The 115,954-nt window shown below is 48.4% G+C and overlaps 7 protein-coding genes across 8 annotated transcripts; 3 read left to right on the top strand and 4 right to left on the bottom strand.

The window, feature by feature from the left end:
* Positions 1-5,017: 5,017 nt before the first annotated feature.
* On the top strand, positions 5,018-11,625 carry LOC308048881 (polymeric immunoglobulin receptor-like; the record flags this gene model as incomplete). The annotated part of the gene is made up of 10 exons (XM_080358210.1): positions 5,018-5,099; positions 5,334-5,666; positions 5,899-6,228; positions 6,846-7,169; positions 7,598-7,912; positions 8,865-9,195; positions 9,724-9,842; positions 10,182-10,307; positions 10,453-10,511; positions 11,192-11,625. The coding sequence occupies 10 exons, from the start codon at positions 5,018-5,020 to the stop codon at positions 11,321-11,323; spliced, it is 2,151 nt and encodes a 716-aa protein (XP_080214336.1). The 3' UTR covers positions 11,324-11,625.
* A 4,276-nt stretch (positions 11,626-15,901) lies between these two features.
* On the bottom strand, positions 15,902-17,719 carry LOC308048880 (interleukin-20-like; the record flags this gene model as incomplete). Its single annotated transcript, XM_080358209.1, has 5 exons — positions 15,902-15,979; positions 16,086-16,160; positions 16,528-16,680; positions 17,435-17,500; positions 17,600-17,719. 5 exons carry the CDS (start codon positions 17,717-17,719, stop codon positions 15,902-15,904), a joined length of 492 nt encoding a protein of 163 aa, XP_080214335.1.
* Positions 17,720-32,076: 14,357 nt separating this feature from the next.
* Positions 32,077-34,898, top strand: IL10 (interleukin 10; the record flags this gene model as incomplete). Its single annotated transcript, XM_080358308.1, has 5 exons — positions 32,077-32,235; positions 33,466-33,528; positions 33,776-33,928; positions 34,550-34,615; positions 34,809-34,898. The coding sequence occupies 5 exons, from the start codon at positions 32,077-32,079 to the stop codon at positions 34,896-34,898; spliced, it is 531 nt and encodes a 176-aa protein (XP_080214434.1).
* An 11,798-nt stretch (positions 34,899-46,696) lies between these two features.
* Positions 46,697-67,982, bottom strand: MAPKAPK2 (MAPK activated protein kinase 2). Its single transcript, XM_080358267.1, has 10 exons — positions 67,549-67,982; positions 51,428-51,567; positions 49,687-49,751; positions 48,840-48,919; positions 48,614-48,740; positions 48,255-48,330; positions 48,026-48,150; positions 47,712-47,797; positions 47,504-47,584; positions 46,697-47,269 (listed from the first exon to the last, which is right to left on the bottom strand). Exons 1-10 carry the CDS (start codon positions 67,795-67,797, stop codon positions 47,126-47,128), a joined length of 1,173 nt encoding a protein of 390 aa, XP_080214393.1. The 5' UTR covers positions 67,798-67,982; the 3' UTR covers positions 46,697-47,125.
* Positions 67,983-83,906: 15,924 nt separating this feature from the next.
* Positions 83,907-90,144, bottom strand: DYRK3 (dual specificity tyrosine phosphorylation regulated kinase 3). 2 transcript variants are annotated; one of them, XM_080358112.1, is made up of 3 exons: positions 89,973-90,144; positions 89,189-89,304; positions 83,907-85,540 (listed from the first exon to the last, which is right to left on the bottom strand). In XM_080358112.1, exons 1-3 carry the CDS (start codon positions 90,010-90,012, stop codon positions 83,978-83,980), a joined length of 1,719 nt encoding a protein of 572 aa, XP_080214238.1. In that variant the 5' UTR covers positions 90,013-90,144; the 3' UTR covers positions 83,907-83,977. The 2 variants fall into 2 exon arrangements, with proteins under 2 accessions (XP_080214238.1, XP_080214239.1); XM_080358113.1 differs by lacking the exons at positions 89,189-89,304; positions 89,973-90,144 and adding an exon at positions 89,097-89,123.
* A 450-nt stretch (positions 90,145-90,594) lies between these two features.
* Positions 90,595-101,068, top strand: EIF2D (eukaryotic translation initiation factor 2D). The gene is made up of 15 exons (XM_080358180.1): positions 90,595-90,721; positions 91,475-91,665; positions 92,334-92,417; positions 94,340-94,430; positions 95,086-95,193; positions 95,602-95,891; positions 96,094-96,211; positions 96,620-96,665; positions 97,356-97,459; positions 98,593-98,751; positions 99,414-99,503; positions 99,609-99,704; positions 100,338-100,458; positions 100,590-100,764; positions 100,865-101,068. Exons 1-15 carry the CDS (start codon positions 90,666-90,668, stop codon positions 100,933-100,935), a joined length of 1,800 nt encoding a protein of 599 aa, XP_080214306.1. The 5' UTR covers positions 90,595-90,665; the 3' UTR covers positions 100,936-101,068.
* A 3,252-nt stretch (positions 101,069-104,320) lies between these two features.
* On the bottom strand, positions 104,321-115,201 carry RASSF5 (Ras association domain family member 5; the record flags this gene model as incomplete). The annotated part of the gene is made up of 5 exons (XM_080358474.1): positions 114,986-115,201; positions 107,041-107,154; positions 105,518-105,815; positions 105,020-105,135; positions 104,321-104,473 (listed from the first exon to the last, which is right to left on the bottom strand). Exons 1-5 carry the CDS (start codon positions 115,085-115,087, stop codon positions 104,321-104,323), a joined length of 783 nt encoding a protein of 260 aa, XP_080214600.1. The 5' UTR covers positions 115,088-115,201.
* Positions 115,202-115,954: the final 753 nt, after the last annotated feature.

The following is a 115,954-nucleotide window of genomic DNA, read 5'->3' as shown; positions in this document are numbered from 1 at the left end:
GCAGCCACAAAAAGCGTCATTTGACTCACTAGTTGGAAGAAATAACTGCTTTTGCATCATTAGTACAAGGTAAAGAAAAGTTCATGATTCATCCAACACAACACAAATACCTTCATCTTCATTAATTTTCCTGTCTACTGTAGTTCCATTTCTGACAACTCCACACTTCATGGGGAATTTGTATTTGGGCCCTGGACGTGCCTAGAGCAGGAGAGCAGAGAAGTGAGGTTGAGGATGACAGCAAAGCTCCTGTTAATTGTTTTTTAGTTTTAAAGAGTTTACAATATTCTCAGTCTGCACAGACAAGACCAACTGTTGCCCACCCAGACTCCTGCTCTTCCCGCAAGGCTGGAGAGAGCAGGAAAGGGACACAGGGAAGGGACACAGACCAGGGCCAACCCTGGCCAACCAGGGACTTCTTATGGACACTGTTTTCCAAACAATGTGCGATAGCTTGAAAAACAACCAAAAACCCAACACACAACTACCTGCTTTTGTCCAGGTTTGCCCTCCAAAGCTATTCCACTGTTGCTTGGGGTTATTATAAGCTCAGAAGCCAGGTCGGTCCTTGCAGAAATGGGCTCTCCTGCCCAGGATATGGGAAACATGGTCACAACTCAACGGTGAGGTTGCAATGCCAACAAAGAGAAGGGGGCTGATTAGACCCTTGTGTTAGACTCAGACCCCGTAGGGCTCCCCGGTGGCTTTGTGCCAGATCTAGGTCTCCATCTTCAACCCAAGGAATCGCAGCTGCAGAAGACCTTCCATGGACCTGACCCAACGCAGGCACCATGGGGAGGCTGCTGTGCAACGGCCACTTGCAATCAGAAGGTAAATAACAGCAGAGCTGGGACGGGCATTGGCTTCTCTACGCTCAGGTGGGGAGGTGCTCACCTGCCAGGGTTTTTGGATGCTATTCCTTTAAGGCAGAATAGGTGGAAATGCAGGGCTAGAGGTACGAGGAGTATTTAAAACAGCCCGGCACTGCCAGAGCCCAGTGTCCGGCTGCGGCAGGGAGGCAGGACACTCAGAGAAGGTCCTGGGGTTGATCACCAACACCAGCAAAACAAGGAGCGGTCAGTCGAAAAGAAAAAACAAGAATTCAAAGCAGTCTGCAGAAGTATCTTGGAGTGTAAGTAACATTGCTTCGTTGTCTGAAATGCAAAATCTTTTGTACTGCTGCTTTGAGATGGGCAAGGAGAAGAATACAAGTCCTGAGACACTTTTAAGGACTTTTCCTCACAGATGTGTGGAGAGAAACAGCAGTTCTGAAAAAGTAGTAAATAGGTGTCCAGGCTGATTTATTTTCAAAGAAGGTCAGAAGCATAGGATCAGGCTTATGATGTTTATGTTTTCTTCCGTGCAGTAGATTTTTAATCTTTCCTTTCTGTAAAAAGTTAATTATCATTGCGATATTTGCATTAAGTTTTAACACAGAAGGTAAGAAATGTTAGTAAACTTTACTGTAGGAATCTAAACTGTTGCAACTCAGCCTGTGGTCATTACAGTCTTTTGAATCACAGCATGGAGATAATCATAGGGATGCAGATTCTGAAATTTAAGAAGATAACTGAAGCAGTTATGTCCTAAACAAGCTCTGAAGAGCTATTAAGATTGCACAGATAAAAGGAGGATAAATAGATACTGAAGTGTAAGTGAATGGGATGTGCTGCTGTCACCCACATGTGCCCTGGCACTGTCCATTCATCCAGTAAACCTCTCTGTACAGACTGGGGCTGTACAGTAAGTGCTGCCGGATTATAGGAAGTTCCTTCTCCTCGCAATATCAACAGTGTTCAAGTAGAATAATAGTTTAATAGTGTTGGAGTTGGTTTCACTTTCCAGCCCAAGAGACAAGAAACAAAAAGTAAGGAACAAATGAACCAAGACATTCTTATTTGTAAAGCAACAGGTTAGTGTATGGAGCAAATAACAGTCTAAAGGAACATAAGTTAGGGCAGCAGAACAATTTCAGTCACTGCCTAAGGGCTGTCTGGTTATTCTTTTGCATTTGTTTTCCAGGATATATTGCTCATAGAGGACAGTGTGTAACTGGCACTTAGAAGCATTCTTAGCTAGGGGGGGTCGCAAGTACTGCAGAAATTCCTAAAAACTGCTGATTTCCTACTAAATCCTTATAACCTTCAGTAAGAACTGCCTAGCTGTTTCTGCTCACTGCATCACCAAATTAGCGCCTCCTGTTTGTTCATTCCATATTATATAAAGAAGGCATTGTTTCGGAACGTGAAGTATTTCATTTCTGTATGTGTTTAGGTCAGCTTGATCTTTTATCTTAAAGCTGCTCGCTCATTCATAACTCCATGGAAGTGGAGTGGTGGCTTTCCCCTGTCTCACTACAGCAAATAAAACTCACAGTAAGGCCACCTATGCATTGATCTTGATGAGCAACATAAAGTTGTAGAGAGCCCCAGCCCTGTACAGCAAGAAGTCCATTCTATCCATGCACTCCATTCTCTAAGTTATTACTTCTCATATATTTGAACAGCAGTAAACATTCTACAAAATAGAAGGACTCCTAGGTTTGAAATACAAATCTTAACGTTTTGTTGATCCAGTGGCGCGTCCTTGACGCTGGTCACAGGTAAGAGCAATAGTTAATAGCTAATGGGTTGAACCATGCTGATCCCTGGCAAGCTGCATTAGGGCCATCCCAATTCCTCAGAGCCCAGCCTTGCAGCTGAGTTGGCAGATTTTGAGAACTGAACTCTGGCATTTCATACCCAGCAAGAGCAGCTGCTTGTTCAGGTTTGCGTAACTCAGGGGTTGGGTCCTGACCTCTTTCAAATCATTATAAGTCTGAAAATACATCACAAGCCACTTTCTATAGCTAGAAACACTAAAGGCATGTCCGTACTGGCAAGGGAGAGTGACTGTGAGGTTTGAGGGGTTCTAACCTCCCCAGAGCTCTATGCACAACATTAAAACTTCTCTTTGTCACTCAACAGAAGCAAAATGCAGTGAAGCTTAAGCTCATGGCAACATACCAAATAAAACCAGATCATCTTATTCACTGTCAAGATGATACTAAGATAACAAAAACATTTGGCTACCATGAGCTGAAAAGCAAAGAAAAAGGTCATTATATTGTGAAGTACACTGTAGTTTTGCCATTTGTACGGCTTTTCGCACCAAACCCACACGGCAGCACATCCGCGTCTCACTCGGCACTGGCCAGCGAAGCCCCTTTGGTGCAGGGCACATGCACAACAAGCTCTAATGCACCAGTGATAGAAAGAAACACAACAAAATCCAACTTATGGAAATACGTTACAAGCTCTAGGGAGTTTTTGCCTATCATTATGGTATACATATGGTTGTGCATCTGGATATGAAGGTTGAAATGAAGCCTTGCCTCCAATGCAAGATTTCACCAATACATAACAAAGCAGCACTACTTGATGCTTCTCTAGCCCCCTGCAAACATTTGCTGTTCAGTCTCCTCTCTCATTCCAGCTCCCCCTCCATCTCCACAAGCATTAGCACAGGTCACTCACACAGATACTTACTTGCACTCCATTTTATATGAGATCGGTGGCCTTTTCCCCAGAGCTCTGAGATTTAAACCTTGTGCTCTGACTAGAGACAGCAAATCCAGCAGCAAGTGCTCTTTGAAAGCAAGAAGGGACTAGAGCTCCTTTACCAATATCTTGATGAAATTCTCCTCCAGCATCTCAAACAGCTCTTGCTTGTTGCAGAGCGAGCAGCAAAGCTCGTTTTGTGCCATTTCTCTGGGCTAGGAAGTCTTAGTCTCAGAGTGCAACCCAGCACAGGTAGCAGAGAAGGGGTTTCAAGCATCCAGCTCAGTGGATCAGCATGGAAATACAGCACGGATTTTTACGTAAGCAGTGGCTTTGCTTGCTCGGGCTTGCTATACATGGCAGCTTTCTTCCTTCATTCATTCAGTGAGTGAGGGAAGGTTCTAACAACATGAGGAAACAGGACTAAAGGCAACTCAGAGCTGCAGAAGTTGGCCATGCAAGCACCCAGGAACTGTTGTTCTTGTGTAGGAACAAGTGCACACGTGTCCTCAGAGACAAAAAAATTCTTTCCTGCCCTAACAGGCATGTGAGGACCCTGATGCCACCACTTTTGCACACATCTTTCTGGGCACAGCTGTATCTTTGTTTGAAAAAAGGGGGTCTTGGTAACCCTTCCCTACCTGCAAAGCTAAGCTGTCTGTAACCCTAAAGTAGCTGATTGCTTTGGGAAGGAATCAGGCTAACAGATTATTCAGATTTACCAAGCAAGGGAAAGCTGAACTGGGATCCTGCTGGCAATGCAGAGCAAGGGGTGGAGGGTAGTGAGGTGACCATCAGCCAGAGGAGCTGCTGTTAGCAAGGGGCAAATATCAAGGCCCTTTTTGTGCCATGGTGTTTGCTTTCTGCAGAATATGTTATGTTTGTCTTGCTGGCTCCTTCTGGGATATGTATGAAAGAGCATTTTTCATGCTCAGTTAGTTAATTATTAGCCATGGACCAGTGGCTACTGAGCAATTAAAAATCATAATACAAGGAAGAACACACAACAGAACGCCTTTCATCTTAACACGGAAATAAAAGCCTTTTTCTTCTACTGGGAATTACCCTTAATAAAACTGTGTCACTTGATACCATGAAATCAAATTCCTCTGAATGTTTATAAAGATTTTCTTTGGCACCTATTGTGTACTCTAGAACCTGGAGTACATAGGTAGATCAACAGCCATTCTTGGGAAACACACATTCCCACCATCAGCACACTCAGTTCAGGCAAGATTGGGGTGTTGGGGTGAGACCCATGGCCAGTCATGCAGCAACACAGACTAGAGCAGAGTTATTAGCTCCTTCTTTCCCATCCTGTTGCTTGATAGATGTCATTAAATGCTATATTTCTCTCAAGTACCCACAACCCTCATATACCCCAGGCACAAGGATTATTAGATGACTTGATCATTTAGCTTAGTCGTTTTGCAAGCTATTCAGCAACTTTTATGTCTTTTCCAGGGAATGCAAGAAAAATGACTTTACTGGCATTTGCCTTTTTGCTTGCTTTCCTCCCAGCTGAATCGGCAAACAGCAGATACCCCCCCAAGGGAGCAAGTAAGTGCAACCTGTCTGGGGCACAAATCTTGTGGGTGGCCTAGGACCAGAGGTGACATTAATAAGGGAGGAAACAGGGCTCTAACCCATCGGTGGCCATCACTGCCATGGGACATTTAAGATCAGACGATGCCCAGGGTCCACACTTACCTCAGTGCACCCAACCTCCTCGGCAGTCCCATGGGTTCACATAGCACAACCGGAATTTAGAGCCGACATGATTTTCTCTTGCAGTCTCGAGCCCCGTGTTCGGACCAGGGCAGGTCTATGGTCTGCTCAACGGCTCTGTTACTGTGAAATGCTTCTACCCTCCCACCCGCGTGAACAGACATGACAGAAAGTATTGGTGCAGGGAATCGGGCAAGAGCTGCAGGACCGTTGCCTCCACCAGCGGCTACACTGCTCCAGGCTACCGAGGCAGAATCTCCATCACCGACTACCCACAGGAAGAAAACTTCCAGATTGACATCTCCGGGCTCACAGCGGCAGACGCAGGCACCTACCAGTGCGGTATTGGTATCAATGGCAGAGGGCTCTCCCACAAAGTCAGTCTGGATGTTTCCGAAGGTAATTACTCTCTTGGGGCTCCTTGAAGTATTGTTTTCTCTGGCTCCTGAAATGTGTGACAGATGTGGGACACAGCTGGGTAGATCGTGCTCTGACCAGGAGTGGCACATAACCATATAATATAGCAAAGTAGAGAGGAACCCTATAATAAAAATAAAACCCTTGAGGTGTCAGGGAGTTGCACAGAGTTACTGACGAAGCAGATGGTGAGCACTATGGTCTCTGTGCACAGGTCCTCATGAAACTGAGGGAGCTGAGCTCTTCTACGTGAAGCTGCACAGCACTTTGACCATGTCCTGCAGCTTTGGGGAGGACAACGAGAGCATGAGGAAATACTTGTGCAAGATGGAGAAAGATGGCTGCCACAACATCGTCGATAGCCATGGGAATATTGACGAGGATTACATAGGGAGAGTTCTGCTGACAAACGAGCAGTCTCCAGGCTCGTTCAGCATCATGATAACCCAGGTGGACTGGGAAGACTCGGGCTTGTACCTGTGTGGGGCTGGCAAGTATGGGGAGAATGGAGAAACAAAGGAACTGGATGTGCATGTCTATGAGGGTGAGTGAACTATTCCCAGTGTTTTTTCCCTTCTTCATCTCGTTTGAACCATCATTAGAAGTGCCACTTCATTTAACAACTTCAATTTCCCTTTGCAGAGAGCTATTATCCTATCCTCTCATCTAGATACTTCTTTCTATTCATCTAACTATCTGTAAGGTACTAAACCATCACTAATGAGCCTGTACCAAGAATTAACTTTCCCAGCAGTGGCTAAGCTGTCTTCCCTAGCCTGGCTAGCCCAAAATTCCAGAATGCAAAGTCAGCCTACCAGTTTGAGACAAGCAAACTCTCTCTTCCAGTATTAATTCCTTAAATCTCAAAATGACAGAAGGGACAAGATGTGCCATTCCCCTATCAAAGGGACTTAGAAACGTCCGTACACAAGGACAACAACCACACAGAGAATTTGGGAAAAAGAAAGGCCTGACAGACCCTTTAGGGTCAATTCCCAGCAGTGCCAGGACAGTCCCCTACCACCTGCACTCCTGAGCTTTGCCTAGCCTTGCTTTAGCCAAAACCCCTTTGTTTGATCTGATAATATTTATTCTCTTGGGGGAGTGCCACACAGGCAAAAGTTAGACGTTTATAGCTGCTCATGTCATTTTTATCTCTAGAGACGAATGTTCCTCAAGTAAAGCCCACAATAATTGGAGTAAAAGGAAGTTCGGTAACTTTTGAATGCCACTATGAGCCTCGCAGAAGGTCCTCAATGAAGTACTGGTGCAAGTGGAGACAGAATGGGTGCGCTCGGATCATTGACACCACTGGGTATGTGTCGGGCCCATATGAAGGAAGAGTCGCCATCGTCGACAGCCCAGCTAACAATACGATGACCATCATCCTGAACCAGCTGAAGGACAGTGACAAAGGCTATTACTGGTGCATGACAGACGAGGAGAAGGAGCAGCAATCATCAGCTGAGCTGAAGGTCATAGATGGTACGAGCTCATGAGTTGTCAGTTCTCTGCCTGCTCAGTAGGTGCAAAACAACCCCCTAAGCATCACAAAGGAGCAGGGAAGAGATGTGAGGTCCAGCTCTGAACTTCTATGCATAAGTCAATGCATTGTGCCAATTCTCCCACACCCCAGTGCTTTAAAATGGAAAAAAAAGTTTCCGTTTGGGAAAGTATTCACAGAAGTTTCTCATGCAAGTGTTTCTTAAGTGTTGCAAAAAAACCCCATACCCAGCTTTCACTCAGAGTTGCATATACAGCATCTTTAACATTCATTTAGCAATGTGAAGAGCACTTTCCCTCAAAGATACATCTCCCGGTTTGCCATCTCTAGCAGCACCACTCTCCACTGATGACCATTCCCACCACCAAACCCACTAACATCAGCCTTGATGTTCTGTTTGCCCTCGCAGGAGAACCTGGACTGAAGGGAAAGAAGGAAGTGGAGGCACAAGTGGGTTCACGGCTGGATTTGACTTGCTCTTACCCATGCAAGTACTACTCCTACCAGAAATACTGGTGCAAGTGGGGCGATGCCAGCTGCACCCCCATGCCAGCTGCTGACCAGAGGCAGCCGGGGCCAGACGTTACCTGTGACACTGACAACAAGACAGTTGTCCTGAGCTTTAACTCGGTGGCCAAGACAGACCAAGGGTGGTACTGGTGTGGAGTGAAGCGCAATGGCCTCTTTGGGGAAACCATGGCAGTGCACCTGGAGGTGACCGAAGGTAAGTTCCAAGGAAAAGGCTCCTCAAGGCTGTGACTCAAGCAGAGGGAAAAATTCTCTCCATACCCACTAGGTTGCAGCACCTCAAAGCAGATGCACCCTCATCCAGGCAGCCTCCCAGGTGCCAAGATCACCCTGGTTTTGCACAGCATGTCATAGATGTTTTCAACCACTCACTGGTTTTTGCTTCTCCCTGATTCCCAGTCAAAAAACCACCAAAACCACCAACCCCACTAGTCTAAAAATCCCTTCCACACCATTTTTACTTTTTAACCCTATCCTTCCTAATAATTGCTTGGACAATTTGTAGCATCATTTAGATTAAGCAACATCTGACACCTCTTAGGTGAAGGACGGCACATAGTTCAGAGACACATCTTGCTCCAGGGAGCTTATTATCTTAATAAAGAGAAAAACAGTAGGGAGCAGGAAAGGAAGGGCTATCATCAACTCCCCTTGGGTAGCAAGGGGTTTAATTCTCAACTTAAGTGCAGTATTTTGGAATTAAGATGTTTTTCTCAGTAAGGGGTATTGTTAGAAGCTGACCATAGAAAAAGTACAGCACCCACACACAACTATCTTAAGTGGATAACGGTAAAAATGAAAAGAGAGAGAAACATCCTCACTTCACTGTCTTTGGAAGGCAAAGAGCTAGAAATAAAAGCAAATCAAGTATTCAAAGTTTGTTCTGGAAGTACTAGAGGCAGAACTCAGAAATGCAAGACTTCTCAAAAGCATATAGGCAGAGAGAGACAACTTCAGATTTTTTTTGCAATAAATTATTTGGAATGAGATCATTTCGGATCTCTAAATCCCATTTTAAAGAGCCTCATACTCACAGCCAAAACCCACTGAGGTTCCATAGGCACCAAATGCACCCAACTCATTTTTGTGTCACCATGTCCGTGCTGCTGCTCATGCGATTAACTCCCTTTCTTCCTTGGGAAATGCAGGGAGCGGTGCCGGCCGTAGCGTGGACCTCCTGGATGTTGACAACCCCAGCCCTGCCGAGGTCCCCAGCCAACCCGAGGTCCCTCATCCTGCCAGCGTCCCTGCTGAGCTCCCCATCCCCGCCAAAGTCCCTCGTCCTGCCAACGTCCCCATCCCTACCAAGGACCGTCATCCTGTCGAGGTCCCCGCTGAGGTCCCTCATCCTGCCAATGTCCCCATCCTTACCAAGGACCATCATCCTGCCGAGGTCCCCAACCCCGCCGCAGGTGATTTTATTCCCCAAGGAAGAGCCTACAGTGATGCTGAAGTGCGAGGTGCAGCTGACTCAGAAAGGTGAGTTCTCTGCAAGCCTCTGCCAATTATTGCTGAAGGTTTTATTAGCCTGTTACTCGCACTGTGTTTGCACACTGCCCATGAAGCTTAGCAGCAAAAGAACCAAAAAATCTTGTTCCCAAAGAACTTGGCTCAAAACAGCAGAGGAAAAGCAGCAAAAGGCAAGATTATTTGAAATTTATATCTAGCCCGAGTAAGAAAATACAGTCCCAGAGAGAATGACTAGAGATTCCAGATACAGAAAAACTAATTGAAAATAATTCTGTCAAGATTAGAGAGCCTTTCTTTTCTCATTCATTACCAAGCTGCTGATGCAGCTGTTTTGGTACAACCTCTGTCCTACACTTTTATTTATCCCTTGTGATATGCTGGGATCCAGTTCGTTATTGGAATTGCATCATGCTTACTCAGATTTATCATCCTATACTGTTTTTAGACTGCCAGACATTCACATATGTTACTCAATCTTGAATAATTTAAAAGAAATGCATTTCACAGCTTAGTGATCTATTTTTCCCTCCATTGCAGCTCTGATCAACATCAGGGCCACAGTACACTTCCTTTAGCCCTGGGACTTGCTGGTTCCGTGATCCTGGTCCTCGTGGCAGCTTTTGCCATTTTTAAATACAGACAGTTGAAGAGATCTGGTGAGTTCCTGCCTTTTCTAGTATCTCAAGAGACATCAGCAATATGAAGATGAAGGCAATACCCTGTTCATGCTGCCATCTCTGCTGGGCTGAGCTGCTCCCTGGTCCCCCCACCACACCAAGGGGAGATGAGGGACCCAGTCTGTGCCACTGTCCCCATCCATGTGGCTCCAACACCCAGCAAACAGGGTGCCTGGGCTGAGACAGAGCCCACCCATCTGCAGGCTTTGCACGTTGCATTGCATCTTGTCGCCTTGCACCAAGACCGTTCAGAGGCTGATGCGCTTGCACCGACTCTGAGCAAGGGTGTAAGGTATTTATGTCCTTCCCTCTCAACAGATCTGGTGTCCGTTGGGAGCTACAGGACAAACATCAGCATGTCAGACTTCGAAAGCGTGAAGGAGTACAGTGCGAGCAATAACGCCTGCGTGAAAGATATCCAGGAGACTCAGATTGGAGGGGATGGTACGTGCTGACCGAGGGACTTGTTCTCCATCCCCAGAACACGGGGTGCCAGGGATGGGTTTGCAGAAGGACCCTAAAAAAGGTGCATAAATACCTGCCCAGGGACTGTCTCCACACCCTAACACCTCCTTCTCTCTCCCTACAGAGTTCATCACCACCGCAGCTAACCCAGAAAGTGCTGCCGAGATAAAAAAGGCAAAAAGGGTAAGAGGAGGCAGGAGAAAGGCCACTTACATGGGAGACACCACCACAGTCCTCCAATCTTTCCCAAAAGAGCTATCCCCCCTCCCAGGGGCCTTATTTATACCCAGGTGCTCTCCATGTACCTGGATCTGGCCACCTGCAGCAGATCAGCCTCCATGCGGGGGGACCTTAACCCTTTCCTGACACTACATTTTAGCAGAGGTACCAAGTCAGCCCCAGGTATAGAATAGTTTGAGCTGGAAGTGACCTTTAAAGGGAAGATCATGACCAAGTGGAACCACTCAGCAGTAACCAAAGGTGCCAGATGGAAACCTTTCTTTTTAAAAGTCCATAACCAAAGACAATATGTGAGTGTTGTAAGTACCAAGAGCTGAGCTGGAACCATTTAAGGAAACTCTCAGGAAAGCAGTAAAACCTTTAGGACAGGCTTTAGGACAGGTGAGCTGGGTGCTGACACGTTGGGACAGACATGTCACAGAGTCCCAAACCTGCAAATATTTGGAGTCTTCCCCGGGGTTGAGCAAAGGCGTGATGCTCTCATGACCTGCCGTATTGTCCCACTTGTCAGGTCTGCCCCTGTCATCCTGAGAAGCTCATGGCCCTGTTAATGCTGTCCTTGCCCCCACCACTTGCTGCTGTCTGTCCCTGCCCACTGACAGTGTCCTTCTGTCCTTCCCCAGAGCTCCAAGGAGGATGCTGACCTCGCCTACTCCACCTACCTCCTCACCTCCAACACCATCTCACAGGGCGGCTCCGGGGGGGACAGCGCTGTCCCTGACACGTCCCCTCCAAAATGGGAGGGTCAGATCTGAAGGTGAGGGACCAAGACGATGCAGCAACTGGGACTGGCTCTACCTTGAGGATCAGAGCAAGACATTAGCAAGCAGCACCGTTTATTGCTACCATGATTTGCTATAGCTTGACCTTTTCTTTCTTTTTTTTTTTTTTTTTTTTTTTTCTTAAACTCAGCTTTGAGCAGTGATTTAGGAGGAATCATTTGATGCCAAATAGGGCAGCTGGGCTGGAAACAGATCTGAGCGAGCAGGTTAGACTGGGAAACGTCAGGGGCTCCGGTGGCTTAGCTCAGTGACAGCACCAGCCCCACCAGTGCCCTTCCAACATGGGGGGCTCTCAAAGGCCAGAAGGGGCATTAAATATATATATATATATATCTCATTTTTCTTTTAAAGGCAGCTGGAAAACCCTTTAGAACAATGACTCGCGCTTTTGATTCGTCTTAGCTTTCTCACCCAGAGGGCAATACCTACAGACCAGACATGGTCTGAAGTGTTTTTATGCAGAAGCAATAAAGAATTACCACTGGCTTTCAGCAGACCAGGGGGATTTGAAGTCAGTGGGAGGGTATGGGGAAAGTGCACCCAAAAAGGTGCAGTAAGGGTGCATTTGGTTGGGGGGCTTTCTCCTCCTCTTACTGCAGCATTACAGCATCACATCAAGTGTTGCAAATGGCACAGGACAGCACAAGAAACCCACAATTAATGGAGATAAACAGGCAATATCACATGCATTTTCATCAACAGCAGGAACTGATCACAGCATGAATGTTAATTAGCATGACAACCTATCAGCAGCCTATATAGCTGATTAGGCACCAGTGTTCACTGTATTCATTTGCATAGTACAGACTAAACTCCCCAGAGCAGCTGAACCAACCATTTCCCATTTCTGACTTGGAGGTGGAACCACTGAGCCAAATCCGTCCTCCTCTGCCACAGAGCGTGGTCTTGGAAACCCACCCTTTGCTTAATAAACCTGAGCCACACGTCACTCACACATTTTCCCTGGCCGACCTCATTTTTATCCAGGCAGAAATGAGAGTGACTGCAATTATATGTTGTCTCTTGGTCTTATTTTTGAGTGTGGGTGTCTAAACAGAGAAAAGTAATTTATCGATGTGTGGATTTCCAAACAGCAGCATGAGACTGTTGTCTGTCAGTTAGAAATGGGTGCAGAAAGCTGAATACCCCTCAGATAAAGCAAGATAGGAAGCAGCAAGGATGAAGAAGTTATGATAAAGCAGATAAGCGGTTTTCCCAGAATACTGGGAATGGGATGGGCTGATGCCTGTCTAGTGAAAAGCGGGGGTAAGGGGGTGTCTGACAGGGCCAGGGATTTTCAGGAGAAAAGGGGCAGAAACCACAAAGATAACTTCAAATTCCTGAGCCTGTGTTGGTCACATGCAGCTCTGATAGCAAGGCATAACATATAAAGAATGAGGAGCATCACCCAGGCTAGAGCCTGAGCTGATGGTCTTACAGTAACACCACAAGTCTATTTCTGTTTTAGTAGAATATTAGCTACATTTTGAAATTAAAACTGTACGGTAGCTCAGCGAAGTGTCAAGCAATGGCTGTTTGCGTTAGCCTGCAAACGCTGAGTTTTCATCAAGGATAAAAAAGCCACATTATTCCTGAATCATGGACATCCCCACAATAAGTGCAGAGATAGGCTTGGCTCCCCGTGAACAGGAGGGCAGCAGCTCCAGCAGTATGAGTGTTTTCAGGGCTGCTCTCACATCCATATCACAATAGTCAGCACCTTATTGATGGCAAGACCAGGACCAAAAATGTCTGCTTATAGTTCATCTGCCTCATGTTCCGGGCTGCATCCCCTCGAAAGGGGCTGGGATATTGGAAAAGGTGCGGAGGGGCCAGGGCAGGTCTGTGCCCGCCCGGAGTTGCTGGAAGTGAATGAATTGTTCTGGTGCAATAAGAAAGGCGTGCGCTTGGGAAGCGTCCCCAGAGGGGTGAGCAGTCATAAAGCTGCAGGAAAAGGTTTGGTAAGTTCCGAGAGGAGAAAACCCCTTTGTAAATCCACTTCCTCCTCAGCCTGCCTGCTGGCGTCTTGGTCTCTGCTCTGCTCCTCCTGGGAGCAATGAGGATGGGTTAAACCACTCCCAGGAGAGGTGTAGAGGGTGAGAAACATGGGTGGACTGAGCCCACGGCTCCTACTCATTCCTGTTGCTGGCATTTCCACCTGGCACCTCATTTCCAAAGGGACATGTCCCTAGACTGCTGCAGCAGGTGGGAAAGTGTCAACTTGGCCATGAAAGCAGTAAGACATGCATGGATGGAGGCATGAAACCCTCCACACAGGGTACAAAATCAATTAAATCTGGTAACTAATAATTGTGACAGCATAAGCCGACAATGCAGAGTAAAACTCACGCTGCTCACTCAACCTGTGATGCAAAGCCCACCATGATCAATGCACAGGTCCATGAGAATCTCACCAAGCAGCTCCACCTCCTTCACCAGGGTTTGGCAAACATGGTCCGTGACGAGTTGTGGTATCTCGTTGCATCACTTCTTTGTTCCTAATGTGGTTTTTTATGTTTTTGACAGAAAAACGTGGTACATGCAAGACATGTAACTCTTAAATGGTTGATTTCAAGGGTGATGGTGTTGAAAGATCAGCTTTTGTGAACCTTGACAGAGCGTGGAGGGATGAGTTCACCTGTTCATGCCCTGGCTCTGGGACAAATGAAAGTTATGCTGCAAAAACCCATGAGAAAGCAAATTAAGCAAATTAAAGCCCTGAGAAATCTTCCTTTGGCATAAGCAAATATTTCAGGGAAGATCATGGGCCGTCAAGGAGATTTTTCCTTTAAAAGTGAGTCACCAAATCCCGCTCAGCATGATATGCTCTATAGGCAAATGCTGGTGAGCTCATCCAGCCAGATCTCCAACTGGGTTGTTTGGGGAAGGGACAAGGAGTCTCCTTCTCCTCTGCACCCAAAGAAAGGCACAGTGTCCACCAGACTGACGCAAGGCTCTGGTGATGCCCACATGCTGCTGGAAGTCTTGTGATGGGGATGAAACCAAACCAGTAACTAGCTCCTTCTCCAGGACATGAGCAGCTTATTCCATAATCACAAAAATCCTGTTAAAGAGCCTGTTTTGCAGCTAAAATCTTCTCTGTGTCATGTCTATAGCATCATTAGAAATTGCCTGAGCTGGGAGCAACCAGACCTGCGTCCATCCCAGTTGCTGAATCTTGCTCATGGGCAGGAAAGGGAGAGCTGGAGAGTGTTGGGCTGTCCCAAGGTTGTCCCCAGCTCAGGTGTTACCTAGAGCAAAATGCACCAAGACAGAGATCTACCCTCCAGTCTTAATCGAGGTTTATGTCTAACGAATGCAGCAGTAAGACTTTATCACTTGAAATATTAGAACTAGAGTGCTACCAGGGACATAAACATCCATCTGCTTTCCAAGCAGCATGTGCTAATAAGCAGCATAACACCTTCTAGCTGCTTGGAGAGAGAATCTGGGTGGTCTTGGTTCATTTACTAACACATTAGTCCTCTGCCACTGTCAGGTACTGCAGCAATACGTGTATTAACACCTTGTGGGAAAACACAGTAGAAAAGGGATTTAGAGCATGCAGAACCGGCAGGTACCAGCAATGTACGTGCAGCTAAAAGAGCCCAAAAGGGGTGAAAACAGAACGAAGTGATACATTATGCACAATAAAAATGGTCTTGTGGACAAGCTGGGGTGATTTAGTATCTTTCAGGTCTAAACTTTGGTCTCCCTGGTATGTGAGGAATGATGCATCATCTCTGCGATGCCACCGCCACCAAGAGTGACAATATCTGCTGTGAAAGGGCACCACAGCGAATTCAGAAAGTTGCACCTACAAGAAACACAAAATTCCTCAGAATTTTGACAGTTTCAAGTGGGGTTTATTTACAGTAATTGCAACAGATTTCCACACGACTTACTACTGAGTGTCAGTAAATTACACAATACATACAAGAACCTTTTTCTATTCAGCAACCATGTATCTTGCATAGAAAATTTTCTTTTACAGATAGGCAGAAGATATAATCTCAAAAAGAAACGGATTTCTAAGGCCTGACACACCCGGCAGGACCTATTCTTGGAAGCATTTCCCACCCTGTGCCCCTCGATTCAGCCAGAGCAATCAGCAGCAACGCTCACCTAAGACTGCGCCTAAATTTATGAGCGCTGCTCTGCAGCGTTAACTACATCAGAGTAGTTCCAGCAGGCACTCAGCACCCGTGAATATACATTCCCTATAGAAAAAGTGTATAATTTAAACAGTACTTTTATTAAATGATCATAGCTTATGTCTGCTAGCAATAGAAAACCTTTTAGATAGCCCCTTGGAGAGCATCCTTTGGTGGAAGTCAGCTAAGCGAGGGTTACATCAGTTTGATCAAACTCGGTATTTCCATCTTAATGCAAGATTTATGCATTCACCCATGTACCTGGTTAGCAAAACAATCTTGCTGGATCAAACACAAATGAGAAATTGCACTGATACAGCACATTATTTTCCCATTCACCGCTGCTGTTCGCAATGTCCCAGCAGTTTGTTAGCGGGTCATTAACAGCTTCTGCTCTCTAAGGAGATTTCTCCATCCAGTCCAGTAGGATGTCCAGCTCACCCAGGGATTTAATTGCTGCAGATGTGACATCCAGCTGAAATGATATAAAGAACAAGTTGTGAGCAAAGGTGGAGAGTCCTACCCACTGTAAAGAGAATCTGAATAGCTGTGTTAATTACTAAACTTAGTTATCAACTTACCGCTTCATAGTTAGCAAGTATTTGCTTAAATTTCTCAGTGGATTCCTGTCCACACATGCACTTATTTTGCTCATGCTAAAAAATGAGATAGAGTTCATTAGTTAATTTTTTAAAATAAGAGATAGATTTCTAATTATGTTGGAAATTACCGTATAGACTGAGACCTCGTTAAACTCTGGAAAAGGCTGCAGGTCCTTAAATCAGACTTCAGTTAAGAACAGAGTTTACTTCAATGGACAGAGGGACAGGATAAATGTAATTCTTGAAAACTAAGGTGGGAGCTGGCAGGTATAGAAAATCTCTTAGCAGAGATACGCATTCTTGTTAAAACATTTTATAAATATATATTTTGTAATTTTAGGTTTATTTATACACCAAATACTATATTTATATACCAAATCCTAACAGAGGAAACTCAACTCTAGCAATTCCCAAGACTTACACACTGTGTGAGCATCCTCTTCATGCTCAGGAAGGAATTGGCTATGCTGCTGATTTTCCGGTTGACATATGAATCCTCGGTCTTGCAGTGTCTGAAGACTTTGTCCACGTAGAAGTTGGAGAGGCGGTGGGCAATGCAGCATCTGTCTGAAGACTTAAGGAATAAATTCATTTTTTAAAAGATCTTCTAAAGTGCCATAAACCTGTAGTCACCAACCTTTCTGCCCTTCTCTAGAATAAACCATCTCTATCAGCAAGCACCGTAGCTGAGCACAGACGGATGTTTTGACTCATATAAAGCTTTTCCAGTGATGCTTAATGTAAACTGGTAATGTAAGTAAGAAGTTATTTTAGACTGATTTTCCAGATCCACCCTCAGCAAGTCCTAGTCAGCAAAAGAAATTGCTGATTTTGTAGCTGGTATTACAGGCTGAGACCTGAAGCAGTGGCCAATGTCTAGAGTCTTAGAGTGTAGGAGAGCTGCAAAATATTTGTAATATATTTCACACTCATTTGCTTTTGTATTCTTCAATAACTTTGCATCCAAATCCTGGTTCACCTCACTCTGCCTCCACCAACCAAGGCGGTGGGAAGTCAGAGCTAAAGCTCCTGCAACCGGAGCATCACATACAACAACAACAATCTCTGCCAGCCATTTCTAGAAAGCCAGTCAGGGTGAAAACCCGGTGCAGGAACCGGGACACCCACTTCTTTTCACATACGTGATCCACATCACTTTATCCTCCCTGATCTGCTCAGTGTCTGTGTTTCACAGGAACTTAGCAGCAGTCACGGTGTTGAACAACATCCCCAAATGCCCTGAGCTGGTGCACCCCATGAGGGGTGTTAGGATGCTGGCTGGTCAGAATTATTCAGAATAAAAGCGAAGCCAGGGTGAGGACACCTACCTTCACCTTGTGCAGGGAGTGTGGGTACGACAAGATGCTGAGGGTCCTGATGGGGTCCCTGGCTTGCTGCGGGGGACAAGATGGAGATGGTGACGCACACACTGGCTCAGGAGGGGCCACTAAAGAGCATCCTCAGCTCCACAAGAGCCTGGAGCAAATACTTACGATATTGGCTTTAATTGCGGTGAAACCAGATCGAATCTCAGCCATGCTCATTGAAACTCTGCAAGGTCCGAAGTGGAAGATTCTGTTCCCAGCTGTCGGCATCAAATTCACCCAGCACATGGTGGAGAAGAGGCAGAGGAACAAAGGGGATCCCTTCATGCTGCTGTGGGATGCAAACACAGCTCTATGCCTGGGAGAACTGGTCATGGAAGACAATATTACCTCGCTATGTTTCCTAAATAACACAGTCGAGATGCTTATGAAAATATATGTATTATATACAGTACATGTACATGTGTATTAAAAAAACCACACTGACTAGTATCTCTTACCCATTTCTTTCTCACTCCCCACGTGCAAGAGTATAAGTCAAATAAACCCAAATATTTAACAGAAGATTCCCAAAGAAGGAAAAAAAACCCAAATAAAATACCAAGAAGAGATTGCGTGTAAATAGATAACGTTCTTCTGAAAAATAAATGCAGATAAATTAGATTTTTAAAAGTCTACAACTCAGAAGCAGCAGATCCCAACATCTGACCACAAAAAGAAATGCTTTCCCTCAGAAAGAGCGACCTTCAACTGCAAGTTCTGATAGCACTGAAAACTATGGTTATGAATGAAATAAAAGGCCCTTTCAGAGAGAAATTATAGGAGTAGAAGGAATCAGGCACAAGCACATAGAGCGAAAGGATAAAGACCAGTATTTTACCTTGTTCTTTGATGTGAGTTCCCCTATCTCACTGATGTCTGACCTGAAGAGCTCCCAAGAACGCATTTTTATCCAGGTATCGGGAGGAAATAAATCGGATTAACTTTTGGGATTTTTCTTTAGCTTTCCCCAGCTTGTATTTCCCTTTGCAATTCACTGATTTAATGAGCTAGTGAAAGGGACCAAATCTCTCACCCACACGTGCTTCCCTCACCCACGGAGGCGGAAAATCTTGGCATTGCTGCGTCATTTCTTTGTTCGGGAAGAAGGACATGACCAAAAAGAGGAACCGTTGTGGGGGTTACATCCCCAAAATGCCAAGCTGGGGGGGGTCACCCCATCCTGGAGTTGTTCTGCCAAGTCCTTCTTGTAGAGGGTCCATTCCCAGCTCATCACAGAGATGTTGAGATGCAAGAAGTTGAGCAGTATCACCCGCCTTGGGATGCCCATGGTCCAAATATACCAAGATGAGAGAGATTCTGGCCATAGATCAAGGTGCATTGGTAAAAGTAGCATGACTCGGAAAGCCGGCAAGACCTTTCTCCATCACTGTCCTGGCACGTGGAGCCTTCACCCACCAGCGTCAGGGGACCCACTTCTCAGGCTTTGTTCTCAGGTGGATGGACACTTCTCTCCTTTAGCACATCCCTGGTGTTTGGAGACCAGAAATGCACAGGTCCGAGCAGGCAGGGCTTGGGGGTGACACAGCTCCCACCGCAGTGCCAGAAGTCACTTGGTTTGTCAGGAACACGGGTGACTTAGGTGATCATCATGCACGATCCAAACATATCGCCCTGCAGAAAGGCAGATAATTCACTCAAACACTTAAAAACCCACCAGCTCAGTGGCAGCAGGGAAGTTTGACCCACCAGCAAAGACTTTGACTGCAAGGTCTAGAATTACCCTGCCACAAGCATTAGCTGCTGAGCAAGACTGACACAGCCAGGCATGTTTTCGTAGCAACATTTCAGATCAACTGTCCCCAGGGAACCAGGGATTGCCAGCTGGGATGTGCTGGCACATGAATATGGCTGTACTGGTCCAAAACCCAGCTTGGTTCACTATGGTGTTGGCTCCAAGGCTGGTTTGGTTGTTCTGTGACCCCTCAGGAGATAGTTAAGTCCAGTCTACAAACAAAAACAAGCAGTTAAAGAAAGACTTCTCAGACTACCTGTACTCAGTAGGGAAAGTCAGATGGACTAGAGGCCATGGAGGTGGAAAGACACCCCTCTAATCCCACCGCCAACATGTGGATCAGCCACGATGCTCCAGGGGAGAGCAGCATCCTATTGCAATGCAGGTACATCTCATGGGCCAGGGCTGTTGGATCAAGTTTTGCTGGTAACAAAACTCAATCTTAAAGTAAATCCATCATCGGGGGAAGACTAGGCAAATAGATTTTATGCCCAGGCTAGTCACAGTATCGCATACAGTATTGCTGAAACTACCTCGAATACTGAACTTGCCTCTCTCATCCCTGTGCCTTCACACAGTAGAACGGCCAAAAGGCAGGTCCAAATCTGCAGCAGGTTGTGTTTGCCATTGCTGAGGTGTTGGAGGGATCCTCAGCAATTCAAGGCTGCTAATTGCTGCCTTCCTCCCCCAATTCTGGCTGCTGCCTGTAATTGCAGCAAAAATTTCACCCAGAGCAGTGGCATCAGCAGCGTTCCCAGGCAGCCCGGTGCACACCCAGCCTTGGTGAGGAAACAAGGAAAGAAGTAATGAGTTCTTACTTAATTATGTAAATTGCGGATGAGAAGAAGGGATTTTTCTCTTCCTTTTGGTGGCTGAGCTGACACTCAAGGCAGTTCAGCTAAATGCCAGCAGGCAAGTAAGAGTCATCACTTCAAAACTGCCAGCCAGGCTGGTGGAGGGAAGATGTTGGAGTGATACAGGAACAGGAGTGAAGTGTTGTATTACTGGGGTCCAGGATGTTGCTCCATTCCAGACATCTGCAGAGTGCTGGGTCAGCATCCCTTGGCCTCTCTGTCCTGTCACTGACCATTTGCAAAGCAGAGGAAATAGTTTCACCCCCACTGCAAGGCCAAGGAGAAGAATAACCACATCAGAGGCAGGGAGACAACCCAGACAGATTTTCACTTTTGGTTTTTAAGTGTGTGTGCAATGGTGGCCATTGATTACCCAAAGTGCTGGACCTGGGGGAGGTCTGAAACCCTCACTTTTCGGAGCAGATGGATGGCATGAGCTGGGATCTCTGCATGTGCTGGACCAAGTCTTGATGGAAGCAAATCACCCAGGCTTGGCTTTCCCCACACAGCCTAAGCGAGGCTCTCATCTACCTGCCAGCGACAGCAACATGAAGATATCCTCACTAAAACAGCAACCTTTTTCTCGTATGCTCTGGGAAGAAAGAGGGAAAGGAGAAACAGGGATTTCTGAAACACAGCACCATGACAAGGCAGATGAGCTCAGATAGTAAAATATCAGCTGACTCCTGACTTACAGAATAATTAAGCCTTTTGTGTGCAGCAGTGCTGGAGAGTGTGTGAGGAGGTGGTCCTGTCCCCAGGAACCCATCCAGGCAACTCCCAGGTAACACAGGAGAGCTCCTCCCTTGGGATTTTACAGTAGGTACGTTGTGACAGCGCACACTAAAAGCAGTTGCGACCCAAATTACAAGGAAAGGCAGCATAGACAGTTGTTAAGCAGCTGCCACCATGCTAGTGAATTAAAAACTAAACCCTGTGTATCACCAGCTTGTCTGAAAAATCGTTTCTATGAAGTCTGTGGCGAGCAGCACAGCTCCTGCCATCTCACATCTGCAGCGATGCGACTCCACAAGGCACAAAAGCAGCTGGCAGCATGACGGGACTGAAGGGAACATCCCTGGTCCAGCCTGGAAAACAACGCTTGGAGCAGCCTCTTGGCCCACTCGGGTTCTTGGCAGCTGCCGGGACCGATGCTCAGCCTCACCCTGCTGAGCACCTGCATCCCCGCCGCCGTGCAGGGCTGGCATCGCTGCTATGGCAACAGAAACATCTCAACAACAGCCAAAAGCACCAGACTGCTGCAGACAAATGGCTTGTTGAAATGAGTAATAAATCAGACGTTCCTGGAGAGCCCAGGAGCATGGCGGGAGATGAGACACCTACTCATCGACAGCCGGTTACGTTGGGGAAATTCAGCTGTAGCTCCCGGCTCTGCTCCAGCGCTGGGGCTGGAGAGCCAAGCCCTGTGCACGTCACTTACCGTCAGTTACTGACCCAGTGCTGACCCAGCTTTAGCATTTCAAATATCCAAACGCTTCAGTTTTATCCTAAAAAAATCCTTTAAAAAGACGTAATCAAGCTGTTCTGATCTGCAGGAGTCATGCTGTCAAGAACTGACCACAGGCACGTTTTAACACTAGATTTCCAGTAAAGTGTTTCCGAGTGATAAGGTACCAGTTTCAGTAGTGTGTTTCAATGTAGTTTCATACTATAAGAAGATCTGATAATATTTTACAGACCATTCTTGGTTTGCCAGGCTTTGTTATTACTCATATTTCTACAGCAGCTTTAGGTACACCGGCATTTCAGATATGAGGCTGGTAATGGTTTGTGTATAGATCCCCAGAACTAGACAATGTGAATGATAGAAATGCCTCCAGTAATTTTAATAAAAGAAAAACTGAGACTTAATAACAAAGTCCAGCAACAATATCTGACCTCAGGAACTCTTCCTGATATGCCTCTGCAGAAACCAATTGGCCACCTGGAACAAAAACGCTTGTAGGATTGTACAGGTCTCCTGGTAATGCTGTAGCTCACCAAAACCCTTGCCAAAGGAACATAATTCTGTTTCCACAGACAGAATAAAATGTTTCCGCTTGGGTTTTATGCATTAGTATCTACTGGCAATGGTGTGAATTATCAGACAGCCTCACCCTGGGTGCTAATGGGAAGAGTGACTGCAGCTCTGAGTAGTGCCCTAAAAAAATCAGAGCTTTAATTGCCAAGCAATCACTTGGCCCTCCAATTGTTTCAAATCTCGTTTGAACACGTGCTAATCTGGCACAGTGCGCTGGAAACCTGGGGATTCTCACCAGCTCCCAGATGGGTGTCACCTGTCCCACCGTCACCCTTTCCATCAGCTTCTACGCTGACGCACTTTGCTCTTTGCAATGGAAACATGCTCTGTGGATGCCAGTGCCCTGTCCCAGCCTCCAAAAACCTGGTTGCTCTTCTCTTTCTTCATTAGTGCAGTTCATTATCGACAGAAACCAGGGCTCCGTTACTTGCAGGCTCGCCAGCCCCAGCGCCCGCTCAGCCCCAGTTCTGCAATGCTGCTGACAAAAGTCAAAAAACTGTTTTTCTCGGTAAACTCATCAAATGACTCAGAAAAAAGACACAAAACCTCTGAACCTCTGCAGGGAGTTATCGGCTGCTAGGTGTGGTACATCGTGTGCCCTCTTCTCAGTCACGTTTCTAACCATAACCACTTGAATAATACTGAAAATCAAACACTGAGTACTGCCTTTTAGGGAGCGACAGGCTAGCCACAGCTCAACTTAATGAAATGAAACTTAATCAGCCGAACGCAGGACATGTCCAAAGCCATGGCGAACAAATTCAGGTTGTTTTCTGGCATTTCTTCCCAAGTGGCTCATGATACATGAAGCTCTCCGCAGCGTTAGAACCCCCCTTCATGGGCTCCTTTCCTAATGCTGAGGGGCTTGGGAGAGTGTCCCCAACCTCGAGACAACATCACAATCATCCTGGTTTTGGGCATCACCCACAACTGTCCCTCTGGGGCTGTTTTTGCTGTTTCCTGCTATGCACGGCCCAGCTCTGGATGTCCCCAGGTGCGTGTCCCACCGGACAGGAGATGGAGCCACCTCCCCGGGGAACATCACCCCATTGCTGCGGGTGGCCCTGGGCTCACCCTGTCCTGGCTGGGTGGCCCACGGCCGGCTCCTGGCTGCGCAGAGGCACACGTCACAGAAAATGACACTATCTCAGCCACCACCTTCACGGAGCAGATGTGACACTGATCTGCGTCACTCACCAATGGCAGCGCTGCCGCCGAGCCAGGATTTCACCCGAAGAAGGTACAAATGAATGCAAAAAGGAGTGCTTCCCCCACACACACCTCTAAGATTCACCTTTCTGGAAGGGGAAAAGCGCGGTGGAGGATCTTGTACACCAACACATCTGTTCTGCAGAAAACCATCAATTTAGTCACCAGGGTGGGGGGCGTTGAAGGTTAAATACTTGCTTCCCCTGTTTTGATAAAACGCAAACTCATCTTTTGGTTATCACAAATGGCATCTTCCCCAAGGGGAAATGCATATTGCTGGTCTTTACAGTTTAATGATACAACTGAAGAGCAGCTCCTGGTAGTTTTTCTTTAACTGTCTATCACTTGGGTTTCAGCAGGCACCTCTGTGCTCAGGGATTCCTCTGCCTGCAAACACAAGCGTGCAAAGCGCCTGCTCAGAAAGTCATAGTTCCAGACCAAGTGCTGCTGTGCTCAAAATCAGCTGCATGTGATGCAAGAGATGATCCCCAATGAGTCTGACACATTCCTGCTAATGTCAGGAACAGGCTGGAAAAATCAAATTCCTCTTGGGAAATATTCACCCCCAAAGTGTAACAGCTCAGGAGTTATCGGGAAGGTTTAGCTGTCCCCCTGCTTGAGTACATGTCCCGCTTTTGTGATCGTTTCAGTAAGATTTCCAAGTCAGAGAGTGAATTTCAATGGTGTGGGCTTTTTATTTTTCTTTTTCTCCCCTTACTATGTGAAGGAAATTGGCTATTTCAGCAAAAAATGAGGTAGCATTGCCTTAGAAGCACTGCCCTGCCATTGAACATGAACAGAAGCATCCATAGGAGAACAATGTCAAGTCCTACTGAGATTTGCACCAGTCTCTAAACGTGCATGTATTTCAGTCACTCAGATCTGCCAGCGCGATGAAATACAGGCTTAACGAGTGAGGCTTTTTCAGTTTCCAAGAGGTTTCTGAGGCTTTTTGATGTGGCCATCTGACATATTAGCAATTGGGCTTCTCTAAACAAGTGGTAATGCCGTGTACAGAAAAAGAAATTGCTGAAGCACAGGCAAGATTTGAAGCTGTCTGATAAGCGTTCATGCTGGGGGACCAATATTTCACGGGGAAACGAAACTTTGGTGAAAGATCTTTCCGAGGGAGAGAGCTGTGAACAGCGAGGGTGAAAAATGATCTAAGCAAGTCAAATTTAAACTTTCAAAGCCCCTGTGCACACCTTCCCTGCAGAATTTGTATTTCTTTACTACACCTGCTTCTAATTTTCAGTATTTTCTTCCCTCGTTTGCAACTAGCTCTACAATCTTAATTTGCATTACCAGCCATCCTGACGCTTCCCTTGTTCCTGCAGCCTTGGGGGGTCCTGTGGAGGCTCGGTGATGCTTGGAAAGTGGGCAATCTGAAAGAGACATAAGACCAAAGAAGATCCAAATAGAAAATTAGTCAAAATTGAAGAAAATAGCTCATTTTAAGGATAGAAGCTTTCCATAGCCAACCTGGGGATCCCCAGCTGAAGGTCATGGATGACTCATGGAAGAGCTTCTGGGGTGCTGGTCCCCAACAATGGGCTCTTGGTGAGAACAGGCTCGTTAATGTTCAGAAAACCAAAGCTGAATTTCCTTACTTTAAAAATGCAAATGAACAGTCACAGAAAAGCGATCAGTTATCAGGTGCGGTCTGCAGCACGTAGAGATTGAAAAAGATCACAAAAAATAGAACGGCATGTGCGCAGAGTTATTGGGGTTGATTATCTGCACCCCTAGAGAAGGAATATCAGGCCAAGGGCTTTAAGATGCGCCAGGCACAGCGGGCAAGGGCGCTGCTAAGCAGAGGGGCTGTTTCTTTTCAAAATATCAAACCACCCCCACTTCCTCCTGCAAAGCATCAGTCAGAGCTTTGGATGGCGGGGCTTTTTGAACAATCTCGGCAAAGTCTCGGGGAGAAGAGGAATATCCATCACATACGCTGCTGCTGCCATTGAGAGTGACACCCAGCCCTCGCGGTCCTCCCGTCTTTCTCTTTGGAAGGACTAAAAACTGATGTAATAGCAAAAGTCACGCAGGGTGTTCTTTTTAGAAAGCTGTCCCACGGCGCCTGGGTTTGCCCAGGGGGGTGAAATGTGCTGATGGTGCAGGCAATAAATGATGCCTAATAGAGGAGAAACTGAGTGCTCGCTGCTATCTGCTCAATTTTTGAATTATCTGGGGAGCAAATGAATCACTCCAATAGCCAGTCAGAGCTGTCATAGATTTAGCTTTCACCAAAACCGAAACTTACGGTTCAGTAAATTATCTGTGGATTCTGTACAGAGCCCAGCTCTTAAAGACAAGTTTTGGTTTTGACTGGATTCATGTTGCTTTGAGCACGTGTTAACTCGGGACTCAGTCTCAATTTCACAACCATGAGGGGCCGCAGGTGGTTTTGGTGATGCTGGGGGATGCAGGACCCAGAGCTCTGCCCGCTCCAGCCCCAGCCCCAGGCAGAGATGGCACCAAATCCCACATTGCCAAGTCTCCTTGTGCTGTTATTCCACTATGCAGATTTTAAAATATATCAGATCCAAATATTTGTCAAAAAAATCTTCATGTTTAATTAAAAAAACCCAACACTTTTGTGCTATTTTAGTCATTTTTTTCCACCTCTTGTTTGCATAATTCCAACAATCCAGGCTGGCCTGGCAGAAGTACATCCCTCCCAACATGGGAGCAACCAGCAAAAACGCCTTTTAGCCATAAATATAAATCAGGGCATTGCAAGGATTGACGTTCTTACATTTATCTTGATATTGTCAGCAAACAGGCTGCCAACCTTTTCTGCCGAATGGGCAATAAACTGCCAATGTCTCCTTTCCCAACAGGCAGGAGACAGTTAGCAGAGGAAGTTCGCTTCAGATCTTTCTTCTTCTTCTTCTTCTTTTTTCTTTTAAGCACCATTTTCAGTGAGAGGGGGTTTCCACCATTCGGACTGATCTTCCACTTCCCAGTTACAGCCCTCAAAAGCTACATGGAAAGCAATAACCAAAAATGGACACGAGTGCTCGATCTCATTACTGAAATAAACCTTCCTTGGACTTCCACAAAAAGAGAAATCCAGGGGAAAATTGCCTAAAGAGTGTGACAATACCTGTGCCGAGCAGAAGTGGAGCAGAGATCCCAGGTCCTATATAATGAAGATACCTCGCAGGAGAAACAACCAGGTCATATCACCAGCAACCTCTTTTTCTGTGGGAGAAAAACAAGCCAACAAACAAACAACACCAACCAACCAAAAAACTAACTGACCAAAAAAAAGGCAAATAAACATCAACAAGAAGGGACATCCGAACAAACACAGGTAGAAAGTTATAAAGAAATATTTAAGACCCTCTGAAACCACTGGAAAGCATCTCTGATGGATCATGTTTTCATTAAAACAATCTCTGCTTACACAAGTGATGTCAAAGCTCCTTTTTCCTCTCCCCCCTTGCAGCACAGACAGATGCTCACCCTGTGCTAGGGCTGTTAATTAAAAATTCCTCAACTTAAAATCAACTAATTCAATGAAAAAACCAAACTAACCAACCAAACCAAACACCTTCTAGGAACCTTGTTTGATTGCATTTTTCTCTCATAGGGCAGCAGTATCAGCGACAGCTTTTGAGCTGATTATTCTGGGAACCTGCATCATGAAACTTGTTCTCTTTGCCTCAGCTTCTCAGAGAGGGCTCCTAAATCTCAGATTTGAATACAGCCTTGTGTGGCCATCGCTATTTTCTTTCTAGTTGAGTAACACTGGCTCAGAGTGTTGGCTTTATCGTGCACAGAGTGGTTCTCAAGGGTGTCCCAGAGGCCGTGGCATTATCGCATTGATGATTTTGGGGCAGAAAGCTGCGGTGTGGGCATGTGGGAACCCCCCCTGGAAGCACCGGGGATGCTGCAGCATCCCTCACAATGCCGGGAATGACCCATCACGTGCGGCATCAGCGGCCATAACACGTGTTTATCTGTGTGTCTTAGGGTGGAAAGATAAGAAAGCCCAGGATTTCTCAACCCACATCATGAGCTGCTTGGCATCGTGTAAAAAAAAAAGCATAAAAAGGCAAAAAGACAACCCCAAAACTCCACTGCATGAGTGACCCAGGCTGATGTTTGGGCTTCAGGCCAAGGGGGTTGATGTTGCTGTGGAAAGTGAGTGAAGTTGCCTCCGTAATTCACCCCGCCGGTCACGTTACGCTTCCGAGCAGCTGGTTTGCATTATCTGATTTTTCAAACCATGATAACTAGTTTCTGTCTTATGACCGTTCGCAACTATAAATAGTTTGTATTTGTATTATGGGTCACAGCGTTGATGCTAAATCATGACAAAGACAACATTCTGCAGAAGATGCACGCAGCCCAGTAATACCAAAACTAGAAGAAAAGAAACGCATCAAAACAGCAATTGTGAAATGACCTGTTCGAGACAGGAGTTGCTCAAAATTGCCTCTGTAGGATGCTCAAAAAACAAAACCAAAACTCAGTGCAGGAGATATTTGGGTAAGTCAAAATGGACCACATATTAGGGACGTTTTGCATACTTTTGCCTTCTTAACTTACCAGAGAAAACCTCGTTTATCCTTGCTCAGAGCACTCACTCCCCACTCTCTGAAATGCCAGCGCCCAAATCTCATCATTTTCTATAAGGACATTGGAAAATCCCTGCCAACAACTTATTGCAGGAGGAAATAAAAGAGAAGAAAGGTAATAACCCCTCCTGGCCTGACGTTGCATTGATGGGCTCTTCAGAAGACACAATGACAAGAGTGCACGAAAATGGCAAAGCACATGCAACCTGGGCAAAAAAAGCCCAGCTCGCTCTTCTAGGTTGGCAGAAAGCAGCCTGAAATCCCAGGGCAAGATATTAAATAGGGATGTTATTCTCCACCTGCCCTACAGGATCCATGAGACTTCCAAATATTGGGAGTTTTACGTATGCAATTTAAAAAGTGCAAGTATTTCTCAGTTAAGTTAACCACCAAAACACTGAATCTACAGATGGAAGTCTCTATTACTTGATGCTTTTAGGTCAAGATTCCAGCCTGATTTAAGTTAAATGGAATTTTTGGACCTGCTAAGAAATTCTTATGTAAGGCTCTCTCTTTGTCATAGTATAAGTCACATTAGAGGTCATACCAATGTCCTCTGTTCATGATTAGTAACCTATTTCTGGACACTTAGATGTTACGAGACAAACGATGACATGGGTTAAATTTCCAAAGAGTAATTTGGGATTTACCTGTTGAGGCCGTTATGAGTCAAACTGCAAATTGTGACAAGGGCGCTAGAAAGGAGGTTTCCAGAAGTAAAAAATCCGACGTCACGCCTTGCCAGCTAAAAATAGGGCAAAAAAATGTGGTCCAGTTGATGCTTCACCCATCAGGAACTGTTAGTCATCAGCAATGGGGCAGCTGAGAGACCAAATGACGTTACTTCAAAACTGCCCTTCACCCAAGGTGAATAAAAGGCCACCAAGTCCCTGCTTCACCCAGAGCGTCACTGACAACAGATCTCTCGAACCTGAAGGGATGAGAAATGGGGAATTTTTGAAAAGGAAAGAAAGAAACACACCATTATGATAGCCTGGAAATCTAGGGGATCCTCTAAAGCTATATCTAGAATAGAGAGTGCATAAACCACACAATGTTCCTTTGTCTGAAAGCAATGCAAGAGGTCAAGAAGGCAAAAAAACCTTGCCCACAGAAGAAAAGCTACACATGTAGGCATCTCTTTGGATAAGAAGTATGAGATGCCAGCCCACTCCAGGGGACAGGACCTCTGGAGATCACCGAACCCCAGCCCCGCCAGTGCAGTTTGCCCAGGACCATATCCAGGACAAACCTTTCCACGTGCCACGCTGTGAGAGAGAAGCCATCGCCCCAATGCCTCTGTTTTACAGCAGAAATGCAATCCTGCTGTCTTGTCGAGTATTTCTTGTGAACACGCAGCTCTCAGAAGTTTGTGGGAGGTGGGGTAAAAGTGCATGAATGGCTTTTGAGTAACACACTTTCCTTCCTGAAACGATCTTCTTGGCAAACATGAAAGCTGTTTCCTAAAGGTTTAGAAATACACCCACATCCCCCGGACACTCTTTAGGAAAAGGTGCTTTATTCATTCATGCGACTACTTCGTAATACTGCAGAGTCAATGCCTTTCCACAGCAGTAAGCAGGAGTGAGTCAGAACGAAACTGCACCGTCAAGATCTCTGACACGGCAAAGGAAATACAGGTAAACAGAGCAGCATCTCATCTGTGCGCAGGCCAGAGTTTCCTTTGTGGAATGGACACATCTGGCTTACGCTTGTATCAAAAAAATAAACCCAAACCAAAAACAAGCCAGGTTCCAAAACAGGGAGGAGGGAATTGCACAAGTCTCAAAACTGCTCTGGGTGTCAAAGCGAAATGACTTCATGGACACCTGCAGATGGCTTAAAATAAGAGAAGTTTGGAAATGAGTGCTCAGCCCTTGGGTATGATGGAAGGAGGGTTCCTGGCATCGTGCCGCTGCGGAGGAGATTCCCGTGTGCCACAAAGCCCCTTGGCTTTGCATCCCACAAAAATACCTACAGCTGAGGCTGAGAGTGATCCCTCTGCTGCAGGGGACCCCGTTTGCAGAGGAGTTATTGGGGCTGCACTCTCTAGCAAAGGAAGCGGGTTTAGTCCCAGGCTTTGGTCCCAGAGATGGAGCCAGCCTGGGGCCATGGACCTGCTCCAGGGCACCGTGTCCTGACAGCATCACACCCATTGCTCTTAGCACATCAGTTTGGATGCCCTCATGAAACTCAAGCAGCTGGCCAGGTCTTAGAATCATAGACTCATTTTGGTGGGAAAACACCTTCAAGATCATGGAGTCCAACCATTCCCCCAGCCCTGGCACTACCCCATGTCCCTGAGAACCTCATCTTCACGTCTGTTCAACCCCTCCAGGGATGGTGACTCCACCAACAACCTTTTATGGGAAGAAATTGTTCCTAATATCCAGTACAAACCTCCCCTGGCAGTAAAGCCTTATCAACCTGTGACAGATTCAAGTTAATTCAAAATCAGAAAAAAAAATCTCCCAGGGAGAAAGCAAAGAAAGGTGGGAAACTACCAGTAGAAACAGATTGAGTTTAAAACTACTGGGTTTTGTCCAAGCCACCGCCTGCTGCTTGCTCTTCTCCACTCTCAAACTTCTGCTGGCGGTCAAGGGAAGAAACCGCACGGCCGCATTAGAGCAGGGGAAGAAAATGGGTCACCAAAGATGTGACACATGCTGTGATTCAGACAACCGAGTGTGCCTGCAGTGATTCACCAGGAGCAGCCTTCCCCAGCCCCTCTGGAAGAGGCAACATCAACAACCAAAGAAAACCAAATCAGAACACAAAATCCCACATTGTCTTCTCCTCAAACACTTTGATTACTAATGTTTCATGCCATTTGCTCTTACACATACATACGTACACCAAATATTCCTCTCTTTTGCTCTTCATTTTTTATTTAAAAAAACAAAACAAAACAAAAAACCCCTAAATATACAGTAACAAAAAATAATTTGCATTTTTCCAGCTTTATTTTTTGCAATAAGTCCCATCACAGAGGTCTGCAAGTTTGACTTGAAAGAGGTTCAGTGCAGTGAAGGAACAAGTGATTTGTCCAAAGCAATGTGCTGCAGGAAGGCTGGGAAGAACTTGCTATTCCCAAATAACATCAGAGCTTTCAGAGAAAACCATCAGGATTCAAACAAGCCAAATTCATCTTCACTTTCTCTTTCTTGAGTAACAGATTCTCAAATTCACCAGTGAAATCTTTATCACAAGGAAGCAAGGGTGTGTGCACTAATATATTTAGAAAGAGAACATGAACGAGAGGAAAAGGGAAAACAAGAGGGACGTCAGAGGAATTATCTCCAGTTCTGAAATGGTAATTTTATCAGAGCTGGGATGATAACTCTCATTTAGCACAGTACACCCAGTTCACAGAGCCCATGTCCATTTCTAGGAAACAAAATAGGATCAAAAAGCCAGAAACACAAATATTCATGACCTGCTTGTCCACTTTAGCAGCACCCACCAATATCAAAATACCAGATTCTGTGGCACAAACCTCGCTCCCACCCAGCTGCATATTGACTTCAGTAGACATGCGTTAAGTGACAAATATATACATATATATATCGTATATTTCCAGTATAACATCAGAATGCCAAAGTAGTAGACAGCGTATTTGTGCAGGCTCATTAAAAGCAATGCTACTGCATTATACACAGTACTGGGGATCCTAAGTGCAGGTTTAATACAGAGGTTTAAAAACAGAAACACTTTTTTTCCCCCCTAACAATAGGACATTCATCTAAAAATAAAACGTAACTGTGCGAATGCAGAAGTAACCTCACACAGCACCTTTTCTGCTCCCATTATATGCGAAGCTTTCCTCCTTAGCCACATTTAAATTTACAAGAAGCAAGCAACGAAAAAAAAATGCAGAGTCTAAGCACAAAAGATTTGATGGGGTGTGAGGAGAGGAGGGGGGTCAAGTGAACAGGAAACCAAAGTTGACGGGAAACCCAAGTGACATTTGGTTTTAATGAATGACTTAAAACCCCAATATTGCTCGCCAGGAAATGGGGAGAGGAAATGGAGTGATGTTTTGAGAGTATAAATTAGGGGCTCCATCAAGGTGAAGGCTGCAGATCGGCTTTTTGAACCCTCCCGTGAAATTCAACCCAGAGCTGGACCAAGGAGGGGAAAAGCTGATATTTGGCAGCATGCAAACCTGCCCAGCGCTGCTCCTGCTGCTCCTGGCTGCCTGCGCCCTGCCCGCCCGCTGCTTGGCCCCCCAGCCCTCCTGCCTGCACTTCTCCGAGCTGCTGCCTGCAAAGCTCCAAGAGCTGCGCATCACGTTTGAGAAAATTAAGGATTATTTTGTGAGTATAACCCTCTCTTCCTTCTCATTTTACCAATTTTTTTGTTGCAAAGTTCAGTGATTTGGATGAGGGGGAAGGCAGCTTCCCTCTGGTGTGAATGATTCGATTATGTCTTGTGCTATGGGCTGAGGGGGATGTGCAAGAGAAGTTCAGTTTCGTCGCTGGGTGAGAGACAACATGCAAGAGTTTTCCTCCTAGTTTTAGTTACAATGAACTCAAGAGATTTCATAATGAATCTTTGCGAGCCTTGGTAGCCAGACTTCCCCCTAAATGTTGCATACCAAATATTTCACTGAATTAATAGGAAGGAAACAGTCCCTTCTTCATGGCAACGAGGTCCAGCCTTGCTGAATCACTGCTGGATGAAAAGGGAAACCTTTTGCTACAGGCTTTTTTCTTTGAAAGAACCACAAAAGACTGAACACGGTATTTTGTGACTGGAGAAATGCTGCAGTAACCAGCACTTGCTGTAGTCCCTGTAAAAGGTCGCTGCTTTGCATCACAGCTAATGGAGCATCAAGGGTTGCTGAGAAAGCAGCACAAGATGTACTCGGAGCACTTGTTGCATCAGTACTGATAGGGATAGTTGCTCGCCTCTCTGTTACTGGTTTAGTTACAGTCAGTGTGTTTTAGCAATAAAACAAGATAATTCTCCAGATTAAATCTCAGGCTAACAACATGACTTGTATTTATTATCAAATGAACGCAACCAAGACCTTAGATTTAAAGCTTGCTGTAAATCTCCTAGTTAACGATGGGAAGGAATATTTTTGAAGGAATATATGTTTTTAAAAGGACTATTTTTAAAGCTTTGGTACCGCTGTTGGGGTGGATACCTCGCTTACCTGCTGTAACTTTGACACCCACCTGAAGAGATGCAGGGTTTGCACTAGCGCTCGTTGCACTAACACCCTCTGCAGCAAGTGTGCAGTTCTGGCAGCAGCGGGAGGAGCTTCACATTAACGAAATCAGTGTTTCTGGAGTTTGCTATTTCATTATCTTGCTGTCCTGACCTAAGGGTAGTTGCCCTGCAAGATGATGGACCATAGAATTGGTGACTCCAGCGTCTGGCATCACTGTGCTATGCACAGTGTGCTGGGTGTTCTTTGCCTTCGCTTTAGGGAGATGGTAAATGCAAGCAAGCAAAATGACTGTTCAGTAAAGTGAAGTGAAAAGCAGCGTTAACTGCCTGTCTAATTAAAGCTCATGTTTCATTCCATTCTTCTACAGCAATCAAAAGATGATGAACTTAGCATCCAGCTACTCAGCTCTGAACTACTGGATGAATTTAAGGTAAGAATTATGAATCTCGTCTAAGTTTCTTACTGTTCTGCCAGTGGTTTGTAAGAAAGGCAGCAGATTGTAAAGTGGGGTGTTCTCAGTGTCACAGAAAGACAGTTCTCCAGCCGAGCAGCACACGTGTGGCTGCGGTGGGGCTGATGCGTGGTTCCCCCCACACTGCGATTGTGATATTTAAATAACACCCCCGCACACGGGTGCTGGTGGCCGACCCCAACGCCGTTACCTCCTCTCGCCCCAGGGGAGCTTCGGCTGCCAGTCGGTGTCAGAGATGATGCAGTTCTACATGGAGGAGGTGCTGCCCAGCGCCATGAGGACCAGCACCCTTCACCAGCAGAGCATGGGCGACCTGGGCAACCTGCTGCGGAACCTGAAGGCGATGATGAAGCGCTGTGTGAGTGGGGCTCAGCATCACGGTGTGGGTGGGATGAAACCAGTGCTCCGGCAAGGCAGGGACCAGCAGCAGGGTGGGGAGCAGGCGCTGGGTTTCCCCAGGAGCAGTGACACGGGATGGTGCAGAGGAGCAGGGCTCTGGGCTTTCACTAGTTAATAATGATGATTCAGAGGCTCTGTTCAGGAGCACAGCTCCGCCCAAGAGATGCCTGAAAAGATAAGGAAAGGGAGGGTGGAGGGTTGGTCCAGTTCTTTACCTGGGTGCCTGAGCAGCGCAATTCTTCAGTGATGCCTCCTGAAACCGCGCCTGGTGCGGCTGTGACCCCATCGCAGGCTGACTCAGAGATGATGAACCCTGCCCTGGGAAGGAACCACAGCGGGTTTGCAATCGCCCAGGGCTGGGAAACAGCTCAGGTCCACGCTCGGGTCTTGCTGAGCTCTGCTCATCCATGGATGGTCCAAAGCAGCTGCAGTTGTTGCCCCCGAGAACCCCACGTAGGGAAGGGGAAGGTGGAGACGGCCGGGGCGGCAGTGACGAGGGGCAGGAGGAGGGGAGAGCCGCTGTCGTGTAGCCGGGAAGGAAACCCTGGTGGTTGAAGCCGTTGCTCTCGTCCCTTTGCAGCACAGATTCTTCACGTGCGAGAAGAGGAGCAAAACCATCAAGCACATCAAGGAGACGTTCGATAAGGTGAGGACCCGCTCGCGTGGCTGTGCTGGGGTGGGGAGGAACCATCGGATTTTACTGCTGACTTCAACTTAGGACAGAAAAGAGAGCAGCTGGGTAGAAAAGCAGATGTTGGTGGAATAAGAATACATTTAGAGATTGTCCATCACATATATCGCCACATTCAGACTTAAACAGGCTTGGCTTTCACCTGCAGATGCATGAGAACGGAATCTACAAGGCCATGGGAGAGTTTGACATTTTCATCAACTATGTCGAAGAGTACTTGATGATGAGAAGGAAGTGAAAATGCCCACGGGTCTGCACCTTCCGCACCAAATCCTGCTATTTTATCAGAAATCACTTCAGGTTGCGAGAGCACACAAGAGATTAAGTTATCTTAGGGTTCAAGTCATGAATTACAGATCAATAACTTCAAGTTTGGTATTGTATTTAAGAGTTAGGGTTTTTTTGCAACTGAATTTAATATTTATTACTTCTAATACCTCAGTGTTTGTGTTTACAATATGTTTTAAAGAAAAGTGTGATGAGCATGTAAAATACTATTTATTGTTCAATATTTTAATACTGTTTATGATAGGGCTATTTTATTCAGAGCTTCAAAACACCCAAAGCAGCGTTCTTGTGGGGAGCAGATGGTGAGCAGAGTTAATCCTGAGCGCAGTTTCACTGAGTACAAGTGGCTGATCAGGAGCAATTCCAGCTCCGAGTTTAGCAAAGTTTAATTTTAAGCAAATGAGAGCTCTCCTCGTGCTCTATCCCTCTATGTATTTATGCAATCAATTGAGTTTTTTAATGCATGACCATGTCACTGTCTCTGGTTCTGCAGCTGGAATTAGGCACTGAAATATTCAAAATTATTCCATGGCCTTGCACCGAGCAAAAGAACCATAAATGTAACCAAGGGCTCTTTTTCTCCTGTGCTTGAAAAGCAAAGTGGAGGAGGTTCTGCACTCCTGTGATCATGTAGAGAAATAGATCAGTTAACCCCACCTCCAGACTCAGCCTATATATTAGTCCAGATAAAAGAAAAAACAGTAATAGGAAAGAAATGTTTGGTTCTAATAGAACTTGACTTAAATGTTGCTAACGACCGATTTCCAGAGCTGCTGGGTTGCCCACTCTGCACTTTTGAAAGTTAATCTGTTTTCCAGTCTTTGATTGGGATTTACTTGCCATTTTGTTGGAGGGGGGTTTGTTTGTTTGTTGGGTTTTTTTGTTGGTTGGTTATTTTTTGGTTTGTTCATTTCTTTGGGGTTTGTTTCTTTGGTTTTAGTTCTGTTGGGTTATTTCTTTCTTTTAGAACTTAGAAGCTATTTAATTAACCACCATTTTAAGGTGGCTTGGGTAATTTGCATTCAAATTCAAATAGCTGCAAGCAGCACTGACAACATTTGGGTTTGTGTTATTTCTAACCCTACACCCGAGCAGCCGCAGCACACAAGTGCTGGGGGGGAAGCTGCAACCAGAGCCGCTTCAGTGCCCCCCAGAGCTGCTGATTTTGGGGCTCCCCTTCCCCTTGTCTCCTGCGTGTCCCCACACGAACCACAGGACCATAAACCAGAGGCATCTGCTTCTAATATTTAGAAGTATTAAGGCACCGATATGGTGAAGCACTGTCAGCTTGTTGTTTGCTGTGTAGGTTACCACTGAAGAGAGGCTATTTATACTTGATTTATTCTGTTTGTGTATTTATGGTGACAGAATGGCATTCCTGCTGGCAGACACTGGGTATCCCAGAGCAAGGAATGCTGCTCCGGGTGGCATTGGCTCAAGGGCAATGTGGGAGCCAAACACTGTAAAACTTTAATTAAGCCTCTAACTAGGACACATTAAGCTCCTGTTGAGCCAGCTCTGTACCTGTTTTTCCACCAAATGCTTCGACTTCAGTGGTGTAAGAGAAGCAACAACATTCCTGGAGTGGCAGCGAGAGCCAAGAGCATCAGCGGCTCCGTTCTGGTGGGGGCACTGTACCTTGGCCACAGCTCCTGTCACTGTGAACTTGTGCATGTTTATCTGTATGAAAAGAAATCTTTTATTTTTGCTAATAAATACTTCCTAAAGAATAAAGCCTCTGTTCTGTTCTGTTCTCCCAAGTTGTTATAGGGCTGTAAATTGGCACCAGCACACGGATGCCGTGCCCAGTGTCACTGCGCTGGGGAAGAGCCCAGCAGGCACAGATCCAGGCAAGGAGAATCACTGAGGATGCGTTGCCTGCATTAATGGCCAGGGAGTGAGAAAACGTGAGATCCTCACATCTAAATGCAAATTTCCGGTGAAATTTGCTGAAGCAAAATACCTGCCAGTGATTTCTTACAGTAGAGAAACACTGGACCCATGGTCCACCATTTATCTACTGAGCTGGTCTTAACTTTCCATTTGTTCTCAGTCAGGATGAGACCTCGATCCTAGATCAGACAGTAGATCCTAGCCAAGAACTAGACTAATATAAATTAACAACAGAACAGTTTGCTTTTCCCCAGGCTGGGAATGATGTATCTATGCACCTGGATCCATATGCGCAGCAGATGAATCTTTAATAAAATTGAGCAGGTGTGTACACGGGAATCTACAGCTCTGCTACTCACAAACCCAGAATTCAACCAGCAGAATCATTTCCAAACTCAAGCTCACACCAGCAGCCCAAGGCGGCTGCTGTTCCCACCTGGCCATGTTTCTGTTTCACTTGCAAGCCTCTTTCTTTTTCGCCGCTCTTAGCCCTTCACTTCCAAGTCCAGCCACCTCCGGGGGTTTCTGCCTCCCAGCACAACCCATCAGTCAGTGCCACCGGTGCCAAGAACCACCACCTGATTTTCACTTTCCTCTTCAGAAAGTCCACTCCGTGCTCACCCAACAGAAGCTCCGTCTGTGGTCAAAGCCACATGATTGTGACAGCCCAGTAGCATGCCCTGAGCAGCACAGGACCGTGGACAACCCGTGGTGCCCGGCGAAGTCCAGGCTTGCCTAACAGTGCCAGCACGCAGGCTTCTCATGGTGAAACCAGCTGAGCCGCAGCAGATGAATCACTGCCAGCACTTGGCAATCGGCCCCGCTGCCCGCAACATGGCTTTGTCACAAGATGCCACAGCACAGGCAGTCACCACTTCTACTTTTCTTTCCCCATCAGCGAGAATCCCAGTTCACAGGAAGATGCAATTCCCAGCCAAAGAAAAGAGTGTGCACACAATCTTTGCACAGTTAAGAAGTTAGTAGTTACACGAGTACTTTAGTTTAGTTGCTGCAACTTGTGCACAAGCACATGTGCACACAGACAAAACTCCCGAGGGCTCCAGAAGTGCCCAAGCATCAGCTGCTTGTTATTTCATTTTAACCGGCTGCAGCACTCAGCCCCACGCAGCTCGTGCCTCTGTGTGCCCTAGATTTTAGTGGCACGTGACTGAAATCAGGGCTTTTGTCATGAAAGAGGTCAGGGAAAGCGGGGCAGCGTGCCCCGGCTGGGCACACGGCATCGGCTGCCACTTTCTTATCTCGGCTGCACCTGGGTGGCAAGAGCCTGACTAATACCGAGTGTGGGAGGGCACAGGATTACTAAATACTGCTGATGCCCCTCTTACCACGGCCACACTTTTGGCGCTCTTGGGCCTTGTTTCTGGGAAGGGCTCATCTCCATCACCTGGGTCCAGCATCCCATGGACCAACCAGACCATGGTCCCTTCAGGCCCAGGGACCCCACACATCTCACCATTCCTTGTGGGGCTCCACTTTCAGCAAGTAAAATCTAAGCCTGACACCTATTCATCTATGCTCCAGCTTTACCTGTAAGGTGGAGGAGCAGCATTTCCGCTTGTCTCATAGCAAGAGGCACACAGGGACATGAATCTTGTGTCCTGTGGCAAGGGGTCTGGACACACAGAGTGGCCGGGGGCCGCCCTGCCTTGCTCTTCTCCTTGCCAGGAGCCTTTTTGGTCTTGGCATCAGTAGCACTGACAAGCAGAGCTCCCACAGGGATTACACGTGAGGCTGATGAGCAGGTGCTCTTGCTTTCAAGGAGCAAGGACAGTTGCTCAGTGAGTGCAGGCAGGAACCAGCAGCATCGCTCCTGCCTGTGCCTCTCACTGGGGATAGAGCCCAGGGTGGGAACCCTGCATAGTTATAGCTTGTTCAGGAATAGGCCTTGCTTCTCTAGAAAGTCAGTTATTCACCTATCACTTTGTCACCTGCAAAAGCTCAACTATCAGTTTTCTGCAGGCATTAAAAGTTTGGCAGCTGCCCTAACATTACTATTTCTTCTTTCCTCTACCACTGAGCAGCAGCTTGTCCTGGCCTTTTTCTGAGCTCTGTAGATTCCTATCACAAAGTCATCCACTCTCCAACAGCACGGGAAGATGCAAGGGAAATAGAAAAAGCGTAGGTTAACAAACACCTCCCCAAAAAAGCCCTTAACAACAAACAGGCATCATTATCAGTATGGCCCTGCACCCAGTCATGTCCACCCTGCTTCACCAATAAGGGTCCAAAGTTCCAGTGCAGAGCTAGAGGAGACACCCACCTCCATCTCAAGGTGCAGCACCAGGGCAGCGATGGGAAGCTGGAGCCGAGCAGCTCCACATCTGCATCCCACTCTCCCCATCACTGAATTCCCCGCATTATTCATACAGCCAGTGGAGACGGGCACCCTGGCGAGATGAAGGGATTCAGCAGGGGAAGCATTGCACCACTCCTGCTGCTGCCGCAGACACTGTCAGGAACAGAAAGTGAACCAAACTCTCTGATAAAAGGGGGCTACAGGGTAAGCAAAGCCACGCAATTCCCCTGCTTGCGCCTGCAGCTGGTGAATGGGGGATGAGAGGGGCTGCGGGGACGCTTGGCAGCGATGGGGCTGGTTCTCAGAAAGGCGCCTGGTTTCGGCGAAGCTCCTTTCCCAAGCTGTGCTGCCTGCCGAGCCCCCAGCCGCCCCAGCACCCACTGGGGAACCAAGCCAGCTCTGCCTCCGGCTGCTCCGCACGCAGGCGGTTTCACAATGACTGGGCACTGGTTACCCTCAGCGGTACAGAGACCCGCGGCAGGCTGGAGAAGCAGCCACCTAACAGGAACAGCAGCCGCTTGCTTTCCCCTTTGCGCTAAATCGCTTTATCCTGCTACATCCTGAGCCTTTTGGGGAGGATTCGGCTCCTGCTGTTGAAACTCAGCCCCAAGGTGGTTCACAAGAAGCCCTGCAGCGTGTGATGACAATGGGATGCCACAGAGATGCACGAATCCCATTACATTTTTGGGTCCTATCCCATTAATTTGTGAAAGAGAACGGTAAAGATGCACTGACTCGTTCTCAGGGATATTAGATGATGACGCAGAGGAAGGAAGAAAGGGATTTTATTGAATTGGTTCCCATCCATGCCAGCACTTTGGATGCTTAAATCAAAGCGCATCCCCAGGCTTTCTGATGAAGGAGGAGCTGGAGATCCCAGGGAGAAATCCTCAGCTGGATAGGGATGGCAATTCAGCAATTTAACCAGCCAGTTCTCATTTTTCACCTCTGCCTTCTGTGTTCTGTTGCTTTTTGCCTCTTGGCAGGGTCTCTCCGCCATTTCATCACACCCTGAAGCAACAAAATATTCTTCTTTGCTCCAAACAATGGAGCTGGACTATGAGGTTCCTTTCCTGGCACTAATGCCCAATTTCTTTATTCCTGAGCTGAAACTTCATTTCCTGACTCTGTTGCAATGCTTACAGTCTGCAACCTTACAGTCTGCTCCAGCAAACCCTCAGCAAAATGCTTCTAAACCCAGGTTCAAGCAAGCCCGATGCTAACAGGTCCTTTATTAATCTGGTATTTTTGTAGCATTAAGCAGTTTAGCTGTGCCAACACACTTCATCCTAAGCTCTGCAGCAGGAAATCCTGACAACACTATGATACACCTGATCTAAGCCTAAGCCTACTTGGCTACCAGAAGATTGAAGTTAGCTTCCACTAGATTTAGAGCAGGCTTGCAAGTATAGATAGCCCATAGGAAAACATCTGCTCTCAATCATAATTGTTAGGAAACTAGAGGTAACAGCAAACGAGCAAAGATGCACAACCACTCTCGTCTCAATTGCACAACGTGCCTTCCTGTCCCACACATCCACAGAGGCCCCGAGGACAGTTTGTCCTTCTGGGGTTCTCCAGGGTTGACCAACACTGTGGGAGAGCAGCAAAGCGCCGCTGCAGCCGCGTACCGAGGAGCTGTCAGCGATCCGGCCTCATAGGGGCAGCAGCTGTTAATACTTCTTGCATTGACAACGGGGAAAAAGAGATCTTTGTGATTCATCTCTCAGGTAGCGGCGAACACTGATGATCTACCTGGAGCAGAGCCAGGCTGTTGATTGAAACCGATCCCCTCAATAGTGAGAAATTCTTTCTTTTCCTTAGCAGGAAGTTCGCTGCTAAAAATAAGAAGGTGGTGTGAGGAGAAAGGGTTTATTTTCCTACTAGCTACTAAAAATTAAAAATGTTGTGGTGAATCTTTCACATATTCCTTCAGAGTCAGCAGGTCATGCGTAGAGTCCCTTGATTTTGTACAAAGCTGTTGTCATGGTACATATGTACACGGATTACGTGGTGGACGAGGATGCCGAAAGGTTACATGAAATCAAAACGCAAGTTGAATTCTGCAGCTTCAGCTCCAAAGCAAGACATGAGTGTTGGCATAAATGACGTCCCTTCAGCCTCTACAGCTGCTCCTGACCAGCTCTGTGTCCTCTGAATATGAGGTGGAGAGAGGAACCTGCCCAAAGGCTTGTCCAAGCCATGTCTATGGCTAAAATGAAGCCAGCCCAGTTCTGGAGTCACAGGGCTGAGGGCAAAGTCAGAAGTCACACAACAGCCCAGGGATTAACAAGGAAAGAGGTATCAAGGTCATAACCCAACTGTGTAAGAGGACAATGGCCCCAAACACTCCCAGAAGACCTTAAATCAAGTTCAGAGACAAGAGCTGGATGGAGGGCACCTCAGGAAGGAAGCTGCACTCTGCTTTGCTCATTTTGCTTGTGCATCTTGTGTGTCTAGAGCTACAAAATCCAGCCTTCAAAGCCTTTGCAGCCTCTCTGTGACAGTTCTCCAAAGCTGAAGACAAACCCAGGGTGATGGGTGACCAGTTTTCAGAGGAGGACCCTATTGAGCAGCCACTGGAGAGGGTGTCCTGTTGTGAGTCCTGCTTCTGGGAAGAAGTCAGAGCGATGGCCAAGGAGCCTGTTCCTACAGAAAGAAGGGACACTGGAGCACGTTTGGGTGGCAGCTGAGCCATCTGGTCCCTCATGTCAGGCCGGGGGAAGCTAAGGCACTGGCACACCAGAGCAGCCTCTGTTCACCATTGTCACCCTAAAGCACTGACAGTTGTCACCAGGCTCCAGCGGGTGGGTGTGGAATTTCACTGTCGGCACCACTGCTCTCCATTTCCAGTTAGACCTGAAGCATTTTCAAAGAGTTAACAAGAGAGACTCACGGATGCTTATCTGGTTGCCCTTTATCTTGGTGGCTCATTTTTAGCTTCTAGTTGAACTCAACCATCTATATCTTAAGTCAAGCACAGGTCAGTACAAACCCAGTGACAAACTCAGTGACAGTACAAACCAGTACAGGTGTCCAGAGTGTGCAGTGTTATTATTTACTGGCTCTGGACCACTTCCTCCTCTTGCCAAATAACTTGTACTTTCAGAGCATCTCCACTGCAAAAAGTGAGAAATAGTTATGGCCACCATCTCTCACGTGGCCCAAATAGGTGTCTAATTCAAATATTTTATATCCTGGCTCCCCTTTGAGTGTTTTTGCCCAAGCAAGATGCACAGCATCAGTCTCATCTTCCCCAAACAAAACTAGATTCCTTCACATTGCTGTTTCCATCCTTACCTGACATAGGTGAGCAAATAGCACCAAGTATTCCCCCAGCTCGCAGCTGCCCTCTCCTCTCCTCTTCAGCCTATTTATTTACAGTGCTTTGTGAACAAATCTGTCTAAAAATCTTGCTTTCAAATCCGAAGCAACAAAATATCACCCTGCATGAGTAAGTCTCTGTTCTCACCCAACGCCCACACTGACCCAGCTATTCCTTTTCATATTGACAGCTTTACAGAAAACAGACCTCTGTTTCTGTCCACGCACACAGACACTGTGAAAGCAGTGACAGAAAGAAAGAGTCTGGGGTGCTGTGATGAACTCACAACCCCTCCAAAGAGAGTTTTGCTGGGGTGGGAATGAGGAGGAGTGGTGGTAATGGGTGACACCATGCCCACCATTCCCTATCCCAGAGCAGGGACGTGTGTGACATCCACAGACAGAAAACATTTCAAGTCACCAATCTTCCCGCTGGAGTTGAGATTTGTGTCACTCTGCACGGTGAATTCCCAAACAGGCTCTCAGTAACAAAGGGAACCCAAACCTTATTCCTCCGCTCCCCAAAACTAGGTTGGAGTTTTATTACCAGGATTGTTTGTTTATAAAATCTTTAGGTTTTTTCCCAAAACGCTGAAGCTGCGCAAGCCCGTCAGAGCTGACGGTGGCTGCGGGCTGAGCCCCTGGAAAAATCCGCCTGTGCTTCACACCTCTCAGCACTACACCTATTTGTACAGTCCACGTTTCTGCTTCTGTAGAGCAAACAGCATCATGCAAACAGACCCGATTTACTGTTAGGGTTCGGGGTATTAGCTCACTGTTTTGGAACCTGGCAGATAAAGAAGTGACTCCTCCCTGCTTGCCTTTTGTGGGATAGGAGGAGGTCACTAAAGCTCCTCTTCTCGCCCGTTTCCAGCTCCCATCCTGCAGCACCTTTGTAGTGTTTGGCTTCATTCCCCCCTGCCCAGCAGCATCCCACCAGCAGCCCAGGTACCTGCCAGAAATGGGACAAATGATCCAGAGCTTTCCCTGCTCTGCTGCCACATGGTCGGTGCCACCTCTGCTCCCACCCTGTTGTTAAAACACCCGCTTAAGCAAAAGCAACAACGTGCCATCCTGCACCCTCCATCTGAGAGGCACAGCCTTGCCGTTAAAGCAAAGATGGGATTTGGATTTTGGGCTGCACAGGCACCACAGCTCCAACCTCTCCTGCCTCCCTTACACCCGCAGGGGAGGTGACACCTTGACAGCCCAGCCTGATTTACAGCCTCGAGGCTGCAACTGCAGCTGAGCATCATTTACACCTTGAAAAACATGAGCCTGATCCAGCCTGATGTGGTCACAGCATAGAAACCTCGGGAACAGAGCACCAGCAGTGATATGGGATGCTTGGGGTGAGGAGTCCCACAGGGCTGGAGCCACCAGTGCACCCCATGTCCTACCAGTTACACACACAACATGCACTAACCGCAGCTCTTCAGGGGGGGAAAATCATCTGAACCAACACCCTCAGGTTTTGCAAATTAATTAAAAGCACCATAAAGAGATGCAGCCTTCCAGGCTCTTGTAAGACAACTCAAATGCTTCCTCCAGACTGATACAACATCAAGCCTGTAAAAAGTGCTTGTTTAAGCATTTATAAGTGCAAAGAGTTTGCGTCAGCCAGAGGCAGCTCAGCTCGGGACCCCAGCAGCTCCGAGTTCCACTTTCAGCCTCTCACGTTACACTTTGAGCAAACGCTGCTGCACGGTGGTAGCATTTTGCCAACTTCTTGAAAAGACAAAACCTTTTCAGTCAGTGCATCTCCAAACCACAACATGTGCCGGCAATTTTGGTTTGCTGCTGGCACATGCCTGTGGCTGGAATCTTCCATGTGGGACCTGCAGAGATGCTGCAGGGGAACTGGTGCAGCACTCCAACCCCCATGGCATGGGACTGTGAGCTTTGGAGCAGATTCAGGCTGAATTTTGGCCCAATGTAGGTTGAAAATACCTCAGGGCACTCCTGCAGGTGGGGAGAAGAAAGCCCATTGCATCCTGTCCATCCCATTAAACTGAGCAAGATGCAGTGTTAAGTGAGAGCCAGGGCTGAAGGTTTGGGTTGAGCAAAGGAGCTCCCAGTAACAAGGGGAAGCATCAGGGCATCCCCTCCAGTTCACCACAGCTGGTCCAAAACCTCCATTACATGTACCACAGCCAACCTGCATTATGGGGTGCACATCCCACCCCACATCTCAATACCCCAAAAGGCCCAGAGGCAGCTGGGGCACTGGGATTGTTTCCAAAAGGGGAGGAAAGGCTGGGAGACCCCCCATTACTCTCCCCATGCCCCCATCCCCAGTATTTACTGCCCCATCTCAGGACATACTGAGGCAGAACCAACAGCCCAGGGATCTTGTGTGGTTCAGATACTCACAGCTGGGATAGAGGAGAGATTTTGGCAGCCCCAGCACAAGGTTCGTTCAGCCAGTGCTGTCAGAAAACGCAGCTCCATCAGTCGGAGTGAAAAGTAACCGGGCTCCAAGTGTGAAATAATGAAACAAATAATCAGATAAAGCCCTTTGTATTGGAGCCTTCCTGCTCTGTGGTTTGGCAAAGCTCTTGGGCAGCACCACTGTGCTCCCTCCCGCCCAGAGCTCAGCTCAGGGGCTGCAAATTCACCCAGGGGTCCCCAGTTGGAGCTCAGACTGAGTCCCCCAGGGAAAAGTCCCAAATACAGGAAGCAAAAAAGTGATGGTTTGGAGTTGAATGACCCAGCAGGACCCATCCGAATCCCTCTGCAACCTCCTCGCTGCCCACACTGCCAGCCTGAGGAGGAGGAGGAGGAGGAGGGGGAAGGCATCTGGGGATCTCACCACTTCCTCCCCTCCTGCACACACCGCAGCTCAGCACTGGAACCAGCAGCAGCCAAAAAATCCCAGCGCAGCCCCCACTGCACACCCCGGGGCCACCAGTGCAGGGGGGACCGCAGGGACAGGGCAGGGCTGGTGACAGCCCCAGGGCCACCCATGTCCCAGCACCCACAGCCAGGCCACCACAATGGATGCGCAGTGTCCCCTGCTGGCACCCAGGCGCAGCACCCACATCCCACGTCCCCAAAACCCCAGCCTGGGATGAAATCCTATTTGCAGCAGCCAGGACAGACCTGGCCATGAGATCTCAAGCAACTGGCCCCAAGCAAAGGGATGCAGCATTTTCATCCTTGGAGCATCCCTAAAGAACAATCTGGGGGAGCTCAGCCTCTTTGGTGGAAAAGAAAAGAAAGCAGCAATTTCAAGACATCAGGTGAGTGGTTGCCCAGCCTGGAGCATCAGGGTGTTTCTTCACAGCCACACAAGCAAGGAGGAGAGACTGGGTGACGCTTTAAGTGTCTTTAATCCAAAGGACTGAAGAGCAGAGCGGGAAGATTAGTATAAGCCAACAGACAAAAAATTAAAAAAAAAAACAAAAAGGGATAAAAACTGGTTTTTAAAACAAATTACAATTCCATACAGTGTCTAAAAGATCGCCTAAAAACTAAACATTGCCTTAAAAAATTGGTTTTTTCCCCATTCAAACACATTTAACGCAGTGAAACATTATGACAAATAATAATAATAATAATAATTCATGGACTAAAGACTTGAGAGCAGCCATCCTGCTCTGGGGAGCAAAGGATCGCTCCCAGCGCCCTGGCAGGAGCCAAACAGGGGTGGGGGGGCAGCAGGACCCCCAGCCCTGGCCAGGGAGGGGACAGTGCTGCTGTCCCAGCTCAAGCTACAGCCCCACACCATCGCCACCCCCTCCCCACGCCAGCTGCTTTTCCCTGGGGACCCCCCAGGACAGCATCGTCCCCAGGGCTGGGGGAGGCAGTCCCTGCAGAGTGGGGGGGGATGTGGGGGAGTCCTGACCTCCTGCTCATCCCCCCCTTTCCCCCCTTGAGGTCAGAACTGGATTCCAGGCACAGGTACAGCCACGGTGGGGGAGCCACGAGCAGCTCCGCACCCACGGACACGACACACACCCCACGCACAGACAGACACACAGACCTGCCCCACGCGCCGCCAGGTAGAGTCAAGGCTTCCATGTCAGGGAGGGGTTGGGGGGGGTTATTTTTTGGCTACCCTGCTTTAAAAACAGCAGTTTTCCAGGCTGGCAAAGCAGCATGGTGGCCATGGGGACCCCCCCGTGCCAGCCCTGCCATGCACAGTAGGATGGGGACAAGGCAGCTGTCCCTCCCTGTCCCCCCTCGACCCCCTCCCAAACCCAAAGCCCATCTCTAACCAGCACTCACACAGGGAACACACTGTCTGGGTTTCAGCTCTACAGTAGTTTTTAAAAAATATTTATATGTTATATATACCCTAAAAAGGTCACCACAGGAATTTCCATGTCTTTGGAAGGAAGGAAAAAATATAATAAAAATCAAAACTGTTTCACAAAAGAAAGAGAAAATCCAATTATCGGCGGCGTTCACCTACAGGACAAAAACCTCCGGCCGAAACATGTGGATCTGACGGGGGGGATCTTACCACCTGCTCCAGAAGGGTCAGAAACACAGGTGAGTAGCTAAAAATAACTAGTCTGGTAAAAATGTCTGAATTCCATGCGCTCGATATAACAGTCTGTCTCTTTTTGTCTTTTTTTCTTAAAAAATATATATATATAGTTATTGCTTTCTCAAGGGCCAGTGGGGGCGGGGCACCCTCAGTGTGGCAGCGCAGCGGGTTCGGTGGGATTCGCTTTCTTCCGCCTCTTCATCAGCAAAGGGTTCGAGGAATCTTCGATCTTCTTGATCTTGATTTGTTCGTAGTCCACTCGCATGGTGGCCAGCGCGCTAGTCATCTCCTCCTGCAGGCAGGAGGCAGCACCGTCAGTAAAGCCATGCACCCCCTTTTTCCCCTGAACCCCCCATAGGAACAAATCACAGCAGGGTCCGAGCATCCCACCACCAACTTTCCCAGCCCGCAGGAGCCAGCACTCTCACACCGTGTGCGAATTAGCCCAGTTTGTGATGAGAAGGTGGAAGCGGACAGTCCCCAGGTGGCATAGAGAGTTGCAAGCAGCCACGGAGAGAGGTTTTACCTTCACGTCCTCCCATAGATCCTTCTCCTCTTTCAGCACACGACTGGTGTGCAGCGGGGTCTGGGGCACCTGCATGGATTGCTGCGAGAGAGTGGAGGAGTGTGAGCTGGGGGCTGCAGGCATCCCATCCCATCCCATCCCATCCCATCCCATCCCATCCCATCCCATCCCAATCCCCATCTCGCTGCCTCATCAACCCCACACTCACCATGATCCAGGGGTGGTTCATAAACTCCGTTATCGTCATGCGCTGGGTCGGGTCTGTCTTCAGCAGGTTACGGATCAACTGCTTAACTGGAAGGGTTTGGGTAAGGCTGGGAATTAGCTCCTGAGGGTGTTCTATCCCGTGCTCCAACACCCGTCAGTGGCCCCACACACACTCTGGTGAAACCCTTCAGCAAAAGCCTCTTGAGCAGAGAGGCAAAGCTGCTGCATCAGCAAGAGGTTACCGACAACATGCCCGTGCTCCCCCCAGCAGGAGACCCCAGCCCAGGGACACAACATCGTAAGGATCGCATTTACCTTCCTCCGACACCTCAGACCATTCAGGATTGGGAAACTCATACTGGCCCATTCGGATTCGCTTCTTCATACCAGGTGAGATGGCCAGGCCGTGGTTGGAGTAGAAAGGGGGGTACCCGCATAACCTGTGCCGGGACGGGGAGCAGAAAGTCAGCGTGTTGCCCCAAAGGCTCAGCTCCGCCACGGGTTTCTGATCCCACCAGGATGGAGAGGGACCCGTGGGACTTACAGAATGTACATGATGACTCCGAGTGACCACATATCACAGGACTTGTCGTACTTCTCCGGGCCAAGAACCTCCGGGGCTGGTAAAGAGAGAAACAAAGTCCTGAGTCAAAGTGGCAGCACCAGGCGAGAGGCATCTACCTGGTCTGGGTGAAGGTGTCTCTGCTCATTGCAGGGGCTTGGACTGGGTGACCTTTAAATGTCCCTTCCAACCCAAACTATTCTATGATGGAGTGACTAAGAGCTGCCTGCAGCCCCATGCAGCCTCAGCCACAGAGGTGATGGGCTGAGCACCATCAACCTCCCCCGGCTCTGCCCTCCAGCCCTGCAAACCTGCCAGCTCAGACCCCCCCAGCCACTTACCCACGTAGTACGGCGTGTAGCACGGGGTGGCCAAGGAGTTGTGCGTGGTGGTTTCTTTAGCAAAGCCAAAATCCGTGAGTTTTAGCACAGCATTGGGCCTTTTAGAGGTGTACAAGAGGTTTTCGGGCTGTGAAAAGACCGGGAAGAAGAAGTGAGCAGCAGAGCTGGAGGAGTTGTGGCATTGCCGTGGGGCTCAGCATCACTGGGTGAGTATTTAGGATGGTACCTTCACATCCCGGTGCGCAATGTTGATAGAGTGTAGGTACTGGATGGCTTCCCCGATGCTCTTCATTATCTCTGAAGCCTCTGAAGCAGGAAAACAAACAAACAAACATCAGAAACCTTTATAAGCAAGTTAAAACAAGCATTGCTCCTGGGTTACTCCACAGTCCAGGAGCCAAAGAGCCTGGCTGAGGCTAAAGAGGTTTCCTCTGCCCAAAGTGCCCCTTTTGGAGTAGAACACCCCCAGCATCCACCCCTGGGTCAGGAACCTGGAATAAACAGGAGAGAAACTCCCCAGAGGAGGGATAGGGCAGTGTCCAGTCCCTGACCCCAAAACCCAACCACACAAGCCCCAAGGAGGGTTCACTCCAGGGTTGGGGGGCTGATCTGGCCTCCAGCATCACCAGGGTCCCCAAATCCATGCAGTAACTGACTGGGAAAACTGTTCCCTGTGGAATGTGGGGCCAACAGGCTTAGGGTTAGGGTTGTGTGGGCATTTTTCATGGGCATAGGAGTAGAGGGAATGAGATTCATGAGACCCATGAGAACCACTGGACCGGGTCATCATTTTTTGGAGGGAGAGCTTGGGGGTTCTGAAGGTCAGTGAAGCTCCTGCCAGTGCTGTCACGGGATGGACAAAGCACAGGCACAGCTGGGAAAACATCCCCTAATCCTGCTCTTGACCGAGCATGAAAAGTAGGGCCACTTGCACCTACATTCCTCATTCCCCAAGCACAAAACTCTGCTGGAAACTCAAAAGAGCAACTGAGGGAATGGGCTGGACCAGAGACTCCTATAATCAGCAAGAAATGGTCTAAAGGTGAAAACCCAGGTCCCCGCGGGCTTCGTACCCCGTTCTGTGAAGGCTTGGTCTCCCCTGTCTTGAATTCGGCTGAAGAGCTCCCCACCGTCCAAGCTGGAAGAGAAGCAGGAGGTGTGAGATGCTGTGGTCCCCATTTCGCACCCCGCGTGAGCGGAACCGAAACCTCTGCTGCTCAGCCAGGAGCTGCACAAGCTCAGCAAGACACAAACACCTTTCTCCATCCAAGTCCTTGGGTCGGTGTTTCTGAGCACAGGGCACCTCAGAGCCTCCTTCTTCCAGAAAAGATTAGGGCAGAGGCTTCATGCTGGTGGTGGAAACACCAGGTTCAAACGGACGTGGTCTCCCCACCAGCCCACAGAAAAACATTTACAGTAAAGATAGCAAACATGGCTTGAAGGTGGCGAGAGTGCTCCCGGTATGCCTGGCCTCATTTCGCTCGCAAGCCAACCACCTTGCTGGCGTGCTAACCCCGTGCAGAAGTGCTGAGCAAAGGTTGTGGCTCAGGCAAGGCGTCAGCAGTATCATAGAATCGTTGTATTGATATGGGCTCGTGGATGGGATGGGGGAGGCACAGACTGAACCCTGCTGCAGCAGAGCAAGCTCTCACGTAAGATGTTGGAGAGCGACCATGGAAACCTTGGCGCTGTTCTCTTCCCAGGTACCTCAAGGAAAAACTCAGCTCCCAGAAAGTTCAGGAGTGAGATCAGGATAATGCTCCATGAGAACAGGGATAACAGAGCTTCCTGTCCCTGCCTTATCTAACTCGAGCAGAAACACTTTCAGGCTTTCCCAGCACAGATAGCATCTCCCGCCAGCGCTCTTGACGTTCACTAGACATCTGCAATACAGATACAGTGCAGCTGCATGGAGCGCACGAGGAGACACATGTGCTCACGTTAAAAGTCAAATGGTGCCTTATTATGGGCGTCACACCCAGAGCATCCCTTGGACCGCGGGGAGCTACCGCAGAGACACACCGCTGGGAGCTGTCACTGCCCCGGGATTCATTTCCTACCATTCAACTACCGCTTTCTTCCTGCACGAGCTGATGCGCCGCACAAACCTTTTGCATCCCCAGGCGCCCAGTGTGGTTCTCAGAAGCCTCTTCCCACACAAGAGCCAGCCGGGCGGCTGCCAGCAAAGCTCCTTGCACCCGCTGCCCCCCCAGGTGACCTACCGGCTTGCCAGAGGAGAGGTTTTGGCAAGGAAGCTGCATCAAATCACAGCTGCGGTTGGGATGTGGTTTCAATACTTTCCCCTTCATTCCTGCTCCTCCTCCCCAGGTTATATCAAACATCTACCCGAACCAGAGTCGCTCAACTGCTGCTGCAAGGGCTGCAGCAGCGTTAATAGATGCACCAGCTCAGCTTGGCTGCGTGCTGCCCAGTAGACCCAGCCGCCTGCGGCTGGCGTGCCAGGAACCCGCCGACTACCCCCACTTTCAATGGCCAAAGCAAGTCTGGTTATGATCTATCTGCAGCAATAACCACAGGCCTGGAGGCTCCTGACAGCCAAGCGAGTTTTTCAGAATGACTCAGAACCAGCGCAGCTCCCGCCGTCCCTCCAACGCCAGCGGCGCAGCGTCGCATCCAAGGCGAGCACCCCAACCACTCGTGGGCTGCTTCTCCCAGCATAGCACCTCCCTGGGGTCCCCGGCACCCCGACAGCCATGCAGGAAGGTGCTCACCCCCTTTTTTAGCATCTCCTAGCAGGGCTGCAGGTGCTCCGGTGGGGAGAGTCCACCTGCAGCAGCACCACTGAGGACTCACCACTCCATGACGATGAGCAGACACTTCCTCCCCTGGTAGAGGTTCTCGTAGACGTCCATGATGCGGACGATGTGCGCACACTGCGATGCTCTCCAGTGCAGCTCCACTTCCCTGCGGGCCTTCGGGCAGTCCTGCAGCATCTGCCAGAGAAGCGAGACCCTTGTCAGCCCCAAACCCCCCAGGAGAGCCAGGCTGTGACACCCCGCTAGCACAGCACTCACCTGGAGCACACACAGGGGCCAAGGGTGAGCATGGGTGCTCCCTGCGGGCGCATTGAGGCAAGCTCCAGCGTGCTCTGCAATGCCTCCATCCCCATCTAGTGGGAAGAGCGTGAAGCCGCCGGCTCTCATAAGCTCCTTGCCCTCCCTTCCAAGGCTGTAAAAGCTTATTCCGCTTCCCTGCCCTCCAAGATGCCTCCCAGGTGCCCAACCAGCCTGTGCCACCAACCAGCAAGACATCTTACTGCATTTATGAACAAGCTTCTGCACACTGGTACCCACGTCACTGTACCCCTGGGTGCCACCAAGCATCCTTGCTCTCCCCTTTGCAGCCCCCCTGGCTGTGCTGCCCACCCATAACCTCCTGTACAACATCATCATGTTCCGTGGGGCTGGTAGGACCCTCCTGCTCTGTGCCAGGCACAAAAACAGATATCGGGAACAATTTCTTCCTGGAAAGGGCTGTGAGGCATTGGAACAGGCTGTCCAGGGCAGTGCTGGAGTCACCACCCCTGGAGGGGTTGAACAGATGGAGATGAGGTTCTCAGGGACATAGGGCAGTGCCAGGGGTGGGAGAACAGTTGGACTCAATGATCTCAAGGGTTCTTTCCAACCAAAATGATTCTACGATTCTAAAATTCCACAATTCAGAGACCACCAGCACCCATCCACACGTGGCTGGGGAGGGGACAAAGCGAACAGCCAGATGTTCCCTAAAAATAGCAGCTTTTCTCACAAGCAGCAGCAGCTCTTTAATGAAGCTCTTGCCCTTCCCAGGGACAACCCACAGTTCCCAGGTGCAGGAAGGATTTGCTCGTCTGCCACAGCCTATTAATTACCATGTTTGTCAGGATAAACAACCAGCCTTAATTATTAAACTCCTAAATATAGAGCAACAAACGTGTCTATCTTAAGTAGAGTTCATTTTCCTTCCTATCTCCAGCAGCTCTTGGGACCAGGATTAGCAAAAGGCACAGGAGCAGGGCTGCACCTCGGTGCGGCAGCAGGAGGGGGCACGTGGAAATGCATCCCACCCCCATACACAGCAGCAGGGAACAGCAAATTTGGTCATTTTACCAAGCCAGACACAGAAATGTACTTCTTGCCCCCCTGTCCTCTCTGAGGGCTGCTCGGCGAAGGAGAGTGGAAAAGCATCAGCCCCTGGATGCTTTGCTGGCCTGGCACAACCACCCTTTGCACAACCACTTTACATAGTTTGCACCAACAGCCTCGGGTGAAAGGAAGACAGGGCAGGAGGTTGTTCAGTCCCTCCTTGCTCCGCTGTTGCTTAATTACCCTAAAAACCGGATTCTGCTGAAGCAATAAGTGAGCGCAGCACCAGCCCCCCCAGCAGCTGCGCAGGCAGGGAAGGGGCCTGGAGAAAAGCTTGGTGGTTATTTGCAGCTCCTTCCCGAGCAACCTGGCACAGGGAGCCAGGAAACTGAAGGGAAAATAAAAATACAAAACAAAAACAGAAAAAAAAAATAAATAAAAAGAGAAAAAAGCACTTTTGTAATTATGCGCTGGGAAAATTGAACAGCAGGAAGCTGACAGTTAACATCATTCTGCACAAGACAAACAAGAGATGTACAGAAATACATCTCTAATTTTTAAAGGCCACTCAGAGCACTTTTTAAGGGGCTTAATTGTATTTCTAATGAACTAGGAGGCAGCAGCCCCCATTACCTGTACCAGCACAGCCCTGACGTTTGCTTTTGTACTCAGGCACCCGCGGGCAAGCAAACAGCTGCCCCTGCGCTCTCCAAATGTGGGATGGAGAGGCTGCTCACCCGCCTGGCAGAGGAGCAAATTAAACCTCTTTAAGAGAATCATTTGGTGTATTTAGGACGTGTTCCCGGTGGCAGGTGACAGCGTGGCGACAGGGAGCTGAAGGCCAAACACAAGGAGGCTGCGCGGGGCTGGCTGTTACTGCTGCGGGGGGACGCGGGAGGGATGTGGCGGTGTCCAAACCATATATTTCTTGGCTTGCAATGAGGAGGCTGGAATGGGAAAAGCATCTCGTGTTTCCTCGAGGTTCAGCAAGGGTGAAATGCCCCCATCCCACACCAGCTGAGGGTACCAGCCTGGGGTCACTGTCCCCTCCCAGCAGCTTCGGAAGCAGGAGATTTTGCAACCACAGCAATCCAGAGCACAGCCAGAGTTAACCCTTTGCAGAGGGGAGACGGCAGCAGATGCACAACCCGCTGGAAACCCCCGGCAGCCCACAGCTGCTCTCAGTTCAGCTTTTCCACCTCTCTTATCTCCTGTTCCCCTTCCAAGGGAGGGCTCCTTGAAGACCAGACTCTTTGCTATTTCAGATGGGAAGCATTGCTCTCACCGGAGCAGGAGCAAAGGGCTTCAGCACCAACATCCCAGGCACCGCCACGGGCAGTAACTGGATCCCGGTGTTACACAAGTGTCCCCGGAACAGGGGACAAGGGCAGCGCTGCAGTGGGGGCTCATTCACACACAGATGAGTTGTGAGCATTTCCCTCGATGGGGGGGTTAGGTGCTTTAGATGTAGCTTTGCAGCCGGTGCAGGTCTTTGCACCTCTTCTCATCATCAGAGCGTTTCTCCATGTCCTGATGTCCCTTCAGTAGGTGTGACAGGGCAGCCAGGAAAGCTGTGCCAAACCTGAGCTCTGCTTCTCACCAAACCTGCAGGAAAGGAGGGAGAGCAGGGAAAGGGCCACTCCACCCTCATCGCAATTAGGGAAGAAATGCAGCTTTCAGCCTCATTTCAGCTCTCCTCGCAGCAGCTTGACACCTCTGAGATTTCGGCAGACGGCGTTTGCTACCATTCTGTGCCTTGGCTCAGCCCATCTCCCCCAGGAGCCACTACATGCTGTGAGAGAAATTAGTTATGTGCAAAGCTAAATGCGCTCATTAGCTTCATTAAAACCCCCAAGCTGAGGGCTCCAAAACCAGTCGCATCTGCGGACAGTGCAGCCTCTGCCCCTACAAGCTTGGGACCCCCCTGGCAGCAAAAGCTCCTCCTGGGCTCCTACAGTAGCTCTGGGCTTTTCACCACCTTTGAAAGACAAACCCTAGAAACAGCTTCTGAAAACAAAACAGCTCACGGGGGCATCTGCAGGGGGATGGCACCACCCAGCAAACCCAAACCTCGTCAAGCTGCATCCGCAGCGCAAGCAATGGGGCTGCAAACTGAGTGGGCTCCAGCCAACCCTGCTGCTCCCCACGGCCATCAAAAATGAGATGTAGCTCAAAGAAAAAGGGCCAAGGGGTCTGTCACATTTCTTGGCAGCACATAGAGCTGAATTTTCCCCCCCATCACGTCACACCAAGCACAGTGAAGGCGGGTGGGTGTGAGGAAGGAAGAAGGATGCCAGAGAAAACACGGGGGCCGGAGCCGCTCACGTTCCCTCGCTCGCACGCGTCCTCCTCTGGCACCGCTGATTCAGTCTCGCCGCCTCCTCCCGGGATGCTGAGCCATGAATCACAGTGGGTTCCCAGCTCCCTCCTCCACCGGCACAGCGAGAGGACCCAAACGACACCGTCCTATCCTGCTGCAACCCACTATGTGTGCCACCACAGCCCCAAACACTGCTGCCCTTCGGTGAGCCATGAGAACACAGCACGCTCGCCCAGACTAGCAAAACATCCCCATCCAAGAGCCTGTGAGCAAAAACTCATCTCCCATGGGTGATTTCCATGAAAACTGAGGATCAGGCGCATACTGGCATGCCGAGCCGCTCATTTTCCAGGGCTGCCCCTCTGTGCTCTGGCTCCAGCTGCTCTCGCAGGGAGGGTATTTTTATTTCCGTGTCTATTTTGATCACACCTCGGTTCCCAGCGGAGCAGCACACCCCACATGCCTTGCCCTGTGCGGCAACCGCCTCTCCAACAAACCCCTACAACAGGAGCGCACCCATATCCCGAGGAGCTCCCTTTGGGACCTGCCTGCACCGCGGGGGTTAAAATAAACCATTCTTAATTTGCCATAAAAATAAACCTACAGTAAAGAAAGGGCAGGCTGTCACCCTCCCAACTTATCCGCAAGGAAGCAGAGCAGAGGTTTCCCTGCCTGGACTGCACACACAGGCTCCGGGTTCCCCTAGCATGAGGCAAGGAGCATTTTTTCCTAATAAAGTCAAAGGGTTTCTCTTCAAAGGATTTGCCTCTTCTCATCTTTCCACATGAGCTAGTTGCCAACTGGCGTCAGCTACTTAACACATTTGTCGAGCCGGCGCTGGATGCTTTGCACAGGCTGTTCCCACCTCGCAGCACCGGAAAGGCAAAGCCCCATTGCCCCCCGCACCCACACAATAAGACACAGCCCTGGGGGACCTGGATCAAGCTGCTCATCTCCTGTGTGTCTTTTTTTCTGCCTTTAATGCCAGTGCATTTTGGGAGCCCGCAGGTAATCGCCCCAAAGCTGCTCCAGCCTCTGCTGAAGGCGGTTCAGAGGGAGCAGGCGGCAGAAGGGCTTGGAAGCAGCAAAGCTCCGTTCTGCTTTTACCATTTATTAACTATGAAAGAGAAATAAAATCACGAGTCCCAAAGCCCGTGAGAAGAATTATGTTACCAAACACAGGGAAATTCATGGTTCAATCACAATGCATAACAACTAAACATGCAGCTCAGGAAACCTCCCCCACATCATCGCGGCTCTTACGTAAACCGTTGCATTCACCCCAGCCCCACTGTTGACATCCGCCACCACCAGCAGTGCGTAGACAGAGGCAACGGAGCTTTCTGAAGCTGAGGGTAATTTCTGCTCTCCCCATGCACACGGAGACACAGACAACCCCTGTCTGGAGAGCTTTAAGCTCCAACAGACCAGGCAAAAGCCTCATCCTCATGTTGGTTTTACCAAGGGAAAGACAGAGAGAAGAGGTGACATGTCTGGAAGAGCCACCACACATGGGTCCCACAGCATGTCCCATGCTGGGGCGACTATTTAGAAGAGTGGCTGCTGCTCTCTGATGGTGGTAGCTTCATTAGAGCCTCATGCTTTGCAAGGCAGGACAGGAGCAGCCACCAGCTCCGCACCTTCTGGAGGTGCCACCAGCACCCAGGTGGATGCTGAGGCTTTGACCATATGGGCAGCACGTGAGTGCAGTGGCTTCATCCCCACCTCTGCGAACAAAAGGTCATCCCACACATTCTCTGGCCTCAGGGAAGATGGAGATGTTGGAAAAAGCATCCCAGTAGCAGAGAATTATTTAGATTAGACAGAGCGACAGAGAGCGAGCAAGCCTAGAGACGCAATTCAGGCCGAGCAAACGCGAACTGACACACACACTCGAGCTGCTCGGCCGCATTCTCTGAGCCTGAATTATCAGAGGAAGACCTGGAGCTATCGAGGGAAAGCTTTGCCTCCGCATGGCCGCACACAAGCAATAAGGCAGGCACGAAGATGCTGCGTGTGCGAGAGGCGAGCTGAAAACCCTAAAAACCCCAGCAGAAGCAGCCAGCACGCTGACAGAGGCAGATATCGGAGCAGGCAGCCTTGTCCCTGCTCCTGGGGGTGATTTTGCAAAGGGGCAGAGGATGGAAACGGGGCGAGGGAAGAGGCAGCTGTTGCACAAGGAGACCCACAGCACCAGTTGGTTGCACAACACTCAATGCCCAGGTGCTGCCGGGTCCCCTGCCCACAGCTCCCAGGGGGGTCCATGCCCACCGGGGGATGCTTAGAACCCCCCATCCCACAACCACCCCCTCCCCAGGGCATCTGCTGAGCATTTCCTCACCCCACTCTCTCCTGCGACAGATGCAGCAGCTATTCAGCCTTTTCAGGCTGCAACAAAAGCCTCTCCAGGCACACAAAGGCGAAGAGCAAAAGAGAAGCCTGGGCTTAAATAAGAGCCACCTGCCAGGGGCCCATGTCCCTCGCACAATCGGGGTGCTCCCCCCTGGCCAGCCCTGCTCTGCAGGACCCATTTCCCTGCAGCAAAAATACTCTTGAGCACATTGATTTCAAGGAGATGAAGCTCCGAAGCGGGTGCTCAGGGGCAGCACCCTGGATGCTGAGGGAAGGGCCACCAGTACGATGGGGACATCAAGGATGAGGGCGGAGGGAGGGGACGGGTAGGAGGGGGCTGCGAAACTCGCAGGGAAAAGTCAAAGCAGGTGAATGGCAACAAGGCGGCAGCATGAAGCATCCCTGCTGACTCACGACACCAGCAGCAGGCTGGAGCTGGTGTCTAATGATGAGAAATAGAGAGTTTCAGCTTCACTTATCTGAGAAAAACAAAATTTAGGGGAGCATTCAGTCCCAGGTTTTTGTTTGGGTATCATCCTCTTCCTGTACGTCAGAAACAGCGCTGGGTTTTGATGATGATGGATTCTTTTCACTTGATACTCATCTCTCCAGAACACGCCAGGCCAAGATGTCAGCCCAGGCATTAGCCATGGATGAACAGTGTCATCATGTCCTGCCACGCAGGGGGACATCCCAGGGAGCAGAATGGGCTGGAGCGATGGAGCCACCACCCAGGCCAGAACCTTCCTGTGAATCCAAGGGGGACAGAGTAGGTCCCGATGGAGCAGATATCTTCATGTGAGACACGGCTGTGGCCACTGGATCTGCTCCACATGCAGCCCCTTTACTGTTGCCTCCTTGTAAAGCTTCGGGGATGGGGTGAGGTCCAACCCCTCCCCAAGCCCCGTCCATCGCCAGATTTCCTACCAGAGCTGCCGGGCTCGTGAACGGAAAAGTGCACATATGTGCTTTTATGATAGGAAGTGGTTGATCTTCGCAGGCATGATTAATACAGAAACAAACACTAATGTAACCATTAACTCAGCACTGACCTGTGTCCTTTGCACTTCCCTCCCACAGGCACAGCTTGAAAAAAATGTTAAGAAAAAGCCCTTCTCACCCCAGGCACAGCACATTGTCACCTCCACCAGCCCTCTACGAAATGATCGGGGGCTTTCCCTTGTGTGTCAGACAGACAGACAGACTGACAGACGGGCCCAGCCTCCACTGATCCTGGAGCAGTGCAAATGAATATGTATTGAAATATATATATTTAAAGAAAAACAAAACACAAAGCCATATGGAGACCAACCACTCTTGAAGCACCATTCACTGGAAGCGGCACAACCTGGGGACGCGTTTCCTCCACCCGTGCCAAGCCTGAGGAGGGGTTTATTTACACAACCTGTGAGCCTGGTGACGACAGCACATTTTGCACCGTTCTGCCCTTTCCTTGGCTGTTTGTTTAGTAGAGTTTCACCCTCGTCATGGGCTTTGTCACCACCAGGGCACAGCAAACATATCCTGGAGAGGAGACTGGGATGCACACCCCAACCATCCTTAAACTCTTGCAGCTGGGAGGAAAACACAGTTGCGTTTCTATTTTTAAAAAGCCCTTCTCTGCATCCTGCTAGAACCTCATGAAAGCTCTCGGGACACAGGGGTTATTATTAGTTCCCTCCAGGCTTTCGGCAGCCCCGAGAGCCTCCACGGCACCTGTTGGCAGCAGCCGCAGAGCCCAGGGGGTTTGGTGAAGCCTGGATGGAGCCCAGACCACCAGCATTGTAACCTCAAAATACCTCAGCCAACAAGCATGCAAAACTCATTGCAAAACGTCTGGGTGCACACACCTCCAAAAACACCATCGCAGGAGAAACCTTCAGCCCCTCCGTGTTACCAGGAGGGAAACTCTGGTCTCTAAAGGCTGTGCCCACAAAGCAATCCTGCCCAGCAGAAAACAGCACAGAGCGAGGGGTCCATAGCAGAGCTGTTACGCCCTTGCATCTTTTCGATATACAGCGAAAGCACAGGCACTTTGGGAAAGCCTCGCTGATCCTCTCATGGATGACCAGTACCCCACTGCTAGACAGCGTTTACCAGCAGGCTCCTTGATTTCTCACCAAACAGAACAGACAGCGAATGCTTTGGACACATTTTGCCTGGTAGATTAGAATAGAAAGGGGGATAAAAGGATGAAAGCAGGGCTATTTAAACAAACTAACAAAAACACCTCCTCCTGCAGCTACTGCTGCTCCTCCAGCAAGCCAGGCTGTTCATCTCAGGTATTCCCATACCCAGCCCTTAAAAAGAAACCCCATGGACAGACAGCCTTACTGACACCAGCTCACCCCAGGGAAGCCCCAGGGCATGGGAAGAAGCTGCTTCCTCCAGGCTGGCCAGGGGCTCCCAGGTCCTGCTTTGTACGAATTTAAGCTTTTTCAATCCCACTTATTCAGGAAAAGGGCTTTGGGCTGTGTGGAGCCAAAGAGCAGACAGGGCAGCCTTTGTGCGGCTCGGCCGCCCGCCCACCCGGGGCTCCAGCAGCCCCAGTGACACAAACGTGCGGACCCTCACGCTGGGAATAGGGTCACTCCTTGCTGGGAAAAGCACTGTGGACAAAAATAAACACCTCGGCAAGTCTCTACCAGTCTCCTAAGGGGAAGATGTTCTCTCTGGGAGCCCAGGCAGATGTAGCTGCCACACCCCCAGGCTCCCCAAAAGTCATGCCCTGCACCAGCACAGCCCATGGCATGGGAGGTACCCACCCAAAAGCATCAGATTCACAGCTCTGACGACTTCCAGGAGATAAGCCGGGTTTAAACTTTCTGGCAAGCCCGCCCTTCCCAGCACAGCAGCCACTTGCGCAAGAGCTGCCGGGGTTTTCTGTGCAATCTGCGATGGGCAGGGAGGTTGCAAAAGGGCTGCAGAGGATGAGGGAGTCACAGCAGAGCCTGGAGGGGACCGGGCGGGTGGGAGGAGGCTGGTACAGGTGACAATGGCTTCATGTAGCCCCATGGCTCCTGTAGCCGGATCGTGTCTGAAAGCAGCATGGCTGTGAGAGCCAGTGATCTACAGGTGACACCTTTTTGCTAAAACAAGCAAATACATAGTATGTTAAAACTCTCCTGAAGCAAACACTGAGCTGGTAGATGCAATAAGGCTGTCATTATTACTGAAAATAAAACCATATCTCTCCTCCCAGACCAGCTCCCCCCTGCTTTGTTTTTTTTCTTACAGTAGTTTGAGGATAACCATGTGTACTTTCTGGTTTGTTTGGCTCTGACCGTATCTGCTTTCCCCTCAGCCCAGCTAAGATGCCGTGGATGCCATCCCCATTTCCAAGCAGCACCACTTGCACCCAGCTCCCACTCGCACCTACGGGCACAAGAAGCAACAAGCTGCAGCTACTGGAATTGCAGGTTGAGCGGCCAAATTTCCACAGCTCCAGCGTGTGTTCCAGCCATATTCCCTGAAAATATGCGTTTGGTAGGAGGTCCGAGGAGCCTTTCAGGAGGCTGCCCCAGCTCAGTGCCATGTAGCACGGCCAGAGGAGAGCAGCAGATGGAGAGGGCAGTTGCTCCATTTCTGAACATTTAGCAGAAGACGTTCCCACCCGTGTCCACCCCATGGAAACCCAGGAGGTGTCATACCCCTTCGGACCTGTTCCAGTGTGAGATGCGTATGGCAATGACAACGCTGAGCCAAATTTATTCCCCTTTTCTGGGGTCAGCAGAGCCGGAGAGGTTAAATTCAAGAGGAGCACCCAGGGGAGCTGGCTGCAGCCACACAAAGTTAACTATGACGAAGGGAAATGAGTCCATCCCTCCACTGATCCCAAATCTATAGCCCAAACTGGGTAAGGATACCTAGGAAGAGCAGGGCTGCAAAGCCCCAGCCTGGCCAGGCGCCCCAGGAACATTCAGATCTGGGCTTGCGTTTTGAACTTTATCTCTAGTTTAGGCTACAGCTCGCTGGACCAGCCAGGCACATAATCACATGCAGCCCTGACGCCAATAGCTTAAATAATCTCATTACATATGACGGCAAATGCTGTGTTGGCTGAAAACCACTTGAGCCAACGTGCTCACCTGTCCTCTCCGCTGGGAGAAGGGACTTTGTCAGAGCAAAGCAGCTGCATGGGAGCAACTCAGGAAGATGCTGTTGTCCTCCCTGGCAGCATCAGCCTGAAGACAGAGCTGCAGTGAACTCCACGTGCTCCCCTCAGCGCTCAGAGAGAAGCCACACTGGTACTCATCCTGTAACCCCCTCCCGATGGCAGGTACCGTCCCACCACCCTCCAAATGACATTTTTGTGGCTCACAGAGTCTCCAGCAAAGCTCATATATCAGGTCCTTTTAGGTCAGGGGGATCTACCAGCACTCACAGCCATTAGTCTCTTCCTGAGGCCATGAAGTAAACACTAAGTCAATGCAACCATTAAACCCTCCGGTCACTATAATCCCTACCTCAAATTGGTAAGATCTTAAAAGGCTGAAGTCTTTGAAATGATTCAGCCATGAGGTATAAAGAAACAACAGCTTAAAAGGCTGTTAAAGCTCTCTGCATTCAGACTCGCTCTCGCATGCCCTGCTCTAACCCCCGTGCACTGCTCCCCGTCCTTCTCCAGAGGGGAACTGGCCAGAGAGACGAGAGCCCTCTCTAAAATGAGCCTCCAGGCACCGGTCATGCACACAGTCCTCGTGCTGGCCAGAGCTGAAAGGAGAATATATTTTAGCATCCTGCAGCCAGGAGAGATGAGGAGCATCCACAGAGGGGATAGGGGCCACTTTCAGTGGGATGCAGGTCTCAGGAGCTTTTAAAATTAAAGCAGGGGGGAGATTCAGGCTGGACATGAGGAAGAAATTGTTGCCCTTAAGGGTGGTGAGAGCCTGGCCCAGGTTGGCCAGAGAGGTGGTGGATGAACCATCCCTGGAGACATCCCAGGCCAGGCTGGACGGGGCTCTGAGCAACCTGAGCTGGTGAAGATGTCCCTGTCATGGCAGGGGGGGCACGGGGGGAGTTCTGAAGGTCCCTGCCAACCTAAACCATTCTGTCATTCTATGATTCTAAAACCCAGTGTCCCCACCAGAGACAACCACGATGCTCAACAGCTCTGGACCACACTGAAACACTGACCAAAAGTGACTGCCCAGGTTCCTGGAGCTGATGGCAGGATCACCTTGGTCCTCACAAATCCTCCCCCTACCAAATCCTCCATTTTCCAAAACCAGCCTGCAAGCTCAGCAGACCCTCTCCTGGTTCCTGCCCACACCCCTGCCTGCAAAGGGGAGAGGAGCTGAACGTACCACGGCTGCCCAGGGACACCTAGCCAGAGCGGAGCCCCAGCAGAGCCGCTCTGGGCCGCTGCAGACAGCCCCGGCGGGACGGAGGGGAGGCAGCGCGTTATTCTTGGAAACCAGGAGGTGAGGTCATGCTGCCTGAATGCTGCAACTTGAGGCCAGGCGCGCAGGGCCAGTTGTGCTTGGAAAGGAGCCTGATTTCTGCAGCCGAGCGAGGGCCGTCGGGAAGCCGGTGACGTCTGGAGGAAAGGGTTGCTTCACGAAGGAGGGCTCTTTCCTCCCAGGCTCTCAGCAGAGAGAGCAAACCCCAGCAAAAGGGTTGGGTTTAAAATAGTATCAGCTACTCCCTGTGCTCCAAAGCACTTGGACCACCCTGGTGTGGGGCATGTGAGCCCACCGTGAAGGCTCAGGAGATGCCAAAGCCAGAGCCACGCTGCTCCCTGTGCCACAGGAAGGGTCCAATGGCCAATTCTGACCCAGCCTCTTCTCCGGATGCCTCCCACATACCCGCACAGCCCATCAGGGGTTCATCCCATCGGATCCCAGAGCACATCCTGGAGGGTTCTGGGAAGAGAGAAGTCACCAATTCGCTCTTTCACGCTTCCTAGGCAGGACCTTTCTGGGAGTTTTCATCATCTGTGCCTACCCATCATCCAGCAAACGCACTAGGAGACCCAGCTCTTAGTCTGCCCAACTTCAAATCATTATTTATACACAGCTTTGAATGCTTTGGAATAGGCAGCGCATGTCTGACAAAGCTCAGCACCTGCTCTGTGTCGCTCGCTACCCGGAGGCAGAGCCGGCACCTCGGCAGAAGTCTTGACAGAGTCCAGCAGGAGCTCGGTGTGAATGATAAATTAATCATTTTACCTGGCTGTATTGGGCTATTGCATCGCACACACAGAGGCTGGATTTTCACCCTGCAGGATTTCTACAAGTGAAGGATTCATCCTGGAGTGAGCAGCTCAGCCCTAAACCCAGTCTCGCTTCTGACAAGCCGCAAGACCTTCAGTAAATCATTGCATCGCCGTTCCCCACCTCTGAAAACGTGGGAAACATCACTCTGCTTTTGTAAGACCTGTGGCTGATGGAATTAGATTATTATTAAGAGGAAGAACCCCACCACTTCCTGAGCACGTGCCAAAGGAGAAACCAAGCCCCTGCTCCCAGGCCTTTATCAGTCCTTCTCAGTTGTAGGTTTGACTGCTCTGAACGTGTAATGTATTTAGAAGAGATTATGGCAAATCCTAAATGGTTTAAATAAACTCAAACCCCGAGTCAGTAGGCTCCTTTGGTCAATAAATCACTGCCTCGGAAGAGTCCCAGTGATCGCACTACACTTTCCACAGCTTTTCGACCACGGCTTGCACAGAAGACCACAGCAAAGACATTTCTGTTATATAAAATACATGGTAGATTAGAGAGGGGAGCAGAAGTACAGTAGACACATAGCTCAGCTCGCAGCTACGAGACGCCTGCCCCACTTCCATGACAAGTATCTTATAAGGATAATAAACCACACAAGTACTGGGCTCCTTCCTTCTTCTCTACCAAAGGAACCATCCCTCACAGATTATCTGATGAGGCTGAGAACGAGACTGAGAGGGTTTCACAAACATGCCCCGAAATACCAAGGGTGCTCAAGAAACAGGGCAGGTTTGCAAACAGTCTCAAAGGTCCTGCAAAGCTCTTCCAAGCTCACCAGCCCAGGTGAGGATTTCCTGCTTTGAAGCTGGGGTTAGGAGTGAGGTTTGCTAATTTGTTTTAAAGGAAACCCGCTCCACAAACAGCTCCATCAAGTGACGCGTGCAACAGATTAAAACTCACCATCTACCATTACCGGCCACTACTCTCTGATCTGGCTTACTGATTTCCTCACCCAACTAAGACAGCCAGCCATCAGCCCAGTATCCGGCCTAAAGATTAGTCTTCGGAGTGGAATTTGCAACAGACGAGACAGACCTTGCTCCCAGCCCCACTGTCGCAGCCTGAGTCACTAATGCCAACAGCCTGGCCACAACCAACAACGCCAAGTCAGGTCAGCAGTGACCTACATACAGCAGGCTCTACCGAAATTACAAGCCTCATTTTGCCGAGTAATGAATCACATCAAGGTACAAAGAAGAAAGGGGTAAGAAACCACCTAGACTTTGCATTTCAGTTCCGTTCATCACCTCTCCATGGACTTTATGTCCCTGCAGTAAATCACTGCGCATCAAACAGGGTCAAGTTGTGGGTCAGTGGGACTGTCAGTGGCCTGCTTCCCATCAGATAATTCAGAGATGCCACACTTCAGGTATTGCTCGATACCAAAACAATAAAATAGAAGTGGGGGTGGGAAACTAACAAAATAAACAATAACTCCTGTTTTCACCTGGGTACTATACCGAAATTTAACTACCGCACATCAACTCGCACACACTTTATTTAATGATGCGTCTCTGCCATGGACTATTGCATTGGACAGAGGAGAAAATTGGCTCACACTCTCCTGGAACACTGAAAAGTTCGCTTAAGCAAAGTGACTCTCAGCAAAACCCTAATCCAAATGCAGGTCTGTTTGGGAGAAAGAGGTTTAATGGCATAGGAACTGCTCATGATCCAAAAGGAAGCACAGCATAACCAGAAGACACCATTAATATCAGAAAGAGATACAATTCTTTCCCTCCAGCGGAGGATTGCATTATTATAAAAGATTCTGGAATAGGAAATGTAAAGAGCAATGTTCCGAATGGAAAGGTTTGCTGCACAACCAAAGCAGGCAGCACAGAGAGAGTTCAGCTGTGGCTTCTGGCCGTGGGCCATCAGGATTCTTTTAAGCATCATCTGAAACATGACAACTCGATGCAATCATTTCTGTGGATCCTGCTTTAGGTCATCTTTCCACAGTGATGCAGCCCATGAGTAATTCAGGTCCAAATACCTCTCCTCAGGTCTCTAACTGAGATGTTATCCTGGCTGCGTGTCAGAGGAGGGGATGAAGTCAGCTCACATCGCATCTAGGGCAGAGTTTGGGCTGAGCAGTTCAGTCCAAATACAATAATCAAATAACCCACGCCTGTAGCTCATGAGCTGGATACACACCGGCCCATCCAAGAGCCTGAACTCACAGAGTAGCACTTTTTAAGGGGCTGGAAGGAATCACTTACAGTAGCAGCTGTGCTGCTCTTTGAAAAGCCAGAGACACATCCAACCACCCAGCTGAGCTCTTCTCTCCCCGGCAGGGACGTGTGAAGAGGCCGGGAAAGGGGACAGAGGGAAGGTGACCAATGTTTTTCCAAAACAGAGATTCAGCACCGAATACACCTCACCTTCCAAGAGCCATGCAGACGTTCTGCACCACGCTCCTACGTTACAATGTGAAGTCCCGCGCTCCGAGACGTTTTTCAACGCGGCCAAGGAACGAACACGACTCGCAGCACTAAGTCCCGATCCCATCTGCTGCACTGCGCTCTGGTACGGGCGGGATAACGGCACCAACCCCAGGATCCGACCATCCTACGGGGGCAGGGAGGAACCGCCGGCATTCGGTCTCCTCTGCGCTCCTTCCCCTTTCAGGGCTACAAAAGGGAAGTGCAGGAATCTGCGCTTCAAATACTTGAGTCAACTGCAGAAGCGAGGAGGAGCCCGGCTGTCAAAACAGAAGAGGATTTCAGCGATTTCCAACCAAACGAGATGACAATACATGTCATCTCGGAGTACTCATGAGAAATGCCTCCATTTCCGAAGGAAAAGTCAAACTTTTATTGCTCAACTGAACCCCCCTCCTTAACTGCAGGGATTCAGCACCGTCCCTTGCCGACCTCACCACCCCCACGGTGTGACTTGTGCTTCTGAAGCCACTTGTTCATTCATTCATTCAGGTTAGGAATCCCAGATACCAACAGATGGGCAGCTCTAAAAACAAAAGAGGTGGGGGGTTATGGATTTAGGTGGGGTTTTTTGTAGCCTTCGTGGTTCTCAGGGTAACACCAAGGGTTTGAACAGCTCATGTGTGGGCGCAAATTGCACGGATGCTAGAGAACACGGCGCTCCCGCCGCGCAGACTGCCTGTACCCACGTCACCCAGCGCCGCTCAGCGTGTCGTGAATCCATTCAAACTTCCCCAAGTCCCTCCGGCAGGGAGAACACGCTCCCCGCTTCGCTCCAAACCCTCCTTTTGAAAACAAGGGAACTGTCGCATCACCGAGCGTGTGCTAAAATACACCTTTGCAGCTGCTATTTACCTACATGTCTTTCAAACAAAAAGAAGTTACGGACAAGGGGTAAACACAACAACAATGAAAAATTCCCAGTCCGGAGCAGGGGATGACAGCTGCTCGGTGTCACACATTATTTTGGATGGTTGGAGCCATGAGTGACCTGCCAGCAGACAGGGACACTGGGGCAGCTGCCCACATGTACACAAAGTGCTATGAGTGGCTACATGCAGGAAAACCCGCGTTTCCAGATGTCACCCCACGGGGTGACAACAGCCAGGCCGAGAGCTCCTCTCTGCTCCAAACCCCATAGGTGGGCTCCCCAGATATTAGATCAGAAAGCCAGAAAGCCACCTCTCGATGCTTTTAACGGGGGAAAACCAAAACAAAACAAATCAAAGCATGGCGGGCCGGCCGGGCGGCAGCCGGCCCCATTGTCCCAGCCGGCTCGGCCGCACGCCCCGCTCCCGGTTCCTGCGGTCGCTGCCCGTTGTCCCGTGGCTGGCCCCGGCGGGACCCCCCCGCCCCGCAGCAGACACCTTCCATCACTGTCAGGCAGCGCCGCCGCTGCCCGCTCCTCCTGCCCCTTCCGCGGCGGGGCGGGGGCAGCCCGGAGCAGCCCGCCCGTCCGGTCCCCGTCCCCCGCTACACCCCCGCTATATCGAATCCCCTTTCGCACCTTGAGAGCGAACTTCTCCCCGCTCTTCTTACTGAAGATCTCCAAAACTTTCCCGTTGATCCCCAAGCCCAGCACTTGCGTGGTGACCTTGTAGTCGTCCGTGATGGCATTCTTCCGGATCTGCAGGCCGCCCTTCCCCGGGAACGGCGGCGGCCCGTGGGGCAGAGCGGCGGGCGGCGGGGGCGGCGGCGGCTGGGGCGGCGGCGGGCTGGGGAAGCCGGCGGGCGGCGGCGGCGCTCCGGAGAGCATGGCGGGCGGCGGGCGGGCCGCGCCGACCGGGCGGGCGGGCTCCGGGACTCGCAGCCGGCGGAGCCCCGTGGAAGCGGGATGGGGCGGGGGGGTGAAGCAGCGCCGCCGCCGCCGCCCCACGCCGGTGCGCCCCGGCCCCGAGAAGAGCGATCGCTCCGGTGCGGCGGCGGCTCCTCCTCCTCCTCCCGGCGCGGCCCGGCTCTGATGTCAGCGCCTCGCCTCGGCCGGCCCCGGCCGCCGGGGGAGGGACGGGGCGGGGCGGGCACCGGGCCTGCGCCCGCCGGGACAGGGCGGGGGGGGCGCGGGGAGGCGGCGCAGCGCGGTCCCGCCGCTTCCCCCGGCTGGTTCTTGCGCTTCCGAAGGGGCTGGCGGGGGTTCTCAGCGCTTGCGGGACATCGGGAGAGCAGAGGAGAGCACACCCACCGTTTTCCAGCTCTCGCGGTGGGATGTCAACAGGTCGTGGGGTTCCCAGTCCCATCCCCTGTGACACCCAAGTAACACGTTTGGCGTCTTCCCGGTGTCCCAAAAGCATCCTTACAGCTCCGACGGGGCGGTAACTGCCGGTGCCCAAACACCGTGTTCACCGATCGCTCCATCGATAACCAGCTCCCAGGAAGACAAGAGATGTCAACACCACCACAAGCAGGCAGAGCATCAAGTGAAAGGCAGGGGATGAGACACCAGTCTGAAAAGAATTAAGGCCATCCTGATAATAACAAATTAACCCCTATTTCCATGTCCAGTCCAGAATCCAATAACGACAGAGACACAGCTAAGAGAGAAGGGATCTGCACCGAGGTGCAATGTGCCATGGAGCTGCCTGGCATCCGGCAACATCCAGTGAACGTTTCTTCAGCTGAAGCACAATGGGAAAATCAAGACTTTTTGTTTACGGACGTAAAAAGCACAGCCTGCTTGTCACTGATAATCCTTGTTTTCTAAATGAAGAACGTGTATGTTTTTGTACATTCATCCCCCTCCTACCCAGCTGTCCCACAGAAAGCAGCGAGCATGCCCTGAGGAAGAGAGAGGAAGAAGTGTGCCCAGAGCCATACTAGGAGCAAAAAGCGGAGCCTAGAGCAATATCCTAAGGCCCAGCCACACGTACAAACCCAGCCTGAGCAGCACAGCCGAGGGGCTGACACGTCCCATTCATCCACACCAATGTCAGCAGTTTCACTGGTGTCACAACGGACAGAACAAGTGGGACTTCCCTCTTCTATTTGCAACTAAAGGAACGCAAGAGCGAAAGAAAATTACTACAGCAGAATCCAGAGTCTGAACGGGCCAGGATGGTAAAGACAAAGCCACAACCTCTGCCAGTCCCTACGTACAGGCAGAGCTGCCTGCACTGGAGTGGGAAGCATCTGGTGCATGTCTGCCAGCCCAGCACCTTCTGTGATCAATAACATCCTCTCGGATTTTTTAGTCAAGCCAATAAAACCACCTCACCCGTTAAACAGTAATTTTAAAAAGCCAGCTCATGATTTTAAAAGCCAGTTTTTAATCCGCGACCGATCGATAGCTGGGTGAAGTGGCGGATCCAGCTAATCAAAATACGTCATTAGCACCAAGAGACAGAGCGTCTGTCAGGAGGTGGCAGCGATAGTCACCAGATGGGAGAGTGAGTAAACCTACACCAGGCACTGGTGTTTTATAAATAAAACTCTTGTCGAGCTGCCTCTCACCACAGGTCCTGAGTTCCCTCGCAAAACCCATGGAGTGGCACATCACAGCGTAAGCGTTTGCAGCAAGAAAATTGCCTCCCAGGAAAGCGGATTAATTCCGGGACTTGCAGCATCTCCTGGAGCCTCATCCTGTGTCCTTCACCCCAATTAACAAGGGGCTTCGAGGGGGTCAGAGTTAAATCCAATGTACCCTGTAACAACAGATCATAGATCAAAGATGCTTTAAAGCTGCCCACACGCTCTGTGGGGTTTTCCCATCATTTGCCTCCATCATTTTCCCATCATTTCTGCTCGTCTCAGCATGCCTGGTGAAATGAGCCTTTAAACCCAAGTTTTTCGTTACAGAGCAATCTGGTCACAGGAAAATGATTGTCCCATTTCGCTACTTTGTTTCTTTTAGTTTCAATGACTGACCCCATTTTGCTACTTTGTTTCCTTGCGTTTCATTCACTTTCGCCTTGTAACCCGACCCCGCAGCTATTTCAAAGATAAACGGCACTGCAGAGGAGGCACAGTTCGGGAGCCCCAGCTCCCACATTTCCCACGGAAAACTCCTCCATTCCACATCCCAGGGGAGCGCTCTCTCTCCAGGAACAGCCCCCAAAAATGACAACCCTTCCCCTCTGCAACAGGGACTCTAAAGCACAAATTTTCCCCCCCACTTTCCTGCCTGGGGCGGGTGACTCCGGGGTCTCAGTCCTGGGGTTTGGGGGAAGGTGGTGGCGAGGCCACCCAGCACGTTGCAAAGCTCAACTCTCACCCCCGCCTCCCGAAACGCGTCGCGGTGTCGCCGCGGCCGAACGGCCACGAGGTGGCCCCCGGTCCCCGCGCAGCCGCCACCCGCCCCGGGTTTTGGGGGGGTCCGGCTGCCGCCACTCCCTCCCATGCTGGGGGTGGGAGCGTTTTGCAGCGTGCGTGGGGTGTTGGATGGAGCCCCGGGGTTCCCCAGGAGCCAGCCGGCACTTTTAGGGTCCCAGATGTGTCACTCATCTGTTCCCACCCCCCCCATAAAGGGACTCGACTTTGAGGGCTGCGGGGCTGGTTGCTGTCCCCAGGGTCTCTCCGCACATTGCAAGACAAGAGGAGGTCTCTACGTGCATTAAACCGGCCCTGATCACCCCTGCCCACAGCAGCTCCCTAGGCCTACTCGGAGGGAAGCCAAAACTGTGATTTATTGTGCAGAACCTGCCAAACGCTTTGCAGATTGTCTGGGCTGGATGTGGAAGCACAGAGGCGAGCAGCACCCAGCCACTGGCACACATGACCACAGCAAAACGATCCCTCCTCATCCTGCAGACAGGCTGGAATTAGGCTAATCTTCAGATTTGGGGACCTATTCCCAGGTACTCCCTTAAGTGATTGCAATCTGGTCCACAAGCACCAGGACATCCATCTCCCCTGTGATCCTGCAGGGGCAGAGGGATGTGAGTGTGGAGCACAGCCAGATCCTCTGCCACCCACCCACTCCCCTCCCTACACATCGTGCAGATGAAGAACCACCACACAGGGCTCATCACAGGGGCAACCCCTTCTGCACAGCCCACCAGATCTGGCTGCTTCAGCCTCTGCTATTTAAAAGAAAGGAAAAACCCCACCACACACAAATACACTATGAATATGGAACCCAGCAGCAGTGACCTCCACTCCTCAGCCATGAGAAAATTCATGCAGATGTGAATGGGAAGCAATTTCTCCCTCCTTCCACTCCCATTAGGGGAAAAAAGCAACAGCCAGTAGCAGGCTCAGCCTTTACATCTATGTGGCACAAGCGGCTAATTCGCTAACATGCTTTCCCTGGCAACTAATAAACTAGATTGTTATTTGATTATAGCAGAGTTACCAGGAAAAACAGACCGTGAAGATCAGGGTACTGATGGTTCAAGCTGTATGCATCCTCCTCTTCTCCCCAGGTAGATTTATGTGAGCATGAGGCTGCTGAAAAGCTCTCTCACTTTAAAAAAATGATAATACCTTTAAATAATCCCACATGTTTTTAGGACAGGGGTAATTGAATTGAAAAGATCTTGTTAATCTCCATTACAGTTATTAATGTCATTTGGAAACCAATGGGAGGATTGGAATACGGATGGGAGGAAGGACTGGAAGTGTAGCATTGCAAGCATTTTCCATGCAAAGGGAGCCTGGTGTAGCTCTCCGTGTCGGCAGGGAGATGAACCGATGTGATGGAAGGAGATGCCGCCCTGCTGCACCCCCCAGCTCCCTGGGTTGCTTTGCATGGAGCTGCATCGCTCCAGGAGCTCCAGCTCTGCTCCAAACAGCTGCTCCGCTCTCCCAGGAAGCGGCTGCGTCCCAGTGCTTGGAAGTGATCCTGGTGCACGCTTTGCGTATCTATTTATAAAGCACCGTGGAATCCTTTAGGATGAAAGGAGCTATTATAACCCAGATTTATTACCCAAAGACTAACCACAGATTTTCTCCACTTCACCCTTCATTTGCTTGTCTCAAGACAAGTCTGAGCAACAACATTTAGATAGAGACTCTCTCTCCTAGCCCTGCCAGAGGAGGGGATGTTTCTGGCTGGCAATATTAGTCTCTTGCCATGGATATTCCCCACTGGCCACCACCCTTCTGCGGCATAAGGAGGAGAAATGCCCCTTGGCACATGGTGGGAAGAGGCAGCAGCTCCAGGGCCGGGCTTCCCCTCGGCAGATTAGCACCCGGCAGGCTCCGGCGTTGCTCACATACCGGAGCGGGACGGCGCTGCAAACCCTTCCTGCTGGACATACTCTAGCTGACACTCAGAGCCCATAACCGCAAGACACGTCGGGAAATATTGGTCAGGATTATATCTGTCTGATTGACGGGTATGAGGATTTTTTTCCCCCCGCTTTCCCGACACACAGCGCAGGGGAGGACACACACCCCATGGTCACTGGACTTCTCTGGACCAGATCATGGTGCCATGGGTGCATCTTACATGCATCCACCTTGGGCAGCATCCCTATGGCCTCCAGGACCACTTGGCCCCAGGAAAAAGCACATTAAAAACACACAGAATCACCCAGCATTGACCCATTATGCTGCTTTTCTCAACACAGGGGGATTTTTCCTACCTGGAAACTGTATCCTGATTCATCGCCAACAAGATGATGCCAAATGTACTTCCTTAACTGAGAGTCACAAAAACGGCTACTCACAAATACACATCTTCTAAAATAATTTGCTTTGAAAGGGATGTAGACCAGCTGATGAGCAAAACCACAGATCCCACACAAGGGAAAACTGAGCTTGCAAGCAAATATTAGTTCTTGCCTAAGGCACATCTGAGCAGCAGAGCAAGACAACGGCCTTGACACAAGGAGCAATCAGCCTCTCACATCTTGCCCTCACCTCACTTACCCTAAAACACAGATTTATTTTATTTATTTGCTAAGAAAATCCATAGCAATGCCAGTATGGAGGGGGATGGGACTTCAGTTTAGCAATCAGACCGAGAACCTCCGATCTGCTGAATAAAATGAGGTCCCTCATGTGCCAGGGACCCCACCAGACAGACACCCTGTCCTCTGCAGCTCTTGGGCCACTGCGGTCCCTGGAGGTCACCACACAAATGTGTCATGTCTTGTAGGACAGAGCTGTCTGCTTTGTCGCATTGTCCCAGCTCAGGAATGATGGGGCGAGACCCCAGAGCAGGTCACAGGAGAAGGCTCTTCACACAGCCCCAGGCTGAACCCCAGATGTGCCCCCTCTCTGTGTCACCTCCCAGCGCACTTACATCTGCCAGCATCCACATATAACCCAAATCCTCGCCAGCCTGCCAGCAGCGAGGAGGCATTTGTGTGACAAGATTATGGAGATTAGCTCCGTTAGCATAAGCGGCTCCTAGGCTGGCCCTAATCCAGAGGGACATATGCAGCCCACACGCTGCCACTCGCTGTCTTTCCCAAGCTGCCCTAAAGGAGCCGTGTGAGCTGGAGGGGACAATTTTCACCACTGTGTCCATGCTAACAGGATGGCCACACTGGGATGGCTCTTCCTTCTCCCCCAGCCACCTTCCAGCCCAGCAGCTGCTCTAACACAAATGCAGGGTCCTCAGGGCAGGTTTTCTCCCCTAGTTTTGCAGTGCAGCCTCTGCAGGTGCTTTGTGGAGCAAACAAAGGGTCCAAGTAGCTCAGGCCCTGCCAGGCTGCCTGCAAAAGCAACCCACTGTTGTTTGCATCTTTTTTCTTGGGAACAGGGCTCAGCCCTCAGCCTAGAACAAGCTTTTAATCATATATTCAAGGCTATAACCTAGGAAAACCCCATACACATGAGCTGCTGTCTGCAGGCTCCCACTCAATCCTGGGCAGTTGCACAACCCAAATGGAACAGACTCAACAATCCTAAAGCTCTTTTCTGAACTAAATGATTCTACCATTCCACAAATAGCTTCTTTTATACTCCACCACTTGACTTTCACCCACAGAAGACTCATTGTTGGAGCCCAACTTACCTGCAAGCGGAGTCCAAAGCAAAGCACTGAAGGGCTCATGGGGATCGGCTGCAGAGTGAGCAAAGACACAGTCCTCACCCTCCACAGCAACACAGCTACTCCCTACTACAGGAGCAAAGCTCCTCCCATGGCAATTAACAACATTAATTGCCAATGACCAGCAGTTGGGGCTCGTTGAACCCCAGGCACCCAGGTGTGTGAGCAACTTGTGAGAAGACAAAAAGCATGTGAAGTCCTGAACCCCACGAAAAGGTGGATGAGAGGGGGGTGACAATGTGCTCAGTTGGTTATATTGAGGGTCAGTGATGTGCAAAGAGCCATAACCGTGGCATAGGGACACACACAGACCCTGCTCTGGGCACAGTTGGGGACAGGGGCTGTGGGGACAATTTGGGGGGTGGTGGCCACTCACCCCCAGCCAGCTCAGCCCTCTCTTCTCCCCCTTCCTGCGCAGGTGCCGGTGGCATCGCGGCGCTGTTGGGACTTTATCTGGGTTTCCGCACATGGTGAAAAAAACACTTGGGCCACCGAGCAACAGGCTAAAAGTGGCCGGGGTCAGGGCGAGCAGCTGCCGGGGGCCGTGCTGAAGGGGCTTTGCTCTGCGACCGCCGCGTCCACCCCGGCGTGCTTAAACCAATAACACCAGATTACATTGCAGCAGGCTGGGCCCTGGCATGCGGTGCGAGCCAGAAATAAATCTGTTTGTGTAGCAACTGAGAAAATAGCAACACAAGCTGAAGGTGTAGCTTGTTGTGGGGTTTTTTTTGAGGCTAGAAATATTTATTTATTTGGGTGGAAGAGATTTGTTCACTTTTTAAAAAGGGTTTTGCTTGGGCTGTGAGCAGTGGGGACATTTCCACGCAGTAACGTCTGCATGGAGCTTTCATGTACCACAGGCTTTTGGGTGCTGGTGTGCACTGGGATACAGCACAAAGCAGAGCCAGATGCAGGCTTGAACTAGGCCATACTGTATATTTTTATATATACATCCATAAATATGTATATAAAATAAGAAAAGACCATCCTGCAAGCATAGGGCCCCTCTGCTGCTCAGGGCAGCTCTCCCAGGGCTAGAGTTTCCTACGTGAGCTACAGATGGATGAAAGAAGCACAAGGTCACCCCACGGCTGCAGGCAGAGCAGGGACAAACCTCCCACCTCCCACACCTGCCACCCCCAGAGCCAGCCGTGCTTAATCCCTCCCAGCGTCGTGTAGGAAGAACTCTGCAAATGGCATCAAGGAGGTTGGAGACAGGGGGAGGAATGGGGGAGAGCACCTGAAATTGGGTCCACCAGCAGCTGCGCTTGTTGCGGCTCTATGGAAAAGTCAAATATCTTTGTGCGACGTTGTCATGTCACAGAAAGGGCCGTGGAGTGAGACCAGAACCTGAGAAGGTGTTTCATAAGAGCCATCTTATCAGCTGTGCGTGATTAGACCTAACAGCGCGAAGGGTGCGCGATGCTCTGGTTTTAGCCTAATAGGAAAAAACCCACGAATCATCAAAGAATATTTATAAAGGTTTGTGTCATTCTTGTGCATTTCCCATCACATGGGGATGTGTCAAAGCATCATGCTTTGTCCTGCAAGTGCTGAAGTGGGGTCTGGAAATAGTTATAGCAAAGCATGTGATCCTACTAGACCAGGAACAAGAAGACAATCCATCTTGGAGGTCTTGGCTTTCTTTTACCCTCCTGTCACCTTATTGCATCTCCTAAAAGCACCACCAGTGCTGCATGCAGAGAGGAATAAAACGATGAGGGTGGTAAAATGCTGCTGCACACCTAATTGCAGCAGGAACGCGTAACCAAGCCCTCAGTGGCTCAGCTCCATGCAATTGTCGCTGCAAAAACATCCTGAATCAGCACCAGCTGGCTGGAAAATGAAAGCCGGGCTGTTTGCTCCCCTCTTGCAGCTCCCAAAATAACCAGCGGCTTCCCCACGTTCACCCCCCCAAAAAAACCACACACTCCCTCCTGCCTTTCCCAGCAGTTCTGTGACCAGCAGGAGCCACAGCCGGTGTGCCCAGCCCAGTCCTCCTGGTACCCTGAGAAATGACCAGATTCAAGGGGTGTTTTTGGGGATCACCGAGGTGGAAAGCACTGGAAAATGTGATTATCCCATCTTAGTGCCCAGGTTCTCACACGGTGCTTGCGGGGCACATCCAGCAAAGAGCCAGGGATGTCTTAAACCACCCCCTTGCTTCCATGTCTAGCTGCACCTAAGGAGGTAATTAAGCGCCTAAATCCTATCAGCACGGAGCAAAAGGTGGGCAGCACATTTCTTCAGGCACCTTGAGAAGCCCAAGCCCGGAGGCAGCAGCCGAGGAGCCGTAGGAGCCCCAGGGCTGCCCATGTCCAGCCCTTTTCTGTCCCATGTCAGGCAGGAGCTGGCAGCAGTGAGAACAAACTGCGCCAAAGGCTTCCGACACCCCGAGCTCTGCATAGGGCAACGGCAATGAAGGGGATATACAAGGGATATACAGCTCGTGCCTCAGAGGTTCAGCCTCAGACCAAAAAGAAATCCCTCTCTGCTTGCTCCAGATATTTATTCTGCGCTTACAGCTTGGAGAGCAGAGAACTCCTGGTATAAACTCTTTGCATGACCTTTCCTGTTTAATGACTTTACAGCTGGCTGCCCACACCTCAAATATAATTTCATTTATGCCATCCATCAGCAACACCTGCTGGAGAGACTGGCAGCTTCTATCATTAACATTAGTAGTGTCACCGTCACCCAGCGACGTGGCAGAGGCTGCACAGGGGCTCAGAAGAAATCACTGCAGCACAAAGCCCTGGGCAGTGCAGGACTTGAATTGGATAATAGGCATTATTGGTCAGACCTGCAATAGCATTGAGTAAAACACTTCTTTTGCCCACACCAGAATGAGCAGCACAAGCTGCTGAGGGCGGCAGGATAGAAATCCTATTTTTCCCAATTCTTTTTCCTGCCCTGCAAGATCTTGTTCCACCACACAGCCCTTGAAGGTGCCAGCTCCTTCTTGCTTATATCTTCTTGCATTTCCAGGGACACGTGTCCACAGCAGCATCCCCGCACCCAGAGAGAGAACTGGTGGCATTATTTCTAGTCTGGAGATCCCCTTGCTCAATAGCACCCTTCTCTAACACAGCACATCCGAGGTATTCTCACAATGCAATTAAAATGGTGAAGAACTTCATATTAAATTCAACAGTGCTACTGGTCTTTACAACAGTAGATTCTGGGGCTAATGGGGCACGTGCTTTACTTCTTTCAATCCTTTCTCCGCTATGCTTAATTATACTTATTTATTATAATAATGGTCTCTGCTTTCCTACCTATTACCTGCTTGCCTGGGAGAAGAATTCTCTCTGATATGTCTCTCCTCCACTTGCAAAGGTAAATATCAGAGTTTCCAAGCTAGTGGAAGGAATACAAATCCTTACATGGCTCCACTCCTCAGCAAGAGGCTGGGGCTGACTCTCCATCATCTTTAGAAAGCTCCTCTCAGCAGTTAAGAATGGGCAGACTTAATTCAGGCAACTATTTCATCCCCGCAGACAAAGCAAACAGACAGAAACGCACTTCAGGGACCGTTCATCAAAAGGCCAAGGAAAAGATGAGCCCATCGCCCTGCAATTCGAGAGCTGCATCCCAAACCTTCCTTCGGCTGCGTGTCTGTTGCCACTGGCTGCAGCTGCATCAAGGGTGTCCCTGCACATCAATTCTGTCTGTGAAAACACCAGGGAGAGATGGAGAAGAAACAGGAAAACACACAGCGTACGTTGTGTTTTGTTTGAATAACGTGCATCCGCATGAAGAAAACAATCTTTGGAGGAAAAAGACATTTCTGAGCATCTGTGCACGTGGTTGTCCTAAAAGCACTTGTAAAGCCCGTTAGGCTAATTGGACAAGGGGAAGGAAAATAAACCCAGTGCTGCCTGCCATCCATTCATCGCCTGTGCAGCGAAGAACGGAGTTTATAAAAAGGATTTGATGAATCATACAAAGAGTAGCACTCGCTTCCTAGCTGCTGCTTAAAGAAAACCTAATTATGGGCAAAATTCACTTCTGTGGTCCACACAAGCCCCACGCTGACCCACACCCTGAGAACAGCGTGTCTTGGATGCAGCTTCGGGGTCGGATTCCCCGATTCCTCAGCTGGCACTAAGCAGCGCTTCACGTTACAGCACCCTGTGCGGCTCCAACCAGCAGAATCCGACACGATACCTTATCGTATTACAGCAACAAGCATGACAGCATGACAAGATAAGCTTATTTTTGTTTTAAATGAGGTGCTGTGCCTGAGCAAATGCCACTCGGTCACACGAAATCCTCATACAGAAACAGTTCCACGAGGCTCAGGAACCGCTGCAAACGGAGCGGGCACTGTGCCCAGGCTACACAGACACATAGGAACACTCAAAGAACACTTTTACATCCCCACGTACATATTTTGTTACTGTTTTCAGGTTGTAAACTTGTTTTAGTAGAATATTTGCCATTCATCCCTATTAAAGCAAGGAAAAAACAATCACTCTGTGTTGTCTGCAAACTTTGTGTATGTAACATGCATCGTTTAATCATGTAGGTCATGGCTATTTTATTGCAGCATGATTTCATCTTCAAACCGTTCCAATATCCACTTGTGTACAGTAGGTTACCCATTTATAGGTTTCTAATAAAAGCAAATCTTCCTTAAGTGGCTATTACTGGATTTCTCCTTCCAGCCCAGGGATAAGCGGGATTCTGGGCTTTAAAAAGCTCTCCAGTGGGCTGAATAAGAAAGTGACAACTGCAGAATGTCATGGCAAAACCGCGATACGTTCTAATTACAGCACCGTTAACGAGAAGAACATTTGTCAGGCCAGAGCATCCGTCACGTTTAACACAGACACACTGGAATCATCTGTTCACAAAGCCTGAAAGTTTCCTACCGATCTCTAGTTCGATACCACAGAATGTGATGTCTGGTAATCCGAGGTAGGTTACACCATTTATCAAGTGCTTCTTTTAGGAATTTACACAGTGAGTTGCTAAAGAAAATTATGTCTTTATTTTCTTTTACAAATGAACCAAAATACAACTTTAGGAAATATCAGTTCATTACATTCTGATACATAGTTCGAGACCGACTTATTTCCAAAGAGTTTTATTCACATGCACCTTATATGTTTTCTACATCCTCCACCATATTACACCTCATCATAATATTTATAATAAAACCTGTATATTCTTTAGACAGCGACATTTAGTATGAACATCTGCAATGTATAAGAAACCCTGAATAGTCATTTGATTGCACCGAGACAGATGTAGGCTGGTAAAACCATAAGGCACAGTGCTGTGTATAGGGAACATGGGTTATTCTTTTAGCACCACAGACTTACTGACCCAGTTAACCCGTCTATATAAAGTCACTGCACCTACCCAAGACTGCTCTGGCGACCCAAGGATTTTACACGCTACAGCGAGAGTTAAATTTAAGATATCAGTGGAGGTAAGAACATACAAGGGCTTCTTTATGGGAAGTACGAGGTGGATACATTTTTTCCAAAGCCTTATCAAATTAAAACAAAACCCCAAAACTAACCAAACTAAACCACAAGAAAACAACCCTCCAACCCCAATGCCATCAAGTGGTATCTGGGATAAACACGATATATAAAGAAGTGATGTCCAGTTCTCAAACCTGCCAGGTGCCCACAGCTCAACACCCGCAATAGCTGCAGGTTTTTGCATTAAGGACAAGCCTGGTTTGAACCTCAGCCAGGTACCGCGGCTCTTCCCGTATTATTTTGGCTCTCGGCTTCCACGACAGCATCAAACTTTGGCAGGCGGGGGATTTGCATCCATCATTTCAGCAGGGATCTCTGGGTGCAGAATCAGCCTTTCGCTTGTTTGGTCGGGATTAGGAAGGCGTTGCTGAGATCATCATGTGTACGTTTCACAGCCAAAACAGCTCTTAGTACGAAACAACCAAGAAATTTTAAAAGGAGCTGTAGTTTGCAGTGAATATCCCTTTAAAAAGGACGCCAGGTTTATTGCGGAGCTCGTTTTAAAGTGGATGAGCACTGTAGATAAATCACTGCTTAAAATGTTTTCAACTGCATGGAAGTCCTAACAGGTCATGAGGGTTGTAAACAACTTCAGGTTGAGCAACACATCCCCCTCTTCCCCGAAAGTCACCTTAAAGCTTTCCAGTTAGTGTGTTCTGAACTTGTAGCTCACCAGACACATCAAGTTCCTACTTGAGCTGGACGGAAAGGATTAAAAACCCCGGTGAAGTGTATCTGTTGTACCCAGAAAATCCCCACAACCAGGTCACTAGTTCAGTCTTGATTATAAGATAATTAAACCCGGCCTGGGTGGGGGTCTGTCTGTGGGGAAGGAGAATATTTTGCTGTTCCGCTAAGTTCAAATACAATGAAGTTTCTCCCTGCAACTTGGACAGGCAGATCATGTTTGGACCCCTGTGTAAAAGCAACGTGTATCTGTCCGACAGGACGCTCACACTTTGCCATTCGTTATCTAAAGGCAGCACTAAACCCAACAGCTATAACTGCAGACGAGAGCGTGTTATTTACACCACAGACTAACCATGTAGGAAAACAGAGGGAACATTATCAGGAACACGTTAAAACAAGTTTGGGTGACTTCTAGAAATGTCTGTTTTGTTGTAAAGCCAAGTAATTTGTATTTGTTTTGTGCTGACTTCCTACCCTGTTTCCCTGAAAATAAGACCCACCCCAAAAATAAGCCCTAGCATGATTTTTTTTAGCATTTTTGAGGATGCTTGAAATATAAGCCCCACTCCAAAAAGAAGCCCTAGTTACGGTTTATTAAAAAGTCAATTTAAATAGTGTCCAGGCAGCTATACATGTAAAAAAGTAATAACTTTTGGGAGGCAAAATTAATATAAGACTCTGTCATTTTGGAGGAAACAGGGTAGAAGAACGTGATTGAAGTTCCATTGGAACCTCACTAATGCTGGCAGGTTAACAAACTTGCCAAGCAAGTAGTAACCACCAAAATAAAAGCTGTTCTCTCAAGCTATTTAAACGAGTTTAGACTATTTTAACATTCTAACCAGTATCACTATTAATTAAATATGGTGATTTCAGACCTCACTAGTGTTTAGTTTTCCAAAAAACCACAAACGTGTGAATTTGGGATTTGACTGTATCTCAGTGCAAGAAGCCCCTGTGACCGTGACCATGACAACCCCCCATGAATGATACCACCCATGGGCACAGCCTGTGGTCCAACCCTCCAAATTATTAATTATTATTAATAATTCCTAGAGAACTCAGCAAGCCAGGTGCTCACAGCGACGATTCCTCAGCTCTCTCCCAGATATACTATTTCTTAGCTCGCCTGAAAGGCTCTCCCAATGTGGGAACACTGGCTCACGCTCTTCACCGCAAGCAAATAATTTGTAAAGAAAATAGGGCTTAGTAACTGGAAACAAGACCAAAATATCCTCAGCCGCATTCCCTGGGTTAGGAAAAAGTGCTTTGCAATAGACTAAAACCCTTCCGAGGCTGCTTCGTTTTCCTTCTCACCTACTGTGGCCTTATAGACAAGAGCCCCGAAGTAGCAAGTTGGTTAAGTATGCACTTGGTTTTAAAATACAGTAGTCCCGAGTAAGAAAGAGCCAGTCTTAAACATCCGCAACTCATACCGGGCACCTTGTGCAATCAGGTCACACCAAACACATTTTCTCGATAAAAAGCCCCGTTCTCACCAGCTCATTATTTATCTGCAGTTTTCCAGCACCAGCCTGAGGTGAGATGCTGTGTGTAAACCCGAGGGCGTTACACTAGAAGTTACCTCATCGTAACCAATTCCCAGGAGCAAGATTATTCTACGTTTGGTGTTTTATAGATGAAAATGGTTTAGAAGCAAGCGGCTGCTCTGTGTTGCTATGAGAAGCCCTGTTTGTGCGGCATACACCCTAACAAGCTTTCCTAACAAGCTATTGCTCCTTAAAACTTCCCTTCTCCTTACTCGCCACGTACATTGTGTAAAAAAGAAACGCATGAAGGGCAGAGGAGGAAGAAGAATGTTTCTGGCTTCTGAAAATGTGTCACATCTCCTAGAGATTCTACTAAATAAAAGAATTGATGGTGTCTTCTACCACTTCCCCCAAAAAGCCACTTCCCTGATGCTCTATTCAAATAGAACTTCACTCATACCAGCCGTGCATTGCTCTGAATTGGACCACGAACATACCACACGCGCTGGTGTTGCTTGTAGCTGCACAGCTAAAGGCTGGAGTCTTATTTTAACATTATGACAAAGCTTATTGAATTGAAACTTGTAAAACAATAGAATTTAAAACTCGTAAAACAAAAGAACCCGGAAAAAGCTACATACACGAGAACGTCAGTTTCAACAACCGTCTTGGAAAGTTTGGAGCTTTGCCTCTGTCTTTTTGACTTTTCACACAGGTCTCCACCCAGAATTTCACCAGCGCTGCAATGAAACAGATGGAGGAAACGCAGCCCCATCGTCTCAGAGGGAGGGTCTCACACTGAACATGCACTCACCTTATCTTAAAAATCCCCCTGATAATTCCTTTGTTTGCATACGGAGAGTCTCCTTGTTTTAACATTAAATAGCTGCTACAGAGAAACTCATTCCATTTCAAACCTTCCGTTCATAAAAGCTTTAAATTGTATTTAAAATTGTGCTCAGGCACCTGGCAAGAGATCAGATGGTTTTTGTAAATGGACTCAGGCCATGTGGCTGCAAGAAGAAACAACCCAGAGGAATTGTGCTGTTGTCGTTACGGGTCACATACCTTTTCATGTTCTTGGAAGATAAAGGAAGAGGAAATACAAACTCACATATTTCAAGAATGAGAAAACATGGGCAGGTCCCTCTCAAAGATCTGAAGACATCCGATTAGAAAGCAAGCAATTCTTCCCATACCGTGTTTTGATTTGGGTCCACCAGTTGTTGCACCTTATCAGTCTATCCTGGTATTGCACAGATCACGCTTGGATTTCAGAGCACGCTTCCAATTCTCAGGTGTGACCTCCCACCCCTCCCGTTTCCCAGTTACAGTCCTGGGCCTTAAACATTTTTGCTTGTCTGATGAGGGTGGCATGCTTGCTTTTATGAAAAGAGCTCCGTGTAATTCAATGGAACTCACTCTACACAAAAAGACATTTTTAAAATGACCAGAATGTTAAACGTGTATATAAAACAGCTCTAAGTTCAAGCTCTAAGTTTTGGGAACAACACAGGAAAACCAACATGCAGACCTGATGTACATTTGAGCTCATTAATCCATTAGCCCTGAACAAACTGGCTCACGCTTGCGATGGGCCAGTCCTGCCCTTGACCTACCAGCTTGCCATGGACTTTTAAGGGAAATAGCAAGTGTAGAGAGTTAGGAGTTTTATTTAGATATATCCTGTTCATGGCATTTCCATGCTCCCTTAGGAAAAAAAAATAGAGATGATAAAATTTCAACACCGAATCCCTTTGGTGCCTCCATCCCGTGGTATTTCTAAAAACCCCAGTTCGGATAGGTAAGGGAAAAGTAGCGCAGAGAAACAAATCCTTCAAGCACAGGTTCGCAATTTGCAAGTAAGTTCCTAATGCATTAGATGAACACATTTGTGCTTTTGACAATAGATGTAAAAACTCTCCCCAGACTAAAAGGAGCTCAGTTGGAGATATTAACTGAAAACATGTATTTTAAATCAATTTCCTTTGCTGTTTTCAGCAAAAGAATGTGTTAAACCGTCCTGATAAGAAATAGTTTGATTTCTAAAACAACATTGTTGAATAGCACGCCTGCCAAAGTGTCATTTTGCTCGACAGCTGAGCCGATCTACCCAGTAATGTCATACGCACCACGTTGTCGGTGAAACAACTGGATCTAAGTTAGCCCTTTAGATGTGTACATTTTGACTGAACTTTTGCTGTTTAGGCTTTAGCCTCTAATAAAAAGTAAATCCATTAAAAAACTCTGCATGTAACTTCCTTACACATTATTAACAAACAATTAAAATACAAGGTGTGTATTCTGGGAATAGCTAATTCTCCACTAGCTGACCAGTTTGGGCAGCACAGTACAGAGAGGTATCGCGCTGTTGGAGTCGGAGGTCAAATTAGCCCTCAGCTTGTTCGCGACCCCAACTACGGGAGGCAACTTGGAACCTAATCCTGCGAATGAACTTGTGTAGCTAGAAATCCGTTTATTGGAAGTTTTATCAGTGCTGGGTGGCTTGGGCGTTCGTTTACAAATCCAAGGGTGTCTCAAGGCTTGACTCGGAGTCAGGCGGGCGGAAGGATCCCAGCTGAGACATTCTTTTAAGAACTCGATAAACAAGGGATCGTCGCAGCCTTTCAGCGCCGTCACCCAGTCTTTGTTCCCTGGAGCGCCTCGGATTTTACCGCGGCGCGATCGGCTCCCGTTAAGGGTCACTCTGCCGTCCGTGTGCGTCGTTACGGTGCAGTAGCGAGGATGACCCTTGGAATTGATAAAGTTCTTGGCTCGCTTGGATTGATCCAAAAGTTTCTGAGGTGGCATTCCAAGCAGTTCCATCATACAAGCCAGCTGGTCTCCCTCATCCTCTCCAGGAAAAAGAGGGTATCCAGTCAATAGCTCCACCAGAATACAGCCAAAACTCCACATGTCTATGGGCATCCCATAGCGACTGCCCAGAATCACCTCTGGTGCCCGATAAAATCGAGACTGAATATACGTGTAGACTCTTTGGTGCTCAAAACAGCTGGACCCAAAATCTATAACCTTGATTCCACTCCTCCCTTGCTGTTTTAGGAGGATATTTTCTGGCTTCAAGTCACAGTGTATGATTTTATTTCTATAAAGGGCATCCAAACACTGCAGTATAGAGTGAGCAAACTTGCGTACCAGTTGGATACTGAAGCCCTGAAACTTATTTCTTTTAATCAGCTCATACAGGTTCATACTCAAGAGTTCAAAGGTCATACAGATGTGGTTCCGAAAGGTGAAGCTTTCCAGCATGTGGATAACATTCATACTGCCCGTTTTATCCTGCTTCTTCAGATGCTCCAGAATCCGGATTTCTTCTGCTGCTTGGCGATGGAATCTCTTTTCGTTGCGAACCATCTTTAAGGCTAAGTGTTGGTGGAGCTTGTGATCATAGACTTTAGCGACTTGTCCAAAACTGCCCTTGCCAATGATTTTGAGTACTTCGTACCGGTATGCAAGATGGTCATGGGGCACATGAATGTAGCTGCCTTGGTCATCATCATAACCTCCATTGTTGGGACCACCAATTACTCCTTGTCTCTTTTTTGCAGCTGGACCCACAAAGTAAATTTCAGAAAAATTAAATATCTCTTGCTGTTCATAAGCAGATAACTGATGTTTGTACTGTTTGACAGCTTGCTCTGGAGCTTGGGAAATGCTTTTATGGGCTTTTGAGGAACCACTACCTTTCGAAGTACTTATGCTCTCTGTACTCTTGTCTTTTGTCAGGGAAGGAAGAGATCTCTCAGTAACTCCTGCAGACTGGAGACTGCTACTCCTTCTGTTGCCAGAGTCCTCAAATAACTGCTCCACTTTGACCTGACTTCCCGTCAGAGGGTGATCCTTCATTCCCAGTTTGTTGCTAGAAACCTACAGATGTAAAACCAAAACAAAAGCTTTACTTTATATTTTACAGCACAGACTAAGAATAAAATCCATACCACGTAAACCAAAAACCAGTAACACCAACAGGTTTTGCGCTTCTGTTAGGAACAAATAGAAAATGCTAGACCTAAACTAACTCAAGTCACAAGCACAGAAGGGCACACAAAGAGAATGCAACTTACTGAAACAAGCACTTGCACAAATTTAGTGTATTTTGAAGTCCATAAAGGGTAAACCCCAGACAGTCAAACGCTCCAACAAGGACACAATACCTTTCCCTACTAGTATGCACGCAGTCAGCAAACAGCCGGGGGAACAGCTATGTTTAGCTTTAAACGTGGGTGCAGCAAACACAACCACCGACAGATGCAACTTGCACCTGTCTGAAACATGCAACGGAGCGGGAATGTGCGGAGAAGCGTCGGGAATATTGCAAAGACAAGTGGGCCAAAGGAGACAAAGAAACGACAGCAAGTGACATCAGGCTGGTGTAACCACGCTGAACAAAGAGCCAAAGGATGCCAGAGCAAGAGAAGACAAATCATCTTTGTTTTCAAATAAAATGCTGGTTTTTCTTTATAGGGGAGAATCCCATCATATCCACAACTCCTTTTAAAATCATAAGAGCTGCACAACTATCTTAAGACAGGCTGGGGAGCTTTGAATAATCAAGAATCTCCCTTACACCAACTTTATTGACAGTTCTGTAACCACTGCCTCTTACTGACATATTAAAAGAAAGTGAGAAAAGCACTGTGAAATTTTTCAAGCTTGTCATTTGTATTAAATATTAAGTGCTCAGCTCCCTGGACTTCAGTTCCAGTTATTCCCCTTTTCTACTCGCTGACGCTGAGGCAGCAGAGAGGTGTTGGCTTATCCTGTGCAAGGCTCGAGAGCCAGGACTAGAGTAGCAACATCTGTTTTCCATTTTGTCCTGTAATCTAAAAATAAAGATTCGAGACGCATGCCAAACCGAATCCCTGAAAACCAAAATAACTACACAGGGATCGAACAAAAAATATAAATAAACCCACATATCCACAGCAATAAACCCAAATTCCTTTTCGAGTTACATACCATCCGACATCTCGGCACGGTTGGTAAATAAGGGAAGTGAATGTTCTCGCCAAAAACAACTACACACGTCTCTTTTAAGAGGCTGTTTGTTGGCGCTGCCTCGAAATGTTCACTCTTGCTCACCAGACCAAAAGAAAAAGGGCATTTCCTGCCGAAATTGGTCCTTATCAATGGTGACAAGGGGCATATCCGACTAAGTTCTACTGCTCTGCGCCCTATCAGCCCCAAAATACAGTGTACGGTAAGAGACACGCCTTTCCAGAAAGTCTTAAAAACAAAACAAAACCAAAGCCCAGCCCTGGTAACTTAAAATAAACGCTGAACCTCTGAGATAAGAATGACATATTTTCAGAAGTGGCTAAAAGGCTGTTCAGTCCAGCAGACTCAAACAGTATATTTGCAAATAAACAGTGAATATAAGCACAGAACAAGGTGTACACGTGTATGTTTTGTGAAGTTTTCCAAGGGTGGCAGGAGAGAGGAGGGAAAACAACACGGTCGAAGTCTTCTTTTTGCCTTTGCAATCAAACTTTGGTTTCTAGAAAGTTAACAGCCTGAATGTCATCAGTTGTAGCAACGTGACAAAGTAAGAAAGCCCCATAAAGCACGCTAAATCTAAATATTCTTGCTTCAGAAGCAACAGCAACTCTGCTAATGCTGTTTGTGGCAAACATTTTGTACCTTTAAAGCCCTAAATAAACAAGGAATTCATTATTCCATTTATCCTGGAACGACTTCTTAATGAAGTAACTATGGCTTTGGATCTCAAACTTGATTCAACAGCCTTTCAATAGTAAGGACTACATTTTTGTTCTCAGATAGCTACTAAAATAATTTGCTGCGTGATGGCTGGACACAAATATAGACACATCTCAATGTGAGCTCCGAAGAGCAACACTCAATGTCAGGTGACTCCTGGGTAACAGCAGTTTTCTTTCAACAGCTTTCTTTTACAAATCACAGGCCACACAGGTTTTGTTTTATTGATAGAGTGCTATTAACAGCCAAGAAATTAGATTGCACACGTGGTGCCTTGGTGAAGATTTTCACGTACTTCCAAAGCTTTGTTTTAATTGAGGAGGAAACTGTTTTGCAAAAGTGCATGTTATCTTCTGAATACTGAATTAAACAGTTAAACCCACGTATTCTCCAAACAGAGATATTCATGTTCTCTTGGAGCTAAAATGAAAAGAATGGACAGCTGCAGACAGCAGAACTCTTCAATTCTCATGTCACATTGCGTCGTAACACAAAAAATCTTGCAAGAAGGAAACCAAATATCACCTAATTCCAGATACTTCCCATTAAAATTGAGCAACGTGATTTCCCTCCTTGCACGCTTCACCTCAGTTCCTGCTTGCAAGATACCACTAAGGCTGTATTTTTTTATGTGTCATGTCATCACGGCAAAACTAGACATTTATAATCCTTAATCTTGCCTTAAGAAGTCAGCGGGCTTGATGGGCAAAATACGAACAATAAGTTACACCAGTGAAACAAAATATTCACAGTGTTATATTTGTATTTAACTGTATGGTTCCATTCTACTGATTTCTGTTCAGTTATGAACTGTAGCTACACCATGACTTAAATACCACAGTTTAGAACTTCCCACATCCCTGCAAAAAGAAAACCAACAACTCACTAGTCTTCAAACTCTACAAATCTCTGAATTTCTTCTGCTCTCCCTCAATATTGCTACAAAGGGAAAACACAGATCGACACTACCGAGTGTGCTCTGTCAATGGCACAAACCACATCAATTACTAATATCTCTTACAATAATTTCCCACAAGGTGATGATTTTCCAATGCATCTTCCTCAGTGGAATGTCTATTTTCACCTTATAGAGTGGTTTTTTAAGCTCCAGCTCCTTCACTTCTGCCAGAATTCAACAAGAGCCAAAACATATTTAAAAGCATACAAAGGTCAGATCACTGCACAGCTAAACATGACCACTACGCCCCGCTGAAACAAGTCAAGGGAAGATCTCATAACTCCACATCTGCTGAGGAAATACAGCACTTATGAAGAGCCACATTAACACTTCCAAGTCCATAAAGAGCTATTTTGCTAGCAAATGAAGTGGCAGATAATGCCAAAGCTTTCAGAGGAGCAAGATACTTTTGTAAGATGTTTGGCAGCCATGCAAACCCACACTGATCCTTCTGCTGTTTGTAAGTACTTATCTCTTGGAATTTTCATGAGGGAAACTAAAACGGAAATGTGCAAGAGTCAAAGCAAAGCATGCGTGGATTTACATGCTTATCGACATACAAGGTGTCACGGCAGAACACTTCAGCCTTTTGCAAAATAATTTCTTGATTAAACACGAGCCGAGGAAAGTAAGGTGGGATTTCTGAGGCTGTCTAGCAAGTTCTACATCAAGCGCACCACCACATCATATTTATGCTTAGTAAAAGCAATAACGTTAATAAGCTGCTACAAAGCTGCAACATCTCACCTTTTAAATTTATTCTCTAGAGTGAGATACTTAACTCCTTGCCAGTTTTCACTGCCACAACGTGAAGACCCAGACAACTTTAATATACTCACATTAGATCTTCCAAGGGAAGGAACTCCTGAAGGGCTGTGTTCTTCATTTGTAGCCTCTTGGTACCTAATCTGATCTATCCTCATATAGGAGTCATACAATCCATCTGCAAATCTGGCTGGAAATGTTCCATATACAAATCAGTTAGTCACGACAATTCCCGTTGATCCAGACAGATACAAACACTGAGATGTGTCTCCCTCAGCACATTTTAGTCTGTAAGATCATAAGTTCTTGTTCATTTATTAAATGATCTTTAGAATTTAACTACATTTTAATACCACAACAGAGTGCAAAGCTCTTGGGAAATCTTAGTTTGTGGCACTTTTACTTTAGAGCTTTTTTTTAATGAACTTTTACACCGCGAGTATATTCTTAAGAAACATTAACCAACATACTCCCCATTTTCCCTTAAGCAGGATAATCCAGAACGAGCCTCATTGAGAAGAAAATGAGCGCACACATAAATACTTGATAGGACTATCCTTTAAAGTAGGTTATCCTTTCAAAATTATAGATGGGAATTAGAAATTTGCTGCAAGGGCGGGGGTGGGAAGGTTGTGAGGTTCGCACCGCAACTGTTGGTAAATACTGGGAAAGAACTTAAAACCTCAGCGTTTAACGCGGCTGACTCCGCACCGGTGCTTGGGGGTTTGGGAACGGGAGAAAAAACAAGAGGGGGAGCGGGACGAGGGGGGAATCCCGGCCAACCCCCCCTCCACGGGACCCCCAGGGTGGGCCCGGCCGCCGCCTCACCCCGCTCCGCTCCCCCCGGCCCGGCCTCACCTGCACCGAGCGGCCCCTCCGGCTTCCTGCCCAGCAGCATGGTGGCGGAGGGGGCTCGGCCCCCATCCCCCGCCGGCCGCCGAGCCGCCTCCCGCCCCGCGTTCCGCCGGCCAGCGCTGCCCCGCCGGGCGCCGAGAGCTCCGCTCAGGCTGCGGCCGCCCGCCCGCCACCGGCCCGGCCGTTGCCACGGGAACGTCCCCCCGCCGGGCCGCGCATGCGCGATGGGGCGCGGGGGAGGCGGGAGGGCCGGGCTGGGGAACGGGGCCTCCCCGGGCCGGGGAGGGGCTGGGAACCGCGGCAGCGCCTTCCTCACCTAAAAAAGTTATATTTTAAAACCCCCGTTCAAAGTGTTTGGGTTTCATCGCCCGTTTTCTTGCCCCTCTCCCCCATCAGTGCGTCTCGCAGTGTCCCCCCGCCCCAGGAGAGCGCTCAGAGGACAAAGCACAAGCGTTTGGGGAGAGGAAAAGGGGAGAGAACCGCCCCACGGCGATCGCCTCCCGCGTGTGGAGCGGCCGAGGCGCACGGCGGGGGTGACCCAGCGGCGGGGGGAGCGGGCAGGGCCGGGCCGGGCGGTCGGAGCGAAGCCGCGGGGAGGCGGTTTCCAGCCGGACGCTTTTGCACCGCGGGAACGGCGCCGTGGCGGCCGCCGCGACCTGAGGGGAGCGCGGCGCCGGCCGGGGCCGCGGGCCCGCCATGTTCTCCAGGGCGTTCCGGGTGAGATCCAACACCGCCATCAAGGGGTCCGATCGGTGAGTGCTGGGCCGGAGCCCCCCACCTCGGCTCGGCTGAGGGGAGCGGCTCGGTCCCTCTGCCCGCCGGGCCCTGGCATGCGGCTCGGGCCGGGCTGGGGCCGGCACGGAGCTGCGGCCACTTCCACCCTTGGATTTGTGCTACGAACCGCCACTCTGAATGCGAAACGCACTTTTCATGCTGCTTTAATGAAATCAAGCTCAAACGAGTTATTATGTCGAGGTCTGGCTGCTTTACTATGATATTCTTGGGTAGCGATGCTGGGCGGACCTGCTGATTTTTGAGATTGACTTGGCGCTGCCGTGGATGGCCACAAAAACCCACCTGGTGCCCATTGCCGTGTCTAAAAACCACTTAAAACTGTCCGAAAGGGGACGGGGGGAGAGGGAAGTTTTAACCCCCCTGCTCCTCTGTGACAGGTTGAGCTCAGCAAGTCACACATTTTCAGATTTCTGCTCAGGAGCTCAGAGCAGTGATGAAATCCCAGTGTGAAACCTCAAAGGCAGCAACAGGAGCTGTACGCAGATGCTTAAGGAAGAATACGAGCAGGTCAAGCTTAGTTGGCCTTTCTGATGTTCTTCCATCATGCAACTGCCTCGTTTGTAAAGCCGTACGTAAATGCTTCAAATTATCTTCTGTGAACAAGTGGGAATATCGTAGACAGCCAACAAAATAGTAACTACTGATCTAGGGATTATTTTGAGCAATGGTCTGGACAGCTTTGTAATGTATTTGTGATTTTATCGTTACAGGAGAAAACTGCGAGCGGACGTCGCAGCAGCTTTTCCTCACCTTAGCGCTGAACAATTGGCTGAGTTTATTCCGAACAAGGAAGAGCTTAATGTCATCAAAATATGCTCTCACAAAGGGGAGGCCGTCACTGTTTACATGAACCACAGGAATCCGATACTGTTTGAAATTGAGAAAGCTCTGTATCCAACAGGTATGGGGAGTGGACTAGAATAATCCTTCCCCTTATTGGACACCAACCTTTCCCCAAAAGATTTCCTTGTGTCTGTGTTAAATACTTACCACTACAGTATTGGTACACTTCATAATCTGTAATGTACTTATTCTACCAACATCTTTGTGAAATCAGTGGCATTTCTGGATTCTTTATGCAAAAAAGGAAATTGGGGTGCTCAGAGCTTATAAACAAGGTTTTTAAGTCATTGTAGCATCTTAGCCCTATTTCTCTCTTTTGACCATTGCAAGGTGTAATTCCAAGATGGATGATGTTCGATTCCAGTCAGCCCTGGATTTAGGCAATTAATTGCTCTGATACTCTATTCTTTTGCTTTTCCCATACCCAGCAATTCTTCCCTGTTGGAGCAGCATATTAGCTCAGAGTGCCTTTGATTTAAGGAAAATAATGCAAACATTTGTCTGTATGTAACAATTAACAGGAGCCTGAATTAACTAGCATTTTATTTTTCTCCATCACATCTAATTGTAGGATTGTTCTGGCTTCAGATTTCTCAATTACCCGAGTAACCCAAGAGTGTTTAGTTGTGGTTAGAATTGCACTGCTTAGTCTTAAGGATGGGAAGAAGCAACAGCGAGAGATGTTTTTAATGACAAATCTTTAAATTTGGTTCTGTTTTGGGACAGTGTACACGCTGTGGCTCTACCCAGATCTTCTCCCTGCTTTTTCGACATGGCCCCCTGTGCTACAGAAACTAGCAGGAGGAGCAGGTAAGAGGACCAGAACTTTGTCAAATTGCATTGCAAAAAGCTGTTGCCTTCAGGGCTTTTTTTTTATGTTATCTTCCCCAGTGGCAAAAATGTACCTGAAACAAAAAAGTGTGAAGAATACGTACTCACAGAGTAATTCATGGTGATGCCCTAAGCAGGAAAATAACATGAATGAAAGAAAATGTAGGTTAAGCTGTTTAAATGCAGTAACCTGTTCCACGTGGGAGTCTCAGACTTGGAAATATCTTCTCAGGGTGATCAGCAGCTCTGAACTAGGACACAGAACTGTCTGTGTCATTGGTCTGTCTCTTTTATAACTTTCCTGGAGCAGCTGAGTTCCTTTGCTGCCCCCCTGCTTCCTGTCAGTTCAGAGGTGAAGTAGCTTGTCCTATGGATGAGAAGTGAGCTTATATGGGAACCTACAACTATAATAACTGTCAAGTAAACTGTGGATTGTGCAGGTGAGGTAGGATTTGAATTCCTGGATTACTGGCTCTGCCACCTAATTATGGATCAAGACTAACAAGAAAGGAGTCTGTTCTCTGGAACCTGCTTTGGATGCAGTTCAGACTCAGGAGAATCAAGTCTTTATAAACTTGAAATTGCAGAACTGCTCAACCAGAAAAAGATTAAATTGCAGCCGCTGCAGCCTTAGACTGTAAATGGAAGTGTACATGTAGGAAGAAACATCTTTTCTGTTCCATTACACAGTATCTAAAGTAGAACTGAAGTCCCTCTGTTTACTTTTGGGGAAATAAAAGTGCTTTAATGTGTAGCTGGGATAAGACATCTGAGCAAGACTTGTAGTGACCTAGTTTCTGGGGGAAAAAAGTCTTGCTAATGGGGGAAGGACATTGCTGAAAGAGTGCTGCAGGTCATTCATCTCCCATGGCAACCAGGCTACCTCAGGGTACATCCAGAGATAAGAAGGTGACAATGGCTAACAGAGGCAGAAAGGAGTGCTAGGGCCACATCTCAAGAGGAAAGGCAGGAGGCCATCCAGTGCTGCAGACAGATAGGGAGGGAGCACATTTAGGGAGCAGTCTGTTAAAAAGAGATGCAAGGTAGTACTATACCTGCAATCTGTTCAGTGAATTCAAATATTTGCTGTATTCCCTGATTATTTACATGATGTACTCATGGTACTTACCTGGTCAGGTTAAGATCTTTATGTGATTCTGGCCTCGGAGGTGTGGAGCTTTTGTTGCAATTGCAGAGTTCATTCTAGATTTGCTGAAAGAGGTTGTGAGAGTGAATGGGAGGAAAAGTATATCAGCTTTTTCAGCATACACATTAAATCTATGATGCTGAGAAAAAAAAAGTGAGATGCCTTCAAAACCAAACCACAAAACACAGGTCAGTTCGTGAGACTGCAAGCTCTAGACAGTTACAGCTGCTATGAGGGAGAGCAGATGCTCTTTACGTGATTTGATGGTGATGTGATGCCACATACACAGCATGGAGAACTGGTGTTTATTCCCATCCTGGTCTGTTCATCTCAGGGATGGAAAGCAGAAGGAAGCACACCAGAAGGTGTCCTGTTTCTGTCCAGATGAGTAAGGAGATCGTTAAGATGGCTCCGTCAGCTGAGCAGAGTTCCCAGCTGTTGTGCGGATCAAGAACGTTGGGTCAGCAGTTGCAAATTTTAGGCAGTTCTTTCTTCAGGGAGAGAGAGCAGCTGGGATTACCAGGGGCTGAGTGTGCTCAGCTCTTCTGCAATTTTTTGGGATGTGCCCAGCACCCTTGTGCATTACTCCACAGTGTGGTAGCAAGAAGCGCTGCCTTACTAGGAAAAACAGAGAATCGTGTGCTCAGCTATTAACAGGCTTGTGTTTTTGCTGAGTAAGAGGAAGGATGGGGGTGGAGGAGGTAGTGGCCGAGTCTTTCCTTGGGAAATGGATGTGCTTTATTCTTTCCTTCAGATCTGATGCTGCCAGGAGTTGTAGTGCCATCTTCTGGCTTCCCTCAAGTGGAGCGGGGCGCGCTCTGTGCTGTCACCCTCTTGGGAAACAGGTATGGAGGGTTCTTTATCCATATCTTTTCTTAGAAAATCAAAACGAAGTGAAGATATTTTTTTACAGGAAGGCTCTGGAGTTCTGAGGAAATAAAAGCAGAACTGTTCTTGTGCATTTGATGCACCGTGGACCTAAACAATGGAAAATAGAGCAGGCAAAAAAATCCACTCAAGTGTCTGTGTTAGGATATGTTTGAGCTTGCATGAACAGCTTTATAAATGGGTTCTTTTGGACTGGTGGGGGCACAACTGGTAGATTTGTTTTGAAACAGAGTAATTTTTTTTAATAAAAGACAGTATTCTACACAGTTGTATTTTTGTCTACAAGGAAATTCAGAGTGCTGTTGTTTTTTTTCCCCCCACTACTAGTCTCCTTTGGCAATGCATATGCTTCTTGTGCTTTATTAAAGCAAAGAACGTGTCGCTGTGCAACCTTCACTTCACTATCACAGCTGCACATAGCCCTGGCTTTCTTTGGAAGACTTTACATACCAGAAGATAGCTAGAAAACACCTAGATGCTTTAAAAATCAGGCTGTAAGGAACAAGGACATTGTAAAAGCAATTCTGGATCTCACAATGGCACGGTCTTTTCTTTGTGTGAGCAGCACTGTGTGTTTGTGCTGTCTTGCTCTAACATCTTTTCTTTTACCAGAGCTCCAGTAGCAGTTGCAGTTGCCACAATGTCCACAGCAGAGATGCTGGCGGCTGGAATGAAAGGGAAGGGCTTTGCTGTGTTGCATACATACATGGATCACCTCTGGTGGGTAAAACTATTGCCTTGGTTCAGTCCCTTCAACCTGAGAGTAATTCTTATAGAAATAAAGCTGGAACATCCCTGTTACTCTGATATTAGAAAATCTTGTTGTATAAAAAAATGAACTTTGTATAATTTTTACTTGAAAATGGTCAACTGTGCTTGTCTCAACCAAATAAGAGTTGCTTTGCATTTGTATTCAACTAGTCTGCTCAGTTTTAAATTGAGATTCATGTGGGGAACACAATGTTTATGAAGGAAGGTGAGTTAAAAATAGATTTTATAGTTCTGAGAATGCAGAGAAAGATCCATGAAAATGCCAGTGCCTTTTGTCAGGGTGACACTTGTTCATGTCCTGTGGGTTTCAAAGCGGTAAACAGAAAGCTATGTTATGCTTTTTTTTTCCTTTTATAGGGAATATGGTGACAAATCTTGTCCTCCTACCTTAGCTCCCTTGGTAACAGATTCTGCTGAAAAGGAGAGTGCTGAAGATGAGGAAGAGATGGAGAAGAAGGAGCCCGTCATCAGCTTCTCCACTGACCCGTTGCAGCACGTGGACGTTGGTGATTTGAGCCTGAAGGAGCAAGACAGTTGTGCCGTTCTGATGGGAACAGAGGGACTCGAGGAGAGCAGAGCTGCAGAAACAGCTCAAGATGCCAACGCAGAGGTTCAGGAGGAAGCTGAAGACAGCAGGACTCCACAAGGTATTTTTGCATCCACATTAAACCAAACTGTGCCCCTGTGATTTACTGAAGCCCATACCCACCATCTAGACCACTCTGGGCAGCTCAGTGCGAGAATGGGGTAGAGACAGTTCTGTGTGATATGAAAGACAATCTGAGAGAACCAAGTTCTCAAAAAAGACTGACTACTCACAGCTTACTTGGCCTTTTTTTATCCCTGCAGAGCAAATGGATGCGTTATTTAATCAGTGCTTTTTCCATGCCTTAAAATGCAAAGTCAAGAAGTCAGATCTTCCTCTGCTCACCAGCACGTTTCTACGCAGCCATATGTTCTCATGCTGGTATGTGGTAAGAAGATTGTCTTTGGATTTGCATGCTGGGGTTTTGGCTTTAAAACCATGGGGATCAAGTGTCAATGAAGTTTTTGACTTGTAAGTAAAATTCAGTCCTTTTCTAAGATTATGCTCACTTCTTACATCAGATACTTTAAGGATTGGTTGGACCAGTGGTACTGAACCCAAGTTAGCTGACATTTGTTTCAGGTTTGCTTAAATGGCTGGTTGCCCACCCACAGGAACATCAGCACTAGTTTCACTCATCGTGTTCTATTTATTAGCTCATTTGAAGTAATTCTTTCTTTGTGTGATTCGCGTTTCCGCTCTTAAGAAACTTCTAACATAAGTAGCGAGATTTAAGAAGAAATGAAGGGTGACTTGTAACTAAAGAACTTTTAAAAAATCCATTTATAGCCCCGCTGGACAACAACTGGACATAAAGAAATCAAGCTATAAGAAGGTGAGATTTTTCTGTTGGTTTTTGCATTAATTTAAATAAGAAATGGAAGGAGAGAAAAAGTTTAAAGTCAAAATTGTTCAAGTGTTAGTAAAACAACAAACAGAAAAGCCTAGCAGCTGTTCTTAAAAGCCAAGTTATTCTTTTTCAGCGCTCTGCTCCTGTGGGATCCAGGGAGAAAAGTAATTGTGCTGAGAGCATGAGCATCAATCTGCTTTGAATGCAGCTGCATTTATCTGCCACTATCTACTGCCATAGCTCTTAGAGGCTTCTGATCTTGGTGGACAGTGCAATGACTTGCAAGAAGAGGCCATTCCTTTTCTAGGGCTGTTAACGAACAAAAATGAAGAGAAAGGAGACAATATTGTCCCTGTTGTGTAGATGACAAGCAAAGAGCATTCCCAAAGATCTCACAGTGCTCCCCGTGAGATGGATGGTGATTTGGCTGAGGTGCTCACAGAGCAAACAGACAGCAGAGCTACAAGAGGAACACTTGCTCACTCTGGTTTAGAGCCAGAGGCATTCACTGCTCTTTAGCAATTGTCGTATTTAGAGAAGCAAAGGCATAGGGTGTGTATTTTCTTTTATTAAAGAAGTCTTTCTGACTTAGCGATTAACTTTGGTTCAGTCAGGAGCATGTGAGCAGGAATTTAAAATGCTTGACTTCCCATTTCTGCTTGTTGTTTCCTGCAGTTCTCTAAATTCCTGCAATGCATGCAGCAACAGCGCATCTTACAAGTGAAGGAGCTGAACAAAGGTGTGGAGAGCATCGTGGAAGTGGACTGGAAACATCCAGAGTATGTCAAATATTGTAATATTTTAAAGAGTTGGTAGTCTCTGAAAGAAGGGAGCAGAATCTGCTGCTTCCAGCTCCATTACCTGTACTCTGCTTGAATTCGTGCAGCAGCAGCTCTCATTTCCTAACCTTAACATGCTACAGAGGGATTTTATACCCTGCTTCTATACAAATTGCTTATGTTTCCTGCTCTTGTAAAGTTCTTCCAGGTAAACTCTGTTCTTCTGTCTTTACTCAGTGGCACTGAGTGTGCTGAAGGTCTAATGGCAGTGTCGTGATTTCCACCTTTCTTGCTTGTTGTGCATTCATCCATAGAACTTCAGATCAGAAGGGACTGTTAAATGATCTGAAAATTGCATATGGCTCTTTATTCTTGTAGTGGGTGTACCAATTTTCCAGAGAAACAGCTTTGAAAGTGTTACAGAGGATTCAATCCTTTGCAGTTTTTGCAGTGTTAAAATGACAAATTTCTGGCTTCCCGTATGGATGCTAATAGAAAAGTTCTAGCATCAAGCCTGTTAGCAGTCACTAAAAGGAATGTACTTTTGACAGTGTCTTCATAGTTTGTGTGAGTTTCTTTGTTGGTATTGAGGGGAAGGAGGCAAGAAGGCAGTTTTCCATCTATTTAACAGTGACTATAATGGTCTGACTTTCATGCCCTCCCAGTTTAAGCAGGTCACCCCCTCCCCATTCCATCTATGTGACAAATCAAGCACTTTGCAAAATCAGAAGCCAAAGTTAAAATCTAAAATAAATATTTGAAAAAAAATGATATGTTTTCCACAAGTACTCTCACTCTTTTAGTTATTTACTGCACGATTCCTCTATCGGTGTTTCTGTTCTCTTTCGAAGGGTTAGTTACATCAAGAGCATCCTACTCGTTCCTTCTGCATATTGGCACATTAGCTCTCTTGGAATTTCCCAGCAGGCCTGAGGCTTCCTGTTACATGACATCTCCTTGTCAACTAATGGCATGGAGAACATTTCTGTAGATACAAGCATATCTTCTCTTCAGCGTTTGGAAAGAAGCAGAATCACTTTGACTTTTTGCATTAACTTTTCTGTCATTGTACTTGACCTTATCATTGGGAGACAGACGTACTCAAACTCAGTTTTTGTCAATTCTCGTTTCAGCATTAAAGCATTTGCGGTACCTGAGGGATTTTCTTCAGCTTCTGCTGCCAAAGACAGCAAGAGTGAAGACAGAGAACAAGCGTACCACGCTCCTGAAATCATTCCGCTTTATGGGGTCTCAACAAAAATGATCCCACTCTTTCAGGAATCTGGACACAGGTAAGCACTAGGAAAATACAACAAAACCATTGGTATGGGAAGAGGGAGACTTAACAAACCAATGCTGTCAGGAAAGGTGACGGGAATCAAGAATGTATTAATTGCTTCGCAAAAAGGAAGATAGATGAGAGGCTGTGGCAACTGTGTTCAGTAAGCACTCACATCACTTCTCCCACAGCTAAGGAGGCGATAGCTCAAGTGTCAAAATGGATGCATTTTTCTTGGGTTGTCTTAATTTGCCATTGGATAAGGCATATTTGCCCACCCACAGTGTGGTTTACTGGAAAGAGGGTGCCTGGATAATTTAAGGAACTCGCTTGCCTCCTTGTGCCCTAATCTTACCTGTTCTGATGTAGTTCAGGTAGCACTGGCAGCCTGTCTTCAACTGGGCACTTTAGGACAAGTTAACCACAGTCCCCTGAAGTTTGGGGTGCCCTTGGGGTCACCCTCCCAAACTGGGCTCCTAGAACCAAGGGGTTTAGAGTCTAATTACTGCCATGAGCCTTTGATTTGGTACACAGCAGCTAAGGTGTGACAAGAAATCACTCCCTAGCAGCTCTATTTCAGTATTGAGCTACCAAATGTAGTCAGGGTAGTGGGTGTCTTCTCTCTCAGTGACAGAACCCAAGTACTTAATAAGTTTGAAAGTTTTCTCTTTTTAGAAAAGGCAGCATCCTCTCAAGCAGTGAGGTGAGAAACATCATCATTAACTACGTGAAGACTAACGAGTTGGTTGATGAAACAAACAAAAAGTAAGTAGACGTGGAAGTTGTCCAACCCTACTGCCACAGGAGGGGCTGAAGTTAGAGGGAAAAAGGTGAACTTGTTTGCTTCTAATGTGTGGTTTTGTTTTGCAGCTTTGTAAGGGTGAACGCCATTCTGTGCGACTGCCTTCTAGATAAGTCAGAACAAGATGAAATCTCCAAACTTAAATGGGATGACCTCTTGAGCAGGTGACTGTTTTCTCAATGTTGCTTTTCAGCATTACACAGATTTATCGCATGCAACTCAAAGCCGCATGTTATTTGAGCTCCTTAAGTTGTAACTTTATACTGGTAATAAAAAATACCCAGAGACCTTTACTTGAAGGATCTCTCATTCTTCACCATTTAACAAACATCAAGCATTAACTGTTCTTGTTGGGGTCTTTTTGTTTACCTGCTCACCACTTACCAGGGAAAGCTTCCTAAACAAACAGTGCCTGGTTCTGTGTACAGTCTGTATGTACATATTTATAAAGCCATCCTTTGCAACTGAACAGTAGCTTAAAAGCAGAATTAAAGAAGATTTTCCTCTGCAAGAGCCAATTTATAAAATGTTACCAGTCATGATCTAAGCTATAATTTTTGCGAGTCAGTAGACCAGCTTTATTTTAGTCAATTATTATTATTTAAATAATAGCTTGGGTGCAAATCTTTGTGTGAGATCATTGTGCATTATCTTCTTAAGATACAAACTCTTCTCACACATAGAATCTTGGCTTTCATGTAGTCTCAAAAGCCTGTGGAAGGCTGCAGTGGAAGAGCACAGTTAACATCACACTTGCTGTTCTCTATAGACTAATTTGGGTTATGAACTTTGTTCAGGTGCCTTGAACGGCTGCAGCCCTTACACCAGGTGACATTTTTTGGACAAGAGCCTATTGTGAGGAAAGGAAACATTGAGCCCATCGACATAACCATAGCACAGAGATCATCAAATAAGAAGGTAAAAGAGAACTGAAATGATGGATTTTGAGCAGAAGCCCAGATTCCAAGAGCAGTTTTTCTGGGATGAATGGGACGTGACTTACTAATACCCACACCAGTGATGTTTGTACTAACTATTAAAACCCATAGGTGACAATTATCAAGAACCTTGAGCTGTACGGTTTAGACCCACAGTGTGTGGCCAACATTCTGCAACAAAAAGTACAAGCCAGTGCCACCATCACCCCAGTACCTGGAACGAAAGACAGAGTTCAAGTCCAGATCCAAGGCAACCAAATCCATCACCTGGCCAAGATGCTGCTTGGTAAGTGTGTTCTGGAACTGGGCTTGAACTGGTTACAGCAAGGTACAGATTTTCATTCTTGAGCTCTGAATATTTACCCGAATTCTTGGTTATGTTACAGAAGAATATCAGCTACCTCGGAAATATATTCAAGGCCTTGAGAAGGCTCCAAAGCTCAGCCGGAAGAAATAGGAGAAAAATCTACTGGAAGAATGACTCAGTTCTCGTTATTTATACAAGTGTTCTGCCAACAAATCAAGGATCATCTATGGGCCCCATTCATTCAAAAAGGAGTCCTGGGTGTTTGGGATCCACCCAAATAATATTGCTCCAGCTGTTCATTTTTCATAAAAATAAAAAGCTGAATAAAACCTCTAGTATTATCCTTTTCCATCTATTTTCTAGAAGTTCCTAATAGTGTGCTGGTTTTCTGGCTGCAGCAGCTTTTGGCTGGTTTAACATTCTTGCTTTGCATCTTTTAGCAAAGGCACATTAATAGAACCTCCACCAAAATGTAAGCAAAGTACATTGCAACACATTGTCCTGGGACAGTTTGGTGTGCCATAGATTGTGTCTGTCAGAAGTAAAACCCATTTGCTTTTAGATTTTAAACATTCCCAGGTATTAATATCAGATTTTTGATCACTGCGAATGAACTCTATGTATAACACAGTTTAGAAGATTAACTGTAATTTATCACAGGTAGACATGGGTAGCAGTTCTGTCAAATCCAGCTAAAATATTAAGATTAATGGAACACTTTAGTCAGGTTTCCCAAGGGTAGATGATCTGTACCTCTTCAGCTGGATCTTAAACCCTTTACATAGCTAAGAAACTTAAATTCACTTCTAGGAAGGATTCCTGTATTTTCCCTTTAGACTTAATACACTATAGTTCCATAGGAGGGCGCTGGAAAAAGAACTTAAAGAGATGTCTTTAATTACTGACAGTTTTATTATCGTTGTCTTTTACACTGTCTGCATATGAACAAATAGTTTCAGAACCTTCAAAAAGAGCTGGAAGTGAGACATTCTTATTTTTTTTAAAAATGCCATAGAATTACTAGGGAGTAGTAAAAATAAATTACAGCATTGCAAAAATGCATTTCACTTTGCCATAGAAGCTTTACTATTCCAGTCTATACACATTATTTTACATGTTTTACAATAGAGCTGAAAAATAAACTCACGCAAACAAGGCAACACAATATATACCAACCAAAGGCACTGCCAACAGTATTTTGCGCTTAAGGAAGGGGCTGATGCTTCTCTCCTTGTCACAGCTCAACTGACTTGAGAATTTGAGTTTCAATATCTACTGATTCCTCAAATGCCCCGTATCTTGAATAAAAATAACCAAAGAAAGAGCCCTCCCCATTGCGGGAGGTTTTCAGCAGCATTCACGGTAATTGCATAAGAAGCCATGCCTTGTACAAAATGTCAAAGACATGCTGGGTTCCAGGAGGGGAGAGGGAAACGGTCACCAAAACGCCAGTAGAAAACAACAACCAAAAGAGAAATCTTCACAACTTTTAGCCAGAAAGAGAAGGGATTTAAAAACAAGCGGCTGGATCGATCTCAGAACCAATGGCGGGTTTTACAGGGTTCTTTCTCTTGCCTGAACAGAAGGATTTATACGGCGCCTTCAAGACTCAAAAGCACTAGGTAAACGTTGCTTAAATTACTTCACGAGTGTGTAGTGAAGTTGCGAGTATTCTTGTAAATGGACAACAGCCCCAGAGCATGAAAAATGCTGCTTTATTAGGGCTGTTGAGTACAGTACAGCTGGGAGGCCAAGCCCTGTTAGCAAACCCTTGTGCACTACTGACTAAAGCTGAGCTTGCAGAAAGTGGCGTTTAAACAAACCGAGGGGCTTTAAGTGATGCACTTGCTCTCTTATACCAAACATACTCAAATATTAATCTGGGGAAAAAGAAACAAAAATCCCAAGCAGTCACTTCAAAGAAAGAAACAAAACAGTTCCTCATCCCTTTACAGCCAAAAGCAGCTTCGTCACAACAGGACTTGGGGTCACTGGGGGACAGGACTACCAAGGCCTCTTGACAAAAGCCCTTTCCAAGTTCCTCCTTAGCCCAAATGCAAAGTTTTCACACTTAAGGAAAAAAACAAACCAAAACAAAAGGCACTGAGGTAAGTTTTAGACTCTTTTACATTGTCTCTGCGGTAACTGTTACCCAAAACATGGTCCCCTCCCTCCCCGCTTCACGCAGGTGGGATCACAGCGAGCGCCAAGGGACACTTGTTCATTGAGTCAACACGAAACCCATTCACATGCTCCATCCGAATCCGGCTGGGATTAACGTTCTGTTTTCTCTTAACGCCCGGTGTAAACAGAGGGAAGACTGGACCTGGCTGTGTGCGGCGTGCTGGGGACAAAGCACCGAGGGTAAAGGTGGGGACCGTCCCCTCTCAGACCAGTGTCCCCGAGCCTCCCGTGTCCCTCAGCGATCCCGGCATCAGTGTGACCAGGGTCGCTGGTGGGAGTTGTGGCAGTAACCAATGCTCCAGCTCAAGGATTTTTATGAAGGATGCTTGGGAGACATGGGAGCCCTGAGAGAGGGAGAGAGAGGGACACGCTGTCCTCTCCTAGCTCCACGTAGGGAGCAAAACCTGGTCATAACCCTCTTGGACACTCCCTTGGTGCCAGACCTGTTCATAGCTCAACGTGGGTTTGATTTGTCAAAGAGGTTTTGCATTTTCCTGGGTTAGTCTGTTGGATATGTATTGCTAAATGCTCTATATATCGAACCACCGGCCTGTGCCATAACCATCATCTCTACACTTTTCAAGCAGAATTTCTCACAGGTCCCAATTCCCACAGAGTAGAAAACCGGCAAAACACTGGCTAATTTAGCTAAGCATCAGGGATATTTACTTCAATTCACATCTATTTTCAAAATTTGAAGTGAAATAGAATCAAAACGGATGACTTTTCCTTGAATTAATATTACCTAGTTTCAATAGCACTTACTAACAGACTGTTTGGGTGTTGCAGCTGCCTTGGTGTCATAACTTTAGGTTTCCTTGCCTGAGACCCGAACAAGTCTGTCCGCAGTTGGTTCCAGCTGCAACACCCACGTGGTTTGGTGCAACAACCTCCTCCGCTTTATCTGCTGCTTCCTGCGCTCGACTTACGAAACAAGAACTCGGCCATGCGGCACCTCCAAACAAGAACCAGTGAGGTGTTGGGAGGAGTGGGAACGACAAGTGTTACCCTGCCCAAAACACGAGCCCGTAGGTGTTCTCGGTGGGTTCAGTGCTGTTTTCCATGAAGCTTCGCCATTCGATGGTACAGCTGAGAAGCGAACCAGCAGCTGCGTTTGGTTTCTCAACAGGCAGTTTTAAACCAGGCTTCCCATTCCTGGACTGGCTCCGGTCCTGGGATAAGAGGTTTCAGAAGAAGAAAATGCAACATGTTCATTTTATGGGTGCTGTGAGCCAGTCCTTAATAGAAGGGTGAAGAGGGAGAGTGACTACTATAAGGTGTCCTGAGAAGCGTCTTTTTCATTTAAAAAATATTATCTAGCTTAGTCTGGTGCCCAGTGCCTCCTGAAGGGTTATCCAGGCTTGCCTCTGGCTTCTTTCAAGGTCTGTTGCAGTCTCTGTTTAAACTTCTCATACTTCCTTTGCACTTGCTGGATTTTCTCCTTTTCCTCTTTGTCCAGTATCATCAAGAAGTTCTGTAGCTCTGGGATGGAGAACGCGTCCCACTGCAAAAACAGAAGCAGAGGGAAAGTAAAGCACACACTGTTCACCTTATTGCATCACCTGCAGCATCACGGTGGAGCATCATCTTCACCGTCCACCTTATTGCATCATCTGCATCAGGAGCATGTTTGCTGACAAAAACTGACTGCAAATTTATTACCCAAGCGTCCCTGGCTTCTGCTTAAATTAGTGGATTACTTATCACAGCGGTTCGCTAATCTAATTATGGAGGATTAACTCCGGGGTGGTGTTGCTTGGTTCTGTAAACAGATTATGGTTTGGCCATCAAAACCAGCCTCAGCATTTTTACAGCACAAGTTTAATTTTTTAACATCAACATAATCTAGTAGCAATAAATGACCTTTTTTTCTTAAGTAAGATACAATTCATTCAGCTGCTAATTTAAATGTGGAGGAAAACTGGGATCATACTGGGTGTTTTAGAAGGCAAATAGCCTCTGCCATACATCTCCCAGCTCTACAACGCTGCCACGGGCTCCACAACGCTAATGTTCATGTAAAAACCAAGGGAAAGGGTCACCCACGTACCTCAACTTCCCCCGTTTCGTTTTCCTTCAGCACAAAACTGAGCACATCGGTGTCGGGGCCCGCCAGCAGCCGCAGGTACAGGGGGTACTCGGTGAGCGGGAGCTTCTGCACAAGCACTGCAAGGGGACAGGGACATTGACGGTGAGACCTCGGCTGCCGGGGCAAGAGGGATGCTCAGAAGGTCAATGAGAGCATGTAAAAGCAGTTCATGCTCCTTAGGATCACAGTGAATTCATTGAGTCTCCATCGCAGACCTGTAATGATCCCTTAGAGGTCTTAGGTGACTTCAGCCCCCTTCTGCAAACCACTAATTCCCCAATAGCTTAAGCAGCAGCATCTGTGGCGCTCAGGCCATTTATTCATCTGGCATTTAGGCACTGCCCGCCTGACACACCACGCAGCCCCAGACCAACACTTCGATGACGTTTGCGTCATGCAAAACGGTCAATAAACTGCTCAGCCGCAGGAAAGCTTGTGGCTCCGAGGGTGCCAACTCACCTTGCCCATCTTTCCGCATCTCCTTGAAAAGCGCAAACTTCTGCGGATTATCCACCACCATGAACTTCTTCAGGAGCCCCTGGATCACCTCGCTCACCGTGGTCGTACTGCTGATGTGGAGCTGCTTGATGGCGTCCAGCGGCAGGTAGAAGGACGTTCTCTTGTCCGTCATCTCGGCCAAGTTCACCTCCTTGAGGGCATCGTAGATGGACTGCGGCCGGATCCCCGCTGGCACCGTCACGGGGCGGCGCAGCTTCAAATGCACTTTAATGAAACCCGTGTACGTCCCATCATCATTCTGAAGCAAAGGAGAAGGGGGAATCAGGCTCTGGAGAGATTTTCCAGTCCTTCAACCCCTATGAGGGATTTGCTGGTCTCCAGGGCTACAGCCTGTGGGAGACTGCAGGACTTTTCAGCCCTCGGTACTGCCAGGAGGTTGAGGGTTTCTTATTAATCATGTTAAAAGTAACCAGTAATTTGGGGTTAGTCACTGCTGCTTTTTCTCCTGTTGCCTCCACTCGGTCATGACTCATCCCTTCCTTGTGTCTGTGCGACCTCATCTCATTTCAAACCAACACCGTCATAAGTCAGCTATGGAAACCACCGCGTGTAATTCAGAGTCGCAATTAGGTGAGGACTGGAAACCTCTGGGAAGGTCTCTACCCCTTGTGTTCAGCAGGATCTCACAACCATCTTCCTCACATTTTATTCCCCACTGATGGGATTCTCACCTCTGCATGTAATAAGTCACCATGCAAGATCAGCCTGTCTCACCACAGGTCCCTTAACCTACCCCCAGATCTACTTCTTTCAGGTGTAAACAAGCACTAGGGAGTTATGTAGCTGCTGCTCTTGGAAGTTCTATGATTTAACTCACTCACTCTTTAAGAAATTTTCCCCCCTCTCTGTATGATACTGCAAAGTTTGTACCTTTGCAGTACTCCGGTTTGTAAAAGAAGCCATTCCCTTGCCTTCCCACCACATATCAAGCCTTTCCTTACAGGTGGTGATAAGTAATTCTGCAATCAAAGCTTCAAAACATAAGCCATCTACTGTGGTTCTTAGACCTCAGCTTAAACAAGCCTGGCCGTGGCAGAGGAGAAAAGCGTCTCTTTCTAGAAAGGCTTCGCATTTCTAAATCCACTTTGCGTTTCTAAATCCACTTTGTGTTTCTAAATCCACTTTGCGACAGCTGCTGAACTGCAGAGTCGCAGCCTGAGTTCTCCTGTGATTCATCCCCACCAGAACAACGTGGGCTCAGCTGTTCGTGGCAAGTCATTCATAGCACAGGCTGCCCAGAGACTCTTGTGCCAGTCAAGCAGGGATGGAGACAAGGAAGGGTTATCTCAAGTGTCCGGGATTAAAACTAAGGAAACCCCAGCAGGAGAGAAAGCAGATTGCATAAGGAAAACAAGAACAACTCAACAGCCACCAGCCCTCTTGCCTTGGAGATGCGTTCCTACAGCCTAGAGAAACCAGCATTGACCTTTCTGCGCATTACCTAAACGCAGCCAAATACGTACCAGCTTCATCAACAGGCAGTTTGTAACCTTTGCATTGTACTTCTCAATTTTCTGTTTGATCTCCTGGACGGTCGGAGGCTCGGGTTTTTCTTCTTCTACCGTTTGTGTTACATTCTGAAATCAGAAGAGACAGGCTTTAGCTGTTTTACATATTGGGTAACACTGCATCTGTTCAGTTCTACTTTTGCTTGGGAAATGCAGGAACAAGGAGGCTGCGCAGCTCCTGAGCTCACGCAAGGAATGATGGTGCAGATGGAGATGGTCCCTACAGCCATAAGGTTAAATGTGCAGGACGCCACATCCCTGCCCCAAACCACCTCCACACACCAGGAACAGGCACTAGAGGGTAATGCAAAACCAACCAGTTAGTGGGAAATGGGCACAGGGCAGCAAAGACATCCCAGTACAAACCAGAATCCAGCATCTAAAACCCACTTGTAAAAAAAGCCACCTACACCTACGGGGAGTTTCTTTGCTTCTTGCAACACTATTGAAAAATCACATCCTATTTCCAGCATTCATGGCTCTGCCCACCCACAGGACCCCCTTAAAAACTCTGGCTGCTCCTCAACCAGCTTCCAGCAGGTTCACCCAGGCAGAACCTGAAGTCAAATCTCTGGTGTATTACTCCTCCTCAGCATTGGAAATCATAGCTCAGAGCAGTAAAAAACCAAGCAAGCAGCAAGCTGGCTGCATGAGTAATAAATCAGTCAGTGCAAACCAAGTCTGGGCATCCCAGCCCGTGTCAGAAACTGTTCAGGGTCTGACCATGCGTGGGTTCCCTGGCAGGACGACAGCTGCTGCTGCTCGCCCAGGTTTTGGGGAATTTCCCCTTTAGAGGCAAAAGGACAGATTTGGTGTGTGGGTGGGCTTTACCTGCAGGTCAGGCATGGAAATGTCACTAATAAATAACAGGAAAACACAATCCTGTTGCAGAAAGGCAGCTCGTGGGAGCTTCTCAAACGCGAGCCGGGGTTTAGAGCATTTAGCAGAAAGGCAACGAAAGGTTTGGATGAAGTGCCGGAGTAGAACCAGGAACACACAGTTGCAGATGGTTTTGTGAAGAGATGAAGGTTTGTAGCAGCCTGGAGCGAGAGCAGGAGCCCCCGCTCCCACCTCCCATCTGCACAAGCTGCAGAGGCCACGGACACCCTGGAAAACGCAATTTCGGGATGCGATCCTCCACCACCGCACTCAGCATCACGGCAGAGCCCAGGCACTGCGGGAACACAGAACCAGCGAGCTCTTTTCCAAAAACCTGCTGGAAGGCAGGGAAGGATGTGCAGGGCAGGGATGTTGTGTGTTCCCACCCTAAGAGTTCAAGAGCAGCCTCAGTGGCTGCAGAGCCCCTCAAGGCTCCCAGGGCTGTCCCTGGGTGCTGGTGCTTTGCCTGCGCCATGAAGGTGGCGCAGAGAGGAGAGGGAAACCCAGAGAAGAAAGCTAAAGCAACTGAGCCCCCGGCAGCAAGTGCTTCTGGGGACACCCCCCTGCATCCCGTCCCCATCCCCTGGGGATGGTGTCAACAAGCCCAAAGCAGCTATTTTAGGAAAAAAGCACCCAGTCACCTTCAGCACCCATCTAGAATAGTCTGTTGCAGAATTAATGGCTCCTGTAATCATGAGATGGAAGCAAGGACTTGTGTGACCCTGAAGTAAATTGAAATTCACAAGCCAGCTAAGAAAAAGCCACCAAAAAACATTAAACATAGGGAGCTAAACTGACCTAGGAGTTCCCTGGCTGCATGATTAAGCCCAGCAGCCACCTTTGGGTGTCCTCAGGGGAAATAACCCGCAGCAAGGAACCATTAGGAAGCCCCTACATGAGGCTCATCTTGTCCTTCAAGGTTTTGCCACCACTTCAGCCTGGATTACCCAAAGCCCTTCAGCCAGGAGAGCAGGTCTCCTCTAAGCACAGCATCCCAAAATCCCGACCTGCCATGAACGAGCCTGCGTGTGTCTTGGATGTCAGAGCGCCTGGCTGCCTTTCCAGAACTTGCCACCTTCCCCCCAGATAGGCTGTGAACACATTTCACCAGCGCCGCCTGAAACCGCGAGCGGTGCGCCCAGATTTTCTGTGGGTTTGCTCAGGAGTTGGCATTAGCACAGAGCAGAAAGTGTGAAGGGATGCACTATCAGGGCCGGTAAGACTCAGAACGAACACTGTAACCTCTTAGAAGGAAAAAAAAAGGAGAAAAAAAGGGGGGAAAAAAAGCAACTTTGGGAACAAAGCCCATCTCTTCCCAGGCAGCCCCACAGCACACAAGACAAGGAGGCAGCAAGCTGTAAATAAGCCAATATTGCCCGAGGCTACCCATGATATTTCTTTTAGGAGGAGAAATCCTGGTTGCAATCTGGCAAGACACCTACAGTCCTGGGACTCGAGAGCCCCACATTGATTCAAGTGATTCCCAGGTGAGAGCTCGCAATTTCTGCTTGAGTCTGGCAAACAGTACGAGACCTCTCGAAACGCTGATCCGGAGCAGTAACCCAATGGAAGAATATTGATGCTGTATTACAGTCTCGTCATTGTTCAGTGGCTTAAGAAAATAAAAGCAAAGCTTTCCTGGGGTATTTGAGAATTACACATAAATATTCACTTATCATAATGGCAATTTCAACTCCAGAATATGTCCAAGCCCTTAGGCACAGGCTTCACTGCAATAGGTCTTACACAGGTGCTGGGCTGGTGTGGGAGACGTTAAAAATAATATCAAGGGTAGAGACTTTCAAAAGTAGCACTGGGGGAAAGAAACAAAATGAACAACTACAAAAAAACTTCCCTTTAAGTTAACGGAAGATGAGCACTGAGAAACCCACCACTTCCTCACACCACCCATTTCAAGGTGCTGGAGACGGGCACAGCCATGCTGCCATCCACCAGGGCTGCCCCCCAAAAACTGCACAGCAAGCAGGGAGCAGGAGACCCGCCAGACTGTCTCCTCCTGCATGCAAAGCACCTCGTAGCTGCTGCAGTAAGATGGGCTGTGCACATATGCTACACTCCATCCATGACACAAACACCACTCGGCGCAGACCGGCAGCCATCCAGCCACACACGGCAAAAGCGAACAGAGCGGCTCAGTCCATCCCTGTCACTGCAATTTGCTTCTCCCCAGCGGGGCAGGTCCCTCCCCTCTTGTGATGTTTCCAACTGAGGAAAATAGTGGGTGCCAGCAATTAAGAGCCCGCACCCATGGCACCCGGTTTCCATGGAGGACGCACGGTGCACCCAGGACTGCAGGGGCCTGGAGCGGTGCCGGTCCCCAGGGTTTCACATCAGGTGCTAATTGTTCCGTGCTCTGGGGAATCTCAGCCCCTGGCAGCAGGAGGAGCGGGCAGCCTGGCTCAGGGACACGGTGCTGGTGGCACCACATCACTGCATCCCCATGCAACTCCGCCAACAAACCGCTGCCCAGCCCCCAGCATCCTGCCTCCCCAATGCATGTGTCTCAACAGATCAGACGTACCTGCGGGTTTCTTGGCTTGCTCAGCCCCCCAACTCCCCCACTGCACCCTAGTTCTTGCAAAAAGCTTCTACTCCAGTCAGGCATGGGGGTGGCTGCACTGCAGAGCTCTGCCCAGGGCAGGGAACCCCCCCAAGGCACCCAAAGCTGCTCTGCTACTGCTGCTGGAGATGGAATTTTGCTCCCAGGAGCTGGAATCAGACAGTGGTTTGTTCTGCTCGGGGAGGCAGCTCAGCTCCCACCCACCCAAACCTTTTTCCAAGTTTCCACCTTCCTCCGCCTGTCCCGCGGCTTCGCGATGCTCAGAGCCTGATCTGGGAACACACATTAGGAAAGAAAAGCTGCCCATCATTTATTTATTTACCACATCTATTAGTTTTGATTAACCCAAACGTAAGCCAAAGCATCCGCAGACCCCAAGATCCACCTGCGAGCAGGGCCTGAGCCAGCCCAGCAGCACCAGCACCGCGGCAAGGGGAGCACTGGAAAGGGCTGGGAAGGCAATTGCTGCTCCTTCCATCACGTACGATCAGATCAGCTACTTGCTCTTCACGAACCTACCCAGACTCCCCACTTTGCAAAGTTTCTAGTGCAGAATATGCAATTCTGACTGAAGGAAGAAAAACAGAAGCTATTAACCATAAACCGTTGCCACATTTCCTGTTGTACCAGGACAGGATGAAACAAGCTGTTAACAAAACAACAGTTCAGTAACTCTGCCTGTGCCTAAACCCTGGCAGTCACTCCTGGATCCGCGGCTCTCCTGGCTGGAAATTAGGGATGCTCTGGCTGTGGGGCAGCACATCTGTGTGCCAGCCTGCAAAACCAGCACATTCCCATCATCCCCATCCATCCAACCTCATGTGCAACTGGAAGGAAAGCAATAGGGAGACTGGAGCTGCCAGGATGCTTCCACTCCTAACCTGTTAAAAACCTGATGCAGAACATGCCGTGGATGCCAGAGCTTCACCAGCACTGCCAGCTTGCTGGCATCACTTAACCAGCAGGCGAGGGGTTTGCTGTCCCCTAGGAAACTGCCACAAAATAATTTGCAGGCAGTTGCGATGTGCAGCGAGACGTAGGGACCCGCGGGCTGCACAGGACCAAGCCAGGGGCACCTGTGGCAACGCAGAGAAGCAAATGTGCCCTTGTCCTCCCCCTGCCCTGCTGCGAACCGGCTCCCCTTCCTTAACCTACTTTATTTCTCAATTGTAAGAAAGAACAATTATAAGAAAGGACTTGAGCCTCATCTGGCACTTGGGCTAATGCTCGGCAGGATAAAAGCTGCCCCAGAACAAGCGCCCCGGGAAGATGCAGGCGGCTGCGACACACAATGGCCATGGCCCGGGGCTGGGACAGCCACGCTCACCACACCAGCATCCTCTTTGCATCCTACTGCTCATCTAGTGAGCTCGTGACAGGCTAGGATGGGGGAGGTATAAAAAACAACCATGGGCCATCACAATTATGGTGACATACTCCAAAAAGAGTGATTCTGTGCCAAGAAAGGCAACAATGAAGCCTCCGTGACAGATTTTTGCGAGGAGAGAGGTACTCCAGGTCCAGCTGAAGAGCATCCCTTCCTACAGCCTCTCCCATTGCAGAAGTCAACCCCCAACTTAAAAAGCTTTCTAAATCAAGCAAAGGCAGCAGCTCCGCACCACATTTCACTGCCTTTGAGAAACTCAAAAATTCAAATAAGATGCTGCGGTTTACTTTGGGGTTCAGAGGAAAAGGCAAAAGATAGAAAAGATAGGAGAGCAGTGCATCACTGGAGAAGGGGAGGAGTATTGCTGCATTTCAGAGAGGTTAGAAGCAAGTGGAGATGGGCTCGGTGTTTTGATTGCCATGGAGATTTCACTTAGAAACCATTTTTTCCTGCCACATCCCTGTTGAGCAGCTTCTCCCAGGGAGCTCAATCCCAGGGGGTCTGGGCTGGACAGGACCCCACATTGGACCCTTAATTCAGGGGATGGTCCCATCATCCCCATCCCTGGATCCCACCCCAGATTAAACAACATTATGTGGTTCTTGTGTTTTCTATTCTTGGACAGAAGCTTGCTCCTTTCTCTCTCTCTAAACCAGGTTAGCTACTGATGGAGGACTCAAAGAGCAATTTTGCAGAGTTTTAAGCAATCACGCTCCAGGCAGGAGCCACTGAAGCCATTCAGCTGAAGAGTCAGGAAAATGCCAAGTAATAGATCTCTGGGGATGAGGTCACTTCAGAGATCTAAAATGGTTCTTTGCTAATGAAAAGTGATTGTGCTGATGGTTCTGAAAATAAAAAGGAATTACAAAATTCCTAGAAAGAGGTGCTTCAGACTAATACAGTTATTTCAAGCAGAAAAATCATTTCTCTAATCACATTGGTCAAATTCCACTCTATTTTTCTTTAATGGTGGGAGGCCTGCCTGTCTCCTCCTACCCCCCATTCAACACGTTTCCTGCACAGAGATTGTTTCTTAGGTCTTTTAAGACATTCAGCCCTACGTTATCTGGATTTAGCTTATTCCTGCCCAGCACAGCGTATTCCCATGGCTGCAAGTTGATGTTTTGAGCCCGTGGCCAGGAACAGGTACCAACCTTGGTGGCGAAAAGCTGCCACACGTGGCTCTCGCAGTGGTGGAAACGTTCTGTATTCAATAACATCGCTCAAGAGAAGATGCCACATAATAAAATGGGGACAAAGAGCAAAGCGAAACCCAGGGGAGACATCCACCTTGGGGCTGTGCCTGTCCCCTGGCCCTCTGCTCTGCTGGCTGCTCCCCGGACACACATTCTCCTTGCTGCTCTCCATCCACCATCCAGCCCAGCCTCTCCAGACCAACACCTCCTCCTCCTCCATCCCACCGCGCTCCAGCAGCAGCTCCATCCAGAGCTGAGGTCCAGCCTCACACTCCTGCAAGACCTGCACTAGGAAGCCCCAAAAACCTTCTCCCACCAAGGCTTGAGGGTGGTTTCCACCCTCAGCTGGAGAAACACAAGGACCCACCTCTGCACACAGACCCATCGCACATCATCATTTGCTTGAGCAGCAGATTTGGCGTGTGTTGCTTCGTTGTTTTTATCATTTTTTTTTCCATGCACAGGAACCATTTCCTCCCTATAACACCAAACCCCAAAAGGCTCCATTTTGCAGCCACAAGGTCTCCTGCCCACACCAGAAACATCCAGGTGAGAAGCTGGGCAAAAAGGGGCCACAGCAGCCCCCAACCCCTCCGCAACAGAGAGTTTCTGAGCACGAATGCGATCAAGATGATTTTGAAAGGTAGCTGAGAATCTGCAGCACCCTGGCTCAAAAAGAACAGAATTAAACCGGTGCGGGGTACAGCGCCTATTGCACTAACACCGAGCCCTTTTACATCTCCTACACAAATGAATCATCAAATGACATTTAAAAACCCAGCAGTACCGGTCGGTTAATCATAGCAAGAGGGAGCTGCTGGCTAACAGGGAATATCCCATGTTAAACCCGAGGGAGAATTTCTTTGAAGAAATTAGAATAAAATTACCAGTTGACTTAAATGCTCCCTCAGACCAAGCTCCCCCCAAGGAGAACAACCCCAGGTCACCAGGAGAGCCCTCCTGGTGCTGAAAGCTGAACCACAAAGCACCTGCTGTGGATTTTGGCTCAGCAGCCTCGAGTGTGCAAATATAAGCAGAGCCTGAGCAGGAGCAAGTCGATGCTGCTGGTTTACAGGGGAATTTCTAAGTGAAAAAGCTGCTCCCCAGGCCAGATCTCATCTCAGGCTCTTGTTCCTGAGCGAAACCCCCACTTCCGCAGCAGCGCCCGCTCGCCTTCTCCTTTTATGCTCAGTTCTGGTTGGGGCCCCAAAGTTCGATGGGGATTTTTTTCTTTAATAGACACTTAAAAAACCATGAAGCAGCCTTGCCAATGTTACTGATACAGAAATCTCATCCTGGGGTGAAACGCTGCCCAGCCAAGCGCTCTCTCCAAGGCAGATCCATGCACCCAGACAAGGAGCAGATTCGTTGCTGTGTTCATAAGTTTGCAGATTAATTTAATGCTGTAACTTTCCCACCTCCCTATCCACCTGTTAGGTGCAATCTTTACCAACGGCGCATATTTCGTGAGACCAAGCCACAGGTCCCTGGCCAGGAGTCTGACCCATGGATGGCAGCTGGCAGGGCTTCTGCCTGCCCCCTCCAAAGCTGCAAAACCACATTTGGAGTCAGCTCCTCCACTGTGGATCCCTTGTGAAGGGGCCAACCGGGCATGCGAAAGGTGGAAATGTGGCTGAGAAAAACCTGCAGCGGTGCAGACGGGGAATGGGGAGCCTGCAAGAGGCAGGTAGAGCCCTCCTCTCCACCAGCAGCTCTGCCCTCGCTCCAGCTGCAAGCTAATTTTGGCAGCACCTGCAGCCAAACGTGCAGGAACACTGACATCTCCCCCCTGGCCAGCAAACCCCCCCACTCCCCAGCCAGCACAGCCCTTTGCACTAGTTTTTTTTAAGCTGTTACCTTGGCAGGGACCTTGCTCGGTGTGCTCCGGAAGAAAGAGGTTTTTGCCGTGAAAAAGCAATCCTCGAGGTCTTCATCCAAGCTGCAGTACCCGCTGCTCATGCTGCTGCCGATGGGTCATCGAAACCCAGCGGACGCGAGAGGCCGAGTGCGCACGGAGCTCACCGGGGGCTCGGGGGGCCGGCGACCATGGGCGATCCCCGCTCGGGCTCCCGCGCCAGCAGCGAGCCGGCTCTCACATCCTCAGCTCGCCGGCGCTTATCTGCAATAGCTCCTTCTGCTCATCCTCCAGAGCCAGCGGAGCTATTTCTCTTTAACAGGCAGCCGTGCCGGGTAACCCTTCCCTCTCCTCCTCCACCCGCCTCCCTGCGTGGCGGCGCGGGGGCAGCATGGAAGGGGCAGAGCTGCCAGTTTGCTCCCCCTGCTCTTGGCACCCCAGGGTTAGCTCACCACCCGCCGTCTGGTCCCTGGGGCGCAGCATCGCCTCCCCTTCCTGCGCTCGCACCGCGCGGCCCCGCCGCTTCCTCTTGCAAAATTTCTCACCCCGCTGCATCGAGGCGCTGGGTTTGGCCCTGGGCACTGCCCCATCCCCAGGTACCCCCAGCACACCTTTTGCTACCTGAAACACATTGCCACGGCTCGCTGGATGCTTGCTCCTTCCCTGTTAGTGCATCCTCAAGAGCTGCGTTGCATCTGATGCCTTAGGGAAGCAAGCCAGGGCTGGACCGAGTCTAGCCATGCTGCTAAAGGTGATGGGGAAGGGGGGAAGCTGGCGAGGATGCGGCATCAGACCCTCCTCGGGGTGTCAGGAGCCCCTGGTCATCACTCTCGGGAGGCAGCGGGTGCCTCCCTGCTCCACTGCTAATTTTAGAGCAGCAGGAGCGATTGCAGCAGTGCTGGCACCCGGCTGAGGCAGCTTTGATTGCAGCCCAGGAAAACACTGTTCTGCTCCTTGGTTCTGTTTGCAAG

The sequence above is a fragment of the Nesoenas mayeri genome (assembly GCF_963082525.1).
Source record: "Nesoenas mayeri genome assembly, chromosome: 23".
NCBI classification, from domain to species: domain Eukaryota; kingdom Metazoa; phylum Chordata; class Aves; order Columbiformes; family Columbidae; genus Nesoenas; species Nesoenas mayeri.
The sequence above is the reverse complement of the archived record's forward strand: the minus strand, read 5'-3'. Positions and strand labels throughout refer to the sequence as shown.

Coding starts and splice junctions, on each gene's coding strand:
- MAPKAPK2 (XM_080358267.1), bottom strand. CDS start 67,797: ATGCTCTCCGGAGCGCCGCCGCCGCCCGCCGGCTTCCCCAGCCCGCCG. Junction 49,752..51,427: donor CTGCTCATCGTCATGGAGTG/GTGAGTCCTCAG, acceptor CTTCTCTTCCAG/CTTGGACGGTGGGGAGCTCT. Junction 48,151..48,254: donor GGAGTCATCATGTACATTCT/GTAAGTCCCACG, acceptor GTCCCGGCACAG/GTTATGCGGGTACCCCCCTT.
- EIF2D (XM_080358180.1), top strand. CDS start 90,666: ATGTTCTCCAGGGCGTTCCGGGTGAGATCCAACACCGCCATCAAGGGG. Junction 96,212..96,619: donor AGCCATATGTTCTCATGCTG/GTATGTGGTAAG, acceptor ATCCATTTATAG/CCCCGCTGGACAACAACTGG. Junction 97,460..98,592: donor GTGGACTGGAAACATCCAGA/GTATGTCAAATA, acceptor TTCTCGTTTCAG/CATTAAAGCATTTGCGGTAC.
- DYRK3 (XM_080358112.1), bottom strand. CDS start 90,012: ATGCTGCTGGGCAGGAAGCCGGAGGGGCCGCTCGGTGCAG. Junction 89,305..89,972: donor GGAGGGGCCGCTCGGTGCAG/GTGAGGCCGGGC, acceptor GAACATTTCCAG/CCAGATTTGCAGATGGATTG. Junction 85,541..89,188: donor CTTCCCTTGGAAGATCTAAT/GTGAGTATATTA, acceptor TTACATCTGTAG/GTTTCTAGCAACAAACTGGG.